Source organism: Balaenoptera ricei, chromosome 7, assembly GCF_028023285.1.
Source record: "Balaenoptera ricei isolate mBalRic1 chromosome 7, mBalRic1.hap2, whole genome shotgun sequence".
Lineage (NCBI taxonomy): Eukaryota > Metazoa > Chordata > Mammalia > Artiodactyla > Balaenopteridae > Balaenoptera > Balaenoptera ricei.
In genome coordinates, this window is record NC_082645.1 from 121132033 (window position 1) to 121269995 (window position 137963).

A 137963-nucleotide genomic window follows, 5' to 3' on the forward strand; every position below is an offset into this window, starting at 1 on the left:
AATCAGGGGGCAGGCTCCTCCGGCACGATGCAGAAAGCCGGGGAGCCGCCCAGAGTGTTCCAGGGGGTGCCCCAGAGTTTCAGCAGGTGGCAGCCCAGGCCCCCTGGAGGTGGGGCTCACCTGGCACCAAGCTGGGAGGAAGAACTGCAGGTCTGCGGGAGAAGTGCTGGGTCCCAGGACCCTGGACGCCCGCCTGGGCCCTCATCACGGTCGAGAGAGGCCGTGGGGACCAAAAGCGGGCGCGTGCCCACGGGTGCTCGCCCCCAGCCTCCTCCCCAGGTGGCTCCCGAGGGGATCCTGACGGCTTCGACGTCGCCATGGCAGCTCTGGAGTTAGAGGCGGGACGGACCTGAATGGTGGTGTTCCCCCGGATTCAGGCCATTCCCAGAACCTCGCAGTGTGACTTTATTTGAAATAGGATCTCGGCAGGTGTAAGTAGTTAAATGAAGATGAGGTCACGCTGGAGTAGAGTGGACCCCGAGCCAGTGTGACTGGTGTCCTTCTAGGAGGAGGAGAGGCGGAGACACAGTGAGGACGGGCAGAGACGGGAGCGATGCGGCCACAAGCCCAGGGGCGCCCGGGAGCACGGGGAGCACAGAGCCAGGGAGTCAGGGAGGGACGTCCTCGGCCTCAGACACAGCACGGCCCCCACCCCGATTTCTGCTGCTCAGCTGGGGAGCTGGGTGAGCATGCGACCAGCGGTCTCGAGCCTCTCACTGTGGGTGCTTTGCTGTGGTGCCCGGGGCTGAGGCAACGCCAGGAGAGTTCCATCCCCGCCCAACCGGCAATCATGGGGGCTCGGAGCCAAGACGTCTTATTTCAAATTTCCCTGCCAGGACCCCGTCTCAGGACTCTGGGGGAGACGTGCCCCACCCCATCCAGCGGAGGGAGCAGAGGACGCGACCAGGGCATCCCCCGAGGAAGGATGGAGCTGTCGGGGGAACTCCCGGTTGTCCATACCTCTTGGGCGACATTGACAAAGGGGACACTGGTGTTGGAGTCAGGAAACATACGTAGAACACCGAGCGAGGCCTCCGGGCTCCTCTGGGCCAGTGTTGACAGGGTCAGAGCGGAGTGGAGCCTGGCCGCTGGTCTCACCCAGCGGATCTGCGCCCTCCCCAAGGTGAGGCCTAAACTGAGAAATCCCCGTGCGGCCCAGTAAACCCGAAACACTCAGCTGAAAGGGAAGACGCGGCCTGGAGGAGGGGATCCGGGCGGAGGAGGGGACATGGCCTTTTTTGTACATTTCCTAGGACTAGGTGCACCCAGAGCGGAAGTTACAAACAGTAACAACGGCCTAGGAGCCCCCCTCGCTTGTTTCCCTTCCCCCAGGAAGCCTGAGTGCTCACCCGGTGTAGACAGAAGTGGGAGGAAGCTCCCAGAGTTGCGCTGGACCCCGACTCCCATCTGATGAGGTTGTGGAGAGCTCAGTGGAGACAAGGGGCTGCGACCAGAGGCAGGGGAGGGTGTGACCTCCACCCGGGGCCTCAGACTCCCCGGGGCCGGATCCCTGAGATCTGGTGGCTGAGGACAGCACCGTTACCTAGCCCTGCGGCCACACTGCTAATGGGCCTTTGCTGCTCCTCTGCCCCGGCACAGGTACAGCGAAGGAAGGGCACCCACGGCAGGGTGAGTTGAGGGGGTGCCCCCAGCTTCTGGGAGTCACAGGGGGCCCTCACCCAGGAGCCGCAGGAGAAGGCTGGTCCCTGACCCCATGTCTCCAGGGACATCCAATACCCGTCCTGACCTCTCACCCCTGGATGGACTCTTCTTCCCCAGCCCTTTTCTCCATACCCCGCAGCTGCAGGAGGTCATCTCTGAGAGAAAGAGAGAGATAGAGAGACACAGAGATGGAGAGACAGAGACAGTGAGAAGGGGAGACAGAGACAGAGAGACCGTGGAGAGAGACTTGGCCTAACGAAGAAACAACAGGAGAGAGGGGTGGAGGGGACCGAGAGGGGTCACGTGGAGAAGCACCAGCGTCCCTCAGCCCCAGGCCAGCTGACCACGGCCGGTGATCAGGGTCCTCCCCTGGGCAGGGCCAGAGCAGGGCCTGGGCCTTGGGGAGAGCCTTGGGCGGCTTCCACAGGGGCTGAGAGGCCCCATGAGAGCTTGGTCAGGAGGCTCGTCCTGGGTCGGGGGACGGACCCAGACAAGGGAGGGGGATGGGAGGTGTAGGAGGGGGAGGGGGGATGGGAGGGGGGATGGGAGGGGTGGGGGGCTGCCTCTCCGGTGACACATGGGGCCCAGAGGGAGGGGGGAGGGGACTGAGGAAGAAACGGCAGCCCTGAGTGCTCTAGGAGGGGTGAGCGAGGGTGCAGGGGCTTCCAGACCAGAGCCTGGGCCCTGAAGAAGCTGCACCGGCCGCCCTACCTGCCTCAGGTGTAGGCCTTCAGGGATGAACAGGGACAGCTGGGGGGTGTAGACAGACCCAGCTAGGAAGGACAGCCCTGATAGGGGCCGGGGTCCCAGCCCAACACACTGTGTCCAGCCCATCTGGCCGCCATCCCCACCAGGTGCCCAGGAAATGGCCACCCCCAGACTCTGCAGCCCCTCGACCAGCAGCCCCTCTCCTGCGTGTCCACAGGCACGAGTGTGCGGGGTGGCCACACGGGCCCCGGGGGACGGGCAGACAGGTCTCACCCGTGTAGGCCATGATGGTGACCAGCAGGGCCCCGGCCAGCACCCTGTAGACGGGAAGACTGTTGCGGCGGCGGAGGAGGGTCAGGCGGAAGAGGAAGGCGCAGGAGCCCTCCACCAGCGCGCGCAGGGCCGAGCCGCAGTGCACGTCCGTGAGGGTCTGCAGGACGCGCAGGTCGCTGAGCTCCCAGGCCCAGTAGAGCCGCATCAGGGCACAGGCCGCTTGCACGCCCAGCGCCTGGGCTGCCAGGTCCAGCAGCGTGCCGGGCAGAGGGGCCTTGGCCAGGAGGCACTCCTGCAGGGACACGGCGGGATCGGCCGAGGCCCCGTCCAGGGCGGCCCCGTGCACCAGGAGGAGCAGGAAGAGCGGGGTCAGCAGCAGGTCGGGGCCGAAGCCCCCTCCCCAGGGGCCGACATCCGCCAGCGTCCGCATCTCCAGGCAGCAGGCCCCCAGCTGGGCGGCGCCCACCACCTCCCGGGCAAAGCGGGCATAGGTGCCCCCGGGGAGCAGGGCCTTGGCCGCCCTCCTGGCCACCTGGCAGAGGGCGAAGGTGGAAAAGAAGAAGGAGAGGGACGTGTTCAGACTGGCCATCGGCCTGGAGGCTCCAGGAGGGCCCGGGCTCAGCAGGGGACTTGAGCTGACTGATGTGTCAGGGGCTGGCGGCCCGGGCCCAAGGGCGGGGGGTGGGGGCTGTGGGAGCGCCACACCTGTGCCCGCACACCTGTGCCCTCACCACACCTGTGCCCTCACATCTGTGCCCTCGCCGCACCTGTGCCCTCACACCTGTGCCCTCGCCGCACCTGTGCCCTCACACCTGTGCCCTCGCCGCACCTGTGCCCTCACACCTGTGCCCTCGCCACACCTGTGCCCTCACACCACCTGTGCCCTCACTGCACCTGTGCCCTCACACCTGTGCCCTCGCTGCGCCTGTGCCCTCACACCACCTGTGCCCTCACCGCCAGCCCCGCCTCTGCGGCCCTGCGGGAGGTGGGCCAGGAACTCCCCCAGCAGCGGCCCGCCCCTCGGCCACCCTGCGCTGCTCCTCAAAGCCTCCGTCGGAGGCGGCAGGGCTCTGTGACCCCCACCCCACCGGCTCCTGGCTCCACGGGCACAGCCGGGCAGCTCCCTGCACCTGCGCCGTGTCCCCTCCTGCGCGAAGGTCCCCGGCTCCGCCTGCCCTGTGGGTCTGCTGCCACCAGTTCGCCCGGGGACGGCAGCGGCATGCTGGGCCAGGAGTCCCCGCGTGGGGAACTGTGGGCGCCCGGCAGGGCTGCTCTGGACGCCTTGGAAGCTGAACCTGCAGAAATGGGCCCACTCCACCTTATACTTAATTTGTCTGCCTGGAGGGTGGGCACGTAACATGCATTTCTAAGAGAGCAGTGAGTCAGTCCCGAGCAAAGCAGGTGGCTGGGAAGTTCAGGGGCTGCCTCCAGCTCCCAGCATGTGGTGAACTTGTTCCAGGGCAAGTGGGGATCCCCTGTGACCCCCTCCCCGCACCCCAGTCACGCCCACAATGCACCCCCTTCCTGGAGACACGTCGCTGGGCCTCAAGTCGGAGGGACCGGGAGTCCAGGACTCTGCTGGTGACTCGGTGCTGGACGCTGGCCGGGCTGCAAGAACACAAGGCCCGAGGTCGTGGTCATGGACGCGCCTCAGGGACCCCAGGACGTGCAGGAGGAGGGGCAGACACTCGGGGGTGGGCTGCACTGGATCCGCTGGGCAGCCCTGAGGCAGCAGTCATTCCAGCAGAGGGGACAGGCTGAGTGAGGCTGGAGGCCACTGGGGGTGGAGGGAGCCTGGCAGGGGCCGGGGCCGGGGCCGTGGGCTGGGCTGAACCCCCTCTCCCAGGCCTGTCCTGGAGCGGGAGGAGGGGGCCGGGCCGGGGCAGTAGGGAGTCCTGGGCAGGACGCTCCCAGGGCAGGAGGAATGAGCTGGGGGTCGGAGGCACCTTCTGTTGAAGACCCAGGTCCAGGTCTCTGGGACGCGGCTCTGTCACCCGCCAGCCCTTGCAGGGGCCGAGGCACAGTGGGGCGGAGGCATCAGCAGGGCGGGGTCGCCCGGGGGAGACGGGTTTCCTCTCCCTGAGCCCCCACCCTCACCCCTGCAGAAGGGTGGACAGAGCAGGGGAGGTGGCTTTGAGCCCAGGAGCCGTGGTCTCTGCAGGGCAAAGGCCTGGCGTCCAAACACCGCCAGGGGACCCCCAGGGAAAGGGGCACAGGTGACACCTCTACAGCCCCCACCTCGTGCCCAACTGGAGGACCCCCAGGCCCCGCAGCAGCTGCTGTTCTCTCCCCCACGTCCCATCCCTGTCCTGCTGTCCTCCACCTGCCCCTCGGTGGACGGCAAGACCACCCCGCACCGCCACCTCCCCCCTCCCTCCTTCCCAGGCAGCGATTCCAAAGATTAGAGAAAAAAAGGCCGTCAAAACCAGTATGAATTTCCTTCCAAGGAGTTCAGCTGGGCCCAGCGCTGCGGAGGGTGCTGAGCGTGGAGGGTGAGAGCAGGGCCTGGCCACCTTCGTCGGCTGGCTACGCCCCAGATGGAACCTGTCGCCTGCAGCATCCCTGGCTTCCCCACCAGACGCCCTGCTCCTGGCGATGCCCCGGCTTGGGGATCCGCATCCCCGAGCAGGTCACGGCACTTTCAACGCTGGGGCCCAAAACCAGCCAAGGCTTCCAGCCTTGCCACCAGAACCAGTCTTGCTGCTCGGAGGGCCATGTCTCCACCCCTTACAGGCCCTCTTGTTTTCTTTTTCCCACCCAACATCTGTCCCTCCTGGAGCTCAGACTCAGGGAATGGGGACCCGCAGCCTGAAGGATTAGGAGCTGATTTTTTCGGTTGCCCCGGTACACAGTTTGGAGGTTTAGGACTTTCCCAGAGGTGGGGAAGGCGACTGGCCCCCCAGCCCTCCAGGGAGAGGGGTGAGGTTTGCCCCCGCAGGAAGGTCCCCCAGGGCCAGCCTTGCCAGAAGTCCACCCACTGTCCCCTGGCCCCCAACTTCGCCCTGGAAGGCGGACAAGCCCCCAGACTCCAGCCTGGGGCGTGCGGTGTGTGTGTGTGTGTCTGTCCTTCCCTTGTACGAGGCCCCCGCCCTCTCAGAGGAGCTGGGAACAATCTGGAAGCCACTGAGACCTGACGGCTGGGTGCACAGAAGCCGGTGATAAAAGAAATGTTCACCTATTGAGGTCTGGGGAAGTCATTCTGGCTTACACATGCATTAGCTTGAATTTGATGCTGACTCGAGCAGCCTGTTTGTGGCTTATCAGACGCACATTGTACGGATACCTCTGCTTTAATGATTAAAGAAAAGGGCACATTGACCAGAAGTAAAGAATGTCCATGTTAAAAATAAAGATGCAATGCCTCCCTTCCTGGGACGCCGATGCTGGTGCTGTTTTGAGGACAAGACTCCTTCCCAGGCACCAAGTCACGCTGACTCGCTGTGTACCCGCTGGTCTGTTTTTTTTTAAACCTTGAAGGAATGTAACCCTGACTTGGTTGATGTTCTTTGTTCTGACAGGTTATAAAACTGCTGAAAACTCTGCTTCTGCAGAGCAGTTTCCCAGTCATCTGGAAAGCTGTTTTCCGGACTATAGTCTTCAGTCTGGCTTAAGTAATACTCTTCTGTTCCTATTACAGATTATCGGTTATTTTGTTCGACAGCGGGTTCCCCTCAGGGCCCACGCGGTGAATGAGTGCATGGGGAGACCTCCTGTCCGCCTCGGGAGCTGCTGGCCTTCGTCCTTCCCTAACTGTCACCCCACTCCCACCAGTTGGGGCCTGGTCTCCAGGTGTCCAACACCTGCTCAGGTCAGAGCACACAGAACCGCATGACCGCACAGACCTCCTGACTGGAGTTCCATGGTCATTCACACTGAATAATCAATGTTAATTAAGTTTTTAAAAAAAATTTATTTATTTATTTTTATTTTTGGCTGTGTTGGGTCTTCGTTGCTGTGCACCGGCTTTCTCTAGTTGCAGTGAGCGGCGGCTACTCTTCATTGTGGTGTGCCGGCTTCTCATTGCGGTGGCTTCTATTGTTGTGGAGCACGGGCCCTAGGCGTGTGGGCTTCAGTAGTTGTGGCTCGCGGGCTCTGGAGCGCAGGCTCAGTAGTTGTGGCGCACGGGCTTAGTTGCTCCGCGGCATGTGGGATCTTCCCGGACCAGGGCTGGAACCCGTGTCCCCTGCACTGGCAGGTGGATTCTCAACCCCTGCGCCCCCAGGGAAGCCCAGTCTTTGTTTTCTGATAAAACTTAAGTGGTGCGGAGCCCACCAGTCTTAATAGTGGACTTCCACCTGTGTGACAAGTGCACAAACACAGGTAACCCACACATTTACCCAGATAGGAACGTTTTCCCAGAAAGTCTCGCGTCCCTTCCCAGTTGACCCTGCCCCTAATCAGAGGCGTCTGGCTTCCTGCTTTACTTCATCACAGGCTTGGGGACAATCAAATGTAACCAGACTCCCGCGTCTCCACCTGGGGGCCAGCAGAGAGGTGGACTGATTTTGTTTCCAGTGTCAGAGTTTTGCTCCTTTTTATTGCCGAATGGAATTCTGTTTCATGGATGAACCACGACTTGTTAATCCATTTTTCCTGATGATGAACAAACATTTAGGTTTTCTTCCATTTTTTTTCACTAATACAAATAAAGCTGCTATCAGCATGTTCGTATAAGTCCTTGTAGACAAAAATTTTTTTTTTTGAGTAAATACCTAAAGAATTTTTCTAGACCACAGGGCAAGTGAATGCTTAATTCTGTAAGGTACCATCACTACTTTCTGCAGGATGGTTATAGTTTTTACACTCCCAGCAGCAATGTATGAGATGCATGGTGTCTGTAAAAGTCGGTGCTGTGAAGACTTTCACACATTTCCTGTTCTCCCTGGTGTTTAGTTCTCTCGGTGGTGGGAAGTTGCATTTCCCTGATGACAGGTGATGTTACACACATTGTCAGGAGCCTACTTATTGGTCATTCAAATACCTTTGGTTCTTTTTTTACTGAACTGTATATCTTTTTTATCATTGAGTTATAATAATTCTTCATATATTCTGGATACAAGTCCTTTGTCCTATAATTGTTTTACAAGTATTTCCTCCCAGGTCCTGGTCCATTTTCTCGATACGGTCTTCGGATACGTAATTCTAGAAGTTCTACAGTTTCGCATTTTACATTTAGGTCTAAGATCCATTTTGGCTCAACTTCTTAACTTTGTGAAAAGTGTAAGATCTGTGACCAGATTCTTTAAAATACTTTTTTTGCCTGTGGGCATCCCATTGCCCCAGCACCGTTTGTCGTGAAGACTGTCCTCGTGCCCTTGAGCTGCTTTCTCTCCCTTGTCAAAATCAGTTGACTCTGCTTGGGTGGGTCTATCCCTGGGCTCTCTGTCCTGCTCCGTTGATCTATTTATCTGCTCTTTCACCAGCACCACACCATCCTGATTTTTGAAAGCTGATAGTAAGTCTTGAAGTCGGGTAGTGTGAGTCTTACAACTTTGTTCTTCTTCAGTACTGTGTTGGCTCTTCTGGGGCTTTGGCCTTAACGTACAAACTTTGGAATCAGTTTGTCAATATCTGGTGTCCTGGCACTGTGATTGGGGTGCATGGAATCTGTAGGTCCAACCAGAAAAACTCACATCTTTACAGTAGTCAGTCCTGCAATCGGTGAACACAGAATGTCTCTCTATTTACTTACATCTTTGATTCCTTTCATCAGAATTTTGTTGTTTTCTGCATACAGATTCTGAACATATTTTGTTTGATTTTTACCTACCTTGTGTTTTTGTTTTTGTTTTACTTATTTCTCTCCTTTTTTGGGTGCTACTGTAAATGGTGTTTTTAAAATTTGAAATTCTAGCTGTTTGTTTCTGGTATATAGGGAAGTCACTGACTTTTTCTTTTCATTTTTATTTTATATCGCCCCATGTGGGGCAATGATGAGTAGAGTTCCTTTAAACATATGAATATCAGTTTTCTAGGGCATAGTTTTTCATTTCTCTAGGGTAGATACTCAGCAGTAGGACTGCTGAGTCATATGAAAGTGTATGTTTAGCTTTCTAAGAAATTCCCAAACTCATGTCCAGAGTGGCTGTGCCTTTTGCATTTTCACAAACAATAGAGAATTCCAGTTGCTTTGTTTCCTCACCAACCCTTGATATTGTCAGGTTTTGTTTTTTGTTTTTAATTTTAGCCTTTTTAATTTGTGTGTAGTGGTATCATTTAGCATTTTAAAATTGGGTTGTTTTATTTCTTATCATTGAGGTTTGGGAATTCTTACTGTGTTCTGGAGACAAGTCCCGTGCCAGATGTATGATTTGTGAGTGTCTTCTCCTTATCTGTAGCTTGTCTTTTCATTTTCTTTCACAGAGCAAAAGTTTTTTCATTGTAATGAAGTTCAATCTTGCATTTCTTTTCTTTCATGGATAGAGCTTTTGGTGTCATGTCCAACAACACTTTGCCTAGCTTTGTCTCCTGGAGATTTCCTTGTATGTTTTCTTCCAAAAATTTTATAGATTTAGATTTTACATAACATTTTGAGTTACTTTTTGTATAAGGTGTGAGGTTTAGGTTGATGTTCATTTTAAAAAACATATCAATGTCCAATTGTTCCAACATTATTTGTGGAAAAGTCTATCCTTCCTCCATTGATTGCTTTTGCACCTTTGTAAAAAAAAGAAAAATCAGTTCGTTATATTTGTGTGTGAGTCTACTTCTGGATTCTCTTTTGTTGCCTGTATTTATGCGTCTGTCCCTTTACCAACACCCCACTGTCCTGATTACTGTAGCTTTATGGTAAGTCAAAATTGGGTAGTGTGACTCTTTTTACTTTATTCTTCTGTGTCAAAGTTGTTTTAGCTCTTCTGGTTCCTTTACTTTTCACATAACTTTTAGAATCAGGTGGTTGATATCTACAGGAATTTTGATTGAGATCATGTTGAATTTATAGATCTATTTGGGGAGAGATAACCACTTAACAAATATTGAATCTTCTAATTATGAATACAGTGTAACTCTTCATTTCACTTAGGTCTTTGATTTCTCTCATCAATGTTTTGTAGTTTTCAGCATACTGATTTTTCATATGTTTCGTCAGATTTATACATACATAGTTCACATTTTTGCTATTTTATTTTTTTTAACATCTTTATTGGAGTACAATTGCTTTACAATGGTGTGTTAGTTTCTGCTTTATAACAAAGTGAATCAGTTATACATATACATATGTTCCCATATCTCTTCCCTCTTGCATGTGGTACATTTTTTAACTCAAATTTTCAACTGTTTATCGCTAGTATATAGAAATAAAATTACTGTTCGTAATTCAACACCTTGTAATAATGTATAATGGAAAAGAATCTGAAAAAGAATATATATATACGTGTGTGTGTGTACATATATATATATATAACTGAATTACTTTGGTGTACACCTGAAACACTGTAAATCAATTGTACTTCAACAAAAAAATAAATAAAATAAAATTAGTGTTTGTATATTGACCTTGTATTCTGCAACCTTGCTTAACTCATGTATTAATTCTAGCAGATTTCTGGTATATTCTTTAAAAAAAAATTTTTTTTTTTTTGGCTGCGTGGCATGTGGGATCTCAGTTCTCCAACCAGGGATCGAACCGTGCCCCCTGCAATGGAAGCACAGAGTCTTAACCACTGGACCGCCAGGGAGTCTTTTTAAATTTTCTACCTATTATGCCATTCTTCCATTCTGATCTGTGTGCCTTTTCTTTCTTCATTTTGCCTTACTGCACTGGTTAGGATCTCTATTACCATGTTGAATTGGGGTGATGATAGAGGGCATCCGTGTCTCATTCCCAATCTTAAGGGTTAAGTATTAATTTTTTTGCTATTAAGTATGGTGTTAGCTACAGATTTATTGTAGACACACTTTATCAGGTTAAGGAAGTTATCTTCTATTTAAAGTTTTGATTAGCAATGGATTTTGGATTTTCGTCAAATGCTTTTTCTGCATCTATAGAGAGGATAACATGATTTTTCTTTCATTAGTTTAATATAGTGAATTACATTGATTAGTTCTTGAACCAAGCTTGCATTCCCAGGATAAACCCAACTTGGTCATGAGGTATTAACCTTTTTACGTACTACTAGATTCAATTTGGTAAAATGTTATTGAGGATATTTGTTTCTATGTTGATGAAGGATATTGGTCTGTAGTTTTATTTTCATGGAATGTCTTTGTCTGGTTTTGGTATGAGGTAATGCTGACCACATAAAAGGACTTGGGGTTGCCTGGGCATGAGGCTGGCAGTACAGGGGTGGCATACCCAAGGGCACCTGGAGCTGTTCAGACAGGTGCAGCCGGGTACTGAGGGAAGCAGGTGGATGCGACCACGATAAACACCGTCTTGTACCTCCCACCCCTCAAGGCTCTCTCCCCTCCCCACCTCGCCACTGGGAGATGCGTGCTGTCCCCAGACAGCGCTGGACACATGGCCCTGTGGCTATTTAAGGCCCCAGCAAACAGACCTAACACACAAATAAAGCCAAGCGGAGACCCGCGGGTCTGGTGTTGCATAAAGAGCCATGTTTATTTCTTAATTGGACAGAGCCTTAAGTGCACACACACGGTACAGGAGCCTAGAGCCTAACACTTGGGTTTTGGACATCAGGGAACTAGAGTCATTACATCAGGATGGCATTTACAGTGCAGGGGCTGGGGTGTGCCACAACCACGTATGTACAAGCCACGGGGGAACTCAGGGGACAGCTGGCCGTGGGACGCAGGGACCTGGGAAGGAGCCACAGCCTGTCGTCTCTCCCAGGGGAACGCGTGGCCCAGCCCCAGGGATACAGGAGGGCGCCTGCGGGCTCCCCGCGCTGAGGAGAGCTGACGGAGGACCAGTGTGGCCACCCTGCTCGTGCCTGCAGCATCGGCGACGTTTGGGGACCCTCCCCGAGTGCCTTGCGACACCCGCCCCAGAGGCGTCGAGGGGGGACTAGGATTGCCAGGAGACGTCACTGCAGCCGCCCTGGTGTGTGTGTGGGTGTGCGCGCGTGTGCGCGCATTGTCGGTGAGCGAGACAATGATTACTCAGAACAGAGGCCTTGAAACTTACGAGCGTCTCAACAGCCGGCCCTGGGCACCAGCCGGATCGCTTTGGAGCCGGGCCGATCAGCCGGGAGCCCAGCATCTCCCTCCCTGGGGCTCCTCCCTAGGGCCACAGCGGAAGGAGCCCACCCCTCCCTGGGGGACAGAGAGCCCCCTCCAGGCAAGCATGGCCTCAAGCACAATGAGGCTGCAGCCTGAGCGGCAGCAAGCACTGGAACAAAAACCGTCCAAGAGAGATGGCTTTCTGGATCTTTCTCTCCTTCCCCACTCGCAGGACACAGCAGCCACAGCCAGACCTGACTTTCCTGTCTGCACCCCACAACCTGAGGACCCTCACGGGCCTCCAGACCAGCCTCCCATGTCACAGATGTGGCAACTGAGTCCCAAACCACTTGTCTCTGGCTTACATGGCACCGGGCATGGGAGAGCAGCTTTCCCGACTCACAGATGGAATTCTCGGACCCAGGCCCTCGCGTGGGAGCCGGCCTGAGAGGAGGAAGTGGTGACGGGTAGGGGACACCAGATGGTCCACACCTGGTTCCGAGTTACTGCCAAGATGCCAAGGCAGCGCAAGGCCCAGACGAAGCAGCCCTGGAGGCCTCCATGGCCGTGGAGGCCCCTGAATTTGGGGCGATTCCCAGAAACCCTCCCGGGGGCCCCCTGCCCCACTCAGCGGGTGCTCTGCAGGTTGGCTGGCCCCAGACACCTGTGCCCGGGGTGAGAGGGCCTCAGACTCTCCGGAGGCCACGGCCTCAGGCTGGCTGACCTGAGTGGCCGTGGCCTGAGCCCTGCACCTCCAGTCTCCCTGTAGGAAGGAGGGGCTCTCGGAACTGACCCATCTTAGGACAACTCACCCCACCCGTCTCTCCTCCCTGCCCTCAAGGCCATCACGAAGGCCAGCGTCAGTGCTTGCTCCAGAGCGTGCTGTCCCCTCTGCTCTCTGCGTCTTGACCTCTGCCTCCAGGGAAGCCCTGTGGGGGGAGCAGAGGCCTGCTGGTTTCCGGACAATGTTTGACTTTAGTCCAGAATGTGAACCCTCCGTCACCCCCTCTGGGGGGACGTGGTAGGGACGGGTCTTGTGCTGCGGTTGCTGTTTTCCCTCGAGCTAAAAAGAGGCTGAATGTGCCTCTGAGTGTAGGAACAGGTCACTGAAGACCCCAGGCCCTGGTTTCTCTGAAGGGTTTATGGCCTGGGCATGACACACGGCCAGACTCTCAGCCCGGGGCTGGCTCCTGCCTGGTCCCGGGCAGCCCTCAGGCATGGGGTCTGCAAAGGGGACGAAATGGATGTTGTCACGAGAGGGCAGAACAAGACAAGGGTGACACCCTCGGATACAGGAGGAAGCCCCCTTGATGACAGATGACCCCAGCACTGGCTGCCCTCACCTGACCCCGTGGAGTTTTCTCACTGGGACTCACAGAAACTCCTCTCTTGGGACAAAGAGGGGAAGTCACGATTTCTTCCCTGGAGCGACCTGGAGCTCACCCCGGTCTCACAGTGGCTGGAGATGCCGCACCAGAAGCCCCTCGCTGCCTAGACCACCTCTAAACACAGCTCCCCGCGCCCAGCCGGCCTGGACACATGACACACCCGGTGGGACCCTGACCCCTCTCCCGCTCGGTTCCCACCAGGACGGCCCCCAGCCAGGCGCCTGCTGCCTCACCTCCCACGTGCTGCCAGGGACAGGCTGCCGGCGTCACCTGGACAGTCGCACCTCAGGTGGCTGCTGTCCAGGTGAGACGTGGGTCCTCCCTCCTGCGAGGAGGAGTGCACCCACCTTCTGCGCTGCTCGGACTTCAGGCATCAGAGCCCCCCAGACACACACACGCACACACACGCCCTGGGACCAGGGCCTGCCCCACAGGCCGCTGGGCAGAGGCCTCAGCTCCAGCCGGGCAGGTGTCCCCGTGGTGCCAACCAGGAGGTGCCTGGCCTGTCCAGACGCCACCTGTGGTCTTCCCAGGCGGCTGCCCCGCCTTGTGTGTCCTTAAGAAGCTTGGGAGGTGCGTTTGGGAGCAAGCGGGGTGGGTGCACCTGAGCCCTGCGGGTCTATGTGAGGGCATAAGAGATGCACACTTATAAATAAAATACAGTCTTACAGTTAATTTCTCAGTGGACTGTTTCAGTGTCACTAACTGATGTATGTTAATTATAGTCTGTCTATGCTTAAAAAAATATTAGAAGGGCAGCAATGCCCCCGTGGCTCCCGTCCTCTGGCCTTCCTGGCGTCTCCCAGCTCTTCCCACCCAGGGCGCGTTCCGAATGAAGAAAGGACAACAAACGCGGCCTCTGCTGGGAGCACGACAGGTCGTGTGGCAGGTCCCCGGCCAGAGGTGGGCTTTCGGGGCCCAGCGTGGGCATCCCCAGGAGGAGGGGGCGCGTTGGCTGTCTGCTGGGAGCAGGGCTGGGCGGCGGATGACATGACAGATGGTGACGAGGGTGGGAGAGCGGGGCCGGGCCTGCTGGCTGTCCAGGAGGGCTCGGCTCAGACCCTCATCTGGGCAGACCTCCTCCTGGAGAGCTTGGACCTGCCGAGGGCGGGAGAGAAGTGGCAGTCAGGGCGCCAGAATGCCGGCATTAGTGTCTCTGGTTCCCCGATCGCCCGAGAGACGTAACCCCTGTCTCCTGGCCCTGTGACTCGGGGGGAGCAGCCCTCCTCCCAGTCCCATCCCCCCACCCCAGCCTCCTTTGTAAGTCACTGACTAGGGGCGAGGCTCCACCCACCGAGGGCCTGCCTGTCCCCAAGCCTGGCTGCAGTATGTCCCCAACATCGAGGCCCGCCCTGGTTGAGTGTCAGTTCTGAAAATCTTGGGGATTTACACACTCGGTGAGGAGCAACGACCCGAAAACAAGAATTCACGTCCTCAAGACCGTCCCCCCCGCCCTCTGCAGGCAGGACGTACCGTATGGTCCCTGCCAGGAGGGGGTTGAACGCGTACAGCCAGTCGTGCATGTCCTTGTCGCTGTTGGCCTGCAGCAGGATGCCCCGGTGCTCCGTGCACACGGCGAACGTGTTGGGGGTCTGTGGAGGGAGGCTGCCGTGAGGGGCGCCAGGCCTCCCGCGGTCAGCTAGGGGCGGTCGCCACTCCACCGGGGCCCAGGTGGGCGGGGAAAGGCCCCTCCCCCCCCAGGGGGAGCGTCAAGGACGAGGAAGCAGAAAAGAAGACCCCTAGGAGGGGGCGGCGCTGCTGTGTGCACAGCCCATCCTGACCCTGCAGGCGGTGGTTCCCATCCGGAAGCCTCTGTAGTCAGGACACCGGTATCTTCTCATGTCCCCGTGGCCATGCCCAAGGCTACCTTGTCACTGCTCTGTGTCCCCGTGGGATGAGTCAACCCCTCACAGGCCAAGGTCCCTCCCCCGCGGACCCTGGCTCAGCTGCTGGCCCAGATGTATCCTCTGGGGCCCGTTAATCCTGGCATCTTCTCTCAGGCCCAAGCCCTCGACGTGGGGGCGTGGGTGGCAGGCTGAGCTCACACCTCCCCTTCCCCCACCAGAGGGAATCAGTGCCCAGTGGGCCCTGTGGCCACCAGCCAGGAGTCAGGGCTCCTCACATCCAGGGCCACCGCTTGCTCAGAGACGAGCAGGGGCAAAGCCAGGCGCAGGGGGCTGGACTCCTGGGCCCACTGCCCCGCTGGCCCTGCAGGGCTCCATGACACCCACTGTGGGCGTCCCCAGGAGGAGGGGACTGTGTCGTTAGCCATCGAATGGGAGAGGAGTAACGCTTGCGCCACCCATCACCGCTGCTGTCACCAGGACTACCAGCCCCATGGGTGGGCAGAGCGACCCCGGGACACGAGAGGCAGAGGGACAGGGAGGCTGACCCCCATGTCCCGGCCCGTGACAGACGGGCCTGGCTTCAGCCGGGCAGCGAGCGGACGCAGGGCCCGCGGAGGAGGACCAGGCCCGGCGCCCGCCCACCCCCGCCCGCGGCCGTGTCGCACCTTGAGCATCGCCTGCTGGTCCTCGCTGTACTCAACCTGGGCCGTGGACAAGTTGAGCACGAACCTCTCCACGGCATCCCTGTCGCTGTTGTACATGTAGGCGTAGGGCCGCCGCACCACCACGAAGCGCTTGGCCCAGCCGGCCGTGTGCGGCTCCAGGAAGTGCAGGTACCCCTTCTTGGAGACGATGGGGCTGGGGGCGGGGACGCACCGAAACCATCTTTCTGCAGCTGCCCACCAGCTGCCCAGCCCCCACCTGGCACTGGCCCTGGCTCTGGCTCTGGTCCCCGCTCCTGCCCTTTATGTCTGCTCATTCTCCACCCCTGTCCTAGGTCAGGGGGCCCTGCCCGACCCCCCGGCACAGAGCTGTCTCCATTCCAGGCCAGGGGCAGCCCACCTGTCCTTGCAGGGGCAGAACTGGCGGGGCGGTGCTTTAGAAGGGCCCCCGTTTGGGGCAGGGCCCCCACGCACCTGACCCGGATCTCCTGGATGTCGGGAACCAGCTGGCGCTGGGGCTCCTTGTTGGTCTCCGTTGCCCGGGCAGGGGAAGGGGGCTTCTTGGAATCCACCTCCGGCAGGGGCTCAGGCTCTGGGCTGGCCGGCCGGGAGCAGGGCTGTGGGGTCCTGGGAAAGCAGAGTGAAGCCGCTGCACTCCTGCCAGGAGGTGCCTCTCTGGCCCGGCTTCCCCGACAGCCAGTGTTATCCCCTCAGAACCGCCGGGGGCGCCTGCCTGGGCCTGCCCCCCACGCCGGCTCAGACCTCCGGCCGGCCCGCCGCTGCGCCGCGCCGTGTGGCGGGCAGGGTCCACGCCGACGCGGCACCTTCTCTCGTGGCACGTTCTGGCTCCCCACCTCCACCCCCCGTGAAAGCGGCTTCCGCATCTCTTGTCTCCAAAGTTAAACTGAAGCTGACCCGACTTTCTCAGGGACCGTGTGCATGGAGGGAGCTGCTAGTCGACTGTGGACACCAGGCCCAAGCGACGGACCCGGTGGCCAAGGAGGCCTGACTCCGGATGGTGCCCAGAGGGCTTGATGCCTTTTTCTTTCAAGAAGACAATCTGGAAAGCCTGAGGTGTTATGAGACCTGATGGATCAGACACGAGCACTGCCGGCAACGCGTCCCCTGCCCCCAACACCGCTCAGCAGGTGTCAGGTGGGCTTAAGTGGCCTCTAGGCTCTGCTTTGTCACCACTTTGTCCACTGAGTATTTTATGAGTGCTGCCACTGAATAGGGCTTTTTGTTTAGTGTTTTGACCCGTTCCTGGTTTTATTCACGACTGTATTCTAAATCTACTCTTTAGCAGAAAATGACCTTGGACAGGGCCCGTCAGCCGGCAGAGCAGACCCCCTCCCCCGGCCCTGCCCTAGTGTGTGGCTGTCCCCGGACACCCAGCCCCTCGAGCCCTGCCTTCTTGCTCTGTGCCCGAGTCCCAGCGGTTGTCGTCGGTCAGCTTGTGGAGGCGGAAGCTTTGCCGGGAGCCTGGCGCTCACTTACCTCAGGTCAGCAGCTCCGTACCGGCCCTCGACCAGGGAGGGGCAGGTGGAGGAGGGGGTGAGCGTGGCCGCTCCCAGAGGGGACATGGACGGGTCCCGCAGCAGGGTGACAGACATCTCAGAGAGCTGCGGAGGAGAGACGGTTCTTCGGGGACAGCCTCAGGGCCCTCTGTGGGTGGGGGCATCCCTGCCGCAGCACCTTTGCCTGCATTTTACCTTCTGTTTAGGGCAACCCCACTCCAGCTGCGGGCTGGGCTCTCTTCCCAGCCTCCCCACCCTCTCCCAGCGCTTCAGGCTCTGCCTTGCCGAAGGAGGTCCTCGAGGCTGTAGAGCTCCAAAGACAGAGCGAGGACCACTGGGTGGGGGACCGGTGATGGGCCAGAGCGCCGGAAGGGAAGCCTGGAGCCTGACGCGGGGCAGGGCCAGCCTCCAGCGGCTCCACGGAGGGCAGCACAAGAGCCGCCCCAGCCTTGGGCATGGGTACAAGGCAGCAAGACCAGGGTGGGCCCCCAGGTAGGACGCCAAGGAGGGAAGGACGCCGAGGAGAGGGGGCTTGACCAGCCCGGGACAGAGGCAGCTGGGTGAGGGCCAGGCTGGATAGGGCTGGGGACTGGGAAGACTGGAGCCAGGGAGGACACCGAGCGGACAGCCCTGGACCCGGCGGGCCCCTCGCTCCCTGCCCTCCAGGACCCCAGCCTCAGGCCCCGGGAGGCCAGCCCTCAGCTCTGAGGCATCCCTTTAGGCTGGGAGAGGAATGCTCCTAAGAAAACCCTTATCCCCTTCTCTCGGCCACAACAGCCCCCGCGGGCAGCCCTCCACGCCCACCTTGCTCTCGCTGGCGCTGACGCAGACGTGGCCGTGGGTGTGCTCTCTGGTGAAGGAGTGGGTGAGGAGCCGTAAGCACTGCCGGAGAGCAGACGCCTGGTCAGGGGCTTCCCGGGACCCGGCTCCGCCACGGACACAGGCCCGGGACACGGGAGACTGGCTGAGGGGCCAGGCACCCCAGGGCAAGGTGGGAAGCACCCTCACCTCTCCCAGGTGATGCGGCCATCTGAGGAAGCCCCCGGGGCAGGCCTGGGGCCTGGGCGGGGCTGGGGGTGGGGCCAGCATCCCCTGAAGTGCGGGAGGCCTTCCCCGTGGCCCACCCAGCAGCAGAAAGGGCCAGCTCTGGTGTAGGGGGCGAGCTCCCCATCAGCATAGGTATGCAAGAGAGAGCAGGGCACTGCCTTGGGGAGGCGGCTATAAGAGGTCCCCGGGTTCCAATGTGGGTAGGGTGGGGTGGGGGCGGGGTCAAGGTGACCCTACGTACTCATTCTCCCAGGTCCTGGTGGCCATGACAAGACACTGGCACCAGGAAAGGGCCAGGAGCACGGCCGCCGCCCGCCTGCCGCCCACCTTGACTGCCAGCTCCCGCTGCCTCTCGTTGGGAGCCTCCAGGGACGACGGCCGGCCCGCAGCCGCGAGCGGGGAGGTGGACAAGCTATGGGCCTCAGAGTCCTCGCTGGAGATGGGGGACAGGGCCTCGGGAGCAGGCCGCTGGGCCGTCTCCAGCTTCTCCCGCAGCAGCAGGTAGTGCCTGGTCTTCTCCACCTGCACAGAGGAGCACGAGCGTGGTTTTGCCTCTGCTCCCGCCAGGGCAGGGAGGGTGGGCGGCTGCTCTGAGCCTCAGGACCGGTTAGGCCCGGGAGAGCCGGCCGCCCAGCCGGGCTGTGGCGTGGGACGTGGCGCCAACAGACCCGCCCGTGCGCCCGCCGTGAGCCGACGGGACGGACACTGCGTTCCCGCAGCCGCTTTCCAGGGGGCCGTGCGCACTGCAGCCGTGGCCCGGCGAAGGGCCCAGAGGGTGGACGCGGCCCCGGATGGCCGCTTCCCACCCGCGCCCTGGCCCGCAGTCAGCGCCGCGGCTGGACACTGGCCGTCCTGGCCCGAGCGACAGAAGGGCCTCGCCCTGCCCACTAGCTTCCTGCCCGGTCTCTTTCTTGTCTCATCTACTGCCCGACAGTCTGCGGTTGGGTCGAGGATGAACCTTCCCCCCTAAGCCGGTGGCCGTCATGCAGCCGGGCGGCTTGAGTGCCACGTGCCCCATCTTGGGTGGGGTGAGAGCCCGGCAGGCGCGGCCCTCTCACCTCCTGCAGGAGGCTCAGCTTCTCCAGCTCCCACTGGTGGTCCAGGATGAGGCTGTCGCTCCGCGGCCTCCAGCCCGCCAGGTTCTCCTCACCCCGGACGTAGGCCACGGACGTGTCCAGCACCCGCCGGCGCCGCCGCTGCATCCCTGGAGCGACGCCGTCAGACGCAGCCCTAGCTGCAGGCTTATCCACCGAGGGAGGCGGGACCCCCGCCCCAGGCCCCCAGAGCCAGGTGTCCCGCGGGGTCTCGGCTGCCCCTCTTCTCCCTTCCTCCCTCCCCTCCAGCCCCCCAGCAACGCCGGGGGGCACGAGGTGGGCACTTGAGTCTCCAGGTGAGGGGCCCCCAATGGCAGCGTGGCTGAAGTCACCCAGGTGATCCCAGGGAACCGGGCTCCCTGACCTCCAACGGTGCCCCACCCCACCCCCGACCAGAGAGCCCAGGGTAGACGCTTACCTGGGCTGCCCGTGTCGGCCACGTGGCACAGGCTGAGCTCGTACACGCCCGTCACGCGATTGCTGCCAGGAGTGGTGGGGGGTGGGAGGAGGAACGTCGTCACCTGGCCCCGTGTCGGCCAGGCACCGACTCTCGCCACCATCAAACGCACACTGGGCGCGAGTCCTGCAGCCGCCCACGCCAAGCGGCCTGGCACAGGGTGGCTGAGGTGCTAGGTTCCCCGCGGTGCAGTCCCTGTACATGGTTCCCATCCCAGACTCCCGCTGGGCCCCCCTTTCTCTTGGGACCACTGATTCTGCCAAGGGCACCCCACTAACCCGCTCATGGAGAGGGGCTCACGTGCACGCGGTGACCTCCTGGACGACAGGATCATGGCCAGCCCAGGACCTCCACACCCCATTCCTCCCGGCTGTGCCAGAGCAGCCTGGACACGGGGGCCCACGAGACAGTGCACGGGGAGCCTCACTGAAGGCGGCCAGCGGTGACCTGGCACCCTTGGTGGTCCCTGTTGCTGGCGCAGGGCCCCCTCTTACTGTCTTGACATTCTCGGCCATTCCTGCCCTACCCCCAAGAATGCAGGGAGTGGTCGGAGCACAAGAAGGGACGCTGGTCCTGGTGTCCGACTCCCCCACATGCCGCCAGCCTCCAAGAGGCACTGGCTCAGCACAAGTCCTCAGGAAGTGCTGTCCAGAGTCCCCCTTCCTGCCCAGACCCGTGTTTACCCAGCTTCTCCCACGGAGTGGGGGGAGCAGTCCCAATAGCACAGATCCGCATGGCCCCTAGGGACGAAGGTCACCGGCACCTCCCAGGGAGGCCCCAGAGTGCACACCTCAGGCCTTCCCACTGTGCCGTGGGGAGAGCCTGGCTCTCTCACACCCCCCAACATGACATCGGTGTCCCCACAAGTGCCCGGCGGCGTCCACTGACGGTCCGAGTGCGATGGACCCCAGAGCCGGAGGCCCGACGGGACCGGGGCGCGTCCTCCGTCTCACGGGCCAGCCGGCCCGGAGCGCACCACGTGACATACCGCTCCGCGCACAGCCCAGTCTGGTGCTCGCTGCGCCCAGGGCGCCACTGCAGGCTCACCTCTCCGAGGCCCGCAGGCTCCCGCTGCCGAACAGGTTACGGATGGAGCGCGACGCCGGCAGCTTGGCATCGCGGGAGTAGAAGACCATGCCGAAGTCCTTGGTGATGACGGCCGGCTGTGTGCAGTTCTCCAGCTGCGGAGGGCAGGGAGGGGCTCGGACCCAAGGACAGCCCGGGGCGCTCGGCTCCAGCTGCACCTAGCCATCTCCCCCTCGGGGCACGAGAGCCTCCGCCCGACCCACAGCCAGGCGGGAGAGAGAGCCGGGCACCCACTGCCGGGGGCCGGTGTCTGTGCAGGGGCCCCAAGTGCCCCGGACACGGGCCTCAGCTGCCTCACCATTAAATCGGGGCGACGCTGTCCCCAAAACGTTTGTGAGGATCTGACCGGACCCTGTCTGTGCACCCACAGTTTAACTCTCAGACGCCACAGGAAATTACTGCACAGCGAGCGAGGTGCTGTCTTAAACAGCCAGTTCTTTGGTTTTCCCGAAGCTCCAAGATAACTGCTGACAAAGCTGGGGTCTTGTCTGGGCAAAGCCCTGCAAGTGTTTTCTCAGCCTGAGCAAACCTCATCCCATAGGGCAGTCACACAGGTAGGTCCCCATATTACAGCTGGAGTAGTTAGGCTCTAGGGGGGTGGATGCCTTTGTCTCTACCATCCCGCTGGCTGCAGACCCCAAATCCCCGCCCCCATTCCTCATTACTGTGCACAGCAAGAAATGCCCATGCCCCCAGCCTCCTCCTGTGCTTCGAAGGGAGGTCATGGCCTCAGACCCTGGGGATGGAGAAGGGGAGGCTTCTGCTTTTGTGCTGCCTGGAAAATAGATGCAATGTCTGGTGGTGCTGCAGCCATCTTGCAACCCCAAGGACAAACCCATACACTAAATATAGCAGCGTTAGTTAATTGTGAGCATAGCCATTAAAAGTACATAGATTTAATTCAAGGACTTAAGAAGCCTTCTGAGAAGAGAATAGGGTTGACTGGGTTTGTCCAGGGCTAACAAGCACCCTCACTGCCCCTTGGCAAGCAGCTGAGGCTTGGGGCACGGATGATTTTGGTGGAGTGCCCTGGGGGCAGGCTTCTTGCCTCAACGTAAGCAGAAAGGGTCATGTAGATCTTCTCTCGGTAAGGGGTGACCCGGTTCAGCAGGAGGGAGTTGTGCATGGAGCTGTCCCACGCGGCCTCAAACTGGTAAAAGGTCCTGGATGGAAGCAGAGACAAGGTAGAAGGTCGGATGCGGCTTGCTCTTGGTGGGGGTGGGGACATGCAGACAGACAGACACAGACAGACAGACGTGTGGGCCACCCGCAGGGAGAGCCGCTGGGGCCACAGGTCAGAGGCCCAGGTGCTGGTGTCCAGGGAGGATGGAGCCCTCCTTACTCAGGACCATGCCAGGTGGGGGGCTCCAGGCGCCCCCCAGGATGAGGGCAGAGCTCTCTCAGCTCCACCCTGGGGGAGGGGGAGGGGGAGGTCCCCTGGAGCTGAGGCAGGAGAGGATGGAGAGGGGAGGAGAGGAAAGGGGAGGGGGCTGTGACAAAGGGGAGGGAGGGTGAGAGGAGGGGGTGAAGGGGGCAGAGGCGACGGTGGTGGTGGGGAGACCGTGGGAAGGGGTGACCGGCTCCACTCAGTCTCGGCCTGAGTAAGGAGGCACCCTGGCCTCTCCCTGGACTCAAAGGGAGCCCGCCCGGCTTTGCCAAAACTCTCCATGGCCATCTCCTCCACCAACCGACTTGCCCTTGGGGGAGGATGCTGGGGGTGAAAACCGTAGTGGCCCCTCTCCCAGACGGCATGGCCTCCGCCCACCTCAGCCAGGCCCCGTGGAAAGGCAGGGCCCCACGTAGCACAGAGCAGGCAGTGGTGGCTTCTTTCTGTCCCCAGTCTGTAACCCGGAAAATAATGACCAGAGCATGAGCCAGTGGCCAGGAAACCCCTCTGAGGGCAACTCAGGACAGCCCCAGGGCCCAGACAATTTGGTGGCCTCCACTCCAGGGCAGGGTTTCCTGGTATAGGACAGTTTCTGTTTTCAACCATCTGATGGCAGAGCTCCTAAACTCTTGCCTCAGGCCGGGTACATGTTTTGAGGACCCTCGTATTCGAGCTGGGGCTTTGCCTCAAGGCACAATGTGGCCGCTCTGTGGGCCCTGGCAGCCCCCAGCCTCACCCGGTTTCCATCCAAGCATCCTCACAAAGACACAGTTGAGAAACGCATCAACACAAGCAGCCGGCCACAGCACACGCCCTGACATGGCCCGGCCCCTTCGGAGGAGCCGGGCCCACCCGGCAATGCAGAGGGAAGAGGAGAGAAGCCGCGTAGGGGCAGGGACAGCGCCACGGCCACCCCCTCTCTCCATGGCGCAGTCCAGGGGCACGGGAGAAGCAGCAGGACAGGGCAGGGCCACTGCCGGACACATCACTGAGGAGAAAGATCCAGAGGCAGGACGTGAGAACAGCGGGGTAACCAGAGAATGGGCAGAGAGCGCGGGGAGACATCGGGGGAGAAAGGAAATTGAAAGTCAGAAAGGACAGACCGAGCGAGCGCCGAAGAGAAAAGTGAGCTGTACCTAGTGTCATTTCCAAACGAAACGCTAAAGGCGGTGGCAGCCAGAACACACACGTACACACACAGAAGAAATTCACATGTCAGAACGAGCACTGTCACCCGGCCAGGTACCAGCTAACTGACATGGAGCAGGCGGGGCCGTGCCACACCAGCCGCAGGGCTGCTGACCGCTCTCATGGGGCCCAGATGCGGCCCACAGGGGTGGGGGGCTCCCTGTGGGTGGGGCCCACTCTAAGCCCCCAGCCCAGGCACTGCAGACACCCCCTTTCCCTGTGTCCGCAGGGAGAGCCTTGGGTCCATCTCCAGCAGGACCAGCTGGGCGCACCTGGTGCCACCACCCAGACCCAGAAGGATGCCCTCTGTCCCAGGGGTCCCCAAATGCCCCAGCTCTGAGGCGCCAGGCCTGCGGACAGAGCCAGAAGCCTGCTGCAGTGCAGCTCAGAACAAATGCCCCCCCTGACAGCCCAGCTCCAAATGCCACTTCACAGCATGTGACCTCAGGCTGACAGCAGACATCTCTGTGCCCTGCTTCCTGGACCAATGATGGGCAGTCACCGCCCCACCTCACTGAGATGTCCTGTGGGTTAAGTAAGCCAGTGCGGAGCTGAGGACAGGGCCTGGGAGGCACTATTGTTATTACTAGTCCTCACCCCAGGAGGCCCAACCGCACCCTGGGCAAGGCCCAGCCTGAGGCCCCGGCCCTGGTAGGCCGGCCAGCCCCAAACCCTCCCGCTGGCCCAGGGCCTGGCTCAGCGCTGCCACCTCTGTCCACCTGCCTAAAATGTCGCTACAGGACGCTGCCGGCTTCCTTCCCGCCGCAAGTGCTCGGGGCGTGAGGACCCAGCCCACCCCAGCAGGGCGGGAGAGTGGCAGCCCACCCACATGGGACCCAAGCAGCCACCCAGGAGGCCCTGAGCTTGCTGGGCAGGGTGTCACATGGCAGGAAACTAAGACCCAGCGGGCTGAGAGGGAGCCACGGTGCACCCAGGAGGTGACTGGCAGGCGGGGAGACCACACCAGGACCCCGACTCATGAGCAGGCCCAGGAGACCCCTCTGGGCATCAGGTCACCCGGAAGGGCGCCCCCTCCCCTGCGGCGCTGCCCACTCTACCCGAGCGAAGTTCAGTCAACCCCCCAGGTACACTTTTAAGGGAAATGTGTGGCCCAGACTTGGGGTCCCGGGACCCACAGCATCTGCACCACCGGGAACCGGTCAGAAACGCAGATTCCGGGGACCCCGCACCCAGGGAGGCAGAACCGCTGGGGTGGGGCCACCTTAAGGCAGAGCATCAGAGCTTCCCCACCGGCTCAGCACCCGTCGTACTGTGGACCCTCTGCACCCAGCCCATCCTGGGGAAAGTGGCCAGTCCCTGCCTCCAGCGAGGCCGTGCCACGCTCCACCACGGATCCTGGTCATTTGCCCTTCCATCTGCGTGCCGTGCCCTGGGACCCCGTTTTAAAGAAAGGGGCCACCGGCAGGCCAGCCTGCACCCACAGCAGAGCCCCGGGGGTTCCTGCAGGGCCCCCAGCCGGACGGAGAACGCCCATCAGCACAGTCCTTCTGCAGCAGAGTGGGGACCCAGCATCGAGGAGTCCCCCCACCCCATACACCTCCGGTCCACTTCCAGGAGCCTCCAGCCGACATCTTGACTCCAAGCGAGCCTTCCAAGCCTGGCAGGGGGTGGTTCCTGGATGGGGAGGCCTGTCTGGCGGCTCTCCTCCAGCCAAAGGGGTCAGGCAGCAGGGGCCCGGAAACAGAACCGCCCCAAATTCAGCTCTGGGACATGAGCGTGATGCTCAAACAAGCGAGGACCCACATGGGGAAAACTTGAAAACTCAGTTAAAAAGTTTTGTTGACAAAATGTCACATGTTGTAAACATCTTTTCTGTCCTGCCACAAATAGGCTGCAGCTGTTTCGTTTTCCCTGGGGTTGGTGGAACGGGAACCCGTATTGGCGCTGCCTGTGAGCACGTGTGGGTCCGCGGGAGGCCCTGGGCTGCCCAGAGGCCCAGGTGGGGCTGGTCCTCATCTCGGCTGGGCTGCCTGGGTGGGAGGTGATGGAATCTCAGGGCTCTCAACACGAGCGCCTGGTCATTCTGTATGGGACTCTACCACGCCTGCTGCCGACGGCCCATCAGAGCTCGTTCAGACAACTTCTGACATGCGTCACAGCCATCGTGTGCCAACGGGCCGGCATGGCGGGCATCCTAAGGCGAATGGGTCTGTCAAGAATCTGAAAATTAAACCCCACGCTCGAGGTTTCAACCAGAAACTCGTTATGCTCTGGGAACTATGTTTCTCGAAAAAGTGTCACTTTCAGGAGTGGTCCAGGTTCTTGGGGAAGGTGGTCTGATGGGCAGGCTTCCAGGACTGAGCCCCCGGACTGCAACTAGGGCAGCCCTCGTGTCCGGTGGGAACCGTGATCTCAAGACGTGCTCACGCGGCTAAGAGCAGGGAACGACCTCGAACTCAGGAATTCTGCTCAGTGTCTGGATGCCACACGTGCTCGGCCAAGCGGCATCACCAACCACGCAGAGCGAGCTTAGACCAGAGGGACAGAGGGGATGGAGGATCGAGGGGATGAGGGGACAAGCGAACTCCCTGGCCAGGCTTTGAGCTTCCTGGGGACTGCCTGTTCCTGTCTTAGTCTTTAAGCCCCCTTTCTAACACCCCGAAGAACGTGGCTCACATGTGATAGATGAATGAATGGGTGAGTGAGGGTCACGGCCCCATAAATGGCGCAGCATGGCAGGGCAGAAGGGGAAACTCAACAAGATCCCACATCTGGGCCCTTCCCGGGAAGGCTGGAGTAGCCTTTGGGGCACCTGGGCCACCTGTTTGGAGAAATCAGATCCCGCGCCTGGTGGGATGGGTGAGGGTCACCGTGGACTGCCCTGCTTCCCAGCCTTCTCCTCGACACCTCTGTGCTTTAAAGGGTCTTGAGGACCCTTTCTGCTCCGGGCAGGTGGAAACCCGAGCCCTCGGCAGGAGCATGAGCTGGGGTAAGATGCGCGGACAGGGTGGAAGGTCTGACCCAACTCTTCATGGATCACAGGCTGTGTCACAACCCCTCTTGCGCGTCTCAGGGGCTCCACAAGGTGGGCGTGAGTCCCTGGTATTTAAGTGGGGCTCCTTTGGCAAAATTGGAGTGGTTAGAAAAAAAAAACCCAGGCTTTTGCTCAGGAGGTATGTGTTTTAAATTGATTACAAGTATTTTAAATTAAATACTAACAAGGTAGTAGTGAAAAAACCACACAACTTACATTAATAAAGTTCCACATGCAAGACCCCTGCTAAGAGCTTTTCATGTTCATCTCATTTAACATCACAACCTTAGGCAGGCCCTAATAAAATCCCCTTCCTGAGGCGGAAAGAAACCAAGGTTCCAGAAGATTCTGTCACTTGTCCACATTCACAGCCAGGCTGCCCCAGCCCAGTCGGTACAGCCCCCAGCCCCCACCCCACTCCAGACGTTGGGGACGGGACCCTCTACTTGTCCCCAGTACCACCCACCACAGTGGTTTCCTGCCCCGCAAAACATAGCCCCGTAAAAGAGGCACCAGCCCGAGTCTTGGGGCTCTGACCCCTCACCCCTCTGAGCGCCCTAAGCCTCCTCTTGCAGGCCAAGTCCACTGGGGGCTGATGAGCCCACCTCTGAAACTGGGGGCTGGGGCCCCCTGCTCAGGTGCAGGGGTGAGGTCCTCCTGAAGTCTAGGGGCTGGCGAAGGAGGCCCTGCTGGGAAGGAGGGGCTCTCCCTTCCTTTCCTGGTGCCATGTCTCCTCCTGGCCGGAGGGTATGTTTCCATTTTACCCAAACCTTCCTGGAGGCATGAGGTACTTGTAGGGGGGTGTCCAGGAACAGCCTGAGCACCCCTCTATCATGCTGGGCTGCTTGTGGAAACGCAAACTTGAACAGAATGCCCACACACCCCCATGCGATCGTACTGATGGGCCTGGAAGTTTCCACTCATCAGGGAAACAGCCCCTAAATCGGGTCCCCTCCAGGGATGAACCCGAGCCGATGGGATCCCGCCCCAGAGCCTTCTGAGAACCGGGAGACTGTCTGGGCAGGCTGCAGCCGCCTCGGCCAGCCCAGTCCGCCTCCAGGACCAGCTGGCAAGCTGCCACCTCCAGCAAGCCCTCCGGACTGCCCGAGAGGCAGGTCCCTGCTCTGGGCCCTGCAGGGCTGTGACCCTCCTCTGGTACAGCCTCCACTGCCGTTTTCCTTGACCAGGTCTCTGCCCCACCCAGCTGCGTGTCCCCAGGGAGGGCAAGGATCTGTCCCTGGAGTGCGGGCACACGTCCTCAGGCACACACCCAAAGGAACCAGTCTGCTCGCTGCCCCAGGGGGCCTCAGCTACAGCTGCCCGGGGCACATTCACAGTGACCATCTGTCCTGACACAACACCCCCATGACCTGACAAGGACACGGCCTCAGAAGGTCCTGTTGTGCCCCCAACCTGGTCCTCGGGCTCCCCCCTCATAAAGGGGCAGGCACCACCCCATTCCCCTCCCTGCAGCTTAAAGCCTCAAACATCCGCCCTGGAAGCCTTCCTGCTGCTCCTTTCATCCTTCAAAACAGTGACCCCCAGGGCCACCAAGCTCTGGCCACCATCCACAGGGACCCCCGAGCTGCCCACCCCAGCTTGGCCCGCAGAAGCCTCCCCCTCACATCCCGCCCAGCCTGGCAAGACGGTTACGGCCTTGACCCTCCACTCAGAACAGACTAGACTCTCATGGACAAAGTCTGAATTAGGGACCGTGAGGCTGTCCACCCCCAGGGTCTCAAGGACCCTGCACCCGGTCACTGCATGCCAGGGCCTCACTCGAGTCGGGAGGGATCTGCTGTCCCCGGCCCAGGAGCCCGTGCCTCGGGGGGTTGGACCTGGGGCCACCCGAGCGAGTCCAGAGCCTGGGCCCTTCACAGCTTGACCACCCACCTACTTCCAAAAAGGGTGTGCGGTGGCCACGGCAGGAGCATGGCTGGAGCCACCCACCTGGCCAGGCAAGGGGCTCGCACCCAGGCCTGGGAGGTGCAGAGAGAGGAGATCTCAGCCGGGCTGCTCCTGTCTGCCCCTCGGCCTATGCCCACTACAGCCCCTCCCTCCCTCCCTCCCTCTTTTCTCTTTCACTTTGCGGGGAGTGGGCCTGGCCGGCCAGCCTGCATGCGGGTGCCTGCTCCCGCTGGGGTGCAGGGGATGGGCAAGGCTCAGGAGTGGGGCGGGGGGGGAGGGGGGAGCAGGAGGTCAGCCATTGTCTACCGAGGGCAGGAAACTACCAAAGCAGGCAAAATCAAGAGTGGGGGCAGAAGGGACTCAGCCAAGGGAGGGTGATGGGGAAGGAAGCAATAGGAAGAGAAAAATACAAAAGGAAATAAAATGAAAGGAGAAGATGGGAGAGACAGGAGGGAGAGGTGAGCAAGTGTGAAAGGAATCCAAAAAGCTGAAATGAAATCTCAGGGCTGCGGGAGTGGGAGGAGAGGCTGAAAGGAAACCAAGGGGCACAAATGGTACCTAGGCATGTCCGAATCAAGAAACTGCCTGCAAAACACAAACAATCACAGGTTAGTGAGGGGCGGGGGCCGGGGGGGGCCGGGCAGTGGGGCAGAGGGGCGGCCGCAGCGAGGGCAGGGGCAGCGCGGAGAGAAGCCGTCCGCGGCGACAGGCCCACTCTGAGCCGGGGAGGCTGCAAAGCGCGGGGCCTTTGAGCGGGGAGGAGGCTGAGGCCGCGGCAAAGCAGGTGGGCAGCTGAGGCTCCGAGGCCCAAGCCAGACCTGGGTCTCTGAGCCTCAGCGTCTCTGGGGGCAGAAGGGCCTGCCGGGTCACCCACAGGGCAGCCGGGCCCATCGCGGCTCCGAGGACGTCAGCCACGGTCCAGGGAAGAAGAGGGCCCTCAGGAGGAGCTGCCGGCCTGGCCAGCTAAGCCTCAGAATGTCTCCTGCCTGGGGCCACCCCCTGAGGAGCGTCCCCGAGATTTTCCAGGCCGGGCTGGGGTCGCGGCAGTCCTGGGGCCATACAGCAAGGGCAGGAGCCAAGCAGGGGCCAAAGCAGCTACGGGCAAGGACAACAGCCCCAGCCCAAGGACGTCCTTGAGCCTTGAGGGCCCTGACCGGCCCACAGCTGGCCGGCCTCACTTCCCACAGCCCCCAGGGAACAGCACAGAGCCCATCAGCGATGGGTCTTCTGGCCTCCAGGAACAGGGCGAACCTCTTTAGCCAAAGCCCCACTGACCTGGGGTCCAGCCAGGAGCAGCTGCCCCCTCCGCTGCCTGGGGACTGAGCCCAGGACGAGGTCCCCTGTGCCCTGCAGCAGCCGCGCTGGCCGGAGGACGGGAACCCAGAAACGCAGTCCTCAGAGCAGGGAGACCGTGCAGGGCGGGAGGCCCAGAGGCACCCCCGCCCCCTTCTCTCCCCCCCCACCCCTTCTCGCCCCAAGAATCTAGGAGTTGCCGGGGCAAAGGAAGGGTCAGAGGTCAGGGGAATGCTGAGGTCATTCTCCAGGTCCAAAGCGGCACTCAGCATGGCAGACAGAGCCCTCCCAGGCCCCACCTCCCCCGGGGTCCCCATCCCTGACGGCCCGGGCACAGCGGCCCGTGTCCCTGCAGGCAGCCCGTGCAGGTGGGCACCAGGCCCTCTCTGCCATGTCCCCAGGGTGTGTTCTCAGGGTGACAGGCCCCCCACACCGTGCCTCACTGCCCCCCGCCCCGAGGTAAGCCCAGCCAGCCTGTCACGGTGCCCCCCCGCCCCCGTGAGAACACCCCCCAGCAATCTTCACCCAACCCCTCCCCCCTCTGGACATGAGTGCAGGGTGAGTTTCTTCTGGAAGGTTCTGGGGCAGGGCTGGAACCAGAGCCACACCTGCCCCTGTCAGGGTCTCTGCCCCCACCCCCCAAGCTGCCCGCACCAAGGGATGGTTCCCTACAGCCCACTCTCCAGGGAGTCTATAAGGAAACCGAGCTCCGTCTGGACCCAGGACCCTTTATCCTTATGGATCCAGTTCTCCCTGCACGTGTGGGGTCCCCGCACTCCGCTCTGAGCACACCCAGCCCTCAAGACATCTTTCCTGCAAACAGCCGCAGAAGGCCGTGGAGACGCCCATGGCTCAAGCTCAGGGTCGGCTCTCGGCTTCTTCCTCCTGGGCCAGGTTGAGCCCTCGGGACTCGGGAGCACCCTCCCTGTGTCCCCGAAGCCCCAGAAAGCAGCATCTCAGACAGAGCCAAGCCCTCCGACATTCCCCGGAGGGCGGCTCTCAGCAGTCATGAGCTGCCTGCCCCGGCTTGGCCCCCAGACGCCTCCCCCTCACATCCCCGCCCAGCCTGGCAAACCCCGACAGGCCTGCTTTGTCAGGGGCTGCCGGGGGGCCACATCCACCCGCCCTGATGCGGTCAAGCTCAGACTGCCCAGGTTGCAGAGATCTCGGTCATCACCTGGGAGCTTGGAAAGGAACAGCCCAGTGACAAGGAGTGTGGGCTAAGCTGTGCCGCTGGGCAGACCTCCACCCTGGGACACCAGACTGCCGACCCAGCTGGACCCTGAACTCCTCCAGGACTCTTGGCCCCAGCACCCCTGCCAGAGGGTACAGACTTGCCCGCAGCAGCGTGGTTGGGAAATCCAACCTGTTTGTCCGCCCCATGCTGCCTACTGCCCCATCCCGCCCACCCACCCACGAAACTCCCGAGGACGGGACCCAGCTCATCCACCGGCAACTCCCACGCGGCCCCTCCGTCGGGTGACCAAGTGAGCTAGCGACAGGATGGTGCGCAGACAATCCTGCCGGGGGAAGTCGCGGCCACAGGCACCCCTCCCTGCACCCCTTCCTGGAGGGCTCAGAAAGGAGGGCTTGGAAAGCTTTGGGCCCTTTGCTGGGCCAAGTGGGCGAGCTGAGAACGCACCCTGGGTCCTGACTCGGATCCTCCTCCAGGGAGTTGGGGAGCAGCCCTGCCGCCGCCCGCAGGGGACTCACCGGTCGTCCTGGGCCGGGTAGATGTATCCAGACGAGAGGATGTTGAGGGACAAGATGTTGGGGTCAATCAAGGACTCGTCGGTTTCCGGGGTGTTTCGGATGCGACCTACAGGAAAGCGGACAGGCCATGTGTCACTTCCCAGGAGGGCAGGCGGGGGGCTGGGTCCCTGCTCTCCGCCTCTGCCTGGGCCGGAGCTTCCACCTGTGAGGCCACGTCATGTGGCTCCCCACGTGGCCACAAGAGCACCTGACAAAAGGCAACACCGGGGGGTGGGGGACAGGGAGGCCTACACAGGATCTGCACCTGCACATGGTGCCACCTGTCAGTGGGCGTCCTGCCATCTTTCTCCTGCAGCCTAAGTTCTGAGTTCCTTAGTTTCTCAGCCGTCGATAACTCTCGCAGTATCTCCCCCACCCCAACTGATAAGATTCCAATCCCTCAGCCTAGAACTCACAGGCTCTCCTACCTGCTGGAAAAGGAAATCTTAGCAAGATGAAAAAGAGAAAATGTTCCCTTTTCTCTTTACACTTAAAAAAAGGAAAAAAGAAAGAAAAGAAACACTATCTGCGTCAAAAATCTCTCTCTGTAAGAAGCATCTCTATCAGAGCCCTCTAAGGCGCCCGCACTTGGGTGGGGGGCAGGAGTGACTCTGTAAACGGCACCAGAACGGCTATGAGTCAGAACTCCCTCCTGGTGGTTTCATTAATAATTTCGTGCTCTTGTAGAGATCCTTAAATTCACTGCTCTGCTTCCTCGAGGAATAAACAAATACTGACTTTTTTGTGTTAAGCCAGAAAGGAATCCCTGGCCTCTCCCCTCCTCCCCGCCCCCCATGCACGGAGATGAAATAAGACCCAACACCAGGCCAGAATTCTGAGCCCACACGCTGGGGCTCCACTTCCTGGAAGTCTCTTGCAACATTTGAGCTCTGGGAGGAGGCAGGTGTGAGCCTCCAGCCACGTGTCCCCGCAGGGTGTGTCCCCCATGGCTGGAGGCTAAGGCGGGGGGAGGGCCACACGGCCCCTGCTGGGGAGGCTCAGCTGCAGGAAGAGACCTGGCCCGTGTGCCAGCCTCACCCCTCCTCACCCCCGGGCGTGGGCTTCAGCGGAGGCTCTTCCGAGGGACTCTGTCCTCTCCGAGTCCGCCCAGGCGCTCCACCTGCAAAACTGATGCCCTCGGAGTCCCGGTCAGGCCGAGACATCCACTCACAGGTCTGCGAGTTGATGCAGCCCAGAGGGGCAAGCCCAAACCCCTTAACCCAAAAGTGGGGGCCTTGGTGTTCCTGCCAGCATCTCCCCGAATCCCCTTCAATAGCACCCTTATCCCCTCACCACACACATAAGCGAACACCCCTGTTTGCATTTTCAAATGGGATGTGGCCGGGAGAGCAGAAGAGAAAGGTGGGATCCCGGGACCAGGGCCTGGCTCCCCAAGACCAGCGAGGGTGCAGCCTCTGTGCAGACACAGGGGTGCTGGTCACTATCCTAGGGATGAGGGTGATGGCGTGGGGCGTCAGGGAGAGGTTCCACCAGGACCAGAGCTGGGTCAGTGGGCGGTGTAGACCCTTCCCTCTGGGCAGAACAGGCTCGGGGTGAAGGCGGCATCATTTCCCACCCACGTGCAGTACGTCCGTGAGCGAGTTGGGTGTCTGCTTCATCTTTCTCTTTAAACTGATGCAGAGTTTTTAGAGTCACCCTAAACAACATCTGAAATGGGGGTGTATGTGCTTGTTCTACCGTTTTTCTGACTTGTGTGAAAATAGATACGAAACGTCTAAAATAAAAGCATTTGTCCTGGGGCCCCCAGAACCTCCCTGCCCACAATCCTGCACTTCGGGTGCAGGACGATGGGTCCCTTGTCACAGTCCTGTTACTACAGCCTCAGAACCCCCCCTACAAGCCCCCAGGGACACTGCCCTGGAGCTGTTGCCCACCAGCCACAGCAATGCCCCAGGGTGGGCCCTCCACGGGACCCTCAGCTCCAGGCCAGGGTGGCGTGGGCGCCTTCATGCTGATGACACGCTGGAATGGACAGTGGTCCCTATCCTTGAATGGAAACTGGGAAGACAAATTCTTTACAAAGAATCAGCAAAGGAAACGTTTCCGGTAGGTGAAAGAGTTCATGACATGAAGTTACAGAAGAAAAGCGTCTAAGCTCCTGGGTGATCTCTGTAAGTTGAACTGTGTCCCCCCAAAAAGACGTGTTGCAGCCCTGACCCCCAGAACCTTATTTGGAAATAGGACCTTGGCAGACGTGATCAGTCGAGATGCTATCACACTGGAGTCAGGTGGGCCGTCATCTAAGTATCTAGGCCCTGTGAAGACGGAGGACCGGGGTGATGTGTCTACAAGCCAAGGATTCCCTACAAACCACCAGAAGCTGGAAGAGGCAAGAAAGGATTCTCCCCTGAGGTTCCAGAGGGAGCGTGGCTCCTGCTGACACCTTTATCACAGGACTTGTGCCTCCAGAACTGTGACAGGATACATTTCTGTGGTTTTAAGCCACCAGCTTGTGGTACTTTGTTACAGCAGCCCTAGCAAGCTAGTACAGTGATTAAATAGAAATCTGGAATCATCACCTGAGGCCAAGCCCTTGTTTTCAGGTGAGGGGCTGGGGCACAGAGAGCCAAAGGCACACAGCAACAGGGGCAGAGCCGTGGTTAGAACGCAGGCGTCTGGCCAGGGGCCGGGGGTGAGCGGGGCGTCTGTGCTCTTCCCCCGAGGCCGCCCCCCCGCCACTCACCCACGACCAGCTCTCGCACTTCCTTCCAGTGGACGTGGCTGCCTGTCTCATGCAGCAGTGTCACGGTTATCCGTCTCTGGATGCCCTGCGAGGCACCAGGAGAGAAGACACGGTCAGATGTCCTGGGGTCCCTGGGGGGGGGGGTGTGCTCGAGGCTGGTGGGAGCAGCAAGCGCTTCGCACCTGGTGAAGCAGGAAGGTCCCCATGCACGGCATCCCGCCACGGTGGTCCACCACTGCAGGGATGTAACTGGGAGAGAGATGTGAGAGCTGAGGGCCGTGCCCCTCCTCCCAGCCCCCCACCCACAGCACACACACCCGGCCCCCAGGAGCAGAAGGGGTGAAAACAGGAAAACAGATCAGCTGCTCCCTCCAGCAAAGGTGGGGTGGCCCGGTCCGGGGAGACCAGAGTGCCACCACGTGCCACCTGGCCCCGCCCCTGGACCCCACCCTGCTCCACAACCCCAGAGGACCCCAGCCCATCCCCAGCGTGGGCAGCACCAGCCTTGGGACTTACTCGCCATTGGCCTCCAGCTCGCAGATCTCGAAGTAGACCAGCAGGTCGTACTTGCAGTGGCAGGGCCCGGGGCAGGGCCGCGTCAGCGTGCTGAGCTTGGTGGCGGGCACTGGGGGCGACAGGGGAGAAGCACACACTGGGAGGAAACTGAGAAGCCACGTGCCGAGGGCGCGCTCAGAGGGGAGGCCAGGGAGGGGACGCCTCAGAAGCAGTGAGGTCGTTGCCCTCCAAGATAAACCACCAGCGGACCCCTCCCCCGGCCCCAGGGTACGCCCCGCTCTGGGTACCGATGGACCTGGGAACAGACGTGACCGTGGGCTTCCCTGTGCCCAGCGGGAGGAGCACTCAGCCACACACACCTGGGCACAGGCCTCTGAAGAGGGCAGTACTTGAGCCCCACAGAAGCAGCAGGACAGAGGAGCCCTGCCTGCTCGGAGGCCACACGACCCGCCCAGGATCCTCTGCTACACCACCCTCACCCTCAGCCACTGCACCAGCCCAAGCACCTGCCTCCAGCTCAAGGGGCCCCGGCCCTCGGCTCCCACTGCCCTCCACAGCCCCTCCTCTGGGCCAGCCCAGAGGCCGCTCCTCCATCAAGTCCCACCTGAGCCCCACTGCCCCACTACAAATGTGCATCTGGGTGTCCCCCTGGAGGCTGCAGGGAAGGCCCAACAGCCCAGGAAACACAAGGGGCCAACCTAAGACCCACGGAGAGGCCACGAATAACGTCCGCAAGTGGTCAGCAGGCCCGGGGGGCTGGCGTGCATCCCCCTGAGGCAGCCTCAGGCCGCAGACCACCATCTTACGGGGACTCGGGGGCGGTAACGCAAGGGTCACCGCGGACGCGGCCCAGGAAGCAGCAGACGCACCTCCTGCATGGCCCCCCTTGGGCACCCATGCCGGGGACAATGCCCCCCAACCTCAAGGCGGGCTCCTGGGCTGCGAGGGCCTCAGCTGCACCGCCCGCCCCAGTGCTGACGCTCCAACCTTCTAGTGACTGTGTCCCTGGGCTTCAGCTTTTGTCGTGAGGGCAGGAAAACACCCCATAGCCCCTTTTAACTAAAATCCACCCGATCTCAAGAGCTCTTCCTCCTCCCACCTGCTCCTGGGGCTCTGGGTGCCAGGCAAGGGTGCTGACCGTCCGGTGCTCTTCGTCCAGGGGCCCCACTGGCTTGCCCACCACCAGCCTCAGCCTCCCGTGGACCAGCTTCCTGGTCTGCCTTCCACCCCAAACCTTGTCCATCCTGCGAGAGTCAGCTCAGATGTCCCGGCACCACTGAAGCCCCTGCCCCCCACCGTCGGCGCCGGGCAGCCTCACGGGACTCTGGGCAGGCACCACCTGACCGTTGCCCTGCTGCCCTGTGTGTGCCGAGGAGTAGAGGACGTCCCTGTACCTTCGCCCTGTGCCCCCCGCTCCAGTGTGAGCCCCTTCCTCCGTGGGGACCCCATGAGGCCCAGCAGGGGCAGGGTGGCCCCAGGAGGCCGGGAGAGCACCGACCCATCACCAGGACTGCGCTCGGCCTTGGAGGGGCCGCCTACACGGGCACCCACTTGCCCAGGCGTGCACCCACGAGGGCCCCGCCTACCTGGCTTGGACAGTGGCATGACCCGCGGGAAATGGCGGCGCGAGGGCCTCAGGGGGCTGCGGGGACAGAAGCACCAGTGTGAGGTGACCAGAGACTGGCGCCTGCAGGACCCCAAGCAGGAGCGGGCAGCCGAGGGCAGGGGCTGGCTGGGGAGGCTAGCAGGCTGCCGACACCAAGCCCGGGTCTCCCTCCTTCCCTCCCCCCCTCCCACAGGGCCTGGGCAAGGCCCGGTCTCAGGCCCTCCACCAGCTCGGAGTGAGAGGGGGGCCCCGCAGGACCCTAGAGCCCACCTGGGAGGCCCCACGAGGCCCCAAGAAGCGGTGCAAGGGCCAGGGGCTCCCAGGACAGGGCCCCCTTGGCACTCCCAAGGACAGACAAGGTTCCTGGGGCCAAATGCCCCGATACCAGCTCCTCGCTGGGCCCTCTCTTTCCCCGACACCCCAGATGCTTTGCTCTGGGTCCCTCATGTCAGCTGAGAGGAGAGATGGAGGTGGCAACAGGGGGTCCCATTGTCCCTGACGCCCGTCGGCTGTTCCCCCCAAGCTCCGGGTGGGGTGGCCTCAGAGGGGGACTCGCCCGACCCATCAAGTGAGCCCCCGGCAGGCTGCAGCAACGAGGGAGCAGACGAAGGGCCCTCATTCAGTCTGGGGAGCTGAGGACTCCGGGACACTTCGGCGGAGTTCTCGGGGGGCCACAGAAGCCATCTCCCCGTGGGCCACCCCGGCCTCCTCCAGCCCAGCACCCGGCTCCCCTCGTCCCCAGGATGCAGTCTGTGCGCAGCCTAGGCTGAGGTTCTGACAGCGACGGTCTTTAAGAAACCCCTCCTCAGTCCTCAGGGGTCATCTCTGACCCGCTCTGGGTCCTGCCGACCCGGGAAACCGGCCGCCCGTAGGCAGGGAGACAGGTGTTGGGAGGCGCACGGCTCTGCAGCCGCCACACCAGGCCCGTCCAGGGCACGGGCCGACCCTGCTGGCCAGGAGGTGGAGAGGCCCTGACCCCCATGACACCCTGACCCCCCTGACCCGGGGCCGCTGACCTGAGCACGTCCTTGCAGAGGGGCGGGAATGGGTGCTGCTGGTAGTGACCGAAGACCTCGAACACGATGGGCTGGCTCTTGATGTACTCGATGAAGGACTTGGTCACCTCCACTGCGATCTGGAGGGAGGTGTGGTCAAGCGGGGGAAGGAGAGGCACAGAGATAAGTGCCCAGCCTCCACAAAGGACCCAGCACTCCAGGCCCAAATTGGAGACCCCCAGCCGGGCTGACCTCTGCCCACGAGGGGGGGCAGTGCTCCTTGCCTAGGTCTGTCCAGCCCACCTGTCCTACCGTCACACTCCCAGTGGACAGGCCACCGGGCAGCGGCCCTAGGGCTCGCTCCCCAGGACAGATGGGGCTGGGGGCCACTAGGCTCAGCTGCTCTTTCAGAACATGGAGCTGGAGGGGCGTCTGTGATCCGCTCTGACCCTTCTCGGGCCCTCGCCCACTCACCAAGAGTTATGGGTTGAATTGTGTCCCCCCTGATTCACATGCTGAAGTCCTAACTGCCCCCCGCACGCATGTTTAGAGACAGGGTCTTCACAAAGGTGATCAAGTTAGAATGGGGCCCAATCCAACATGACTGGTGTCCTTGTAAGAAGGGGACGTTTGGGCACAGGCACGGATGAAGAGATGACGTGAGGACACAGGAAGAAGATGGCCGTCTACGAGCCAAGGAGAGAGGCGGGGACAGATTCTCCATTACAGCCTCAGAGGGAACAGCCCTGCCCACCTGGATCTTGGGCTTCCAGCCTCCAGGGCTGAGAGGTGCTAAGTCTTTGCTGTTGAAGCCCCCAGGGTGTGGGGCTCTGCTGGAGCAGCCAGGAAAGGAATCCACCAAGCACACCTTCAGACCTGGCGTCACTTCACTGCCTTAGAAACCATGGGAGCCCCTCTTCCCTGAGGGTCAGGACAGGCTATAGTCCGCAAGGCCCTTCTGAGCAAGGTCCCTGTGCCTGCTTAGGCCACACCCCCACAGCCGGGCAGCCCAGGGTCAAACTCACACTCCCTGGCCTGGCCCCTGAGGCCTTGCCACCTGACAGTTTCCGTCATGGCCCCATTTTCCTGCCTCACACCAGGAAGTCCCTGCTCTCCTGACAGCCTGACTTGGAGACACTCCCCGGCCTGGAGCTTTCCTGGCCTCTCGGGCGTCTGGCCGGGCATCCTGCAGCTCTCCGCGTGCCCTGCCCCGGCCTCAGCCCCAGCACCAGGCCAGGGTGGCCTCGCCGGGCACCCCAAAAACTGCTCATCCACATCTGCCCAAGGCTCACTGCAGGGAGCCCTCGGGGGCTCTGATCTGCCCCCACCCCCAGTCTTAAACCCACCAAGGCCCCCAGTGCCCAGGACAGGGCTGGTGCTCAAAAGAGAGAGAAGCAGTGACAAAGAGAATGAATGAAGCTCAGGGAGCCCGCACAAAGCCCCGGCCCCCAGGAGGGGCCGATCATGGCAGGGGAGAGGGGGGCTCTAAGGACGTACGTTTTGGACGTGGTAGAAGCCGAGTGGGGGCCCCCTCCCCGTGTTCTTCAGGGGCTCCGTAGAGAAGGCCTCGTCATGGCGATGGATGAAGCTGTGAACGAGGAGGAGATGTTTGGCGGGTGTGGGGCCTGAGCACGGGGACCCACAGCCTCCAGGGGGTCAGCAGGTGCCCCCCGCACCTTGCCGAGACCCACCCGCACAGCCCGGCCCCGGTACAAGACTCACTTGAACTGGCAGAAGATGTCGGCGTATTCGGCGGAGATGCTGGACGCCTGCAGGACGGTCACGCGGAAGGTGAAGGTGCTGCCCAGGCCGAGGTGGTCCAGGGCGGCATCCAGGGGTCCATCCAGGGCGGCTTTCTCGGGGCTGTCCAGGAGGCCCTCCGGGGTCACCGCTGCTGGGAGCCAAGGGCAGAGGGGCATGGCGGGACCCGAAGGGGCTAGAGCCCGGGCTCAAGGGCTGGGCTTCACCACCCGTGCCGGCTAAGAGGCGGGGAGGGGGTGGGGGGGACGAGGAGGAACTCCAGGCCCTCGCGGGGCTGGGCCGTGTCCCAGAGCCTGTCCCAGCAGCCGCGGGGACCCACCTGAGCAGGTGTTGTTGTTGACCTCATCGGCCGAGGGCCCCGCGTCAGCGCCCTGGCCCTGGCCCTCCACGATCCGCAGCTCCTCCTGGGAGGTCCCTGAGCGGGACATCCCCACCACGGGGCAGGACTCGGACTGGAACTGTGTGGGCAGGGGACAGAGTCAGACAGAGCCGGCCTGGGTGCGGCCACTAGAGCCGCGTCGAGGACCGGGAGCCTCGTTCCAGGCCTGCCCTGCCGTGGGCGGCAGCCACCTCCCCAGACCTGTCTCCCATGCTGTCATGGCCTATGTTAGTCTACCAAGTGGAAAAGGAAGGTGGGAAACGGTCTCTGGCCTTAAGTTCTGTCCCCTCTCCCCAGCCAGTACCCCTCCCTCAGCTCCTCCCCGCCGTGGGCAGGACGCAGTGAGACTCTCCCACTGGCTATCAGGGCCCTGGCCAGGTACCCCGCCACCAGGTGCCCCCATAGCCTCTGCTGCCCCGTCCATGCCCCCCGTGCCCCCGCATTCTCTCCCCGATGCCCTCTGCCCCTCCTGTGCGCCCCCAGCATTGACGACCCCTCCAAGAGGGACTGCTGGGGGGCTCTGGGCCCAAGACCTCAGAAGCACTGAGGTTCAGGGTGGGGCGGTGGGTGGCCGGGTGGTGTCAGGTTAGGAAAGGGCCTAGAGGAGAGAGAAGGAGCTGCCCGCTCCGGGGAGCACCGAGCGGGACCCCCCTCTCTGCCCTCTCGCCTGAGAGCAGAAAGGGGAGCCCTGGAAGAAAGATACTGTCTACTGTTCCCCCGAGTGAGGCCCGGAGTGCTAAGGTCGGGCTGGAGGCCTGTCTAGTGGCGTCCACGGCTGCACCACCCTTGAACGCTACCTTCTCAAAATGCTGGTCGTCAAAGGAGATTTTGGCGGTTCCCGACTGGCGGACGCCGGAGCCGTAATCAGGGGCCTCTTCGTCGGCTGAAACGGGAATGGAGCAGGTGGTCAGGGCCCAGCTTGCCCCCCGGTGGGAGTGGCAGAGCTGCCCGGTGCGGGGAGGGCACGGGAACCAGGACAGGTTCTGACCCACTTTGGGGGGAACCCCAACACTGTCAACTGGCTCTGGAAGAACGAGGGCACCACCCTGGGCACACTGACCCCCAGCCTGTGATAGCCCAGGGGCCAGAGGCAGCCACGTCCTCGGCACAGCCTGCTCTGATGGGCCCGCGAACTCCACATTTTCAAAACAAAACCTTCAACCCCTGCCCCTCTCCCCCCCCCCCCAGCCCCGCCCACCCTCCCCCACCTGTCCTGGCCCAGACTCAGATACTCCAGCAGAACCCAGGGGCCCTCCGGGCCCTACCTCCCCCTCAGCAGGGCCTGCCCCACCAGGTCCTACTGGCTTCCTCTGGGAATCGCACCTGTCCCTCTGCCGCCACCGTCACCCATCTGGACACTCAGTGTCCCACACGCTCTCACACCCCCTCCTTCACAGAGTTTGGGATTCCCCGCTGTGCTTGGGACAAAACCCTAACCCAACCCTATTCCTGCTGCCTAAAGGACCCCAGATCTGACTTCCCCCAGACTCCCTGGCCCCCAAGTCCAGCCACTCTGGCTAAATGCCACCCCAGCAGACTTCACAGACCCCAGGGGGCTCCAACTCTCTGTTCCGCGGCCTTGTCAGGGTGCTAACACCACCATGCTCTCCACCCTGGCTGCCCGAGGGGCCGTGGCTCTGTCCCACCATCACCCAGGGCTGGCCCAGGGCCTGTGCACAGCAGGGCTCCGTGTTGGGAGACTGGATCAGCCGACCCCTGCCATGGTCGAGGGCAGGGGCAGGTGTGACTTCTGAGACCGCTGAAACAACACCCTGTGGCTTTGTAAAGTTCCCTCTCCTCCACCACAGCCACTAGACAGGGGACGTCAGGTGTGGCCCAAGCACAGACATTGTCGACCTATAAAGCAGCCAGCTCAGTGGGATCCACTCAACAGGGCTGAGCGGGTCAGGAAGGGCCAAGGAAGAACCCAGGGAGGACAGAGCCCCCGGAGACTGCAGGGGCAGTGTCCCCGGAGGGATGAGGGTGGCACTAGATGTTCCCAGCATCCCTGTCACCTGGCTCTTCCCTAGAGCCACCCTCACCCCCCACCCCAAGCTCCCCCTTCTCAGCTGGGTCCCCAGGGGCCTCGGCACCATGGTGACATGACTGGGAGGTGCTGGAAAGAGCACCTGGAATGATGGGGTAGTGAGAATTTGGCGAGGGGGGGACCAGACATCCAGAGTGGGGTCGCGTGAGCTGTCCGGTGGGAGTACAGGCCACCCAGGTTGCTCACACTCCGAGCCTCCCTGTCTCGGCCTGGAGCCACTCCGCTGCCACACACTCTGTCTGTCCTGCCCGGTTCTGGCCCCAGGGTGCCTGGGCTGCTGAGACGTGTAGAGGAAAGAGAGTCCTGTGGAGGCGCCAGGGGCCCGAGGGCAGAGAAGGGAGGAACGGACGTTACAGTGCGAGCACCTGGCCCTCTGGCCGAGCGCTCCCACATCTGTGTTCTCCAATGATCTCTCCACATTCCTGCCGCTAAGAAACTTCAAAGTGGATGCCATTTTCCAGGGAGCAAACCCAGGCTCAAAGGCGTTGTGTGGCTGCCCACGGCCAGGAGGGGGTGCTGGGAAGGTGACTAGGCAGTGAGAGGGGGGTCTGCCTCTGCAGTGAGGGGGGCTGTATCGCCAGGCCCACGGTGGAGGGGGGTGTTCATGGCCTCTGGGGACACAGGCCAGCACATAAGAGATCAAGGGGTCTAAAGGGGGCAATGCTGGGGAGTCAGGAAGGCTGGGGGGCTGCAGTGGGCAGGGCCGGAGCTAAGGGCTACAAGTCTGTGCGCCTGCCCTGGGGCTGAAATGGCGGTGGAGGGGGAGTGGCGGGGGGCACCTCTGCGCCAGGCTGGCTCCGTGGGTCCACCTGGGGCTGCCTGGTGGGAGGCCCAAGCCAGAGTGTGCTCAGACAGCCCTGGGCTCGGCCTGCACAGCCCCGGAGGCCCCAGCCGACCAGGAAGAGTCCAGGAGGCCAGAGCCAGGAGCCGGGCAGCAGGGGCGTCTCCCACAGGGAGAAACAGAGGAGGCCAGGGGCCTGGGTGGGGCTGGATGCACGCGGACCACCATGTGAGGCCCGCAGAGGTCTCCCCACCCAGGGGCCCCATCGGTGAAGGGACAGAGCCAGCCCGGGCTGCCCCGCACGCACCTGAGATGGCCTGGACGGCCACGCGGAGAAAGCCCTTCACCTCGCCCTTCTCGCTGACGATGGCCACACGGTGCACCAGGGGCACGGGGTACAGCAGGTTGCTCAGGTACACGAAGGCCCTGGGGGGAGGCAGAGGCCGCGGTCAGGGCCACCCCGCTGTGCGCTGTGACAGGCGGCAGCGGCTGCACGGCCCGGGCTCACGACACAACACTGCAAAGCAGAGCGAAGCGGGCAGCCAGGGTGGCAAGCAGCAGGGCGGGTGGGCAGGCAGGGCACTGCGCTGGGCGGGGTGGGGAGAGAGGGGTCCTCGGCCGCAGAGGAGACAGGAAAAGGCGCAGGGACGGGGGGCACGGGCGCCGGCGGGAGCAGAGGCTGTGGTGAGGGGGTGGGCCAGGGCGAAGCCCACGGCCTGAGCAGAGAACAGCCGAGGAGGGAGGTTTCAGCCTGCTTCAAGGAGGAGGACCTGGGACCCGCCTCGCTGACCTACGACCCTCACGCTGGTGCTGATGTCCCCCCCGCCCCCATCTCCCCACCCGTTTCCCAGTGGCCCCTGACGCTTGCTCACGGACCCCACGACGGAATACGCCTCATGATTCCCTCTGAGCCCCTCCAGGAACACAGTGGGTGGGAGCTCCATGATGTCAGCAAAGCCAGGGCACCCCCCCCTCACCGGGGCCTGGGGTCCGGCTGAACGGAGCCCTGAGGACACCCCAGAAACCGTGGCACTGCCTGGCACGGCCCCACCAGCTTCCAGGGTGCCCAGAGCGCCCCCTCTCCTGTGCAGCTCAGCTGTGCACCCAGCTAGTGCCAGCACAGACGGGACAGAGGCCACGTCACCCCGGCGGTGCCCCTCTCCCTGAGCCGGCCAACGAGTGGGAGTCACATGGGCAGCCAGGAGAACAGGGGGGTCCCTGGAAGAGCCTGTGCTGCCCCGCCGGGTGGGCGGTCTGCTGTGAGCATAGCTCCTCACCATTCGGGGCACCCTCCTTTCGGGGGGCACCCTTGCCTCCCACCCTGCTCTGCCCTCCCCTCCAGCCCAGAGGAGCAGACCTCGGCAGCCCTGAGCTCTCTGGGCTGGGGGTCCAGGGGGTGGTCCTGGGGGAGGGGCACGGCTTGGGCAGGATTTGGACAGAAAAGGGTGGGAGGCGCTGGGGAGGAAGTGCAGAGAGTGGGGTGAGGGAGGCCCAGGGCCTCGGCCAGGGATGGGGGGAGGTGAGAACACAGGTGAGAGCAGCAGGGAGGACAGTGGAGGGGAGGTGGGAGTCTGCTGGCCAGGTGGGCGCTGGCACCAGGTGCATGGCCGGTGGGGGAGGTGGAGCTGGGAGGACGGGAGGAGAAGCGTGTCATCCCAGTCACCCTGCCCCTCTCCCAGGCTGAAGCCGCTGGTGTCACCCCACGCTGAGAGCTCCAGGGTCCCCACTCTGGACCCCCTGTGGTGAGAGGCACGGGGAGGGGCCCTTCCCCGGGGGCCCTGATTACAGGCCCTGGTGTCCCCTCTCAGCTGGGCTCCTGATCTTGCCGTGTCTTCCCGCCACCCTCCCCCCGCAGGAGGTCGGAAATCTGAGCACCGTCCTGGCTTTTATCTCAGATCTATGAGTTCTACCTCAAAACTCTCTCTGAGATCCGCCACCCAGCCCATCACCCCTGGCCTCCCTCCCGCTTCCTTCACGGCCTCCACAGCCGCCAGAGGGGACTCGAGGCGCGACCAGACCCGCACCCGCCGTGGCCCCCAAGCTCTTTGCATCCAAGAGGCACCTGAGCCCCTGCGGCAGCCCCGCCCGCCCCGCTCAGCCCCGCTCTGGCCCCCGGCGCCCATCTCCCTGCTCCTGCCACTGCCCCCAGCCGCTCCCATCTCCGCATCCAGTCCGCCTTCTGCACGGCTCTCCCTGTTTGTCTGAATTCACTAGTAGGCCCATCTCTGTTGACTGCTTTTCGCTTTCTGGGCACCCACAGGCCAAGGCAGGCCCCAGTCAGGGGAGGGTGTGCTGCCTCCCGGGCCTGAGTGTTATCCGGGCCGCCCTCCTGGGGCTAGAAGAAGCCCCTCTTCCCCAGCACAGTGCCCCTTCCTTCCACGAACTCTTTGGGGGCAGCGTGTAGGTGGATCGCGCGGCGGTTGGCGGGGGCCTGGGGCTCCACTGCCCCAACCACCCACTAAGGCGAGCCCCAGCCCTGGTCCCAAGAGGACACTGAGGCCCAGAGAGCGGAAGCCCTCGCCACAGCAGCAGAGGGCGCCAGCAGGCAGGGGCCGACCGGGGTGGGCTGCTGGCCTCGCCCAGCACCTGCCTCGGGACGGGACGGCGGTGGCCTTCCCTTGCCGGGCACCTGGGCTCCTGGCCAAGGGCCTTTGATTGACATTGGGAGTGGGAAGGGGGCTACCATGAAACGAGCAAAGTCATGAGGTCCAGAAGGGGAAACGGAGGGGGCCCAGGACTCAGGCCGTGGGAAGAGGTGCAGACCCTGCTCGGCCCCTGCACCCGGAGGCCTGTCCCCTGGGTTGGGGCACCGCCCAGCCACCCCACCCTGCCTGAGAGCGCTTAGGGAACTAGGTAGGACAGCCCCAAGCTGCACGGCCAAGTCAGCACCCACCCTCCAGCAGGTGCAGGACCTCTTCCCCAGGGCAGGACCCCTTCCCCGGGGCACTGCCCGCTGCAGAAAGCCGGGTGTCGGGAGGTTCCCAGGAGCCCCAGGCACGGCCGAAGGGAGGGGCCGCGGCCTGCCCACTCCACCCGCAGCCTACAGGGAACCCACAGGAGGACCCTCAGGAAAGGCGGGGACACCTCTGGTTGTGGGCTAGGTGAGGGCATGGTGCCAGGCATGGGGGTGCTTAATCAGCACAGCTTGCCCAAGGGAGAGTTTAAGGGCTGTCCAGGGCCACCTGGCCAGAAGGGAAAGCCAGGCTCAGGGCCGCTTCAAAGCCCCCGGCCCACCCAGGGCTGCCTTCCTGAAGGGTCAGGGGGCAATTCCACAGGGGTTTCAAGCTCCCAGAAGGCCACTCACAGCACCCTGGAGGCGACCCGGGACCGCCCCTGAGGGGCAGTAACGGAGGGGCAGGAGGTTATCCCTCCCCTTTTGAGTCCGCAAAGGCCAGGCCAGAGGGAATCTGAGGCACTGCACAGAGAAGTAAACTGAGGCAGGCGCCAGACCCAGCCCAGGTCATAGGCGAGTCCAAGGCAGGCGGGCCCCCTCCTGGCTCCCCCCCAGGGCCTCACTGCTCCACCAACCTACTGTGGTCTCCTGGGGGGCGCTTTCTGCCACATGACCCACCCGTGGGCACAGACGCCAGGGTCCCACACATCAGAGGGGGCTGCGCCCCTCGCGTCCCAAGGCTCAAACAATCCCATTGGCAGCCCGCGAGACTGAAAACTCCGGTGAAAAAACCGTCTGCGCCTGCCCCTCCAAGCTCACGGGGGAGGCACTGGAGCCCCCAGCACCCTGGGCGGCAGGTGCGCCCGCGTCTCCTCCGCTCACATCCCAACACAGAGACCAGGGCCCCCTCCAATGACACATCTTATTTGGATTGGCTACGTCTTTCTCTCTTAGGGGCACAACTACGGTGCCGGAGAGCTAAGACGTCATGCTAGAGCTGGTGAAATACGCCATTCCTGCCCCATTTCACAGGTGAGGAGATGGAGGCTCAAGGACATTAAGGAAGTTGCTGGCAGCAGAGCCCCAGCTGGGATGAGACCCCACAGGCTGGCTCCTGTGCGGCTCCCAACCGTGTGGACACCACGCTCCGTTCCCCACCGGCTTAATTAATGCAGCTCATTAATTAAGTAAATCAAGCCTTTCTTGATCTTTCAGGATTTCCCCAAGTGAGAGGGGCAAGAAAGCCCAGATACTTCTGGCACTGAAAACCGCCAGGGCCGGGGGCCCCGAGGGACCCCTTGGTTGGAGGTTGGGTTTTACAATGAAAAAGACGCCTGGAACCCACGGCCACGCCCACCCTCTCTGAACTTCGTTACTCGCCTGTGGACGGCCTGCTCTCACGCTCGCTGGGGCGCCCAGGTGGGTTCGCGTGCAAATCCAGCTGCGGCTCTGGGGCCGGTGCTCCCAGAGGCGGAGGAAGCCACACTGCATACTCTCTCCTTCCTGCTGCCCCTGGTCCCCGTCTGACCGGTGACAGTGACCGGTGCACTCATCCAGGAGGGACCCCTGGGGCCCAGCAGCCACAGCCCCTGCTGGCAGCACCAGCCTCGAGGGCAGGGGGCGGGGGCCGGAAGACCCCAGGCCCACCCCGCCCGGCAGCCCCAGAACTTGAGGGGATGGGGCCCACGCTGCAGAAGCTGGGCCTCCCCCTCACTGCCCACCAGGTGCCGGAAACAACCTGACGTCAGCACCCGCCCCCCTGGGCCAGAACAGCCCAGCCCTGTCCAGAGGACCCTGCCGGCCACGGCGCACCTACCCGCACACGGGGTGGCTCGGAGCCTCGCGGGTGACGATTCGGGCTGAGCGGCTCGGCACGCAGAGCGCACCCAGCTGGGAGCTGAGGGCTCGGCCTCGCCAGCCCAGATGGCACAGAGCGGACACGGCGGGTCAGTGCTTTTCCACCCAGAGTCTTGAACACATCCCTTGGGCGGTCGCCAGTCCCCCTTCCCCGGGCCCCTCCATCCCAGACAGTCACCCCCTCGCCTTCCTCTCTCTGCAGCCCACCCGCCTTCTGAAAGCCACGGCCCGAGCAGGGAGGATCATCGGGGAAAACTGAGCCCCCAGGCCCACTTCCTCCACCTGGATTGGCCCATCTCACCTCCCAGTTCACTGGCACCCAGACCGCCAGAGGGAGAGGCCCCCTGGGGGGCTGACCCTGGACTTGGGTGAGGAGCCCCGGGTCAGGACGGGGGAGGCCCCTGCCAGGGGCCCTGTTCACAGAGGTGAGGGCACCTTGAAGCAGGCTGAGACCCGCCGGAGAGAGAGGAGGTGGCAGAGCCGGGGCTGAGTGTGGGGCAGCGCTAACCACGAGATTGGTGAGGTGCAGACGCATGCTGGGGCCCGGAAAGCCTGTCCGAAGGGAGACAAGAGTGGGCGCCCCAATTTTGCTTAAGCTTTGGAGAGAGAGCCAGCAGCTACCAGAGGGAGAAAAGGAAACCAAAGACGGGGTCCTTCTCAGGGCCTGGGCCTGCACAGCTGCTGCGCGGGAAAAGCCAATTCTTGCCAAACCAAAAAGATCAGGACGTTTCCAGATGAAGCCCCTCGCAGACGGCCGCCGTGGGGAGCTGGCCTCTCACTCGTGGCTTTGGTTTGGCTTGGTGGTTTTGTCACATCCCAGATCCACAGAGGGGGGAATGTCGGAAGGACCCAGCTCTTTCCGGCTGAGACTGCAAGAGCCCACCCCCATTTCTCCCGGTGTCCTCGCCCCCGTGTGCCCTGACCCCACGCCTGCCTGGCACCCGGCAACCCTGGCCCTAGTGGCCGGGCTTTCCGAGAGGCCTGCGTGGAGCTGGCCCTGGGGCCGCACCTCCCGCTCGGGCTCAGCAGAGCAGGAAGCCCGGCCGGGGCGTCTCGGAGAGAGCCACGCGGTTCTGTCCAGTGGGCCAGCATCTCACACTCAGGGAAGACTAATCAGAATAAATCCATGACGCGCCAGCTGAGAACCTGCTTCCTTCCAAGAGGAACCAGTGGGGCCTTCACTCCATCACCCGCACCCAAGGGCTCCCAGTGCAAACCCCGCTATCTGGGGACCAGCCTCTGTCTTCAGCTTTCAGTACTGGTGCTCCAAGGTCAAGACTTCCAAAAACTTCCATCAGTCTAGCCCAAGGAAGCAATCTCAAACTCCTAAAGAGGTTGCTGTTAAAATTATCTTACACCTTTGCGTATATGCAAATTCAGTTTTTGTGAGCTGAATTTCCTACTACTACAGCTAGGTTTCTAGGCCTTTCCTTCACCTTCTCGCTTACATTCCATTCCATAGTAATAGACATAAGGATGGACTGTATACGCCCAACCTGCCTGCAGGGCGGGGGACCCCGCTCCCCCCCTGAACTTGACCTCTCTCCTCTGTCCAGGAAACTGAATCATGGGCTCCTCTGCAAAGGGCACTTTCCCATGAGGGCACGCAGCCACCGGCACCGTCTCCGGCACTGACGGCCTGGGGTTCAGGAGGGACAGGACGCCCTCACCTTTAGACAGAGACTGGCTCAAGAGAGGCCGGGCTGCCCGGGACCCAGGGCTTCAGAAGGAGGCCCTTCCACTGCCCGGGCGCCTGCCCTTCCTTCCGTGCCCCCCGGGCCGGCCGGCTCCAGCTTCTGCTGCTCCTCCCACAGAGAGGGCAAGGGCCCTGGGAGCAGACCAGGACCCGCCATCTCTTTTGGAAAACAGCGGAGGGAGAGAAAGCCACCCTGGCTAGATGCATGGCTCCACCTTTCCAAATGCCCCCGCGGGCCCTGAACGGGCGGGGGCCTTGCTCTTCCCGGGTCCCGGAGGCCACTCTGCGGAAACAGGCCCACCTGTGCGGAGCCCGTGCCCCAGGGCACCCTGCCCTCCTCCACCACTGGGGCCCACCTCTCCCCGCCGGGCCCCTCCAGGAAGGCCAGGAGCCCTCGCGCTCCCTCACGCCCGCTCCTCGGGGAGGCCCTGCTCGCCGGGGGTCACGCCCTGACGGCGGTCAAATTGTGCCCGCAGCAGTGCTCCTGTGCAAAAGAGCTGGTTCCTTCCCAGCATGCTGTCCTCGACCTCACCAACCTTCCTACTAAACTGAACAGGGGGGGCCGGTCGTAAAACGGGTCCCGGCCGTCGCACAGCACGTGCTCCGGAAAGACGTCGTCCTCCAGGTCCTCCTCCTCCTCCTCCTCCTCCTCCTCCTCCTCCCCCACGCTCTGCTCCTCAGCAGGCTCGGTGGCGTCGGAGTCGGGGCTCGAGAAGGTGGGGGAGGGGGTGAGAGCAGCCATGCGCTCGCTCATGCATGTGTTGAGAAGAGGGTAGCTGTTGCAGCCAGAGATGACTGAACTGGGGTTAGTACGACAAGACAGAGAGAGGTTAACGCCAGCTCCTGGGGGGCGGGCGGGGCGGGGGGGGGGCTGCCGAGGAGATCCCAAACCAAACACACAGACCGTCAAGAATGCTGCCTCGACGGGCAAGAGAGCCAAAATGCCCGGTCCCCAGGCGTGGGAAGACACCACATGGGGGGGGGGTCAGTGTAAAGCTCCGGAAGGTTCCGGAGGGCACCGGCAGGTATGATCCTGGCCAGGTGTGGCTGAGGTCGGTGAGGGCCTCGGGAGCCTGGCCGCGTCGAGGCCTCAGAAACCATGCCCCGTGGGGGGCAGGGGCCGGGTGCAGCCCCCGGACCAGGAGACTGGGGACAGCAGGCATGGACTCAGCTCTGGGAGGACACGGCTCTGCCTCCTGCTCGCACCCCACCTGAAAGCCTGACCGAGCCTCACATTCACACACACGGACAGCTGTCACCTGACGGCCGTGGTCCCGAAGTGGGGGTGGGTGGCGATGCTGAGACCCCCTCCCTGGTCAGGGCCCACTGGTGTGTGGAGAGGACTGGCCAGGGGGCTCAGACCAGGAAGGACCAGGGCCGGGGAGTCGGGATGGAGAAAGGCATCTGGCCGGCCCCCTCCTCGTGTCAGGGCCGGGGCCCAACCCCTCGCTGCCCCCCACCTTCTCTCCATCTCTCAGCCCAGGGAGAGGGAGGCGCCTACCTGCCCACAAGGCGGAACCAGGGGAAGCGGTCGTAGAAGGGGTCTCCACCAGTCACCACGTTGTCACAGTCCTCGATGACGCTGGAGGGCACCTCGGCCGCCCGGTCGTACATCTCCCGCATCAGGTCCAGCCGCTGCCTGCAGGGCAGAGGTCAGCGTGGGCCCGGGCGGAGCATCCTGGGGTCTCAGGCCCAGCCCGGCTCAGGCCACAGCATCCTGCTCAGGGTCACCCACGGCTCAAGCTGGTTTGCCAGGCGGACCCTCTGGGGTCCTTGGAGTCGGCCGACTGTGGCCAAGGGGCTTGCAGTTCGCCACACGTTCCTCTCAGCCCCCGTGATGGCCATGGGACGTCAGCCGGGGGGGTCAGTGACCAGCCACGCTCAGGATGGGGCGTCAGGGCACGGAGCCCCGGAAGCTCGGGGAGCAAAGGATGAGTGGTGAGAAGACACAGGAAACAAAGCATTTTAGAAGCTATCCCCCGGAAAACCGGCAGGTGGTGGGAGAGACGCAGACGTCTCCCTCGGGGGCTCAGGTACAACAGGAGGGACGTGGGGGGGGACATCCGCCCTCCAAGAACAGACGGTAGCCCAAGAGGACGGGGCAGGGGCAGGCGCGTGTTCGTGAATGCGCGTGGGTCAGTGCATGTGCCGGGGGTGGGGACCTCATAAGAAGGGAAGGCGTCTGCGTGTGAGGGTGTGTGAGTGGGACGGAGTGCGTATAAACGTGTCTCCGTGCGTGAGCGCGTCTTGACCACGTTTTTCGTTCTCTGTTTCTCATGACGTTTCGACATCTCTGGGGCCTGCCCCAACAGTGAACAGCCTGTGGGTGAGCCCACCTCCACACAAGCCACCCCACCCGCCCCTTAGCCGACTCGCACACAAGCCGGTTCCCCAGCCCTAAATCGCCCGGGGACAGCCGGGCCTGAAGCCCGCAGGCGTTACGCTGACCAGCCACTCCTCGCTGTTCACCCTGCCCCGCTTTGCCCATGAAAACCTCGTAGAGGCCGTGGCGAGGCCCTCCCCTCCCTCCTTTGCCCCCGGACAGCCCTGTGCCCACGCGCCTCTCGTTTCTAGGGGCACTTGAGCAACATTAAAATTGTCTTCAGTGGCAAAAAGCCGTCCTGTCACCTTCACCCAGGAAAAGCCAAGCGCACGTCAGGGTGAGCGTGTGGGACCTGAGGTAGAGCCGTAGGGCAGACACCTCCCAGGACACCTGGCCGTCCTCCCTGGGCCCCCACCCAGCCCTCCTCCACCCCCCCAGGTGGAGGAGCCCCCAGCTTCCTGCAGCGCCTCACCCGCCCCTTACTCCAAACTTTGCCACTGCTCTGGTCGAGGAGAATATGGATTCTATAACGAGGCTGGAGTAAGTAGGAACTTATTTTTTTTCGTCTGATTTTAAAAGATATCAAAACAGGAGAAAAAGCTGCCTGGACACGTGAGCCCCGTGCATCCCACGTCCACCTCCGTTTCAGTGGCCTCAGCCCAGGCCCGGGGAGCAGCCCCGCCCCACTGCCCACCGCACGGCCCACCCGCTGCACCTGAGTTTCTCCAGCGTCCAGTAGTGGGTGGCCCCGTTCTTCTGGTCCTGGACTTCCACAGCCACGATGGTTCGGGGGAAAGGGCGAGTCTCTCGGTCTTTGGCGGCCTCTGGGGGCAGCAGGTCAGGCGGCAGTGGGGAGTACAGTGTGTCCGTAAGGAGGACAAACTGGAACTGGACCTGTGACCGGTGAGGAGGACGCCCGTCAGCCCCAGAGAGGGCGGAGCCTGGCCCTGGAAGGGCCTCTTTCCCGCTCCGAGAGATCCCACTGCCTGTCCCTCAACTGTTCCCGGAACCTTCCCACCGGCCGCCGAAGAGGAGGCTCCACCTGCCCACCGGCCTGCCTGCGTGTCCCCCTCTGTCAGTCTCGGGCCCCCCCTCCAACTGCCCACCCTCCTCCTGGGGGCTGCAGGTCAGGGGGTCCGCCCCGCCCTCCCGGGAAGCAGAGCAGCCTGGCACCGAGGCCCGGCAGGAAGCAGGATGGGTGACGCCCGCCCTCCGAGGCGCAGACAGCGGGGGCAGGGGCAGCGGCAGGGGCCCACCTTCTTCTTGAGCTCGACGCTGATGGCGTTGGCCTCCTTGAGGAAGATGGCGTTGCCCCACAGCAGGTCCCGCAGGGACGTGAACTGGTACCATTTCCACTTCCGGAAGGCCCACAGCGCCAGCTCACACTCCCTCTCCGTCCACTGGACTGTGGGGAGAGGCGCACGTGGTCATCACGGGGCTGGGGGCTCGGGGCTCGGGTCCCCACTTTCACACTAACTGGCAGCAAGCTCTGCTGCAGGGAACGACCCTTGCGCCCGAAAGAGGCCGCCAGCTCCACCAGTGTGAGCGCCAGGGTCCTGAGAGTCGGGCTGGAGCTCAGCAAGGACCTGGGGGGCAGCAGTGGGGCGGGGGCAGGAGGGCAGACTGGGGCTTGTCCCACACACCCTCTCGGGTGGACGAGTCCAGACGGGGGAGGCCTGGTCACGTTAGCACAAAGGTCCCGACCAGCTGACCGGAGGCCGAGCTGGACGTGAACACCCTGCCCCTAAGCCATCCTCGGGCCCCGGGCAGCAAGAGGTCAGCCAGTGGGCCGCCCAAGCAAACGTTCCCACAGCGGGTCCCAAGGTGTGGAGCAGAGACATTGTCCGGGGAGGAGCACCAGCCTCCATCGGGCAGGACAGGGGTGAGTGGACACAGGGCACCCCGCCTGGGAGCGCCCACCCCGCCCCGTCCTTCTCGTGCTCCAGGCCGCCCCCGCCACAACCAGCAGGCGTGTGCACACACGTGTGCGTATGCACAGGTGCTTTCCTGCTGCAGCACAGCCTCTTAAATCCTGCCTTCAGGCCAGGGACCCCAGGGCAAAGCTGCCAACCAGCTGACCTGCAGGGAGCGGCCCGGGGCCGCCTCTTCCCTGAGACCCCTCCCCAGCCCACCTCCACGCCGGACGAGCTCCCTCACCTTCATCCCCCGGCTCCTCCTCCTCCTCGTTCACCTCCGGGTAGAACCGGGCGCCCATCTGCTTCTGCAGGGCCTCCAGCTTGCTCTCGTAGTCCTGGGCACAGACGCAAGGCCTGTGGTGCCACGTGGACACCAGACCGTCCCCAGCCCTCCCACCCGGGCCTGGGCCCAGGGCGCCCGGACGCAGCCCCACCGCAGCGAGCGCTCGGGCAGCCAAGCACAGGGCCGGGCGAGCAGGGACCCTGGGTGCCCTGAGCCCCGCGAGGGGCCTGGCATGCGGGCCGCCCTCACCAGCCTCTGCTGCTCCAGTAGGTAGGTGGCCTCCTCGCGCTCCCGGCGGTACTGGTCCTCCAGCTCCTGGAGCCTGTAAGAGCGTGCGGGGGTGAGAACGGGCCGGGCGACGGCGGGTTCGGGGGGCGCCCTGGCGGCAGCCCCTGGGGCCTCACCTCTGCTCCATCTCCTGCTTCATGTCGATGCCCTGCTTCTCCAGCAGCTCACGCTGGGCGAAGGCCCAGTCCACGGGCTCAGCGGGCGTCTCCGCGCAGGGCGTGCGCTCACGCTCCTGCCTTGCCTGCTCAGGGTGGTTGAACCGGAACACATGGCTCTTTCCCATGATGATGCGGTTTCCTGGGGGACGGAGGCGAGGCCAGAGTTGGTGGACCTTTGGCCTCGGGTGGTCTCGGGGGTGAGAGAGGGGAGGAGAAGGGAAAGAGGAGGAATGCAACTGGGGTCCTAGTGTTGCCCACCCCTGGGAGGGCCTCCAGCTGCCAGGAGCCGGCCCCCTGGGTCCTGTGCCCACTGTCACCCTCGCCCCCGCCGGGGGGCCACCTCCTCCACCAGGACCTGAGCGGGCCTCCTCACTCTCCCTGGTTCCACCCCTCGGCCCCTCCTTTCAGTAGCAGCGATGTTGGCAAAACACAGTCCTGGGGCTTCTCCACGGTCCCGTCCTCTCCACAGCCCCACAGGTACCACCCCTGGGCCAGCCTGGCCTCCTGCTCCTGTGCCCTGGGCCTTGGCACTCCCCTACCCGAGGGCTGGGGTTGGCCCCCTCTTGCAGGGCCCCCTCCTGCCGGGAGCTTCCCTTCCCATCTGTCCCACCGACGGAAGCAGGGCAGGGGTCTGCGTGTTTCCAGAGCCAGGGTCCACCCTGTCTGCAGGACCCTCCAGGGCACACCTGTCCCATGAGGGCAGTGCCTGCTGTCTCTGGATAGTCCTGCCGGTGGGGGTCTCTTTGGACGGCCTAGTTTCTTTCCAACTTTCTCCAGGAACCTGAGCTCTGCCTTGAGGCCTGCAGAGCTGGTTCAGCCCCTCTACCCACAAGAGAACCCAGGCCTGCAGGCTGGTCCTCCCCAGGCCTCCCTCAGCTCCACCTCCAGCTCCCGAGTTCGGCCTCCCCTCCCAGCCTGGGCCCTGCCCCGAGCCCGCAAACACCAGGCCCCATCGTGAAACAACAGGGGGGAGAAGGAAACTCTGGACCTGCCCTTGCCCAGCTCAACCGCCCCATCTCCCCACACTGGCTGCCAGGCGAGGACGCCAGCCACTGGCAGCCACACGAGGCCCATGAATCCAGGACGCGCGGTGTGTCCCTCCCTCAAAACATCCCTCGGGACCCCAAAGGCAGGACCCTGAGTCCTGGAAGCTAAAAACAAGGCCCTTCAGGGTGGCCGGAGAGGTCTGGACGTCAGGCTGCCAGGCGTTACCTCCTAGGCCTCCCATCCCCTCTGCACCTCCAGTTGGGGAAGGGGAGGGTCCCCCTCAATCTCAGCAAAAAGTCACCCCAGCCAAAGTTGACACGATGGTCAGTGCTGTGTGTCAGTTTGGCCGGGCTGGGGAGCCCAACGGTGCACCTACAATCACGTGACCTCAGGACAGGAGACCACCCACCGTTACACAGGTGGGCCTCCCCCCGTCGGGTGAAAGGCCTCAGGAGCTAAACTGAGGCTTCCCTGAGGAGAAAGTCCCGCCTGTGGATTTCACACGCGCCTGTCCAGCCCTCACCACCTCCTGAACCAATTCCATTAAATAAATCTCTGGATAGATGGACAGACAGACATATCTCCAGGTGTGTTTTAGAACGTGAGGATACGAAGCCGGGGGCCGGCGTCCGGAGGCCGGTGCAGCGCGCACCCCGCTGGCTGCTCCTCCGTTCCACACCGCGCCAGTCCCACCGGGGCTCTGGGACAGGCGCCCCACCGCCCGGAATCCCGCCTCGGCTGGCCTGCCGCGTCGACTCAGCGCCGCTGGAGCAGCCTTCTCCCCCTCAGCGCCCCGGGCCTGTGTGCTGCCCGGCTGGTGGGGGGCGGATTGGGGTGCCGCACGAGCAGGAGGGGCGCGCGTGCAGAGCGGGCGGGGCAGGGGCCACCCCTGCCCCCACTGTACCTGACCGCAGGACACTGGGCTCCGTGACTTTCTTGCCGTTGACGTAGGTGTCTGCCCCCTCACAGGGCTCCAGGGTCACCACGGCTACAGGACAGATGGGGGCACGGAGAGGAGGACCGTGAGGGGCTGTCCTCCTGGCCGCGTCCCTGTCTGAGCCCAGCAAGCCCCACTCAGGGTCGGGGGCAGGGGGCACGACCCACCTGGCCACCTGCCACCCAGGCGCGGCCCCCGCCAGGCCCCTCTCCTCCCTGTGGCACCTGGCTTGGGCCTCGAGAAGCCGGAGGGGCCTCTCAGCCCCTCACAGATGAGGAAAGCGATGCCCATTTGGGAGGCTCACGGGCCCAAGTCAGAGGTGGGGAGGCCGTGCTGGGTGACCGCCCCGTCCTGCAGGGTCTCCAGGTGGGATGGAAAACAGTGGCTCACATGTCCCCAGGAGTCCCAGAGCCCCTCCTGGCTTTGTGCCCACCCACCGAGGGGAGAGAGAGCTTCGGGGACAGAATTCTGGGAGAACCAACGTCCGCAACACTGTTTAAGGCCACCACCCTGAAGGGGCCTGGTCACAGCGGGGACTTTGGTCACTGGTCTGCATCCCAGAGGCTGTCCAGACGCCTGCCCTGATCTCGGGGGCCGTGGGCACTGGGACAGCCCAGCAGGTGCCTTCTCGAGAAGGAAGGGTCATGCCCAGAACCGGCAGTGGGGACGGAGGCCCGAGGGCAGGCCGGCCAGGGAGATGGACAGATGGCCGCTCCCAGCCCACGGGAAGGCGTGGCCTAAGAATCACCGTCCCTTCGATCCAGGCTCAGTGCCCTCCCGCCCGTGAGCACCCGAACCAGCCCCCTGTGCAGGGACGGAGCTGCATGTCCCCAGCCCAGCCTTCAGAGCACCTTTCGGGGGGGGCGGGGGGGCTCCCGGGACTGAGTGGGGAGCCAGGAGGGCGACACCAGCAGCGCCGGGTAGGGGCGGGGCCGGGGGAGGCCATACCTTCACTGCCCCCTCGGGAGTCGCTCCGGAAGACGCAGTGCTTCTCCTTGATGAAGTGCCCGCTCAGGACTATGTCCTGCCGCTTCTCTGCGCCTTCCCGGCCCACTCTGTGTGTGTGGTGCGGTCATCAGCGCCGGCTGGACCCACGGCACCACGACGCCACCCACTGGCCTGCCTGGTCCCCCTGCAGCCCCCAGGATGCCCAGCTCTTACGGGAAATGCCTGGAGAGCACAAGCGGGGGTCCGGGGGACAGCCCCCCAAGCGGCCTGGCCTGGGGGAGCCACACTGCCCAGAGGGGCCCACAGCACCCCTGCCAGCAGATGCCCGGGGGCTCAGCGACCCCTCAGTGGGGGAGCCCACCCCTCCCCTCACCCCGCCGACCCCCACCTGGTGATCCCATCCTTGATGTAGTAGAGAAGGCACTCAGACATGAGCGGGTCCTCATTCAGGTTGACGAGATGCGGCGTCTGGGGAGATAGAAGGGTCACCTGTTTTTGCGGGGAGCGGGAGCCCGGCCCGGGCTGCCTGCTGCCCTCTCTCTCCCCAGGACCTTACCGCCACCTGCCCTTGGCCTGGCCTCTCGGGGGACACAATATCCTCCCAACCTGGCAGAGAGGAGAGGAGATGTGAAGGAAAAGGCTCCTGAGGAGGAGATTTTGATGGGGACCCCAGAGTCTTGGTAGGACAGTTGCCAGGCGGCACTTGAGGGGCTGGGCTTCGGGAGGGGCTGGGACCCCAGCTCTGAGCACCTGAGGGCCCAGGGAGTGCTTGGAGGCTGTGGTAGGCCCTGGGATGTGCAGGGCAAGGCTGGGTCCCATGGGGCCTGGGCCTGGTCCTCCATCCTAGAACAGGGCTGCAGGTCCCCATTCCAACCGGGGCAGCCAGGAGCTGAGGGCCCCGGGATTAGGACGCTGGGCAGGGAGGGGTCGGGCCCTGGATGCCAGGGAGCAGAGAGGCTGTGAAAAAAGTCCCCCTGAGCCCCCCAGGTCAGACGCCCACACCTGTCCTAACCACGGGTCTACCAAAGCATGACCCAAAGCCAAGGTGACCACCTCTCGCCAGCTGCCCCGTCTAAGCACTGCCCTCGGCTCCCCACCCCATCCCGTGCCCAGGGCAGCCACTGCAGGCTCTGTCCACTGGGCCTTGGGCCAGCATCCCCTATCTTCACTTTCTCCGCTGCTCTCACCCGGGGTCTCTGGGCCCCGACACTTCCTGACCTCACACCCGGTCCCGGGCAAGGATTCTGCAACATGCCAGAGGCTGGAACAGCTTCCTGTTTCCCACCTGGCACCTTGGGGCAAGCTGCCCCCACCCTGAGCTACAAACCCCTCTAACACCCCTGCACAGGGTTGTGGACACCTGGTCATCAGACACAGGACAGACCATCCACAGCGGCCCCTTCCCCTGAGCACAGAAGGCGTCCAGCCAGGAAGGGCCTGTGCTCCCTCCACGGGGCCAAGCGGGGGACCCAGCTGGCCCATGTGCTTCTCCAGAGTCCTGGGGACCCCACTGTCCTCCCACTCCTGGACAATGTCCAGACCCGGGGCCACCAGCAAATCCCTCTGCCACCAATGAAGCCAAAAGACTGCACAGCCAGTCTCCCGAGGACACCTGTACCCCAGCTTCGCCTGCCCACCCCGGGGCACTGTGCCCAGAGGCAATGCAACGGCTCAAGAACAATGCATTCTAAACGAAAACCAAAGGCCTGTCCAAAAGGGAGTGAAGTAGGACCCCACCAGGGTGCCACCTGCTCCCCGCCCTGCCGAGGTCCTCCCAGGCACCCCTCCTTCCTGCTTCTAGGCCTCAGGTGCCCCCTGGGCCGGAGTGCATGGGTGCAGAAGGAGCCTGAGGAGCCTGTCCCTGTCCCCAGGGAGCAGCCACCCTAGCGGATGTGCCCATCGTACCAGCGCCCCGTGCTCCTTTTCCCTTGGGGCCCCAATGGCTCAGCGGGGGCTCTACATGCCGCCAGCTTCGGAGACTGGCAAACAAAGAAACGCTTTGCTGGGGTGAAAAGTCAGCCAGGCACTTCCTCACCAACAAGGCAGCAGGGGCAAGGCCTGCAGAGTCCCATGCTGGGGTCAGAACAGACCGCCACTGCCTTCCAGGAAGGCTTCTGGGCTTGAAGCTAAGCTCCTAAGGGCTCTAAGGGTCTGGCAATCTTTGGGGTGGGTGCATGGGTGTGTGGGTCTGGGCCCTAGAATCATGCAGAGACTTTTTCCCTGATATTCATGCTTCGCCCCATCTGAGCTACTGAACAGGGGGTGGTGCTCTGCTCCATTGGAGGGCCGGGGCCATGGGCAAGCTGGGCCTGGGTGGGAGAAGAGGGGTCCCTGCTGGGACAGCCAAACCTTACTTTAGCCAATCTCCAAGAGGGCAGCTGGCTCCCAGCTCGTGTCCAGCCAAGCCCTGCCCATGAGGGGTGCAGGCTCCTGGGGGGTCCAGGCCCCACCTGTTCCAGGACCCCGGTCTCACCCCAACCTGAGGGGCCCAGTCCACCCCTCAGGCAGCTAAGTGACCTCCCTGACGCCCTGAGGCCATAGAGACAAACCACCACGAGGAGGCAGGCTCTAGGCTCCACACAGGGAAGGGATGGCTGCGGGGAAGCCTGGCCGGGTGCCTGGAGTCGCTCTCCCTGCTCCCAGGAGGACCCTGCTGGCCTTCCAGGAGCTGACACCCTGCCAGGGGCCGCAGGTCCCCCAGCCCTGTCCACATCGGGGCAGCCCAGAGAATGGCCGGCTCCTACCTTTTTGGGAGAGAACACCCCCAGGGTGCCGCCGTCCTCCCTCATGGCCACGCCCATCTCGGCCAGCAGCGCTTCCCTGGGGGACAGAGCGGGGGTCAGCACCCACACGATGTTTCATCTGGTCAATGAGTTCAGGTGCCCACTTGAGGGACTGGTCCCCTGACTGGGAATCAGGTCAATGGGGCCATTGGTGACCGGGGGGGGGGGGGGGGTCACTGGATGAGAGGGGACGGGTATGTCCTGCACTGGACGCGGCCACCCCTGGGTACAAGAGCCGAGAGCTGAGCACAGGGCTGCTGCCGGCCCCCCGCCCGCACCGCCCACCTCTCCATCCGGATGGCTTCCGTCCGCCGCAGCTTCTCCTCCCAGGTCTCGTTGAGCTCAGCGATGATCTTCTCCGTCTCCTGGGGAGCAGACAGAGCAGAGCGAGGTCAGGGCAGGGGGCAGGCAGTGGGCAGAGGCCTGGGTGCCAGGCAAAGAGGAGGCGAGTAGCCGGGCCTGCAAGGCCCGACACCCCAATTTCCAGGTCCATCCAGGCTGCTCGAAGTCTGAAAGATCAAGGTGAAGGGCTGAGAGCTAATACGTGCAAAGGACGCGTGTCTTTCCTGTGGACACACCCAGAGAACAGAGAGAAAGGCAGAATAAACCCAGAGGGAGAAACAAACACGTGGGGAGACGCTGACACCGGTTCTGAGGCTCGGATGCCCCTGGACCACGGGTGAGACAGACGACACTTCCCACACCAGCACCGCCTCCCCATTTCCTTCCCAGTCCCCACATTCCAGTGGGCCTCTGCACCCCAGGTCCATCCCGGGTGGATGCCTCCCACACCCCAAGTGGGACCCTATCCCCCCAGTGGAGCCCCCCACCTCAGGTGGCCCCAGGCGGGCCGCACAGCCCACCCCTCATCAGCCCGGGTCTGGCGCCTGTGCCGTTGTCCCCTCTGTCTGGGCTCGCCGTCCACCGCTCACACCCACAACTTGTTCCCACTCGCTGAAGGAAGCCAGTAACCCAAACCCTAAATGCAGCCGCCCGTGGCCAAGCCAGGAGAGTGAAGACCACGCAGGAGCAGGTATAAGCACGGAAACCCGGGAAGGAGAACACAGATGCCCTAGGACCCCCGCCCTAATCAGCAGATGGGCCCCATGGTCCTGGACAGGGCGCACCGACCCCCTGGATGGGGTGCTTGGGGTCGGGGGCCGAGACGCACCCCGCGTCCCCCTGCATGGCTCACTTCACCTCTGACCAAGCCCCTCCGCCTGCGACCATCCAAGAGGAGGGATCTTGGCCTAGCGCCCACCAGGTCCGAGCCCGGCCCTGCCTCACCTTCAGCCTTTCTATGGCCTCTTCACTGCCCGGGGCAAACAAGATGCGCTCGTGCAGGCTGGACACAGAGGCGGCACGGCTGGACAGGGCCGAGAGCGAGGACGAGGGGCTCACGCCCACCAGGGCGTTGGTCACTGTGGAGAGATTGTCAGGGGCTGGACTCAGCTCCGCCCCGCCACGGTTACGGTTATTGTTCTCAAGGTCGGACACGTCTACGGGAGGAAGGGGGGCAGACAGACGGGAGGAGAGAAAAGAAAGACCAAGTTGGGAAAAACCAAGAGGCAGGAAAAGAGAAGGTAGCAAGCAGGGACCACGAGCTGGGCGCCCGGACGAGCACATGCAATGCTGCCCCCGCCACGGTGCGGCTGCGCCGCCAGGTCCCTCGGCATCCCCGCCCAGGGCCTGCGCTCCCCCCGCACACATGCCAAGCCTGCGGGCCACCGGCCTCCCTGCCCTCCTGCCCACCGCCCTTTGCTGTCACTGCCCGGCGGCCCCCCTGCACCCAGGCCCTGACGCTCCTCCTCATCCTCTCTGCCCCACGTCGCGCCCGCCACCCACCAGCCCACCACGCACCCTGAGCTGTGGGCGCGGGCGGTGCTGTCCACCCCGCTGAGCGCCCTGGCCGAGCCGTGGACTGTGGGACCTCCGAGGGAGCCCCCACTCCTCCACCCCAAGAAGCTGCTCTGGGCCCCCCGCCGCCCTAGCCTCCCTGCCCCCCAAGGCCCGGGAGTTGGGACTGCCACACCCCCTGGGGTGGGAGGTGCCCAGGCCCCTCCTGGCAGAAGCAGACACACAGCAGAGCAGCGGCAGACGTAGGACAGCACGGGCACTAGGGAAACTGAGGGCGCCCTGTGGCCCCTGGGGTGGGGAGGCCCCAGCACGTGCCCCTGCCCAGGGAGCCGGGCCCACAGCCAGCGGGAGACGCAGGCTGGGAGGACGTGGCAGCATTCACACTCCTGGCGTTTCCAGGGGAAGGGGCCTTGGGGTGGGTGGGGTCAGAGGGGGGCCGGAGCCAGGAGCCGGGGATGGACCCGGCCCTGTGAGCTGTCCCAGCCCCTGTGCTGACATTCAGGCCTCTAGGAGCACGGCAGGCAGAGAGCCTGACCTCAGCCACGCTCGGCCAGAGGAGGCCTTGACTGCCCCGCGCCTCCCTGTTGCCTCAATTTCCCAGCAGACGCGGGGGTGAACCAGGATCACGGCTCGCAGGGTGCCGTGAGAGAGAGGGCTCAGGTCCCCCAGCCCCCAGAGGGGGAAGGCCAAGGAGGGGTGCGTGCGCCCCGCCCCCCCACCGTGCTGCCCTACGCCCCGCGGGGCCGGGCCGAAGCAGGGATGCGCAGAGAGCAGCGGAGGGGATACACACATTTGGGTCCTCCGGGCACAGTGTTGGCTAAGGGGGGGGGAGGCGAGGGGGAGAGACAGAAACAGAAGAACAGGTTTGTCTCCAGAGGGCGCCGTCGCAGGCCAGGCATCAGGTAGGGTGGCGGTGGTCTTCAGCTGGACGGGGGGACAACCCCGGCACCGCGGCTGGCCGCTGTGGCTTCCGGGAAACCGTCACCAGCCTGCTTGGGCCAGCGGCAAAACCAAACCGTGCAGCTCCCCAGGCCCAGCCCAGAACCCCGGCCCCCCACCCAGAGGTGGCTCCGCCTGGAGCCCGGAGCAGAGCCTGGGCCTCGGGCCAGAGGGGCCGCGAGGGCAGTGGGACCTGCCCCAGCCCCAGAGTCCCGCTGCCCTGCCCGGGACGGGCGGGCGGGCGCAGACACTCACTGTCGGCGATGTCACCGAGACCCTGGGCATACAGCAGGTCCCGCAGCCGCGTCACCTCATCCTTCAGCTCGCGGATCAGCTTGTTGTTGGGGTCCTCGTTGATGACGGCGTTACAGCGGATCTGCTTGGCCCGGTCCGCATACCTGGGCGGCAGAGGGGGGTTGGGGGCTGTGCCGCCCGGCGGCCAAGGGCACCCGGAGCCCCGCCTGCGCGCACCTGCAGGGGCATCTCCGACAGGGAGTCACCAGGGCCACTGACCTACAGGGGGGCTTGCCACTTGGGGAAACCGAGGCCCCGGGAGGGGAAAGGACAGGGTGGAAACTTCTCTGCACGACGAGGCCTCCGCACCTGGACTTGTGGTCCCAGGTGGACGGTGCGAATCTAACCTGCACTCCAGCCCTTTGCGGTGGCAGCCAAGAGGCCAGAGCGCCGAGCCAGACCGCTAAGCTGCTTCCCGCAGCCCGGGACGGCCCCTGGCCAGAGGGACCTTCAGACACGCCTGCCCCCCCGTGGCTTGTTAAAGACCCTGGTGGCTCCATGGACCATGGGTGGGGGCGAAACGCTCAGCCCGCGAGCCCAGCTCTCCTGGTCAGATGGCAGGGCCCTGGGCCACTCGAGGCCACAAGCGGTGGGAAACGGAACGGGGCCCGAGAAGCGCCAGGTGCCCTGCCAGCCATTTGGAGCCTCAAGAAGTCCAGGTGAGCCAGCCCTGCAAGGAGGTACCTAGAGGATCCACTACTGCCCAAGCCGGCTGGTGGGGGACAGGGAGGGTCCACCCCCCTCGGGACACACCTCAGCGTGCTCAGTGTCTCATCGTAGTTGATGTCTGCGGGGCTCAGCGCCGCCACCATCGCTGTCCGCGAGTTCCCGCCTGTGGGAGGAGAGCAGGTGGTCCCAGCGGAGGGTCAGCCCCACTGCTGCACCCCCCCCCCCCCGCCCTCCCCCCGCACAGGTGTAGCTGGGAGGTGAGCAGACAGCAGGCGGCCGGCCTCCCTCACCGAGCCGGGCACCTTGCTCACTTTTCGTCTACATAAAACCATGCTTCTCTGACATTTGGGGTCACATTACAACCAGCAGGCCTCCCACTCCCCATAATAAAGAGAAAAGTTGTGGAGAGTTTTATGGCCTTCACTACAAGGAGACTGTTTTTGTCCCATAAAAATTTCACTTTTATCTTTCCTATTTGGAACACATTTCCTAATGTTTCATATCAGATTCCCAGCTCGGGTCACATGGATCCCGGCGTCAGGAAACGCACGGACCCACAGACCTCAGGGACCTGTGTCCCGGGGACCACATCCCCAGGGTGTGGCCTCCACACAGACTGCGAGGTGACACTGCGAAGGGCTCAAGGTGCCATGCTGTGAAGGGCCTCCCAACCCACCCTGGGGCGGGACCTGGGTGTGGCCCTGGGGGAGAGGCCTCCCTCCCGGCCGCGTCTCAGGTGAAGGGACCCTCATTCCTGTGACTCTCGTGTCCTCTCTCGGGGGGCCCACCTGCCCCCGGGGTCTCCCATCTGCCCTCTCCTCCACCGCGTGGCCTGACACTGCACCCGACGCTGGCCCGAGCCGGGGACCAGCTAGGCTGGTTCTGGGGTGCAGGGTCCAGCCATGCAGCCGAGGAAGGCTGGAGACCCCCAGCTGTCCACGTCCATTGGGTCAGCCCGGGGCTCAGTTTACGTTCCTGGGTGTCAGGCCCCCACTGTAAGTGTAGGTGGGGAGGACCCCAAGGCCATTTTGGGTGGGAAGACATCGGAGTTGGGGCGTTTCCGGCTCCGTCTCCCCATCCGTCCCACTGGCTCAGAGCTCAGGTGGAGGGGAGGAGGGGGAACCAAGGCAGCCCCCCAAGAGCCAGCCAGAGGGCTCCCCAGAATCACCGAGGCCCAGAGGGTGGCCTCGGTCTGGGCGTCACAACCCTGAGCCAGCAGCGCCGACACAGCGGCTGCTCATCTGCAGCCCCGAGGGCCACCCGGGTCCCCGGCTTGCGTCGGGCCCCCGGGAGGAGCCCCCGGGCTCGCTGCTCCGCCCGGAAAGGATGGGCACCCTCCCCGGCCGGGGAGGACAGGGCGGCGGCCGGGCCGGGTGTCGGATCCGGGTCGGGCGAGTCCTCACCCAGGTTTTCCCGGAGAAGCCAGGTCAGCACCGAATCTCTGTACGGAATGAAGTCTGTCTTCTTCTTTTTCTTGTTCTGCAGGAGAGGAGCGTCCAAGGTCAGCCCCGAGCCCACCGGAGGAGCAAGGAAGAGGGGCTCAAGCACAGGTGGGTCCCCGAGGTCCAGGCTGCCTGGGGATCAGGGCGGGGCCCGCTCCCAAGGCCTCTCCAGCCCACCCCAAGCCTCAGTGCCTCCGCTCGGGCTGCTTCAGGGACTTGCCAGCACGTTCCCTGGCCTCCCCCTCCTCCGTCACCACGGTGTGTCTGGGCCACACGGCCGGCCGAGCCCGGGCAGGCTGATGCCAGCGGCCAGGACCAGTGCCTCCACACTCCGCGCCGTCAGAAGGACCAGCGCGAGCCCATCGGCCCACAGACGCCGCCAGCAGCTCTGCCGACTGAGGGGAAGAGACCCCTCGCCTGCGGGAAGCCCTGCGGGGCCCCCTCCCCGTGCACGTGCAGCCGCCTCCGCCTCCGCCAGGCCCGGGCCCGTCCCGCCTAAGCGGCTCCAAAGCCCCCAACAACCTGGCCCCCCTCCCCACCCCCTCCCCCCGTCAGGACGAGGCCCCCTCAAGCGCCACTAATCGTGGCAGAGGAACTTCCCCACGTCCCTCGTTCGTGCACATTTTTGCTTCCGGAGCGTCCGCTCCGCAGCGGCCCCCAGGGCCCCGCAGGGTGTCCTCAGGGTGCAGACACGGCATCCCCGAGGGGAGCCTGCAGGGCCCGCGAGTCACGGCCGCTCCCGGGACCCGCCACTGGGGGGCGGGAGGAAATGCCGCGCGGCTCCCCCGCGAGAGGGCAGGTGTGGGAGCGTCGGGCCACCAGGGCGCAGCTTCTTTCCCACTGCAGACTTGGTGGGTGAAGAGACTCTACTTGTATCGCGTGTTTTGATCACTTAACTCCTGAGAGTGAATTCCCTGCCACGTCTGTCACATTCTCGTTCCCACACTAAACGCCCCACGGTCACCCGGTCACCCCACGAGGAGCCCAAGCGGCGCCTCTGGCTCGGTGGCTCCCTCACACGTTCCGCCCTCCACTCCGCCTGCCCGGCCTCGAGTGCCTCAGCTCCAGGACCTTCGCCACCCTGACCCTCCGCCGTCCCGCCGGCCGCCCCCCCTGCCAGCGGCTCCTCACACCGCGGGCGCATCCAGCTGCAGTCAAGCCTTCCTGAGCCCGCGGCCAACCCATGGCCGCTTCCGCTAGTTCACGGTCAGCTGCTTCCTGATGGCGCTGGGGAGCGGGTCAGGCCCGGCCCTCTGGCCTCATCACCCACGGGCCCCCCCGCTCCCGGCTCCCGGCGCTACCCCCAAACTGGTCTCGCCCTGTTCCTACGAAGCCCCCATCACAGCTCCTCACGGTCCCTTCCTTGTTCCCTCACACGGTTCCCCACACCGTTGCCCAGAGTTCCGCGCAGCTCCTCCCACTCCCTTGCCGAGCTCCCCTCGCGGCTCATCACGCGGTCCCTCAGTACTTCCTGCACCTCCTCACGCAGAGTGCCTGCCCAGAGCACCAGGCTCGCAGCACAGCCGTGCGCACAACTCCTCCCAGGGCCCCGGCTCCCACACACAGTCCCCGCGCCTTTCACGCACAGCCCCTCAGTCTTCACACGGCTCCTCACGGTCCCCGGAGTCCCTCCGTCTCCTCACAGTTACCCGTTCACTTCCCCCAACACGGTCCACACTTGCCCATAATTCGCCACACAGCCCATCTCACAGGTCCTTGTGCATCTGCCCCCGAAGCGTCTCACGGCTCCTCACACAGTGCCACCCGGCGTCGCGGTTTCCGCACTCTCTCACCTCCTCACAGAGCTCCTCACAGCCCCTCCCGGGACCCCCGCCTCCGCACGTGCGTCCCCCCACGTCTCCTCACACACATCCGCACGGTTAGCTCCTCTCGGGCCCCCACGCGGCTCCCCTCGCGCCTCCTCGCGGCCCCTGACGCCCGACTCCTCCCCCCGCTCCTCACGCACGTCCTCACGCACGTCCTCACGCGGCTCCCCTCGCGCCTCCTCGCGGCCCCTGACGCCCGACTCCTCCCGCCGCTCCTCACGCAAACCAAGCTCCTCCCACCTGGGCACCTCACACCTCTCGGCGGGCTTTCCAACGGCAGGGTGAGTGCCCACCGGGTGCTCGTCAGCCCCCAGGCCCCCGCCCTGGAGCCACCGCTCCCATGACGCCCCCGGCCCCCAGCCATGCTGACGAGAGGCCGCCGTCCTGCTCAGGGTCACCCTCACAGCCCAGTTCTGTCCTCTGCGAGGCTCACCCCCGTTCATTCATCATGACCTCATTTCCCGCCATCTCTCATCCACCCCCGTGGCGCTGCTCTCCCCGCACCGGCACCGGCCCAGCTCTGATCGGGGCTGGTGTGTCCCGCGGCTGCGCTGCTTCTCAGGCTCCCCCCACACCCGCCTGAGAGGGCTGAGACCCCCCCCACTCCCCGAGAAGCGAGGAAAGAAGGTGCTTACCTTGTTGGGCCCAGAGTCCTGCAAAAGCAAAGGCAGAGTCTGAGGACGGAGCGTGCTGGGCCCAGGGGCGAAGGGGTGGGAGGAGCCCAAGCACAGCCCGAGCCCCCCTCGCCACACTGCCTCCCCTCCACCGCCCACCAGGCCCAGCCCCTCACCCCGAGGGTCCCGGTTCCCCCTGACAGACAGCCCGGGGGGCCACCCAAGGTCACTGCCCTGCCCGCAGCCCAAGGCCACCCCCACGGCCCTGTGGGGAGGTGGCACATCCCCATTTCACAGGTGGGACAACTGAGGCTCGGGAGAGTGACAGGGTCATGGCTCCATCTCCACCCCGGGGACCCCCCTCACCTCCAAGCCTCTGGGCTTTTCCGTGAACCTGGCCCCACAGCAGGGACCGGTGGCCGCTCCCGGATCCCCCCAGCAGGGCAGGACGGAGGCGCCCGCTGTCCCCCCACCCCGAGCCCAGCTGTCGCGGCACTTGGAGCCCGCTCACCATCTCGGCCAGCGCGGAGATGACCTTGCCCAGGGTGGTCAGGGACTTGTTGATGTTGGCTCCTTCCTGCGTAGGGAAGATGAGGCCGGGCGTCAGGAGGCCTCAGGCCCCTCACTCCGGCAGGACCGGGCCTGAGCCACTCGGCCCTGATGGCGGCCCAGCGACCAGCCCTCCGCCGTTGACCCTCCCCGCTTCCCCGTCCCACGAGAGCAGGAGCAAAGGGGGCGCCCACCCAAGGCCGGCCCGCCTCCCCCGCCCCCAGGGTCTCGGTCCTTGCTCCCCGCCGCCCCCTGGCCCTGCAGCCGCTGGGCGTCAGGCCCCGCCGGCAAGCCGGAGGGGACCCTGGTGGGGGGCGGCCCTACCTTGAGGCGCGTGCCCTTGGCCCCGGTGGAGTCGGCCCGCTCGCTCCCGGCCAGATCCACCAGGCTGACTTTGCTCACCTGCGGGGACACGTGTGTCACGTGCAGGAGCTGTGACGCTGCGTGGGCCCCCCCTCCCCGGGGCCGGAGCGCCCAGCCCTGCGGAGCACAGCGACCTCTGCTCTCAGCTCTCCCCGCTCTCCTCTGAGGAGGAGGCCACCTTCCCTGGGAGGCTGCACGGCCTGCCCCCAGCAGCTGGCGCCTGCTGTGCCCTGCCTGCTGGCCGCTCTTCACCCGCATGTCACTGTCGCTATCACCCGTGCCACAGACCAGGCTCATCGTGTGGTGGGATCTGAACCTGGCTCCGGGAGCCCCTTCCCCCACTGCCCGCTGCCCCCGGAGCCGCCCGGGCCCTGGGCAGGGGCCCCCTCCCCCGCACTCGCACAGCCCGGGCTGGGCAGCCGCATGCACCCGGCGAAGCCCAGGGCTGCGGGCAGGAGCCGCCTGGTGGGACCGCCAGCTGCCCTGAGCCCGAGGGGTGGGAGCAGCAGGCAGCCGCAGCCAGGCCGCCGGCTCAGGTCCAGCTCCATCACCCCCGCCCTCCCAGGCCCCCGGGAGGACGGCGCCAGGCCGGGGTGGCCCGGCATCATCAGGGACTGAGCACCCAGAACTCCCCCCGGCCACTCTGCGGGCCCCAGGGTGCTGCCCCCGGGAGCAGGGCCTGGCTGGCAGGGCGGCGATGGGGGTTGCCCAGTCAGAAATCGAGATGCCTAGGGTCACAGCCACGGAGGGCGCCCGCCCTACTGCCCCTGCAGCGCCCACAGGAGGCGTGTCTGGATAAAGGCCCCAGGAGACGAGGCCCCTGCCTGGGTCCACTGACAAGGCCAAGGCTCGTGGGAAAGGCATCTGGGGCGGGGGCAGTGGGCGGGGCCGCTCAGCACAACCTCTCCTTTGTGCTCACAGATGCCGGCGCCCACGGGGTGACGGGCACCCCCAGCCTGCACCAGGGCCCACGGTCAGCCTGTGACGGGCACTCACAACCTGCGGCCTTCGACACCGCCCTCCAAGGGCCCCCGAGGCGTCTCCGGCCAGTGGGGCTGCCCTGGAGACGTCCCTCCTCGGCCCTACAGTCTCCACCATAACTGCCTGGCAGGAGGCTGTTCCAGGGTCCACGGCCCCTCCACTCAGTCCCTTCCACACCCACGTGGCACCAAACACCGAGAGGAGGTGGCCTCGCAGGCCTGGCCAGCCCCTCACCGAGGCCCAAGCTGGGCAGGGAATGGTCTGCGCCCATGCCTCACGGGCCGGCATCCGGCTTGGCCTCCTCGCCCGCCTGACCAGCCCGACCCAGTCCCCGGCCGGGGGCCCCGCCCGCCGAGGCTGAACTCACTTTCTCTGTGGTGATGTTGGTCTCTGCATCGTGGCGCTTCTGCGTGAAGATGATGTTGAAGACGGCGTGGGAGCGGCTGCTGGTCTCGTTCATGTTCGTGGCTGCCACGGTCCTGGGGAACAGAAGCCACACGCGGTCACCCAGTGTCCCGTGGTCGGGCGTGGGGGCCGCTGGTGCTGCTGGCCCGCTCGACCAGGTCACTAGACGTCACCTCCCTGGGCTCCCGGGGCCGCCCTGCCCGGCCTGGTGGCGACCGTGCCTCCTGTAGAGCTCGGGCGGGGCCCACACTGCCTGCCCACTGCGTCCGTTGTGGCTCCTTCGGCCCCCAACTCGAGCCTGGCACTCGGGGCCCCGTGACTGGGGGTGCCCTGCTTCCAGGGGCTGAGCAGAGCCCCCTGGGCGGAGGCCTGCAGGCTGTGACGTGGAAAGACCCCCAGAAGGGAAAGGGGGCTCCACTGTCCATCCACACTGCCGATCCGGGGAGGGCCAGCACGGCCTTGGGGGAGAAGGCCCGAGGCTGCCGAGCGGAGGCCAGTGGTTGGTCCCGATGTCGCTGCCGTGCAGAGCCCCCAGGGAAGCCCCCAGGCTGGGCTCCTGCCTGACAGCTGCCTCCACAGAGGTGGAAGAGCCCCCAGGGACCCCTGCTGAGTGCAGGGCAGGCCACTGGCCAGGGATCCTCACCCTCCCGGGAGTCCCTGCGTGGCAGAAGGCGGGGGACTGTTGCCATGACAACCAGGGCAGACCCTCCTAGGCTGGGAGGCCCGGGGCAGCGTGGTCACGGAGACCAATAGCTCATGGCCGGCAGCACCTTGTGGCCGACCCTCCCCACGTGCCCCCGTCCAGAGGGCCATCTGCCCTCCAAGCAGGCAGGGCTGGTCCTCACAGCCTGGCCCCACCCAGGGCAGCCACCGCCCCCCAGGGCGCACAGCCTGACCCCCCAGGAGGAGCAGACCCTGTGTAGGTGACAGCGTCCCCTTCCCGGGGGAGCTGGAGGCCCCCATGGGCTGGCATGTGCCCTGGATGTCCTTAGGCCCACAAGGCCCACACCTCCATGGGGGCCGCTGGACAGACCCCATGGGGATACCAACAGGCGCCCCAAGGACAGGTGTCCCTCGGAGAGACTCGGAGTTGCGTGGGTGGTAGGGGGAGGGCAGGGAGGGTGGGGGCGTCGCCCCGCACACACCGGGCCTTGTTCCCTGAGTCCATGAGGTCCTGGATGTCATTGTAGGAGGTGACAGCCAGCTTGGACAGGTCCTCCACGTAGGGCCCCAGCAGCGGGTGCTCCCTCACGCGCAGGTTGCCCTTGTTCTTGGGGTTCAGAAGGTCACGGACACGCTCGCAGTAAATCTCCATGTAGCTGACCTGCGGGACAGAGATGACATCGGGGACCTCTGAGGTGGGGGGAGCACACAGTGCGCTCCAAGCCAGCCGGTGCGGCCAGGCCCCCCGCACGGACGTGCCAGTGGGGGTGTCAGTCCACCCCCTGCCTGGCCCTCCCCACACATAGCCATGCCTGGGGCTCACCCAGCACGGTCACACTGGGGCCACCCGGGCCACGGCTCAGCCTGGGCCACGCAGCTCGGAACAGCTGCTCAGTAGACACCGCAGAGCAGACACTGCCCCTCGCTCCTGTGCCCAGCGCGGGCTGGCATGTTTGCAACGTGCACGCGTGAATGACAAGCTAAGGGCACAGACCAGTGGCGGGAACTGGCTTTAAATCAGTAAAGCCACGTTCCAAGGGACAGATGACGGAGAGCCCTACCTCCACGGAGTAGGACATGTTGTCATTGGTGGTGTCGTTGATGCGGGAGAAGAGGTCCTCACAGAGCTGCAGGGACAGAGCACACCACCAGACGTGAGGCTGGGCTGTCCCCCGAGCTTCACCCCTCGAGGCGCTGTGGCTCCTGCAACCCAGGCTGGACTCTGCTCTCCCAGGCCTCTCCCGCACCCTCCCACTCCACCTTAAAGGCACTGAGACGGTCTGTAGCCAAGGAGCCACTGTCTTCTGCTAACTCGGGGGTCCCCCCAGCCGATGTCTGATCCCCTCCTGCTCCTCACACCATCCTTGCCTGCATGAGGTGAAGGGTCTACCATGCTACAGACCACCCAGCATTCTCCCCTGCCCTGACCAGGTCAAGTACTGACCAGCTCAGGTTCAGAGACCCACCCAGTGGGCGTCCCCTTGTCCCGGGCCTCTCCCTGCCGGGACCACCAGCCCTCACAGCCCTCCCAGGGAAGGTCTGCCCCTACCAGCGGCTGTCCCAGCCTCCCTGTCTTATGGGTGTGACCATGGTGGGCATTGCCCAGGCCTGGGGCCCTCCGCAGCTCCCCATCCGCGGATCTGGGTCTCCAGCCTCTTCACAGCCCGTCTGCCCCACGCTGCCCCTCCTGCCCTGCCCTTCCACCCCCCTTCATGCTTTGCCTTCCCTCCTGGCCCTCTGCTCTCCCGGGTCTCAGCTTGTGCTCCCCCGCCTGTCCTGCCCTCACCAGGTCCCCCACCCCTGCCCCCGCCCCACATGCCTGCGGGATGATGCCCTGCTGGTCCTTCTCCTGCTTGCCCATCATGGTGTAGGACTTGCCGGCCCCGGTCTGCCCGTAGGCGAAGATGCAGACGTTGTAGCCCTCGAAGGCATGCTGTAGCATCTCCTCGCCAATGTCGCGGTACACCTGCTTCTGTGAGGCGTAGTTCATGTCTTCCGGCTGCAGGACAAGGAGGGGGAGCAGCTGCAGGAGGCTGGGCGTGCTGTGCCGGGGTCTCGGCCCATGACGTTCACTGAGCGCCTGCATCGCACCCAGGGCCTCCGGGCGCCAGGGCCAGCACAGTGGGGAGGGACGCCTGCCCGGCCCATCCACTCACAGGAGACCCGGAGAGGGGAAATAATCCTGCCTGGGCCGCAGCTTCCGGAAGGAAGGGTGGGAGGAGCCAGCCAGTCTAGGGCCAGACAGAGTGGAAGGGCATTTTAGTAGTGGGAGCAGCATGTGCAAAGGCTCAGAGGTGGGAGTACATGACGTGGTGCTCAGTGTAGCAGCCGTGGGAGTGATGAGGTGGGGCTGGAGAGGCAGCAGGGCAGGGGCCCAAGGAGTCCATGGTCCGGGCTATCACCCCTGGACGCTGTCCTGAAGACAGTGGTCACTTTAGGCAGGCCCAGGGTTACCCTGACGACGTGAGAGGAGGGGCTGGATGGGGAAGGTGAAATGGGGAGCCCTGGGGCCGTCCCGGGACCAGGCACTCAGAGGTGTGACCCAAGGTGGGCCCTGGCCTTGGGGCAGGGGGCCTGGACACCTTCTAGGATTCAGGAGGCTGGGGGATGGGAGAACTGGTGTAGACCAGATGGGGGATGTGGAGGCACAAAGTCCGGGGGTCTCCCAGGCTCCTGGGGGAGGTGGAGGGCGTGCAGGGGCTGGCGCCAGGTGGGCAGCTTCAGCTTCGGACACCGAGCTTGGGGTGTCTGGGGAACAGGAGATGCTGGCAGGCAAATGGTTGTACGGCTAGGACCCTGGGAAACTGCCCACAGTGGGCGGATGGCCCCTTGGTCCCTGCCGCAGCTGGGCACAGTGTGTGTCACGGCTCAAGGTGACCTTCCACACACAAGGCGACTTAGGAAAGCAGGCCCCTCCCCACAGGCCTCACACCTGTGCCCCCACCTCCCAATCAGCCCTGCAGAGGAGCAGGGTGGTCCCTCGCCCCATTGGCTCAGAGAGGTCAAGGGATTGGCTGAGGGCCGCACAGCGAGCAGGGTTGAGCTGGCATCCACACGGCAGCAGCCCACCCATCTGGACCCCCAGCCCTGGGCTTACCGAGGTGTGTGACCAGTAGGAATAGTCGAAGCTGAAGCTCTTGGGCATCTCCTTGGGCTGTTTGGGGTTAACGATGGCTGCGGGGAGGGGACAGGCAAGGTGTTCAGCGCTGTGCTGCAGGGACAGGCTGACCCTGGATGTGCCCGCCCAAGAGGGACCCCAGGGCAGGGAGGTGGGGTCCTCAGAGGCCTTGGCCCCGACAAAGCCAGCCCCCCTGCCAATGGGCAGGGACAAGGGCCCTGTTTCCCGGCAGACGAGCCATCTCTGCTCCCTCCTCTGTCTGACCTCCCCCCGCCCCCCACCAAGGCAGCCCAGAGCAGTCCCGTGGTGCAGGCACTGGGTCAGACCTCGAGCCCCTGGCCCATCCCACCTCTCGGGTCCACACCCTGCTCGCCCCACCAGCCCAGGTCTGCCTTGTCTGCTCTGCATGCAAGTGCTAGGAGGCGCAGCACAGTCACAGCCGTGTCCCTGCTGCTTTGGGGCCCCATCACGCCCACGTGCTCATCCGTGTCCGGGGCGTGCTGGCTGTCCCCCCGCAGGGACACCACACATATTCCTCCTCCTGCCGAGGCACCTGCAGGTCCCATCCAGGTTGCTCTCAGGGGCTGTGGGACTGTCCTCTGCTCAGGTCCTCCCCCACCCCATCCCCCTCCTCCAGCAGCTGCACCTGGCCTGGCGGGAGGCGGTGCTCACGAAACGTCGGTTCATCGAAGGAGGAGCAATGCCGCCGGCACAGCCTGCCGGGCCTGCCGAGTGCCCCGGGAGCCCCCCAGGCAGGGCTGAAGCACCCCATGTTTCCCAGGCCCTGGACAGGCCTCGGCTCCCCGAGGCCCGGGCTCAGCAGGCGGCGGGTCTTCGGTGGCTGGGCAGAAGGGGCTGCGGCCCCCGCGCCCACCAGGCTGCCCTCTGGGACACTGTCTGAACCCCCGATGTCTGTGTTGATAGAGGACCCCGAGGACCCCCGAGGGCCCACCTGGCCGGGGGTTTTCACCTCCACCAGGAACGTGGGCCGTCCTGGTGGGAGAGGGCTCCAGGCCACCGCCCCACCTCATCCCATCTGAGGACCACATTCCCCCCACCTACTTGGAGATGAAGGACATGTCTGCCCACCCCTTGGATTGGCTTTCCTCAGCTGCAGTGGGCTGGGGGCCTCGCCTCTCTGGACTCCAGGACACCCCCACCCTTCCCCACCAGCGCGTGTCCAGGGTGACCTGTAACTCACACCAAGAGAACAAGCCCTGGCCCTGTTGCAGGTTGAATTATATCCCCTCAGAATTCACATGTTGAGTCCTAACCCCCAGGACCTCAGAATGTGACCTTATTTACATACTTGCAGACGTAGCTGGTAAGGATGAGGTTACCCTGGAGTCAGGTGGGCCCTAATCCAACATGACTGGTGTCTCATAAAAGGGGAAATTTGACGCAGACACACACATAGGGTGAAGGCCATGTGAGGGGGAGGGGAGACTGGGATGGTGCTTCTACAAGCCAGGGGACGCCAGGCATTGCCAGAAAACCACTAGAGGCTGGAGAGAGGCAGGGAATGGATTCTCCCTCTGGACCTCAGAAGGCACCAACCCGGTGACACCCGGATCGGGGACTTAACAGCCTCGGGAACTGCCGTCTAAGCCGTCCCGTCCACGGTGCTCTGCTCCGGAGCCCTGGGACGCTGGGACCCCCACTGGCCTCGCCCCACTCGGCAGCTGCCCCGGGCCACGGCTTGGCGGGCAGGAGCTGACTGGCTCTGGGTCCCAGACCCCAGGCTTGAGGGGTTCTGGGAGATGACCCGGCACCCTCGGGAGGCCGGCAGGAGGGAGCAGGTGACTGACCATCACAGCCCTTTCTTTGGAGCCGAGAGGGGGTCACGTCCATGCTGGCTCCGGGAGTGAGGCTGAGAGGAGACTTAGCCATCCCGGTTTCAACTCCTGCTGGGCCTGGGGATGCGGCCGCCAGAACCCAAGCGCGGTAATGCCGGCGCCATGGAAACAACAATCACGGTGTCTCCTGAGCGCACGCAGCCTGGGCAGGGCCCCCAGCGCCCACCAGTGCCCCACCTCCGTCCACCTCCTCCCCCCACCCCACCCAGCGGCTCTCGCTTGCCGGCTGCGACACCTGCCCCCGGCGCTGACCTTGCTCTGACTGTGTCCTGGTGCCGGGGCGTCTGCTGTATACCCTGTGTGGACCGGGAGCTCCCTGAGGACCCCCCCGACCAGGGACGGGGCACAGATATGCTCAAGGAACGCTGGGTGGGCAGGGGACAGCCGGCTGCGAGGGTCAGTGAATGCGGAGTGGGCCACGAGGAGAGCCCGACGTGGGGACCACTGGGCAGAGCTGCTCTGGCCCGCGGGAACTGCTGTCACCTGCCCCCTCCCCCTCGGGTGGGGTCCCCTGGTGCGGCTCTGACTCCCGCCCTGGTCCTGACCCCCAGGTGTCCTGCGGGGGTCCTGTGGTGTCTCCGTCATCACAGATGGGGTTCTGCGCTCCAGAGGGGACGGCCCTCCCCAGGGTCCACCCCAGGCCTGCTCTCCACCGACGCCTCTGAGCCCTCACCAGGGCGGCCTGCCTGGACTAGGGCTGGACGGGCAGCCCCCCGTCAGCACTGAGGCGATTGGGTGGGGAGGGGCTTCCCGCGCAGCTCTCGGGTCGCTTCCTCCCATGGGTTTGAGGAGGGGGGCGGGACCGCGGGCTTGTTGAGTGGGGGGTTCCGTGCCCTCCGCCCCTGCTGCAGGAGCACACAGGGACAAAGGCGACAGCTGTGAGGGGCCAGCTTGCATGGGGGGCGGGCACAGCAGGGACGGCGCTAAGCAAGGGAAGCCGTGTTCTCAGGGTCTGAAGCCCCACAGCCGTGTGCCGTGCCCGCTCCTTCCGGGCGCCGTGGCCCAGCTCTGAGGAATTCCACGGCTCTGTGGTTAAACCCTGCGTAGCTTGCAACTGTCCATGGGGAGAGCACTGACACCACGGAAACCGGCGAACAGGGGTGCGTGTGTGTGTGTGTGTGTGTGTGTGTGTGTGTGTAAGAGAGCAAGTGAGGGGCCTCGCTAAAATGGAGACCAAGACATCAGTGTCAGGAGTTTCGGGGACGTTCTCCCAACACGGGGCACGTGCCAGTCCTCATGAACCGTCAGTGGGGGCTCTCGGAGAATGGCACGGCTCCTCCCACTGACCTGGCTTGGCTCCCACGCTCCACGCCCCTGGCAGGGCCCCCGTGCCCCCAGCAAGGCCCCCCACGCCCGTCACTGCCTGCCTGACTGCGATCGGTGGCCCTTGTCACCAGCCCGTCTAGTTCCATCTCCGTGTCCCCACTGGAACGTCACCCCCAGGGCAGTGAGAGCCTCTGTCCTGCTCCCCGGGGCCCGATGCCAGCAGTGGAGCCTGGCGCGGGCTGGAGCTCAGTGATGTGTGAGACGTGGACGTGGAGGGACCCCCACCTTCTCCTCCCGTGTGGTGACATGTGCTGACCTGACCCCACCAAGCCTCGTTTCCCCACCTGGGCCGTGGGAGCGTCCTCAGCCCTGAGGGGCTCAGGCAGCCCTAACCCTAACCCTAACCCTAACCCTGCAAGTGGAGAGCCCGCTGCGACTCTCACGGGTGACCCCCGGGGAGAGGCAGCTCAAGGCAGGGAGCGCCAGGGGCATCCTGGCCTGGGGCCAGCCAGTGACGGCAGGCCCCCAGCACCCTCGGCCGAGGCTGCCGACCAGGACTCCGCTGGCCCCCAGGGTCCCTCCTTTGACACGTGTGCAGAGCCATTCCTCTATTAGAAAGGCCTGCACCGCGTCACCACCTCCTGGCAAAACCAAGCTCCCTTCTGTGGACTCCCAGGCCCAATCTCACTGTATTTGGAGCCCAGATCATTCTAGAAGAGTGATGGCAAATGGGGCCGACTTCTCGGATGGGTTAAGTGTTGAGACCGCACGGGGGCTGCTGGTCAGGCGGATCCCGGTGGACCTTCCAGGATGGTGGTCCATTCCCTGAAAGCACACACCGGGCCCAGCTTGCCAGGGTCCAGGAGGAAGGCTGGCGGCCCGGCCCTGAAGGCGTCACCCTGTGGCTTTGGGCGGGTCCCTCCCCTCCAGGCACTGTCCTGGGTTGAACAGTGTCCCCTGGAACCTCACACTGTGACCTTATTTGGAAATAGGGTCCCCGCTGTAGGGACAGAAGCACACGTCACGTACAATTTGGTTGGCTCACAGAATTGCTAGATTTGCTGTGTTTCAGATGAAGAGTGCTGTTATCCAGGCCATGATTACAGGATAAGAATTTAAATTGACTTTTAAGTGTTTCTAATTTCTGTGTCCCAGTGGAGAGTCCAGGTGGCATGTTCAGAGAACTGGGGTCTCCTGCTGTGCCCCTCGTTTTGAGATTCAAGGAGTATGTCACCACCCCCGCTGGCCGGGCTGGCCAGATCATCTCCCACCCGGACAAAACGGCCACGAGCTGCTGCCCAAACCCAGCTCCTATGAGCATCTGCCTCAGGTCGGCTCTGGAGCCGCCTGCCCTGCCCTAGCCCCTGTCCCAGGACCTCCAGGAATAAAGCTCACCCTGCCCTCCGACGCCACTCCTCAGGCAGGCTTCCCTGTGCTGAGGGCTGCCTCTCTCTCTGTGTCTGTCTGTCTCTGTCTGTCTCTCTTTGTCTCTGTCTCTCTCTGTCTTTCAGTCTCTGTCTTTCTGTCTCTGTCTCTCTCTGTCTCTGTCTCTCTGTTTTTCTGTCTCTCTCTCTATCTCTTTCTGTCCCTATCTCTATCTCTGTTTCTCTCTCTGTCTCTCTGTCTCTGTCTCTCTCTATATATCTCTCTCTGTCTCTCTCTGTCTGTCTCTATCTCTCTCTGTATCTCTGCCTGTCTCTGTCTCTATCTCTGTCTCTCTCTCTGTCTCTGTCTCTGTCTCTATATCTCTCTGTATCTCTGTCTCTGTTTCTGTCTCTGTCTGTCTGTCTGTCTCTCTGTCTCTCTGTCTCTATATCTCTCTCTGTATCTCTGTCTCTGTCTCTGTCTCTCTCTGTCTCTGTCTCTATCTCTGTCTCTCTCTGTCTCTGTCTCTCTCTGTCTCTGTCTCTATATCTCTCTCTGTATCTCTGTCTCTCTGTCTCTCTCTGTCTCTGTCTCTCTCTGTCTCTCTCTGTCCCTCAGGCCCCAGGCGGGGCACAAGCCCCCCTGAGTGCAGCCCACCGTCACCTCCAGCTGTTTTGCTTCCGTGACATGAGCCCCACCCTGTTCTGGGCCGCCCCCAAGTCCCAGGGGAGACACGGGGTCTGCCTCTGATCCTTTGTTCTTTCTGTCCATTCTACAGGCTCCCGTAGGGTTTGGTCACCTGTGAGCCCCTCAAGCCGAGACCCCCAGCTACTGTCTAAGGTGGCGACTGTGCCGCTGGGGCCTGGCCCAGCATGGACGGCGATTCTCACAGCCATTCCTGATGTCCTGGGTCACCCAACAGTGACGTGGCCAACCCTATCAGCTCCTCGTGCGGATGCCCCCTGCCCACCCAGGGTCACGTTCCCACTCAGGGTCACGTTCCCGCCCGGGGTCACAGCCCCTGGCTTCCCACCTTAAGGCTTGAGTCACACCTCCTGAGCACTTTCTCCAGCCTCGAGGGGGCCAGGCTGGAGATACAAGAAAGCCAGGACCTGGACGGACCCTCCGCCCGCGTTGGGCAGCAGCTGAACAAGACCCCCAGCCTCCTGGGGCGGACACCCCAGAGGTGCACTCTGTATTCAGAGGGTCCCAGCGAGCTGAGCCCCTGCTGCCCGTGGCGGCCACCTGCTCGCCGACGGCCCCTCGCGGCTTCTGCACCCCCGCAGTGCATCCAGGGACCACCTCCCACATAAGCCCTCGGCACCCAAATCCTCATCTCAGTTCTGCTTCCGGGACCAAGCCGAGGCAGCACCATTCACAAGAGTCACTGTGAGCCCCCAGATATGCCCAACAGACCCCCACAGGCTCTGAGTGGGGCCTCCACAACCTGCCCCAGGGGCTCCTGCAGAGACCCCCAGCCACGCCCGAAGCCTCAGCCCCTCAACAGGCCTAGGGAGGCAGCCGCCATCAGCGCTGAGCGCCCTTCCCCTGGGGCAGCCCCTCCCTCCAACCTGGCAGATAACAGAAGGGGTGGCGTTACTCAGGTGCGGGCGAGGCCTATCCTCCTCCTACACCCCGAGGTCCGCTCGGTGCGGCTCACACCACCGGAGCCTGCGGTGACGGCAGCAGCTCTAAGTGCAAACCTCCCGGCTGAGCCCCGCCAACCCCACAGCTGGGAGAGAGGACGGCGAATTCTTGCTCTAAGTCACCAAGCGTGGAGACGGGCTCTTGACCAGCAGGAGATGACCCAAACACTGGTTTGACTTCCAGGGGACCCCAAACAAGCCCTCTAACCTACAGTGTTAGAAGCAAGGATGCCGGCTCCCTTTGCGGGTAAGGGTGGGTGGGTGGGGCCGGGGAGGGGGGCTTCCGGGTGCCGCATCGCTCTGTTCTCAGCAGCGGGGTGCTGCTGAGAACTCCCTGAGCTGCACACTGGGCTCTGTCCACTCTTCTGCAAACGTGTCCCAACTCAGGACAAAGTCTGCGGCACCAGAGAGAGCAAGGGGAGGCTCGGGGCCAAGTCCCCTCTGCTGCCCCGGCAGCCAGGTCCTGTGTGCTAGAGCGGCCCTGGAGGCCATGCCTGTCCTTCGGACCTTCTCGAAATTGCCATTCTGTCTCTTACTACTCCTTGTTCATCCTGTTGACCCCAGGCCTCCTACTTCTCAGCAAGGCTTGAGATGACTTACAATTAGAAACAAAACAAAAGAGCAGACAAAGTAAAAAGCAGCTGAAACAAGACAAGAAATCAGGAACCTTGTGCCCTGGGTTGAAAAGTGGCCCCCGCCAAAATTCCTGTCTACCCCGAACCTCAGAATGTAAGAAACAGGGTCTTTGAAGATGTAATCAGTTGTTGAAATGAGGTCATACTGGATTAGGGTATGCCCAATGGTCAGTGTCCTTATCAGGCCACACAAAGACACAGACATTCAGGGAAGAAGCCACGTGACGACAGAGCAGAGATTGGGGTGATGCAGCTGCAGGCCAAGCTGGCGGCCGCAACTGGAAGCCACAAGAGGCAGGAAGGATCTTCCTCCAGAGGAGTGTGGCCCTGTCAACACCTTGGTTTTGAACTCTGGCCTCTACAACTGTGAGAGGATAAATTTCTGTTGTTTTAAGCCACCCAGTTTGTGGTCATTTGTTACCGCAGTCCCAGGAAACCAGCACCCGGGGTGGACAAGGAGGGAGCCAGGGCCGGGAGGCCCAGGAGCCATGGCCCCGAGGGACCAGCAGCAACGGCAATCCCATCGCAATACTCACTGGTGGTGCTTCCGGACATCTGGATGATGCACTTGGAGTCGCGGCTCATTTCTCGGGAATTGAAGGGGCGGACACGCACCGCCACCTTCACCGAGGCCCCAGCCATCTCTGCGGCCTTTGTGGGTCACTCCTAGTAGCGGCAGGAGCCCCAGCAGGCACAGGAGACACCTTGGGAAAAAGGGAGACGTGAGTTAGAAACAATATCCAAAAAGGCAGAACAGATGTTTCTGGCTGGCAATGACAGGGGCTAAATGACACCTGCTCGGATAACCAGTCCGCAAGGAAGGGGAACAGAGCAGGGCAGCTGCAGGTGAGAAATGCCACGAGTTTTGGGAAAGAAAGCCAACCGGATGAGAGGAGCCTAGGAAAGCTGGAACCTAACAGGAAATAGCCAATTCGCTCTCTGGGACCCGGAAAGACTCCAGGTGCCTCTGAAGGTCAGAGGCTGTGTGGGACTGAAAACGTGTGTTTGTGGAAAGTTAGCAGAGGGAGTGTCAGGCCATGTCATGGGTTAAATTGTATCCCTTGAAATTCACATGCCGAGTCCTAAACCCCGGGACCTCAGAACGTGACCTTATTTGGAGACAGGGTCCTGGCACTGTAGCTGGTTAAGATGAGGTCCCACTGGAGTGAGGTGGGCCCTGCCCAGGGTGGCCAGTGTCCTTATAAAAGGAGATGCGCACAGGGAGAGTACCACGTGAAGACAAAGACAGAGGTCTACAAGCCAAGGACTGGGGGTAAACTGCCGAAAGGCAGGAGAGAGGCAGGCAGTGGTTCTCCCCCATGGCCTCGGAGGGAACCACCCTGCAGACCTGGGACTTCCAGCCTCCACACTGTGAGACAATACATTTCTGTTGTCTAAGCCCTCAGTCTGCGGTACTTTGTTACGGCAGCCCCAGCAGAGTAATGAAGACCCCGAGACCACCTACCCCACCTAGTGAACATCCAGGACCTGCCCCCTGCCCCATGCCACCATCAGGCAGGAGGCCAGAGGCTACCCTCTGGGAGAGTGAGGCTCCGTCCAGCCTGGAGTTCTGAGGACCAGCTGAAGGTGGGTGTGAAAAGCCCAGTGAAGATGCCCAGTAGTGGGACCCCAGCCTCCTCCTCCTGCTGCAGGGCCCCCACCTGCTGGCTGCCAGGGAAGAGGGCAGGGTTCTCTGCTGGGGAAACTGAACAGGACCACACCCTCTAGCAAGCAATACAGAGACTAAAACAAATAGAAAAGGAACACAACAGAAAGAGACAAAGCAGGAAGAGAAGAAAAAAAATGTTTAAATACCTTGTAATTAATATCCTCAGAAAGAAAATTTATTACTCACCCATGAGCAAGTGAAGGATGCTTTTTTTAAAAGGACCATTTAATGAATAAGAAAGAGTCCTTGGAAATTAAGACTATGAAAACAGAACCTTCAAAAGTAAATTAAAAGGTTGGAAATACAATTAAGTAATTTTCTGTGTGAGGAGAGAAATAAAACTTGGGGATCAATGAAAAGAAACTATTAAAGAAATAATTCAAGAAAACTTCCCAGCACAGCCAGTCATGAGTTTCCAAATTCAAAGGGTCTACCTACCCCACCTGCTATAAAAAGTCAGAAACCACAGCAAACTGTGAAATTTCAGAACCTCAGGGCTAAAGGGACGATTCCAGAAGCTTCCAGAGAGAAAGGATGGAGACTCAGAATGGCCATCAGCATCTCATGGATACCAGATGAAGAAACACTTTCAAATTGCGGAGGAACGGCGACTTTCAGCCTAGAACTCTGAGCTCAGCCACACCACAACCGGGAGGGAGGGTGAGAGGAAGACCCAGGAAGACTGTGCAGGAGGCTAGAACCTGAGCTCCAGCAGGTAGCTGGTGGGGCAGACATGGGTGCGGGCCCAGCCCGGAGGATGGTGAAGGGGTCCCAGCAGGACCCTGGGGCTGCCTCGAGGGGGGGACGCCCCTCACTGGGGGGCAATGGAGGGGAACCAGCCGGGGAGAAGACCGGGCTGCGAGGCGGGAGGTGGTCTCCCCACGTGGAGAAGCATCCGTCAGAGGGTTTGAGGAGAGATCAGTGATGACCCCAGGCATTATGTCATCACTTATTCCTGATACAATGTTCTTCAAAGAAAGAAAATATAAGCAGAGTGCACTCCTGAGAGCAGCAGGAAAGAATGCTCACTAGTTCTGCTGGTGTAAACACAAAACACTCATCAACACACAGGAAACACAGCAGGAAGACCGGGAGAGGTGTTGCATGTGGCGGGGTCGTTAGCAGTGCGATGGGGCAGAAAAGCTGACTCTGTCCCAGTGGGATCTAAACGGATCAGAGAAAACCAAAAATGGACTGGGGAGGGTGAGGCCCGGGCGGGGCTGCTGCTCCCGGGGAGACTCGCAGCCCTGACGGACCTCGATGCCACGTCCCCATATGTTACTTTGGCAAAACTTTAAGAACAAACAAAAGGGAAAAGCCAAGGGGGAACCCACGGTGCGGCCAGGCTCGGGGCAAATGCCTGAGGAAGGAGGGCGAGGGCGCGGCCGCTGTCGGCCACCACGGAGTGAGCCTCTGCACGCGGCTGCCACTCCCTGGGCCTGCTTGGCCACCACCCGGGGGTGAATGTGAAGCTGACCCTCACGTCCACTTGAAGGTCACACTCACACGGAGGAGGCACCCCCCCCACACACCCCCCGAGGACGCAGGCCCCGGGCAGGCTCCAGGCCAGGTCTGTGCCGGCTCGAGAGGACTGTCCCTCCCTGGGCTGGAAGCCCACGGGCCCGAGATGAATGGACAGGGCAGTGCCCACGAGACTCGGATGAGCCGGGAGGGCGGGCAGGGCAGGAGGGGGTTGGTTTCCCTGGGGTGGAGCAGGGGGGTATCCAGGCCAAGGAAGTGGGGACTCAGGCAGCAAGGCCTGCATCGGGCAAGGGGGTGCCCACATGACACCCCATCCTCCCCTTTAGAGGGGTGGCCCCTGGGCATCCACCTGCCTACCCTACGCGTGGGGCAGCTCCTGGACTCCCAGGAGAGGGAACCCTGGGGAGAGGGGCAGGCCTAGGTGGCAGCCCTCCTCCCGCCTTGGGGCAGGGCCTGGAGCACAGGGCACCCGCCTCTCCCAGCCGGCTCCAGGCGGGCCCCGGAGTCCAGCAAGGACAGTAAGCTCCACCCAGTACAGCGGGCAGTGGTCCACCCCCCCACGTGTCAAGATCAGGGCAGGGGTATGTCCAGGGGCAGCGGCCTGAGGGGCCCAGGAGGGCCAGGGGGAGGGGAGGCGTGGCGAGGTGCCACCCGTGGCTCCAAGGCAAGGACACACGGGGGCTGAGTGTCCCCGTGGGCAGCAGCCCAGCCCAGTCACAGGCACAGGGGACAGTCCATAACGCGGGGGCACACAGAGCCTCAACCCTCACCTGGCAGAAAGGTAAAATCCATGGGAATCGAAAAGGCTTGGAAAATCTTGTTTCCGGATGACCAAGAAGGACCTACTGTAGAGCACAGGGAACTCTGCTCAATGTTATGTGGCAGCCTGGATGGAGGGGAGTCTGGGGGAGAATGGATACATGTATATGTATGGCTGGGTCCATGTGCACATGAAACTATCACAACACTGTTAATCGGCTATACTCCAATATAAAATAAAAATTAAAAAAAAAAAAGTAAAAGAAAATCTTGTTTCCACCAAAGCTGCCGCTGCTGAAGACCAGGTGATATGTTGCCTGAGCGGCCACGGCCGACCTACAACCCGTGACCCAGCAGGCTGAGCCCGCCCTGCCCTGCAGGCGGCCCGCAGCCCGGAACCACACAGCTGGGTGGGGTCTGCTGAGAGGCCCCTTCCTGCGTTCAGGCTCCTGTCCCCGCGGGGCCACTGCGGGGCCTTGCCTATCAAGGGAAGGTTTTAGCGTCCTAGGATCAGAGCGCTCCTCAAGCCCTCGTGTCCACAGAAAAACACCGTCATGTGCGTCCCGAGGCTCGGCCTCTGCAGAGCTGTTTCCACTCCTCCCCGAGCACCTCGAGCCCCGACGGTGCCCCCGCCCCAGGCAGGGCCGCAGCGACTCCCAAGCAAGGCCGGTACCCAACGGCCGTGGCCCAGGCAGCCTCCGTGGCACAGAAGGAAGAGGGTCAGGCAGCCCCGGGCTGAGGGCTGTCAGGGACCACATGGGGCCAGTCCCACAGGGGCTCAGCCGGGCCCGGAACCGCCCTGTGACTCCCTCTCCTGAGCCCCAGCCCAGCCGTCCAGCCCCGCCTGAGACCCAGAGCGCGTGCCCTCCCCTGCGACAAGGGGCAGTGACCAGACGGGCTCTCTGTGAAGGGAAACATGACCTTGGCACAGCCAGGCCTTTAAATCACCAACGCGTCAAGAACGTTTACAGTAGAATGTCCACGTGCACTGTCTCCCTGGGGTCTAGCTGGCGGCCACAACTTGATATGGTCTCCAAGCCATCAGGAAAAGGGATGATTTATTCAGCAAACCAAAAGGATAGGGCAGACAGCCCTAACCAATGGGACAAAAGTCTACACAACATCCCCCTGTCCTAACTCACGCCAGATCCCGGGGTCCGAGTCCTGAGACCACACCCAGGTCACCTTGAGGGGAGCAAACCGTGTCACAGAGACTCGGGTGCAAGCCTGGGGTCAGGGGACCAGTCCTGGTCCTGCCTTTATCTCAGCTGTGTGACTCAGCCCTTGGGCCTCGGTTTACCCATCTGCAAAATGACAGGGTTGAGGAGGTTGGTCCCAAAGTGATTTCGCCTCTGGGGTCCTGGGCCTCTGGGGAATGTCTGCAGCCTCTGCAAACTGTGACGCTGCCTTCCCCGGGGCTGCAGGGCACCGGCCAATGCCACAGCTGCTCACCCACGGGGACTCGGGGCTCAGGAGGGGCTCCTGGGAACAGGGAGGGGGACAGGCTCAGGGCAGAGAGCTGTTGGTCACAGGAAACAGAATTCAGCCAGGAGCTCTCGGGGCTTCCCCCTACTGCTGTCTAAAATGAACTTGGATGCCGGTTAAGTGGTGAGCCCCCTGTCACCAGAGGCACCCAAGTAGAGCAGAGGCTGGGGGGAGACTCTCCCACACTGAGGTTCCATGACATCTCCCCTTCTGAACAGGGAATCTTCTGCCTCAGTCTCCCTGCCTGTAATTGACACCCTCAGGAGAATCTGGCCAAAAGACCCCCTTCTAGAATGGGGCAGGGACCTCTGTGCATGGACCCCAGGACCAAGAGCAGGAGGGGCCTGCAGAGACCCTGGGGCCCCTCTCTCTACAGATGGGGGAGGGCATGGCCAGGGCTGAGGTCAATGCTGTAAAGTCCCAGGGCCAGCTCCTAGGCTCCCGAGAACTCCCCAGAGCAGGCTGGGCGCGGAGCAGGACAGTCCCCTCAAGCAACACAGCTCTTCCAGAGGCCACAGGGAGAGAGGGAAGTGCCAGACCAGCCAACGACTGAGGGCCAACGGGTTCAGGACACGAGCAAAAGCCCAGGTGGGTGGGGGCAGAATTCAGGGGCTGGAATCATGCCCAGCTCCACCCCACAGCCCCTCACAGTCACGAGTGCGCCCTCATCTACACACCATGAATGTTTTCTCCAACACTGTTTCACCTTCTTACATCCATGAATGACCGTCCAGGGTGGGGTGGAGGATGTACCTCTCTGAGCATCCATGTTTCCTTATGCGGGAAAATCTCTGCCCTTTCGAAACTGTGAAAAGCCTTAGGCCATTCTGGCTGGAGTGGGAAGAGCAGGAACAAGGTCAGGAATTCTTGGTGAGAACGCAAACTGGGGTGAGGTTTCCAGCAAGCCTTTAGCAACAGGCCGTATGTCTTAAAAATAAAGGCCGCATCCTTTGAATACGTGATTCCCAAGTGCCGAAATAGGTAATAATTAGAAACGAAGAAAATATTTATGAAAGATGTTCAATTTGACATTGCAAAATTTTCAGTTCTCCTCAGATTTAGCTATATTAATTCAGCGCAATTCCAATAAGCAAAATATTCCAACAGGATTTTCAGTGGAATTTGGCAAGTATTTGGAAGAGAGTTTTGAAAAATAAGAACAAAGAGGGGCGCATCCCCTACCAGCTATCATATTTACTCTAAAGCTACAATAATTTACAAAGTCTAGTAGTGACACCAGAACAGAGAGATCAATGGAAAAGATGAAGTTTGGCCACAGACAGACAGACAAACACACACACAGACAAATCCAACAGATGATAAAGCAGCATTGCAGGGATTGGGTAAGATTGGTATCGGACAATTGGCTATCCCATGTTGAAAAATCGAGCTAGAACTTTATCTTGGAATGTGTTACAAGAACATATAGGAGACTCTGCTTATGGCTCTGGATAGAAACTCTGCATTGACACCAAGCATGAAAAACAAAGGAGGACTTGTGCGTCCAGATGGCAGAAAGGCTGGCGGCAGAGGGTTGCTCCCTCCCCTCTGTGCACAACTAGAGGAGCTGCATACAATTTTTAAATCTGTTTGAAGGTCTAAGAGCTACAGAAGCCACGCAGACAGGCAGGCCAAGATTCCAGAGATGGGGCTACCGGGGCAGGGGAGGACTTTCCCCAGCACTTTCTCCCTGAGTGTTTTGCATTCTGGTCACGGGCTCGAGGCTGGGAATCTAGAGTTTTCCCAGGCAGAAAGCCGTTGCTGAGGGATGGAGAACCTGCAGAGCTTTTTGGTCGAGAAAAACAAAACTTGAGAGGTCAAGATCCCAGGAGAAAGAAGCAGAGACTTAAGCTGAACAAATGGTCAGTTCTCCCCTTAAGACATCTGCCAAACTCCGAGGGCATGAGGGGCGGAAGTTTAAAACTCAAGTAGAAGCCTCTGGAAATCAAAGAGAAGTCTTCCACGGTCTCAGGTGCCAAGGAGTCAGAGGTTAGAGTTCAGGGTCCACTGGGAGGAGGGGCCACAGCAATCACGCCAGGGCCTTATTTGAAAGCCCTGAAAGGCACAGAATCTAAAAGCAGGGCAGAACCACACGTAGGCTACACCTTATCAAACTGCAGCCAGCCCTGACTCAGCTTGGTCTCTGACTGAATGAGGGATGACCTTCACTCCATCTGCCTGGAAGAGAAAATCTGAGCCATCTGGAGCCTCGAATATGCATTCAGAGGCAACATCTGAGACTAATCAAAACTCACAAGGCATGAAAAGAGACAGGGCTATATGACTCAAAACAAATTGGGAAAGAAAGGTAAAAAGAAAAAAAGAAACAAACCTACATATGATCCAGATCTAGGACTTATCAAACAAGGACTTTAAAATAATCATGACTGGGGCTTCCCTGGTGGCGCAGTGGTTGAGAATCTGCCTGCCAATGCAGGGGACACGGGTTCGAGCCCTGGTCTGGGAAGATCCCACATGCCGCAGAGCAACTAGGCCCATGAGCCACAATTACTGAGCCTGCGCGTCTGGAGCCTGTGCTCCGCAACAAGAGAGGCCGCGATAGTGAGAGGCCCACGCACCGCGATGAAGAGTGGCCCCCACTTGCCGCAACTAGAGAAAGCTCTCACACAGAAACGAAGACCCAACACAGCCATAAATAAATAAACAAAAATTTTTTAAAAATGCTAGATACGTATATATTTATAAAAAAAAATAATCACGACTTATATGTTCAAAATAAGAGAGAAAAGGATGGAGAAAATAAATGGAAAATGGAGAATTTTGCAAGAGGATTTGAAACTGTAAAAAAGAATCAAATGGAAATGTTAGAACTGAAAACACAATAACTGAAATTAAGAACTGAAGAGATTAGACACATCTGAAGACAGTGTTCATGAACTGGAGAACAGGTCAACAGAATGTTAAAGAACAGAGAAAACAAAGAATGGAAAATATAAAAATGAGAGTCAGAGAAATACAGGACACAGTGAAATGGTCGAACATGCATGTAACTGAAATCTAAAAGGAGAATAATGGAATAGGAGAGAAGCAATACTTTAAAAGATAATGACCATTAATTGTCTAAAACTACTGAAGTATATATATCCATCCAGATTCAAGAAGCTCTGCAAACACAAAGAAAACTACACCAATGCACATCATAATAACACTGTCGAGTACCAAAGATGAAAAGAAAAATCTTAAAAGCTGGCAGGAAAAAGAAAACCTTTAAAGGAACAAGAATAAGATTGACAATTGAGGACTTCCCTGGTGGCACAGTGGTTAAGAATCCACCTGCCAATGCAGGGGACAAGGGTTCGAGCCCTGGTCCGGGAAGATCCCACATGCCACAGAGCAATTAAGCCCATGCACCACAACTACTGAGCCTGTGCTCTAGAGCCCGCAAGCCACAACTACTGAGCCCATGCACCACAACTACTGAAGCCCGCGTGCCTAGAGCCTGTGCTCCGCAACAAGAGAAGCCACCGCAATGAGAAGCCTGCACACCACAAGGAAGAGCAGCCCCCGCTCACTGCAACCAGAGAAAGCCCGTGTGCAGCAACTGAAGACCCAACGCAGCCAAAAATAAAATAAATAAATGTATATAAAAAAAAAAGATTGACAATTGACTTCTCAACAGAAATGATGGAAGCCAAAAGATACGTTCTAAGGTTTCAACGTTAAGTAGAAAAGTAATCATTTATATTAGACTGTCAAGGATACTTGTTTCAATTGCTAGGGTAACCATCAAAACAGCAGAGAAAGAATGTATAACTAACAGATTAATAGCAAGATAAACAGAAAAAATTTTAAATATTTTTATTAATCCAATAGAAGGCAATAAAGGAGGAAAAACAGAACAAAAAAAAAGTGTCAAATGGAAAATGAAGATTTAAGACCCTAGATAAAAGCTCAAGTCAATTAGTACGGACCATTACTCCAAGTCAAATGTTACAGTTGTCAGAACAGATTTTTTTTTAAAGTTATAGTCTGTTGACAAGAGACATCTTTAAATAAAAAGACACAGAGAGGCTGAAAATAAAAAGATAAAATTTTTTGGTTTTCCTATTCTTTTTTTTTTGAAATGGACCATTTTCAAAGTCTTTATTGAATTTGTTACAATATTGCTTCTGTTTTATGTTTTTTGTTTTATTGTCTTTATTGGCCACGAGGCATGTGGGATCTTAGCTCCCCGACCAGGGATCGAACCTACACCCCTTGCATTGGAAGGCGAAGTCTTAACTACTGGACTGCTAGGGAAGTCCCTGGTTTGCCTATTCTATCAGCTACTGAAAAGGAAAAATGTCTATCATGCACATTCTTTTAAAGCGCCCATGGAACATTTACTAAAATTAGCCATATGCTGGTCATAAAGTAAACGCTAACGAATTTCAATTTAAAATTAAATTCATTACATTCATAAAATTAAATTCATATGTTCTCTGACCACAGTAGAATTAGGCTATACATCAATACCAAACAAAAAAGCAATAAAAAAACCTACAACCAGGACTTCCCTGGTGGCGCAGTGGTTAAGAATCCGCCTGCCAATGCAGGGGACATGGGTTCGAGCCCTGGTCTGGGAAGATGCCACATGCCGTGGAGCAACTAAGCCTGTGCGCCACAACTACTGAGCCTGCGCTCTAGAGCCCGCGATCCACAACTACTGAGCCCGCGTGCCACAACTACTGAAGCCTGCGTACCCTAGAGCCCGTGCTCCGCAACAAGAGAAGCCACCACAATGAGAAGCCCACGCACCGCAACGAAGAGTAGTCCCCGCTCGCCACAACTAGAGAAAGCCCTCGCGCAGCAACGAAGACCCAACGCAGCCAAAAATAAATTAATTAATTTAAAAAAAACCCAAAAAACCTACAACCTCTCGACTGTTTGGACATAAAGCAATACAATTCTAAATAACCTATGGGTCAAAGGAAAAAAAACTCATTGACTATTAGAAAATGTTTTGAACTGAATGATGATGATACAACATATCAAAGCTGTGGAGTGCAGTTCGCGCAGAACTCACGAGGAAATGTATAGCTTTAAGTCATGGGGGTCGAGGTGGGGAGTCCTTCACAGCAGTCCCAGGTCGATCCAGAACCCACCGTCCCCCAGGGAGCCATGGGTTTGCCAGGCGGACCTTCGGGACTTGAAGGTTTGCCTTGAGAAGGACCCGGTGCACGTGAACCAGCAGCTGAGGCTCTGCCAGAGCAGGATTGTCCTCTTGTTCACCCCTTAACCCTGGCGCCGGCAGGAGATGCCTGGAGATGTCAGGGAGGAGGCTGGATGTGAGCATTTGAGGAGGCGTCAGGGCAGGAAACATGCATCAGTCGCTTGTGAGCACTGACTCTTTAAGTCATGGAGATGGACGAGATCAAGGAGGGAGAAGGGTTAGAAAGGAAGAAAGAAATGCGGAAGGAGCAGGTGGGGAGAATTCTCAGGAATCTAGCTGCTTCTCTAGCAGACTTTGGACCCGTCTGCCCAGGGCAGCTGGGGGCCCAGTTCCTGAGCCTTGTGAGGACGTCCGCCTGCTGCTTCCCAATTTCCCTCCGTGCCTTTGGCTTTCCTGGACCTGCTGTCAGTTACCACATGGGTTCTGCTTTTCACTTTCCAAAATGTGGGTGCTGAGCCTTGTCTTCTGTTTTTTTATCCTTATGGAAGCATTTAGGTCTTTCCTTAGTTTACCTCTACTGTTATTTCAGTGGCATTTAAGGAGGGAGAGAAGATAAATTAGAAATGATGAACCAAACACTAAATTCTATATAATTCTATTTATGTAACTTCTGAAACAGGCCAAAAATGAGCAGCATAGCACATTATTTACCAATCTAGAGCTAAATAACAACAGTAACAACAACAAAAAAGTAACAACAAACAGCTAAAGGGAGTTGAAAGAGGTTGCGGATAGAGAGCAAAACCTGCTGATTTTCTAAATGAGTTCTGTAGATACATTCGACTCTTCTAAATAATGTTCATATTTTACCTAAAAAAAATTATTTTTAAAATAATTACCAAACGGTTCAGGGAAAGAGGGAGAGAGAAAGCTAGCTCACTTTCGGTTGACAAGCGCTGGTGTGCATGAACACAAAAATCAGTTTTGCTCATTAAAATTAGTATTTCAAAACGGATGGGGGGAGAAAGGTGATTGAGAGACTCCCATTTCTGGCAATATGATGGATGAGATATCCTCCCATTAGAAATCACCTAGAAATTTGGGATAGATAACAAGCATCAGAATAAAAGAGGAGGGCTTCCCTGGTGACGCAGTGGTTGAGAATCTGCCTGCCAATGCAGGGGACGCGGGTTCGAGCCCTGGTCTGGGAAGATCCCACATGCCGCGGAGCGACTAGGCCCGTGAGCCACAACTACTGAGCCTGCGCGTCTGGAGCCTGTGCTCTGCAACAAGAGAGGCCGCGATAGTGAGAGGCGCGCGCACCGCGATGAAGAGTGGGCCCCGCTTGCCGCAACTAGAGAAAGCCCTCGCACAGAAACGAAGACCCAACACAGCCATAAATAAATAAATAAATAAAGGAGTTCCTTTAAAAAAAAGAATAAAAGAGGAGAATTCTGGAAAAGGGGGGAAAAGAGGAAGGAGGAGCTGAAATGAAAGTGGGGAGCCCATCCCACAAGCCCACCCAGAAGGAAGCTGCAGGCGTTTGCTGATGCCAGAAACGCAGAGAATTGGGTTTCACCTGCTGAGTGGGGGGATGGGAGACACAGCCTCAAACACAGGCAGTCGGGACTGGAACCAAATATCACAGAAAGTTGGATCCTGCAAAGTCACAGCCCCCGTGCAGTGAAAGGCTGGGGAAAGCCATCTGCCGTCAGAGGGATGCGGGCATTGGTCTGAATGATTCTCAGCTCCATGTGGTGAACAAGCCAGTGCTTCTGAGAATCTGAGGCCACAGACCTGACCTCATGCAGGTTTGGGTCTAAAATTCACCTGCACGATCAGGGAAGCCCAAGGTTGAGAAATTAGCTCAGAGTAGGTCTCGGGTGTTTGCACCCAAAGCACCTCACAAAGGCAGATACAAATCCTCCTTGGAAATAGCTTCCTACCCTTGGGGTCCCAGTATTCCCAGAGATGAAGATCAGTCACATAGGAGCTGATGGTGAAATATTACCCAACACAAGAGATGAAATTCACCACGAGAATCAGGAAAAAAAAAAAGGAAAAGAAAACCAGAATTAGATCCTCAAGGACCTCAGATGTTACAATTGTCACATACAGATTATAAAATAAGTGCACTGAAAATGTTTACGGGGCTTCCCTGGTAGCGCAGTGGTTAAGAATCTGCCTGGCAATGCAGGGGACACGGGTTTGAGCCCTGGTCTGGGAAGATCCCACATGCCGCGGAGCAACTAAGCCTATGCGCCACAACTACTGAGCCTGCGCGTCTGGAGCCTGTGCTCCGAAACGGGAGAGGCCGTGACAATGAGAGGCCCGCGCACCGCGATGAAGAGTGGCCCCTGCTCGCCGCAACTGGAGAAAACCCTCACACAGAAACGAAGACCCAACACAGCCAAAAAATACATATAAATAAATAAATAAATAAATTTATTTTAAAAAAATGTTTACAGAAATAAGCAGGAATGGGAAATAATGCAGTAAAATATGAGGGAAAAACCATGCAGAACTTTTAGATTTAAAAATGTAATCCTTTAAATTTTAAAACTTAGCAGACACGTTAATCAGCAAATTAAGTGGAGCTGAACAGAGAATTAATGAACTGGAAGATATGTCAGAAAAAATTACCCAGAATGGCCCCAGAGAGACAAAATGATGAAACCATAAAACAAAGGTTAGGAGTCATGCAACAAGGAATAATTCATTAATTTACCATGGCAGTTTTAACACACCTCTCACTAACTGACAGATCAAGCAGACATATAATTAATAAGGATGTAGAAGATTTGAACAACATAATTATCATGAACTAATGAACATATGTGCTCCCTTGCCCTCAAAATTTAGAGAAACACACACTTTTCTAACACATAGGGAACATTTTCAATATTTTACCTTGTAGTAGGCCATAAAGAAACTCCTAATAAATTTCAAAGACTCTGTAATGATCATGTAATGTGAACACAATTAATTGTGTTCATGTAATTAAATGATCATGTAATTTGAACACAATTAAATTAAAAATCAATAAAAGATCACTAAAACCCATATGTTTAGAAATTTTAAAAAATAAACCGCTAAATAACCAACACACAAAAAACAAAAAATCACTATAGAGTTATAAATAAACTTAGTAGTAAATGATCATGCAAATACTACCAGCAAAATTTACAGCACTTCCACATCCAGCCATGAAGGAGTTACAAGGACCATACTTAACCTCCCACTGTAAACAACAACTAGCAAACTGGACAAAATAGATGAAAATGACTGTTTTCAGACATGGCACAAAAGGCACTGAGAGAAGGGAAACATATGAGTCTCCCTTCCCTCCAATCACTCCACATCTTCCCAGAGGCAATTTACAGACCTCAGGCACTGGGAGGTGGGACCCAAACAGCTCAGCAACTCTGATGAGTTGGGGAGATGGAAGTCAGAGTTTGGGTAGGTTGCAGCTGCTGGAATCTGTGGGTCAGAGTTCTGGAAAGGAAACAGTTGCTCAGTAACAGAGCTCCAGAAATCTGCATAGGGATACCCTGGCATCTTTGTAGACTCCTAGCCCATGCCCACGGACTGGACAAAGAAGACTGAAGACTGAAGAATTCCCAAAGCTACACAAAGTCAGAAGGCATCTGTGCTTCCACCAGCCAGAATACAGTTCTCTTGATCCCTCCACCCCAGGCCCCCAGACATTCAGTAGAGACACCAAAGAAATCATACTTTAGTGTGGGCTTAACTATTCCCAAAGTGTAATCTACCCTAGAGCAACTCTAAAAAAGCTTAAAATCAGGCCTTGAAGGATCAAATAAGTCCTCAAGTAATTTAACTGCCTGCCAAAACAAAGCCCAACATTCTTTACAGGAAGAAAGCACAATTCAGACGCTCCACAATGTAGAAATGTCTAGAATTCAATTTAAAAAATTACTACACATGCCGAGAAGCCAGAAAAGATGACCTATAACCAGGAGAAAAATTTGTCAGTAGGAACTTGAATTTTCCTACAATCATTAAATAAATTGATTCAATAGTTTAAAATATTAACCACGGAAAAAGTAGAAGACTTAGATACTTTTTATGAGTTCTACCATATATACAAAAAAACAGATATTTCCAATCTTATACAAACTTTTTAAGAGAACAGGAAAAAGAGAGGGAAACAGAGGGAGAAAGATTATATCCCCAACTCATTCACTGAGGCTAATATGACCTTGGCATCAAATTAGACAAAGAACATTTGAGAAATCACCAATTTCACTGACGAACATAGATAGAAAAGTTCAAAATATTAGCAAGACAGTCCAGCAGAAAATAAAAAAGATAATGTAGTAGGTTTATTTCAGGAATACCAGTATGGTAATATAATGCATGGTTTAACATTAGGGTATCTATTAATACAATTCACCACATATCAGATTAAAGGAGAAAAAGGCCAAATGAGGTCCTCCATAGATACTGAAGAAGCATTCAGTCATTTTCAAAATCCATTTGTGATAAAACTCTTGGCAATAGGAGGATAAAACTTCTTTAATCTCATAATAGGTATCTAGTAAAAATCTACCCAAATACCACACTTAATGGTGAAATAGTAGGAACATTTCCTTTAAATTCAGGAACAAGTTCCAGATGCCTGCTGTCACCACTTGTATTTAACACTGTAGCAGAGGTTCTTGCCAGAGTGATAAGGCAAGAAAAAGGAATAACATCGGCAAAATATGGGTTGGAAAAGAATAAAACAAATTGTCATTATTTGCAGACTATTTGCTTATCTACACAGGAATCAAGAGGATCCAGAGACATATTATTTGAATTAGTGGGAAGGGTCAGCAAAGTTGCTAGGAACCAACCACGTGAGTATGCACTAGAGACAAGAGTTTAAAAATATTTTTTAAGGTGGCATTTAAAAAATAACCAAAAATATAAAGTACCTTCATAGAAATAAATGTCACAAAGGATACATACAACTTTTATAAAGAAAACTTTTAAACTTTACAAAAACATTATAGAAAATCTAAATAAATGAAGAACTACAACCTGTTCATGAAAATGAAATTTAAATGTCTTAAAAATGTTTATTTTCACCCAAATGAATCAAAACATTCAATGTAATTTCAAATGAAATCACAAACAAGTCTTTTTGTGAAACTGGACAGATTGCTTCTAAAAATTTATATGGTATAAGATACTACAAATATCAATAACAAGCTTGAAGAAACACAAGAGGTAGAAGGCAACAGGCCCCACCAATAACAAGACTTAATATAAAGCTGTAGTAATTAAGACAAGGTGGTTGGGACAAGTAAGTCATCACCATTGTAACAGAAGGGACCCCAGAAACAGATCTGCACACACAGCCCTTCTGACATCTGACAAGGAGGCTTTACAGGCTGATGAGAAGAGAAAGGGGTGCTGAACCAGTGATGCTGAGAAAACAGGTGTCATGGACTGAATGTCCGTGTCCCCCCCAAATTCCTATGTTGAAACCCTACCCTCCAGTGTCATGGTGTTAGGAGGCGGGGCATTTGGGAGGTTATAGGTCATGAGGATGGAGCCTCATGAATGGGATTAGTGCCCTTATAAAGGTCCCAAGAGAACTTGCTCCTTCTCTCTGCTCTCAGCCATGTGAAAACACAATTGAGTCAGCCATCTGCAACCTAGAAGAAGGCTCTCACCAGAACCTGGCCATACTGGTACCGTGACCATGCTGCGCCCGGACCAAGCTCGTGCCCTGATCTTGCACTTCCAGCCTCAGAGCTGTGAGAATTAGTTTCTGTTGTTTTTAAGCCCCCCAGTCTGTGGTATTCTGTTATAGCAGACTAAGACAGACTAACACAACTGGCCAGTCATACAAAATTAGATCCCTTTTTATTCCAAAACAAATTCCATGCAGACTGAAGGCCTAAATGTGAACAACAAAGTTTTGGAAGAAACTGAACACTTATCTCCATGCTCACCTTTAAGAAGGATTTCTAAGCCCATGGAAGACATCAAAAGGAAAAGTCCAGGCATCAAGATACCATTGAAAGGGTGAAGAGAAGCCCACCCACCTAGAGATGTCTGTAGCACATATGATCAACAAGGATTCATGTGCAGAACATATAAAGAACAGACAAAATCAAAGAAAAGAGACACAAAAGAAAAAATGGGCAAAAAGATATGAACAGGCAAATTACAGGACAAGATACTGAACCACAATAGTAATTAACAAAGTGTTGTCTAAACCATACCCGACAGATCACAACATTAAAACTTCTGACAACCCCAACTGTTATAAGGATACAGCAACAGGAACTTACAGATCACCTGGGAAAAGTTCATTGGTTCAACCGCTTTGAAAACAACACGGCAATTTTCTAGTAAGGCTGCAGACCACGTGGCCAGCAGCTGGCAACTAGAGATGTTGTGCATGAGCCCAGGAGTTGGGAGGGAGGGAATGGAGACGCCTAAATGCCCCCCAGCTGGAGACCAGTCAGTCATACAGGAGCTCCATCCAGACATAAAAGTGAATGAAGCATCCTAGGGAATCTCACAAACATGGTTCAGGCAGCAACGTGCAGACAAGTGGACACGGTGAGATCAGCCAGTAAAGCCTCACACTCCTGGCAACACTACTGAGAGCCCAGGGGTAAGCAATGGAGTTCTGAGAATGCTGACGCCAAATTCAGGGTGGCGGGGAGACCCCTGGTCAGGGGTCCAACCGACTGGGGCCAAGGCCTCGACGTGGACCTCCAGGATGTCAGCAGCGCGGACGGAACTCTGCATGCTTCTGTGGCCCCATGTGCAAAGTGGGTAAGACAGGCCCTCCCCCGACTCCATGAGGATTAGGGGAGCGGTCCTCTGTAGTACAATAGCGGGGGCCTCCGGGGGCTCTAGGCTGAGGGCTCATGGACCCAGCGGTGGGCAGGAGTGGGGAGTGAGACTGAAGAGGGGGCCCTGGATGCAAGTCTGCCTGTGGAACCACCACTTTGATGGTGAAACCCTCACGCCTTTCCCTGGCCCCTCTTCACAGAGGGCCGTGGCTTCCAAATCCTCAGGCAAAAGATAGGAGGCTCTTCCCTACAGAAATGGAAGAAAACACCAAGCAAGAGTGAGGTCCTCGATGTGGACGCTGGCCCCTGCACTCTGGCACTGGGGGCACAGCTTGGCATCCGGCTCCCACACCTTCACCTAAAGCAAACCTGCTACTGGGCACCCCCCCACCCCACACTCGGCTCCAGTTGGAATCCCACCCAGATCGCAGGAACCCTTCCACTACCCAGCAGACCTCCCAACGGCTTCAAAGTGAAAGACCAGTAAACCAGCAGAAAACAAGCCTTGTGAGAAAGAGTTAAACCACAATCAAAAAAAAGCAAACCAACAAAAAGCCTTTATAAACTTACTCAGAATGTTTCAAGAAGATGCTACATTCTCAAAACAAGAACAGGATGCTAAGAAACGGCAACACTTAGAGACAAGGAAGATGGTTCTTTTAGAGATAAACAGTGTAAATGCTGAAACACAAATCTTCCCCAAAGAACTCGAAAATGAAGTCCAAAACTTGTCCAGAAAATAGGACATAAACGAGGAGACAGAATGAGAGACACAGAAGACCAATGCCTGAACTCAAGGAGGAAAACAGAAAAAATGAAAGGGAAAAAACATGAACAGATGAAAGAAAGAGCTTGTCTTCAGTTGAAAGGTCCCACTGAGCACCAATAAAAACATAAACCTACACGTAACCCAACTGCATGGATGGTCAGGAGTCCACGGATGAAGAAAGGATCCTAAAAGATTTCAGGGAGGAAAGTCGAGCTGCTGACAAAGACTTCTCATAGGTGACTGGATGCAGAAAGTGATGATGACAAAGGCTTCAGAGTGATTTACCAACAAAAAGTGCCCCCAGACGAAGCATCGACCCAGCGTGAGGACAGAGCTGAGACACTCTCAAGAAGCCAAGGACTCGTCACCCTTTTTAGGATGTCACACAAGGATGTGCTTGAGCCAAACAAGACAGGAAACTAAGAGAGAAGCTGCTCCGGGGCCCAGAGAACAGAGAATCCAGCCCAGGGGATGCGGCGAGCAGCAGGAGGGAGGTGGCTTCCGGGGGTGCGAGTGCCAGGAAAGAGGGGACGCAGCAGAAGAGAGAATGTGATTGAGAAGCTGGGGGAAGGTGAGGATGAAAGAAATGCATTCAGTACAAGAAAGGGACAGCTGAGATCGCCCCTGATCTGGGCCTGGCCCACCGCATCACTGCTCGTCCTGGAGCTGCCACCCTCCTGGGCGCGGCCTCGGCCGTGGTATAGCCCTGGCCCCAGAAGCAGGTGGAGAGTGAAGACCAGATGACACTAGCAGCTGAGTGACCCTCTGCCCCAGCCCCATGACGGCCCCCCAGAAGCATGGTCCCCACTGACCCACAGGCCTTGGGCCTTGATGACCAAGCCCTGCCCCTCACCATCCTGGCTTGAGCTGATGACAGATGGGGAAGGAAACTGAGGGCCACCTGAGTGTTACTTGCAGGGCTGAGACTGGGGTGGGGGGCCAGGGCTCCTGACACCCCTGAGGACAGGCCAGAGGCTGGGCTAGGGGAGGGGGCCTGCAGGGAGCTGGGCCTACAGGAGCAGTTGGGGCGTCCCCACCCTGATCCCAGAGCTGCATTTCGGAAGCCCTGATGGAAGCACAGAGACGCACAGACACTCCCGCCCCTGACAGAGAGGCGGCTGCCCGCCCTGGGGCCACAGGAAACCAACTCCCTGGGCTAAAGCCACCGGCCCAACAAGGAACCGGCATTGACTGAGTGGCCACTGCCTGTAAGGCACTGTGCTGGCACGGGATGGGGTGGCAATGGGGTGGGGTGGGGGGAGCAGAAAGTGCTAGAAGAGCAACGTTTTTGGAGTCAGAGGCAGCTGGGGTGGAATCCCAGGTCCTCTGTGACAAGTCACATGCTTTCTCAGGAGCCTCAGCCTCCAAATCTGAAAAATGGGGGCAATGCCACCTGCGTGTTGAGGGGTTGGGAGCGCGGACAAGGGGGCACACGGAGGTGTGCAATGCATTCTGCCCCTAATCGGGGTTCACCTCCGCCTCACTGACCCCCAAACTACCTACGTGGGGTGGGGTGGCCCTCAGGGGTGCTTACGGCAGGCTTCAAGGTGCTGGCGGCACTGGAGCGGGGCTGGAACCTCACAGTGGGGGGTCATGTGGAGTGCTCCAGGGGAGAGAGGATCAGGCGAGAACAAGCCGGGCGAGGGCTGCAGAATCTGTGTGTGTGAGTGTGTGTGGGAGCGTGTGTGTGAATGTGTGAGTGTGTGAATGTGTGAGTGTGATTGTGAATGTGTGTGTGTATGTGAATGTGTGAGTGCGTGTGAGAGCGTGTGTGTGAATGTGAGTGGGTGTGATTGTGGGTGTGAATGTGTGTGTGATTGTGAATGTGTGTGTGTGTGAATGTGTGAGTGTGTGTGTCTGCGTGTGTCTGTGTGAGTGTGTAGCCGAGTAGCGGCTCCAGTCAGCCCAAGGGCCAAGTGGGGAAGGGTGAGGAGTGAGAACAGGAGGCCAGGGCTGGGGGGTCCTGGCTTGTCCTCCCCAGACCCCAGGGAGCCCTGAAACCCAGGTAGAGGGAGGGACAGGGGGGGCATTTCCCCACCCTGGGGCTCCTGAGCGGGGGATGAGGCGGGGGCGGGGGAACCAGGGCTCAGCCGGCCCAGACACAAGGACAGGATTAGGAGATTAAATCCAGCAGAGGCATTAGAGAGGCAGCAGGCAGAAGCGAGGCCCAGCCACCCAGGCGGTGTGTCCTTCCCGATCCCAGGGGTGACACCTAGGAGGCTGCAAGGGGAGCGGCTTCCGGCAAGCAGGGGGACAGCTGGGAGGGAGCAGTCTCAGGGTGGTGTGTGTCCGGGGAGGGCAAAGCCCGCAGGAGGGGCTGGGAAAAAACCCAGAGGGGTCAGGAGGCTCAGCCTCAGCTGACCTTGACCGTACCCTCCACCCTTCCAACGTCTCCATTACTCTGGGCTGGGGCGCTGGGGGAGCCTGGGGTCAGCCAGCGCCCCTCGGCCCGAAGCCAGGACCCCGGTGGTGCTCAGCAAACCTGCTAGAACAGGTGGGACGGTGAAGCACACCTGCCATCAACCCCATCCCCGCCCCCTGCCCTGGGCCTGCCTGTGCAGGGTGAGGCCAGGTGGGGAGAGTTCCATCAGCTAACTGGACAGAACAGAGTACCGAGCAGGCCCAGCAGCCTGGCGGTGCCCCTGGGCACCCTGGCAGAGCCGAGAGGTTTGGGGGAGGGCATGGCCCAGCCCCTCCAGCACTCTCAGAGGAGCTCCGGGGTATGGGCAGGGGAGACAGCGGGAGTGGCACACCTGGGTAGGGGTGGTGAGCCCGGTCCTTTGGGCCTAAGAACACTGAACGGGGAGTGCTCTAGGGAGCACGTGGGACTGGGCAGGAGGGCAGCCATGCACTCGTCCTGGGGGTCGCTCGCTGCAGAGTGACCCCTGGCCAGCCACTCTCCATCCCAGGGGAGGCAGCCCAGGCCGCTCCAGACTCAGGAGGGTCTCAGGTCTGAAGGGCTTGGCAGGCCTGAGCACAGGCCCTGGTCAGTCAATCCTAAAGTCCAGGGTGGGGTTCCCGGTGCCGGTAACCCTTCCACGGGCCCCAATCCTGTGATAGCAGGACCCCATGAGAATGTCCCCCCACCCTGCCACGCCCAGCTCACCCAACCTGGCTGGACTATTTGAGCTGAATGGGCCTATGAAGACTGCCCCACCCCTTCCTGGCCTTCTCCTGAGGCTACGCCCCCCCATCTCCACCTCCCACCCATGTCTGTCCCCCCACTCCCGGTCCCTCCCCCAACCCCATCCCACCCTCCACAGAGCCCATGGGAGGACTTCGCTGCTCTGCGTCCAAAGGACGTGGTCAGCCCTGGGTCAGCAGTGGTGACACCAGGGGGACTGAAGGGGGACAAGGCCGGGTGGCTGCGCCCCCTGCGCCCAGTGAGTCTGGGTGTGAATCCCGGCTACGCACCACCTCCGGGCTTTAGGCACAGCCTCAGCTTCCACCCGGCCGTGGGGGCCCCAGGACGGGCAGTCTATGGGCCACTCCAGCGGGGGCAGGCGGAAGGGAGGACACTCGGTAGGGGTAGCACCCAGTGGGTGAACATACAGCAGGCCTCTGGCAGGCCCTCCTCAAAGGGGCCCCCCCGGGAGCCTTGGGGTTGAGGGGCCCTGACTGCACACCTGACCCTCCCTCTGTCCTGTGGACCGCACCCCACAGGCAACTCCCTGCTCAGCTTCAGATCCGGGCAGAGCATGGGATGGAGTTTCTAGTCCCTTCCCTGGCTTTGACCCAGTACCCTCACCAGACTTCACACCCAGGTGGAGACTGACTGTCCCCTCCACCCCGTCTGGGTCTCTCAGCCAGTGGCCTCCTTGCAAGCATCAGCCCCTGCAGGTTCCTGGATCTCGACCCCAACCAAGTGCAGCCCTGAGACCTGGCCCTGGCCCGGCAGCACCCTTCACCCTACGCTGCAGACACTGCAGCCCACGGCGAGTGCCACACCTGCTTCATTCCTGACTCCCCCCATCCCTCAGGCTCAGCCAAGGCGGCCGGCCGACCACACCTGCAAAATGGCCGCCGCAGGTACAGCCCGAAGCCCCCACTCCAGACCCCAGAGCTTCCCTGCAAACCTGCAGCAGCTTTCTCAGACCGAGAGGGGGATGGGCACGGTTGCCCCGGTAAAGGGCCCTCAGCCAGCTCGGGAGCAGGGGGAGGGTGGGTTAGGTGTGACTGTCCTGCAGAAGCGCGCGCTGGGTGTCGCGCTGACTCCCCAGGGTTAGGACAGGGACAGCCCTGCGCCGCAGGGGCCCCTCCGCACCACCTCCTCTCCGCAGCCGCAAGAGCCAATCCTTTGCTCTAACAGGCCTTTATCCCAGCAAGGCAGGCATCCCCTGGAGGGGGCGGCCGCTTGGGGAGGGGTCCGCGGGTCTCTGTGGGAAAGTCCCTCTTCCCGGGAACGTGGGCGCGCATCGGGTCCGCGCCGGGGCGATGTCGCGCCCGCGCCAGGCAGGCCCCATGACTTGGCATTCCCTCCTTCCCCTCCCCCCTCCGCCCCTGCGGCCCGCGATCCCCCAGCCCACCCAGCGCCAGGCAGACTGCGGACCCTCCCTGCCCGCCGCGAGGGCTGCGCGGTGGGTTTGGAGGGCAAGTAAGGGCGAGAGGCAGCTTAAAGGACTAGCGAAAGGGTCTAAGCTGCAGTGTCCCTGTCATCCGAGCCCAGGCGCCTGGGGAGCGCCGCCAGCCGAGACGTCGCGGCCCCGCAGCCCCCTCCCCTCCTGCAGGCCACACCTGTTACTGGGGCGCTGGCTGCGTGGACGCAGGCCGCGTCCGAAGGCGGCCCCTCCCAAACCGTGGGTCTTTCTGGAAGGGAGAAGGGGTCTCTTGGGAGGAGGACGCGACTTGGGGTGGGGCGATGGGCAGTCTCGGAGGTGCGCACCAAGCTGGCGGCCCAGCCCTCCCGCCGCAGCCCCCGCCGCCCGCCCGCCCGCCTGTTTGGCTCTTGGCTCCAGCATCCGCCCTCCCCCACCCCGGGGACCAGGGCCTCTGCTCGTGCCCGGCCGCCCTGAGTGCCCTCCCCTCCGGCCCGGCCGCTGCAGTCGCGCCCCCTCTCGGATGCCCCATCCGCATCCTCTCGCCTTTTCTCCATCCTTCCCCTCCCCCCGCCGGTCCGGTCGCAATCCCGGCCGCATCCCTAGGAATGGCTCCACTCCAGGCGCGGGGAAGATCGGGGAAGGGGGGAGGGCGGCTCGAGATGCAGCCAGCTGCCTGCGCCCTCCCCGTAACGACCCCCGCCCATCCCAGACGAGAGTCCCCCTGCAGCCGGGGCTGCAACGGAGGGGCCTTTCCAGAGGGCCCTGCTCAGCCGCTAAAGAAGGGCGGACACCCCTGAATCTGCACCATTGTTCTCCGCGGGGACGGGGGAGGGTCGGGGGAAGGGAAGGGGCCGCGCGGCGCCAGCGCCTCTGGCCGAGAAGAGGACGCCAGCGCAGGGCGCGAGCTCCCCGCCCCGGGGCGCAGTCGATGCAGGTGCAGGATGCGGGGTGCAGGTTCGGGACGCGGGGCTCGGGAGGCCGGGAGAGCCGCTGCCCTACCTCTCCGGCGTCACTGGCGGCGGCCCGGCATGAGCACGGGCATGGGCGCGGGTCCCCGAGCGCGGAGCTGCTGCCGCTCCCGGGCTGCTCTCGGCGCTCTGACGGCGGCACCGCGTGACGGCTGCGGGCCCCCGGCCCGGCCCGGCCCGCCCCGCGCCCCTCCCGCCTCGCTGGTTGGCTGCGCGCGGCGCCCAAGCCCCAGCCGCCAGCTGGTTTGTCGCGCGGGGAGAGGGACGGGCGTCGCGGCTGCGGCGGGGATGGGGCTGGGGCCGGGCTGTGACATCACCGCTGACACCGCGGTGCGATAGGTGGGGGAGTGGGGGACCGACACCCGGGCCCGGACGCGCCGCCCCCTCCCCTGGCGCAGCCCCGGGCCCCCCCCCACCGCCCCCGAATTTACCCACGGATCCCGCGCGCCGGGCCCTCCCCGACTCGGACCTCTTTTAAGTGAAACCACTAAAGCTTCACCTGCCCCACCCGCGATGCCAGCAGTACAAACGCATCGACGCGGAGGGACAAAACTCGGGTGGCCTCCTTCCTTGCACCATGGAGGGGCTGTCGGGGGTGGTAGGGATACTGACTTCTAGGTGTAACAGGTGAGTTTTTCAATCGCGCCTGACGTCTGGGCCAGAGCCCTGGAGGGAGACCAGAGCATCGCAGACAGCCCTCCTGGCAGGGATGATGCACCCGGCCGGCCAGTGGACCTGCCGCTTCTCCTCCCGTCATGCCTCGGGTGGAGACCCCCGCCATCCTCTCGCCCCACTCCTGCAGGTCGTCAGCGCCCCCGTCCTCACACCCTGTTTCTCCAGCTTAACTTCCTTGGACCAAGCCACACGCGGCTCTCGGTCCACACTGGCAAACCCCAGCCTTTGTCAATCGCCCAGCCGGAAAGCAGGCCACCAGGGACGGACTGGCATCTTTGCGTGCCACCGACGTCCATCCGCATACCCCATTGCTGGGCGACTTTGACAAAGCCTCTGGCCAGCTCACCCACCGGAACTGCGGTGGGTGCGGTGACGTCCTGCCGCCCGGAAGCCGGGGCGCCGGGACCCCCTTCCCACGCAGCGCCTGCGTCAGCCTCCTCCGCATCCCCAGGGCCTCGGTGGCGTCGGGCGGGTGCCAGGCGCTGCCCCCAAGGTTTACCCGGTTAACCATTTACTCCTCACACTGTGCAGTTAGGGAGGTGCTTCACCTCAGTTTGCAGCATCCGTGGGGCTTGTGCCTTGAAAGTAGCAAGGGCACAGACACATACACTTCTGCAAAGGAGACCACCCTACCCTCCAAAGCCCCCTAGGTAGCTTCTGTTTTTCTATTCCCTGGCACCACCTGCATAAAAGAGAAGTTATTGTTCTTCCAAACTTTTGGTAGAAACAATAAAACTATGTGGACCCCCCAGGGAGGGTGGGTCTTTTATCCTTTCTATTTCCATCATAGTTATCCCTCTGGTCAAATTCTCTATTTCTTGAGCCAAGTTTGACATTTTACATGTTTCTAGGAATTAATCCATTTCACTGAGGTTTTAGAATAAATACTAGCATATTTATTCTTATACCTACTGTTTCTGTACTTATTTCTCCTTTTTATTCTGTATTTTGCTTATTTGCATTTTTCTCTTTTTTAATATTTTCAAAGGACAAACTTGTACTTTGTTAATCTTCTCACCTTTCCCTTTATTTCATTTATTTCTGTCCTTATCTATTATTTCCTTCCTTCTTGGTTCTTTGGATTTGATCCGTTGCTCCATCTCGAGGTAAATTCTTAGCTCATTTACTTGTAACTCTTCTAAATTTCTGATCTATTTAAAGCCACAAAATTCCTTCTACAGCACTGCCTTAGCTGGGTCTCCCAAAATTTGAACATGCAATGTTTTCATTATCGTTCAGATCTAAATATTTCTTAATATTCCTGGTGATCTCCTTTTAAACCCAAACCCATGGGTTACTTAATAATGTTATTTGTTTTCCAATAGTGTTTCTTTTATGATAAACTTTTGTTACCAATTTCTAATCTAATTGCATTATTGTCTGAGAACATAGTCTGTGTTCTATAAGGATCCTGGCAGGAGGCAGATGGCACACTCAAACTGAGCAGGGCTTGGTAAAGGGAGCACTTACAAAGGTGTGGGTAGGAAGTAGGGAAGCCACAGAGCTGAGTGACACTGTCTCCTGATTGCCCCGGGGGTGGGCGGTGGAGGTGCCCTGGCTGGGAGCAGAGGCCTTAGTTGAGGAATGCAGCCAGCCTGAGCACCCGTCAGAAGGGACTTGGGAAAAAGACCCTGAACCTCACTCTCCGCTATCTGTCGGTGCTCCCTTTGGCTGAACCCACCCACTGACATGGTCTATGTAGGACAATCTCTTAGAGCATCGGGCAAAGGGGATTTAGAAGCACAAATGGAGGACAGCAGCCCAGGCTGCGTGCATTTCTCCTCTGGAACTTATTGAGGCTTCTTTATGTCCTAACACATCGTGTATTTCTGTAAATATTCTACGTGTGCTCAAAAGGTTGTGTTCTCTGTATGATGGGTGTAAAGTTCTGTATGTGTTTAAAAGTTCAGAATTATTAATTGTATTGATCAGAATTTGGAGATTTCTGCTCATTTTTGTCTGCTTGAGCTGTTAAATTATTATTTTTAAGTTAAAGTCTCCAGTTACAATTGTTGAAATACCTACTTTTCCGTGCAAATCTGGCAGGTGTTGCTTGATGGACACTGAGGCATACTCTTAGGTATTTAAATGATTCTGATGGATGTGCATTATCATTCTGCAGCCCCTTTCATCAGCATGCATGTAATGTCCTTCATCTGTTGTTGTTTTTTTTTTCTGTTTGTTTGCTTGTTTTTGCTTTAAATTTGAATGTCATATATGAAGAGGTCAACCCAGTTTCCTTTGGTCCATATTGGCTAGTATGTCTTCTGCCAACTTTTTTATTCTAAACTTTTTGTATCTTTAAGTGTATCTCTTTTAGGCAACCCATTGTGAGGATTTCAAAATCTAGACTGCTTCCACCTTTTACTTGGAATTTAACCCACTCACATTTATAAAACTGTTATATTGAGACTTAGTTTTGCCATCTTATTAAAAATTTCCATTTATTATATATATTGTTTCCTGTTTCTCTTTGAGTATATATTCTTTGAGTATATATTCTTCTGGTGGTTCATCCTTTTTCTTATTTTTATTTTTATGGCAATTGCCCTTAATTTAAAACCCTGTTTCTTTCTTTCTTTTTTTTTCTTTTTCTTTTTCTTTTTTCTTTTTTCCCTACTCCCATCTGTTTGGTCACTTATTCCTCACTCCCTGGCAATAATGAGATTGTGTGGAATTACACAGTTCTGAGTTATTGTGGATATACTCTATTTCTTTTCTTTTGTCCTCACTTTTAAGACAATTAATACACATTCTAAGAAACTTGGTCATCCTTATTGTCCATACCTCTTGAAGAGTCTTCTTCATTTGTGTTACTTATGAAATACAAAGTATTTTTAATGTGGGTCATGGGTGGAAACATTCTGAAACCTTGTATTTCTGAGAATATTTTTTATAATACTTTCAATTTCACTGGATGTAAAAGTCAAGGTGCAAAGTTTGTTTCCTTCAATACTTTAAAAATATGACTTTGTGGTCCCCTTGTATGCTTTTGAGAAGTCCAACACTTGTTGGGTTCTAGTTCCATGTTCTTTCTCTCAGGATGCTTCTAGAATTTTCTTATGGTGTGGATTTTTTGTGTCTCCTGTTTGACAGTCTGTGAGTCCTTCAATCTGAAGTTGTTTATTTTTCTTTAATTCTGGAAAATTCATTTCCTTTGTTTTTCAGATATTTACTCTTCTCTGTTTTAACATCTTTCCTTCTTTTGCGATGCCTAGCATCAGTGCCCCTCCCCACCATTAAAATGGCTAGCTTGACAATCAAACCCTTCATGTTTTAGCCCTGCCACAGCACACTTCCCTGTGCTTTTCCAAATCACGCTCTGACCCCCTTCTGAGGTGCATGTCGACATCTGCTTTCAGTTGTGGGCTCCACGCCGTCACCACTCATCTTGATGCTTTCTGGTTTGAAAATGTCCACTTAGGTTGCATTTCAAATGTATCAACTCAAGGGCGTCACTCTGCTATGGACTCGAAACTGCTTCTGGAAAGATGGGGGCAGCAGGTGAAATTGTGGATTTTTTTTTTCATGGATAAAGGAAAACCAGTAAATTTGACAGGTTCAGAACTGAGGTCAAGGAGTCTCCCTGCTTCTGGCTGGGGGCTGCTGCCCTTCTTTCTTCCTTCAGACAGGTCCTGAAAAGATGATCAGACCTATGCTGCAGAAATGTCCACAGCATAACAAACCTTCTTGCTTTCACCTCATTGCAGTGTGGAAAGGAGGCCACACTCAGAGACTGGGAGCCACACATGGCTTGTAATCTAAATGACATTAAAATGATCCTACACCTTGACTAAATTCTCTGGAATGCAAGTGTGATTCAATATTAAGGACTCCATCAGTATAATCTACCATTCTAGTAAGTCACAGGACAAAAAGTAATAGATGGTTTTAGTAGGTGTTGAAAAGGCATTTGACCAAAGGGCCATCCATTTCTGGTTAAAAAGCAAATAACTACTCCCTTCGGGGAAAGATGGCTTCTTCTTTCACTTTAGGAGAGAGCATCCCTTCAGGGTCTTGGGGGATAAGAGTCCAGCCAAGGGGCAGCATGGATTAGTGTCTGACTTCACTCTCCATCAGCTGTGTGACTCTGGGCAAGTTCAGCAGCAGCTATGTCTGTCACCTCTCCTGCTAGTGGGATAAGAACAGTACCAACATCAAATGGCAGTGGTGAGGATTCATGTATGAAATGCTGGGTCCAGGGCTGGGCACACGGTACGCCCTATACAAACAATACTTGTAATGGTGAAACAGCAAAAGAATTCCCATTTAATTAGGGATGTGCATTATCATCTCTGTTTTATTTAGAAGTATCAGCCAATGCAATTACAAATGAGAAAAAAAGGTAAAAATATTGAAACAAAAAAAAGAAACAAAATTATCAATATTTGCAGATGACGTAATCATCTACCAAGAAAATTTAAGGGATGAGTGAAAAGCTATGGGAAACAGTACTTCAGGGAGAGGTAAGAAAAATTATCACTGAGAAGCCAACGGTTTCCATATAAACAAATAATAACCAGTTAGAGCCTATAATGGAGGAGTCTAATCACAATAGTACTAAGAAAGGTAAATAACAGGAAATGTGCAGGTTTCTCGTTTACAAAGAAATTAGGTAGGAAAACTTTGAAAATCCATGAAAAGAAGTAAATTAATGGAAAAGTATAGTATACTCTTGGAAACGAACAGGTGATACTGTAAAAGGTCTAGTTTTCCCTAAATTAAAGCTACACATTTGTTGCAATCTCAATTTAAAAAGCAGCAGAAGTTCATGTAGAAAAACAAACATGAAAGACTAGTGAGGCAATTTGTTAAAAAGAAAGAAGAATGAGGAGGATTTGCCCTATTAGATATTAAAACATATCGTGATATTCTAATCATTAAAAATATGCCAGTATTAAAAGAAAATAGATCAAAAGTTTATGATAAAGGTATCATTTCAAAAAATTTGGAGAAAATAGATGATTTGATAACTGGTGTAGGACACTATAGGAAATACATAAAATTGGATCCCAACTGACACGACATCAAGATAAATTTCCAACGAAGTAAACGCTTATTTGTAAAAAATGACATTTTAGGAAACTAGAATGAAGTGTGAATGGATGCATTCAACATCTTGGTGTGGAGAAATCAGGGTACTCAAGCTGATTGCTCTAAAGAAGACAGATGGACTACCTAAAAACTAAACATCTACATGGCCGAAACAACATAAACAAAATTGAGAGGCCAACCCTACCCTGGAAAAAATATTTCAAAACATATGAAGATGAAGGGAACTTCCTCGAGGTACAAAAAGCTTATGCGAACTAATAGCAAAAACTATAAGTAACCACCAGAGAAATGGCCACGGACTATGAAAGGGACACTTTACAGAAAGAAAATGGGTCAATAAGCAAAGATAGTCATAGTTAAAGAAATGCAGACCAGAACAGTGAGATCTTTTTTCTGACCTGTCAGATTGTCCAAAATTTAAATGTTTGGTGGCGTCCAGCACTCTGTGGGTGTGGGGAAAGGAGCCCCTCCACACCACGGCTGTGGTTGGGGAAGGGGTGAGATTTTTCTGGGCGTGTCTGCACTTCAGGTGCCCCCTCCTTGATTCAGTAATCCCACGGCTAGAAATCTGCCTGCAGTTATCTGCGCACAAAAATTTCCCAAGAGACAAGATAACCAAGGTGTTCACCCACGAGCCCTGCTTAAATCAATCGGGGTGCACAGGAGAGATTTCTCTGATACTACTGAAAAGAATGATTCTCAAAAGTTATGTGCCAGTGTGGAAAGACCACCGAGATATTTGTTCAGTTATTTAAAGGGGGCACAGAAGAGTGTGCATAATATACCCAATCACAAGAAACGGTTGGCAGTGCTTGCCAGAGCTGGGACTGCTGTTGGGGGAGGGAAGCAAGGTTGCATTCACTTAAAAAAAAAAAGTATCCATCTATCTATCGATCGATCGATCTATCTACTTTCTGTTTATATAGTTTGAATTTTCTACTCATATTCAGGGATATCTTTTGTAGGCCAGTGGCACTATCTAAGAGTAGAAATTAAGACCCATTTTCATTTTTTACTTTTTTTGGCACCATTTACAATACTAATAAATACTACATTCAGTTTTTTAAGTTTTAAAAATCTATCAAGGGCTTCCCTGGTGGCGCAGTGGTTGAGAATCTGCCTGCCAATGCAGGGGACACGGGTTCGAGCCCTGGTCTGGGAAGATCCCACATGCCACGGAGCAACTGGGCCCGTGAGCCACAATTACTGAGCCTGCGCGTCTGGAGCCTGTGCTCCGCAACAAGAGAGGCCGCGATGGTGAGAGGCCCGCGCACCGCGATGAAGAGTGGTCCCCACTTGCCGCAACTAGAGAAAGCCCTCACACAGAAACGAAGACTCGACACAGTCATAAATAAATAAATAAAAGAAGGTGAATTTCTTTAAAAAAAAAAAAAAAAAAAAAATCTATCAAAGCTCTAGACTTCCCTAAGGCTGTTGAAAGACCCCAGCCCCTCCAAATATTAGGTTAAGTTATATAAAATTGCTTATGTTCAACTAATTTGGATCATGAAAAATGGTAATTTCAAATGGTTTAACCTCATAAGAATAAGTTGTAGAAAAATATATTACAAAATTCAAAATACACAAACCAAACTTGCAAACAGAGAAGAAAAACTACCCAGGTGTCACAAACCAAGAGGAAACTAAAAATGTAGTGGTGGCTACAGTCAAGGTGAGCTGGGGGCAGGATGGTAATGTCTGGACAGCAGCTGGGCAGGTGCAGAGGGGACCAGCTGAACCAGGTGGGAAAGGAGCCAGCTGAAGGAGCTCTGCGGGCAGGATGGCAGGTCCAGGTCAGGAAAACGACTGTCCAACACGGGTCATCCCTGGGGCCTGAACGTGCTTGAACTGGGGGGAAGCTGGGAGGAAAAGGCTGGGCCGGGGCTCCTGCCTGGTGCGCACCCAAAGTCTAGGCTAGGCCAGGGCTCAGCAGAAAAGCCAAGGGCAGGTGGTGGGGTCCGGGGAAGCTGGGAACCAGGTGGAACCCGTGACCTGTGCTTGAGAAGCGTTCCTGAAATTCCAGAAGGAGGCATAGAGTCATTGAAACCATATTTGCAGAAATATCGGCTTAGACTTTTCCAGAATTGTAGATAGACGGAAATACTTAATGAGGAATCAGCATGATCCCGAACAGGAAAAAGAAAACCAAATCTGCAGAAACCAGAGACAATGAATGAATGAATGAATGAATGATGGAATGAAAAGACAGGTCGCCTGAAAAGAAGCCACAGCTGGGGGAGTGGTGGGATGTGAGGCTGCTATGGAACTAGGTGGGAGCCCTGGAGGAGCTGAGGGGACACGTGGAATTTGAACAATGCTGCACTGCCTCAACCTGGGCCTCCTCTGCCCAAGCCCGCCTCCCCTCAGGGGCCGCAGAGCATCTGGTGTTCTTGCGGTCCTGGCCCTGGAGACCCCGCCCCACTGGAGGCCCCGCCCCTTGGAGGTGCCGCCTGGTTGCCACGGCAACCCACTGCAGCCGAGTTCCGGGCTCTGCGGGGCCGCAGGGGAACGCCGTTGCCACAGCAACGGCGGGGCGTGTCTGGCCTGGTCCTGAGAGCGGGGCGCGCATCCCCGCGGACGGAGGTGCCGTTGCCCCTGCGGCGAGAGGGCCCCGCGGGGCACGGATCCGGACCCTGAGGTGAGGCCAGGCCGCGGGGGGAGCTCTGTGGGCTCGAGCTGCGTCGCGGTGGGGTTCCAGATCCAACGCTGGAAGGCCTTTATCTGTATCTTACAGATGGGGAAACTGAGGCCAGGAAGGGAAGGACTTGCTCCAAGTCAACGCGTTGATGTCCAGGCAGAGCTGGACAGAGCTCCCGTATCTGGCTGAAGCTCCCTTGCACACCTGGTCCCCGTTGATCCCCTATAGCAGGGATCCCCAACCCCCGGGCCCCTGTGAGGGACCGGGTCGCAGAGCAGGAGGTGAGCAGTGGGGGAGCGAAGCTTCATCTGCTGCTCCCCATCCCCCCATCGCTCACATTACTGCCTGAACCATCCCCCCCACACCCGCCCCCATCCGTGGAAAAATTGCCTTCCACGAGACCAGTCCCTCGTGCCAAAAAGGTTGGGAACCGCTGCCCTGTAGGCATCTGCCGAGCTACACTGAAGTCACACTCTCTCTTCAGTTTCTGCAGCCTTTCCCTAAAACTGAGACTCCCATCCTCCAAAGCGCTATTAGAAAGCCTCCTCCACGCAGCCTTCCTGCCTTCACCACTGGATGGAACGTTTCCACCCTCTGAGTTCTCATTTGTTTCATCCTCTGAGAGTCTCATGTTGTTGTGTTTAAAGTGGGCCCAATACCCTCCTTGGGGTTTGGGGAAGAGTAAAGCAAGTGAGCCAACAGGCAGTGTGTAAATTGTCTGAGAACCAGGCTGTCTGGGTCAGTGTTGGGCAGGAGAGCACGACACAGACCCCTCAGGCTGGTGGGCCAACACGTGTGCAAGCATCCAGGAACCTCAGCAACAGTGCGGGCAGGATTCCTGTATGACCCCCCGGAGGCTGCCGAGATGGGGTGGGGACCAGACACCAGCCACGGAGCTGGGTGCAGGGGAAGAGGCCCAGCAGAGCTCCTGCCGCTGGCCCGGCATGTGCAGTGGGGCTGGGGTCCAGAACTGGCCAGAGACTCGAGTCCTAGGGCTGGGACTCTCAAGCAGGCTGAGCTGAGGGCAGCCTGAGGCTGAGCACACGTTAACACGCAGGGGCAGCCAGGAAGAGAACCTCAAGCCCGCATACGGACACTGCTCTGGGCTCGCACCAGTAACCTGGGCCCTGCCAGCGTTTGCATCATGCTGCAGAATTTGCAAAGCGCTTACTTTTGAATAACTGAGCTCCTTACACGCAGGGCCCCCTTGCACAGGGAGGCACAATTATCAACCCCATTTTGTGGATGAAGAAACCAAGGCTGAGAGACTTGAAAAGGCCCTGAGGGCCCCGGGTACTTGCGGTCAGCCTGAGTCAGACCCCTGGTTGAACACACTTTCTACAACTCCAGTAGCTTCTCAGGGGCCAGAGCCACAGGGGGTGAAGCAGCCCTTGGCGGATGGTAGGAAGCAGGTTCCCAGGTGACTGGCCCACCCCAGGCTTTAATTACTGGAGGCTCTGATTAGCCGGACCCCTGAGCTCCTCCCCTGGAAAGTGGGCAGGGCTGGGATGAGGCCCAGGAGTCTGAATTTGTAGGAAAACACCCTGCCCCTTAACCACTCCCAATCTCACTTCACTGCAGAATCACCCAGGAGGTAGGATTAATGTTATCAAACTTTATGAAGAAGGGAAATAACCTGCAGGAGAGAGGCATTGCTGGGCCCCAGATTTGGAACCCAGAGCAGAGCTGGGAGATCCGCCCCGAGTCGAGCGTGGAGATTGGCGAGGCCCCAAGTGAACAGGTCCCTGGGCTTCGGGCTTGGGAGGCCTGGAGGGGGTCTGCACTGCATTTGGAGAGCTCTGCTGGGTTCTGCTCCTGGTGCGCCTGACGGCCAATTGCTGACTCAGTGTCTGGCCAGCAGCAGCTGGCAGCCGGGCGGCTGGGCTGGGGCCAGAGCCCATTGTGGGGGACCGTGTCCGAACAGCAGCTGCTTCCAGAAGCTCCCTTCGTGACCCAGCCCAGAAGGAAATGCTGACTCTTTAAAGGTCAAAGTCCCCAACACACCCCCCTCCCGGCCCCTCCACTGTTTTCCCTCCTCTGCGCATCTGCAAAGACCCCACAAGCTCTGAGCTGTGTCTGGGCTTGTAGGGTGAGGGAACAGGAAGGGTGTCCTTCTCTGTATCATGAATATGTTGTTAGGTAGGGCTAGGAATCAGGACTCTCCCGCCACCCACCCTGAGCCACGTCCAGGGCGGGAAGGTTGAGGCTCCCCAGTGATGCGGCACGGATTCTCTTGTCAGCCGGCATGTAAAGCCCGGGGGAGGCTCTGGGGGCTAGAGCAGGTGCTCTGGGGTTCACAGTGGAGGGCGTCCGGCACACTGCTTGATGCCGGCAAGGGGTCAGGGGCTGGGTAGACACCGTCCTGCTCAGGGCAACTTTGCAGCCTTACAGAAGACAGAGCCTCCCCCAGGAAATCTCTGCGAGGTGGGAAGTGTTGAGGTGGCGATGCCCGGGGCAGTGCACAGGGCAGGACCCCCTCCCTGACCCCCCGCTTCCCCAGTCAGCCTCCGCCCGCTCTGTCCCTGACTCCTCTGGGCTCTGCTTTGGCTTCAGCCAGTGGGAGGGTCCAGCAGGAGGTTAGAGGGCAGGGGGAGAGGGTGGGGGGAGGTGGGGGCAGGTTTCCCCAGCGCCTCCTTTTCAGATCTCGCCGGGGGGGCTGCCACCCTTGTTGAGGGCTCTGTTTCCCGCACAACCTTCTCCAGGTTCTGGTGCGGCCCCTCCCTGTGCCCTCCGGGACCGACACAGACTCCCAGGCTGCGGACTCCTGGGGCTCCCCCTCCCTCAGGGGCCCCCAGCCCTGCCTCCGCTGAATAAACAGCCCTTCACGAACTCTCTGCAGCCACCCCAGCGAGTTTCCTCCTCTAACCCTCACCAGTACCTGCTGCCCCTTCGCAAAAGCCCAAGAACGTTGACATAATTTTAATTAGGCCTAGAGCCCTCCAAAATATTAGTAAATTATTCAAAGAAGAAACTGTACAGGTCATCTTTCTCTGAGCCCCAGGGTAATAAAACAGGAAGTAAACAAGAAAAGTGTAGCTCCGGGAGACAAAATCAAACATCTTAGAACTTAAAAAACTTATTTGGTTAAATGAGGAAATACAACTGAAATTATACTCTAGTTAGAAATGAATGAGAATGTGCTTTGTCAAAACCAATGGGATGTAGCCATTGTGTTAAAAGAAACAAATTCAGGCCTTAAATGCTTGGTAAGAATTCAAGAAAGATCGAAAATGATTGACCTATACATTCAACTTCAGAATTTATCTTTTTATCTTATTTTATTTTATTTTTTGGCTGCGTTGGGTCTTCTTCATCGCTGCGTGCGGGCTTTTCTGTAGTTGTGGTGAGTGAGGGCTTCTCTTTGTTGCGGAGCACGGGCTTCTCATTGCGGTGGCTTCTCTTGGTGTGGAACACAGGCCCTAGACCGTGAGGGCTTCAGTAGTTGCAGCATGCGGGCTCAGTAGCTGTGGTTCACGGGCCCTAGAGCACGTGGGCTTCAGTAGTTGTGGCGCACAGGCTTAGTTGCTCCGCAGCATGTGGGATCTTCCTGGACCAGGGCTTGAACCCATGTCCCCTGCATTGGCAGGCAGATTCTTAACCACTGCGCCACCAGAGAAGTCCAACTTCAGAATTTAGATTATGAGTAACAACAACAAAATTCAACAGAGAGTACAAGAAAGAAGCTAAGGAAAACCTGAAATTATGAAATAGAAAATAAACAATTAGACTTAAGAAAAAAAAAAAGGATTGGTTCTTTGAAAATGAGGAGAGGATATAACTACAGACAAGATATTTAAAATGCAATGTTTATATAAAAAGTGAAAATCTAAATAAAATTGATAACTTTCTAAGAAAATATTAATTACCAAGATTTTCTCACAAGGTGCTATAGACTGAACGTTTATGTCCCCCCAGATTCATATGTTGAAATCCTAACCCCTGATGTAATGGTGTTAGGAGGTGGGGGCTTGGGCAAGTGATTAGGTCATGAGGGTGGAGCCCTCAAAAATGGGGTTAGTGCCTTTAGAAGAGAGACCCCAGGGAGCTCCTTCCTACCTTCCACCATGTGAAGGCACAGGGAGAAGTCGGATGTCTGTGAACCAGGAAGCAGACCTTACCAGACACCGAATCTGCTAGCTCTTTGGTTTTGGACTTCCAGCCTCCAGGACCATGAGAAATAAGTTTCTGTTGTTTCTAAGCCCCCCAGTCTATAGTGTTCTGTTGTAGCAGCCCGAGCAGACTAAGACACAGGGAGAGAGAAAAGCTGAATGGTCCAGTAACACAGGGGAAAAAATGGGAGAGGCAGTAAATGATTTGACTTCCCTCACACATGCTCACGGGTTAGGCCCGGATTGTTGCATGGGCAAGTTCTCCCAACTCCTCCAGGAACATAATATCTGTTATTTAAAGTGATCCAAGGCAGAAAAAATACGGCACGATCCCTGATTTGTCCTCTGAAGGTAACGTAGTCCTGAGATCAACATCAACAATAGCACAAAAGAGAAACTAAAGACTAATATCACTTTCTAATATACATGCAAACATCCTAAGCAGGGTTGAATAGTACAGTACAAGAATGACACGTCTTGACCATGTAGAATTTGTTCCAAGAATGAAAGGATGGTTCAACATTAGGAATCTTATAATTAAATTCATTGCCTTAATAGGGTAGAACAGGAAAAACCATGTTTTGCATTGATCAATGCAAAAAATACATTTGATAAAATTCAACAATGATTCCTGGTACAAATTCTTAAACTAGTAATAGCATGAATCTTCCTAACTTCAAAAAGAGATAGATCAAAACCTAACATCAGACACAGTCTCCATCACTCTCAGACATGGTACCCTACTCTACTTTCATTGTAATATTTACATGTCCCTGAAATTGTTTTATTGTTTTTCTTGTTTACTTCCTCTCTTCTTCCAGGGAGGAAGGATCTTGTTTGCCTTGTTCATAGTTGTGCACCCAGAATCAAGAACAGTGCCTGGCACAAAAAATACAGGCCAAGAAATATTTGATGAATGACTGAATAAACAAAGAAACAAATAAATATTGGGATGAATAACTCAGCGTAGTTCCATCAAGGTTAAAAACAACCAAGGATGGATGCTATTGCTGTTCAAGTTCAGCGTTTTATGATGCTTCTACTCCATGTGAAGGCAAGAGAAAACAAATGCTAGATCTAAGTGTGGAAAGGAAGAAAGAGTTACACTTTTCAGATGAAATATTTTCACTACTTGGGAAATTTAAGAGAACAAACAAGGACTTTAGTAAGCTGGCCAAATGACAAAATAACCAGAAAAAATTCCAGCAGTAAACGTGAAAGAACACAATGGCAAGAAGGACTCATAGGGGGGAAACCCAAATAACCAGCAGACACAGCAAACACTTGAAAAGGTGCTCAACCAAAAATCACGATTACAACGGTAATGACATAGCAGCCACGGCCTTCAGATCTATGAGCACTCAGCCTGCACAGCCCCAGGCGGCCAAGCTGCCGGCCATGCAGTAAACCCCACCCCGACCCTGCTCAGGGACTAGGGTTCGGAAGGTGAGCGATTACACTCAGGATGTTACCCCAGCACAAGTCCAGAGGAGACACACACAAGGACAATCATCACAGTATTGTTCAACACCCCAAAATTAGAAAGCCCCTGAAAGTCCACCAGTGGAAGAGTGGATAAACAAAGTGTGATGTGCTCGTGTAAAAAGTGCTACAGCAGTTAGGATGAATGGACCAGATCTACGTATAGTTGCATGGATTAAACCCCCAAAGCATAACCCTGGATAAAAGCGGCAAACAGCCCGTGTTTACCATGTGCATTTGACCACATAAGACATTTTTACTTATTGTTTATGAATCCATACAAATATAGTAAAATTTTGGAAGCACGATTTTAATTTTAAAGACCTTGGAGCTGAGTTTCTCTGGGGAGGGAGGAAGGAGAATAGGATTAGGGAAGGGTACATAAGAAGCTTCAATTGCGTCTGTGAGATATTCTTGGCTTTAGTCTTTATCGAGGTGTAATTTACGCACAGTGAAATGCTCAGATGTGTGCCACTTAATCGGTTTTGACAAATACCCAGCAAGCCAGGCACCTTTCCATCACTCCAGAAAGTTCTCACGTGTCCCTTCCCGGTCCATTCCCCACCCCAGAAGCAATCTCAGACCTGATTTCTAGTATCAGGCGTTCCTCTGCCAACTCTAGAATCTCAGTAAATGGAATTTATAAATGGAATTTGTACTCTTCTGTGTCTGGATTCCTCCAGCACAACATTTCTGAGCTTCACCCATGCTGTTAATACAGCAGCAGTCTCTCTTCACTGCTGAGTAGTGACCCGGCTTGTAGCTGTGCCACAGTTCGCTTGCCATTCTCCTGTCGGTGAGCATCTGGGTTGTTTCTAGTCTCTGCCTATTATCAATTAAGCTTGAACATTCTTGTACAAGGCTTTTGGGGGATATGTATTTTTAGTTTCTCTTGAAACTGAAGAGGAGCTGCCGAGTCATAGAAAAAATGTATATATATTTAACTTTCCAAGAAACTGCAGTAAAAATTTCCACTCCCATCAGTAGTGTGAGAGGTTCCACTTGCCTCACAGTCTTGCCAACATTTGGTATTGTCAGCCTTTTTTAATTTTAGCCACCTTATTTTCCTTGATACTTCCTTGATGGCTAATGATGTTAAGAACTTTTTTATGTGTTTATTGACCACTTGTATATCTGTGTGTGTGTGTGTGTGTGAAGTGTCTGTTCAAGTCTTTGCCCATTAAAAAAAAGCTGGATATTTGTCTCTTTATTATTAAATTGCAGGATTCTTTACATATTCTGGATACAACTCATTTGTCAACCATATGTGCTGTGAATATTTTCTACCAGTTTGTGATTTGCCTGTTTATTTTCTTGATGATATTTTTGATGAGCAGGGGTGTTTCATTTTTATGAAGTTCCATTCATCCTTTTTTGTGTGTTTGGTTAGTGCTTTTTTGAGTCCTGAGAAATCTTTGCTTACAAGGCTGCAAAGATTTCCTCCTGTTTTCCTGTGGTTTATTCTAGCACTTTTGTTGTTTTCACTTCTACCTTTAGGTCTCCGATGCAGCCCCGATTTTTGGAGCACCACTCACTGGAGAGCCTTCCTTTTGCTGGTCAGCCGCACCGGGACCTTTGACAGGAACCGTTGACCGTATGTTTTGGGTCCGTTTTTAGTCGCTGTTCTGTTGCATTGATCAACTGGTCTTTTCTTTTTCCAATACCACACTGTCTTGATTACTGTAGGTATCTGTACACTTTATTGTTTTAAAAAACAGGATCTGAAGCAAAAGGAGGAAAATGTTAACATTTGTTAAATCTAGTGGTGGGTCCATGGATTTTGAAACCTTTCAAAATATTTAAAAATGTAAATATGTAATGGAAGACAGATTCCAACCACAACAGCAACAAAAACATATAAGTGCCTAGGAATAAATTAAACAATAAACGGACAAGTTCTTTATTAAAAAAAACTATAGAAGGTTATTGAAGACATAGAATTTATATGAATAATTGAGAGATAGTATACTTTCCTGGAAGGAAAGACTGAGTATTATAAATTTAATGTAATTTCTATAAAAATCGTAAGAGAGTATTTTAGGAAGGTAAGTTGGTTCTCAAGTTAATCTAGGCAAAACCAATAAGAGTGGATAGCAAGAAAAAATTGACACAAGTAAAAGAAAAAATACTCAGGGAAATTTATCTATCTTGTGGGAAATCAACCTTAAAGCTATAATAATGATAATAGTTCAATACTGGCAAAGGAACTGACAAAAAGATAAATGAAACAAAACAGACATACATGAATTTAGCTTGTGATAAAGATGGCATCTCAAACCAATAGGGAAAATCAGTCTATTTTCTGAACTGTGTTTGTTGATTAAAGACCTATTTGGGGGAGGAAAAACTAAGGTGTCTTCCTCATTTTACATACACACAAAATTCCATATGCAAAATCTAAAATAAAAATTAAGACTTCTGGTTATTTTTGTCCCACAAAAAATACAAATCCTATTTTTCACTTCCTTGGGCTGTGGAAGACCTTTCCAGAACATAAGAAATCCAGAAACCTGACAGATGGGGCCACACCAAAATCTAGAACTTGAATGTGACAAAATCAACCAGAGACAGAGTTACATGAAAAAAAAAAAAAAGATCCAACCTAGGAGAAAATGTTTATAACACACATAAAAGATTGTGTATCTGGGGCTTCCCTGGTGGCGCAGTGGTTGAGAGTCTGCCCGCCAATGCAGGGGACACGGGTTCGAGCCCTGGTCTGGGAAGATCCCACATGCCGCGGAGCAACTGGGCCCGTGAGCCACAACTAGTGAGCCTGCGCGTCTGGAGCCTGTGCTCCGCAACAAGAGAGGCCGCGAGAGTGAGAGGCCCGCGCACCGCGATGAAGAGTGGCCCCCGCTTACCGCAACTGGAGAAGGCCCTTGCACAGAAACGAAGACCCAACACAGCCAAAAATAAATAAATAAAATAAAGAATTATTAAAAAACAAAAAAAGAGCAATGGCCAAGAGAAATTGTTCTCCCAGACATAAAAAAAAAAAAAAAAGATTGTGTATCTGTATTCATAACATTGAAATACCTCTAAATATTAAATCAATGCTTCAGGTACATTTGAGTGTTTATAAAAGAAGGTTCTAACTTTGAAGTGTTTTGAGAAATAAATAACCAATTTTTTAAAAACTACAAGAAAGTATGAGGTTATAAAAAAGTGCCCTGAGGACTCAGAAAATTGTGGGTGGCCTCTACTTGGGTGACTCCCTCCCCCACCCACCCAGGAGTCAGGAAGCAGGGGGTTCCAGGGGAGGGTCCTGGCTGATTGGGGCATGGAGGAGCGTGGGGTCCAGGCCCTTTCAGCTCCCACCTTGTTGTGACTGTGTGTTTGTGTGTGTGTGTTTGTAGCTGTCATTTGGGCCACGCGTATGAGTTTCCTGTGGCCGCTGTAACAACGCACCACAAACGTGGCTCAGGACGACCCAAATTCATTCTCTCCTGGTTCTGGAGGCCACAAGTCCAAATCAGTTTCACTTCACCGAAATCAGGGTGTTGGCGTCAGCAGGGTCCCTCTGGAGGCTCCAGGGGAGAATCTGTCCTGGCCTCTCCCACCTTCTGGACCCACATTCCTTGGCTCATGGCCCCTCCCTCCATCTTCAAAGTCAGTATCTCAGCATCTTTAAATCCCCGCTTCCATTGTCACATTGTCCTCTGCCTTCTCTGTGTGTCTAATCTCCTTCTGTCCCTCTCTTACAAGGGCTCTTGTGATGGCATCTAGGGACATCTGGATAATCCAGAAAAATGTCCCCATCTCAGGATCCTTCATTTAAACATACCTGCAAACACTTTACTTGATAAGATGACATTCACAGGTGCCAGGGCTGAGACCCTGATATCCTTGGGGGCTTCGTTTGGCCTGGTGCCACGTGTCGCTCTTTTAGGCCGAGATACCAAAGCAGATGAACACGCGGGCGCTGCACTTTGGCTCGTTTCACCATGTGTGCTTTCCTGCCCTGCGGAGGCTGCGTAGCCCTTGCTGTGATATAGGCTCTGCCAACCCCGTGAGCTCACAGGGGTTTAGAAGGCAGAGGGCTGCGGTGGGTGGTGGCCCTTCCTGGTGGCCCAGGTCAGTCACATGGCTTTGGGTCGTTCCTGGAAACCTGAGAAGGTCCCGATGGTCAGGAATGGTGACCAGCACCCCTCAATACACCCCTTTCTCCTCAAACCAGCCATAGTGAGTTCTCACTGACCCCTCTAAAGCTGTGGATCCCATCCACTGCTGCACCTGGAATCCCCGGGAAGCATGCCTGAGCCTCACGGAACCGACTGAATCAGGATGTCTGTGGCGGCGTCTGGCCCAGGCCGTTTTTTAAGGCTCATGGGTTTGACCCACGTGTGCAGCTGGGCTGAGAACCACTGTTCTGGCGGCCCATCTGCAGAGGCATCGGCTGCTGTCCCACTAAAATGTGACTTATATCATCTCACGCCATTTCTCTCTATCGGGCTCCACGAGCGCAGCAGTCAGTGCTGGGACATCCCATGGCCCATCCAGACGGCCTTCTGTTACTGGTCGGGTCCATCACCGGCTTCACACAGGCTGCCTGGAGCCCCTTCCCCTAATTAGGCACTTCTGCCCACCCCTTAGGTTAAGTTTCCAAACACAGAATTTTTGTACTCAGAGGTCATTCACCTCCACACTTTTTGGTGTTGGTATCTTCCTGTCTGTGTTTTTTTCCCCTGAATTTGTGTTTCCCTCCGTATGATGATGGGCTTGGTATTTTTCTAAAGAATCCATCAATCATCTGGGACCTCTTTTGTGCAGACAGCCCCGCGAGTAGGATTCCTCTGAAGGACTGACCGGACGTGGGTCTCTCGGGAGCAGACGGAGCACCGGCAGAGCGGCTTCAGCCCAAGAAAACGCAGCTCACGGAGGGTTTAATCCAGAAGATGACATTGCAGGAACGAAATGGGCAGCAAAAGTGGCTGAAGTGAAACCTTGTCTTAGATCTTGTCAGAAGAGAGGCTGACCTGGGAGGAAGCAGTTTGTGGATCAATTCCTTTCTCGTCTGCTATTCAGGAGCAGAGGAGAGGGAAGCCGGAGGCCACCCCACGCCCCGATGACGCTGCTATCGGCTAAGCTTTCACCAGGAATGAGCGTGGGGCTGGGGTCCCTCCGGCCGGCCACCCCGAGCCTCGATTTCTCCCGTGCATTCAGGCCTCCTCACTAAGCGGGCACGGGCTTTGAGTTGGGAGCCTGAACGCCTCCCGCCCGAGGTGCAATCTCTGGGGAAAAATGGGTGAAACGGAGGCGGCAGTGCACCAGGGGATCCCAAGACTGAGGCGAGGCCTGTGCAGGCCCTGACGGAGGAGAGCGAGCTCCCTCGGACGGGTCAGCACGCAGCAAGATGCCGGTGGCCTCGTGGTCTGAGCCACGTGCTGGGAGCAGTGGGGAAAGCGGGAGAGTGCGGAATGCGTCTGGAAATGACAGGGAGGTTAGCGGAGAGCTGCTGGTGGGCGAGTCTTCACGTGAGCCGCCACACCAGGTCCTGCCTGCCTGGGACAGCTGCCCCGGCCTGGCCCAGCACCGCCGCCCGCAGGAGGACCACGGCCCTGGCTGAGCTAGGGGGCGCCTGCCACCTCCCAGGGAGATCGGGGCTGAGGCCCTGACGACAAGCACCCCTCGGAATGACCCAGCGTTTGCTCCTTCCACGCTCCCACCCGGGGCTGAAAGCCGGGAGCCCAGCTCACCCCTGACGCCCATCAGTGTGTGCTCACGGTGGCCGGGGTCTGGGTGGACACAGGTCCAGGCCTCTCCTCCTTCAGGCCGGCTTGGTCCCCTCCCCTCTCCCCGCGCTCCTCCCCACTGTAATGGAGCTGCCCTTGCGGAAGTCGGTCCCTGCTCCGTGCCTCAGTGTCCTAATTCATAAACAGGGAATTTAAACAGCCTACCTTCATTGAGGGATGCCAGGCTTGGCTGAGTCAAGTTCTGTGAAGTGAGGACGGGCAAACCAAGAGCCCACTCACCATGCCCTGGGCTTCTGGACCACACGGGAATCCCACCTCCTGCCTGGGCTTTTGGCTTCAGCCCTTCGCAGAAGGATCTGGCAGAGGAGGGGGCCCCAGTGCCCCTCAGGACCTCCCACGGCCTGTGCTTCTGGAGGAACAGTGAGCATGAGCGTCCTCTCGGGGTCCTGACGTCTCCCCGACGCCTCCCCCGGCCTTGTCTGTAGCCTCCTGGGCCACGTCTGGAGTCTCAGGAGCTTGGACGCCTTGCACCAGCTCCCTGGGGGGCAGGGGCGCCGGGGGGAGGCCAGCAGGAGGCCCGCGACCTCAGTCACCCGTCTTCCCGCAAGCACCGGCTCTGGGGCAGGGGCAGCACCGAAGGATGTGCCGACATTCTCAGAGCCCCTACCAGAGCAGGGCAGAGGCTAGGGGGCCATCCAGGCTGGGAGCTGGACCCCAGGGTTTCCAGCAGGACCGGCTGAAGGTCTGAGCTGGGGTCTCGGGAAAGGAGCCTGAGGGGGGGGTTCTGTCCTGAGGACGGGGACATCTCCTGACCTGGGATGACCCTTCTCAGGGTAGTCTCACCCTTCCCACCAGGAAATCAGGTGCGGCCTGGGGCCCCACGCCTCACAGGGTCAAGCCTCAGACCCTGCGGAAAGGCGACCCTCCTGCCCAGTCCCTTCATCCCTCCCCTCTCAGAGGCTCCTGGGACGGGATGTCTGTGTCCCGGGGGTGCTGGGGGGTGAGAGAGATGCAGGAAGAGGAGGCCGGCCGGGTGGCCAGGGGCTGTGGGCAGCCAGCAAAGTCCTTGAGACCCAGAGCTTTCCATGACATGGGGGCTTGTTATAAATGCAGAGTCTTGGGCCCCACCCTGACCTCCTGAGCCAGGATTTGACTTTAGACAAGCTTCCTGCTGAGGCCTATTTCCACCGACACAAGAGAGACGGTCACCCATTAACGGAGACTTGTACCCAGCAACACACGACTCAGGGACCCAGTCTGAGCCCCAACTCTAACAAACCACCTTTGAAAAGTCATTTTTTTGGACAATCGGGAAAATTTGTCTCCGGATGGGCCATTAGATGATATTAAGGAATCTGATTTAGTTTTGTTAAGTATGAGGCTCTGTAAGAAAATGTCCATTTTTTTCAGATGCACGCTGGAAGATTTAGGTAAAACACCATAAGGTCTGGGATTTGCTTTGAAACAGGGAAAATTAGACAAGTGAACGTTGGGGGGCTGCGGGACCAGATCAAAGAAATGAGGTCGACAAGATGTAGACGGCTAGTGGGCCTGGGCGGCTGGTGGGAACCAGGTTCGATGAGCTCTATATCTGTGTCTGCTTCGAGGGTTTCTGTCGTGACTCACACTGAAGATATTTTAAATTTGTGACTGTCCCGTGTGAGGTTCCACCACCACGTCCTTCCCGCGGTTCACCCATCTCTCCCTCTGCACGTCCCCGCAGACTCCGCAGGGGTCACTGTCGCGCTGCTCAGAGCACAGCCGCGCAGGCAGGCGAGGATCTAGCCACCTCCTGGGGCGACGTGCACAGCCCAGACCCTCTGCAGGGCTGGCACTCTCTCCAGCCAGCAGACTTGGCCTTGCCCTGGGTGGGATCTTGGGTGAGGGGCACCGTCCTCTTTAGACCTTCCTGCAGTCCCCCTGTGCCCGCCTGGAACAACCAGCCTGTGTCACTTTGCCATCAGGAAGAGCAAGAAAGCTGTGTTTTGAGGGGGGAGAATGTGAAGTTTCCTGTGGGGTCTCAGTCTGGCCGCTGGGTGTCGCTGCTCCCCACGGGGCCAGCACGTGGTCCCCTTACCTCCTCTGTCCCATCCCCAGGCTGGAGGCTCCCAGGGCCCAAGCACAGGCTTTTGGAGTCAGGTGACCTCTGACCCCAGACCCACCCCCTCTGAGCCTCCCTGTCCTGTGTGTCCCCTGGGAATCCTGGCCTCCTTGGGTTCCCTGCTGAGGATCTCTGGCCAGAAATGCAGATTCCCGGGCCCACCCAAGTCCTGCTGAGCAGAAATCTGGGGATTCTGATACTCACTCCCATTTGGGACCCTCTGCACTCCAGGCACACCGGAGGTCACCAGGGGAGACGCCCTCCTCTCCTGGCCAAGTCTCAAAGCACCTTCCTTGCTGGATCCATCATTGCTCAGGAAGTGTCCGTGGTTCCGCGGGGCTTTCAGGAGAGACGCCAAATGTGCCTTCCTCTGTTCCTCCTGGTGCCGGCTCCTTGGGGCTGACCCTTTGTGCCTCCCACCCTCATGGCCCCGGTCAACCTTTCTCCCCTGTCAGATTCAGAGCTTCCTGCCCGCCTGTCCTCACCTTGGACATGCTCCCTGCTGCCGCCTGGGCTTCTCGGAGGCCACAGCCTGCAGCTGCGTCTGTCCCTCCCCTGGGCCAGCATGTTGGAGCCGTGAGCCCGCGGGTTTTCTCATCATCTTATGCACAATCATTTATTCTCACACGGTTGACACAGAGAAGACCATCAGTCAATGATGGTGAACAAATGAAAACATGAATTAATGAAGCAAAACGTCAGAACCTCTCTCAGGATAGGAAAGAAATGAGGCTCGGGCTTCCCTGGTGGCACAGTGGTTGAGAATCTGCCTGCCAATGCAGGGGACGTGGGTTCGAGCCCTGGTCTGGGAAGATCCCACATACTGCAGAGCAACTAGGCCCGTGAGCCACAACTGCTGAGCCTGCGCGTCTGGAGCCTGTGCTCCGCAACAAGAGAGGCCGCGATAGTGAGAGGCCCGGGCACCGCGATGAAGAGTGGCCCCCGCTCGCCGCAACTGGAGAAAAGCCCTCGCACAGAAACGAAGACCCAACACAGCCAAAAATTAATTAATTAATTAATTAATTAATTAATTTTTTAAAAAATGTAAAAAGAAATGAGGCTGAAGTTTGCCGAACAGAGGACAGAAACATGGATCTAATTACAGTGTTGTCAGTGTTGAAACACTCAACTCCCTGAGCTTTAAAAGTCAGTTGTGCATATTTGTCTGCGTCCCCAAGACCACCCCCAGGTTCGCTAGGGGGCCCCCAGGACTCAGCAGCGGCCGCGCTCACAGCTGGATTCAGGACAGAGAAAGGATACAAAGCAATTATCGGTAAAAGGAAGGGGCGCAGGGACAAGTCGGGGACCAGGCGTGAGCTTCCAGAGCCCCCTCCCCTCACATGACGTGCTTAGCTCCCCACCACCAGCCGTGACGCCCGTGAGGTGCTGTCTCCCCGGGGAGCCCCTCAGAGACACAGCGCCTGGGGCTTTTCCTGGGGGTGGTCGCGGGCACCTGTGCCTGGTGAAGGTTCCAGACTCCCAGCACAAATGTTTAGGGGCGGCGAGGCCCTCTCCTCCACGAGGGGGCCGGGGACCCTCCTGGGAGCTCCCAGCCCAGGGCCTGCCTGTTAACCCTTTTCTCCACAGCAGGTGGAAAGCAGCTCCGGGGATGTCAGGGACAGACACTGAAGATATGTTGCTCTAGAAACGCCAAGGTAAATGATTTCAGCTGCAGCTGAATCAAACAGACCTGCTCACCCGACACACTAACAAATGAGAGTATCAACTCTCTGCCTCTTGAAGGTCTATGAACTGGCTTAAGAAATCGTTTCTTTTCCTGTTCATTAAGAAAATCTTGGAACGGGAAAGGCTGACAAACTCTGAGCATCCAGACTGTCTCAGGAGTGAAAGGCAGCACCGGCTCTGACCTGTTCTGTATTCTTCCCTCAGGGACCATGAAGGCACCGGTGTTAACACCACTGAAATATCAGCATATATTAAATGATTTCAGTGATGCAGACAAAAACCTGGCAAGATGAACATAGAGTGTAAAAGGGGCCTAGTGTCAATAGAGGGTTTCCAAGCGCTTGATTTGTTTTAAATTTCTTTTGTCTTTTAAAAAATTACTTATGGTGAACATATAATACTTTCATCTTTTAAAATTCAATTTAAAAAGTGAGTGTCAGGTAGGCATTGAACTCTTCTTCCTGGGAGAATTCCTGAGAATAGCAAAGTCCCCCAGGTTCTCCATAACATCAGGCCAAGGTGACTCAGGGCAAGAGTTTGCAAAGTGTCTTCTCACATACTATGTCTTTTGAGGCTCATAAACCCCTGGGATGCCAGCGAGGGTGGGCGCCTATACCTCCTGCCGCAGAGGCAATCCCAGTCGGGGAGGTTAAGTGACCGATGAGGGCCAGGCCCCAGGAAGAAGCGGGTCCACTCAGGTCTCCCAACCTCCTCCAACAGCGTTCACCCGGCCCCCAGAAATAACTGCGTTTAGGGCAATGGACGTTTCGGAAGCTCTCAGTGAGGGTCAGACATGGGAGGGCCGTGGGCACGAGAGTCCCAGGGGACGCGGGCCGTTTCTCAACTCTTTCCGTACGAGCTGGGGTGAGTTTCGGAGGTGGGGCAGGGCTGGCAGCCCACCGGGAGGGGCCGGCCTTGGCTCCATCTCTGCGCTCTCTCGGCCTCGCCAACCGGGCTGAGCGGCCGCAGAGACGGCTTCCCTGTCATCAGCCGAGCGCTTGCGTAGCCAGAGAACAACTTCCGCTTTTGTGTTTGGCTGAATCAGAGTTTCAGAAATCTTGGGGGTGTGAGATTGGAGAGGAGAGTGAGGGCTTGTGAAAGAGACGCCAATGAGCCCGCAGAGGAGCTGTGCCAGGCAGTGGGACCGGGGTGGGGGGATTGGAGTGCGGGGCTGGCACCGACGGGCAGCGGGAGGCTGGAGCGCCCGGCTGTGAGCACGGCGGCCAGCAGTGCCCTAGCTCTCGACACGTAACAGCTGTTGACAGCAAAACCCAAAGGTAAAGCCCCAGCGTCAGGGGTTCCCTGCTGTGTTAGCTTCCTAGGGCTGCCGTGACACATCCCCGCAAACTGAAATGTGTTCTCTGCTGGTTCTGGAGGCCAGACGTCCAAAGCCAAGGTGTGGGCAGGGCCGCACTCCTCTGAAGCCTCCAGAGGAGGCTCCTTCCTGCCTCTCCAGCTTCTGCTGGTGGCTGGCGATCCTTGGCGTCCGTCGGCTTGTGGCTGCGTCCCTCCCGTCTCATGGCCTCTGCTGTGTGTCTGTATCTCTGTCCAAATCTCCCTCTCTTTGTAAGGACACCCGTCATCGGATGGGGGCCTGCTGTGCCCAGGATGACCTTGTCTTACCTGGATCACATCTGCAGAGACCTATCATAAGGTCACATTCACGGGTACCAGGGGTCAGGACCAGAACATACAGTTTGGGGGGCACAATGCAACCCACAACACCTGAGAGCACTGAGATCTACCTGGAAGGGGCCTGTTTCCCTGGCACCGGTGTTGGGAACGCGGGCTTCAGCGAAGGCACGTGGAGGTGGGACTGACCCCGCAGAGCCGCGTGCAGTCCTGCCCTGAGCAGCAAGTCCTCGCAGACAACCCGCCTTCCGGCTTGGATTCCACGGTCGCCTCAGAGAAGAGAGTGGAGCAAAGGTGCCGGTCCAGCCCGTCCAGCTGCGGGCCCTGGGCCAGCTCCCTCCCTCCCGGGGCCCTGCATTCACGGCCTCCGGAGGACCAGCCGGACAGGCCGTGCAGTCCCTGACAACAGAACTGGAACGGGTCCCTGGGATCCCAAACACGAAGGGCGGGGCGATCTTTCACCTTTCACCTTTCACCTTTCACCTTACCTTGCAGCTAAACCGCAGCTTCCCGTTAACAGGAAAACAGTCAGGGGGGGGGGGGTCAGTGCCTGCGCCGTGGTGACCCGCGGGAGGAAACACCAGGCATGCACATCCAGTCCGGCCTGAGTCTCGCCAAACTTCTCCGCAAAATCTTGTGTCCTGGGTTTTGACGATCCTCATCTCATGTTGGATTTTACACTGACGTTAAAGTGGATGCTAAATGTATCCTCCGACTGACAGCAAAGCCTGGATTGACTTGTGTGACGTTTGTGAGGCCAGTGTGTGTCATCTCCTGAGCTCTGTAGGTGGGACTTACAAATAGCCACTTCCTGGGTTTTGGGGTGTGAGAGGGTGGGGCGCCCTGGGCGATCCTAGACCCGGGTTCTGCTGTGTTAAACGCAATGTTTTAAGTCCAAATGTCAGTGGGAAATACTCAAAAGTATCTCTTTACTTCTTGGTAAACTCAGCAGGCTGGTACCCGGCTGTCCCGCTGGGGCACTGGCCACAGGGGCCGGAGGGCACTTGGGACACAGCCTGGCCAAAGCTCCCACCTCATGGGGCAGGCGCGAGGCTCCGGGATCCTCTCTGGTTTGTCACGACTGTCACATTATGAATGACACAGCGCCCCAGGGACCCATATGGGAAAGGGGCCGAGCCCCCCATGAGGCCCTGAGAATCACAACACACAGAGCGGGCACCTCGAGAAACCCAGGAACGCCTGGTTTTTCTGCGAGGGTGCTTGCTGTGGTGATCGATGTGTCATTCGTCACCACGTGGCCAGGGGCTTGTCTGCCTGCTCAGCGCCTGGAGAACAGGGGTGACTGGCTGCCGCAAGTTGCCCGTCCACCCTCATCGTAGTGGAGCTGAAGCACGTGAGCCATACCCGTGGCAGTGCCCTGAGACTACTCAGTCCTGATTCTCCGAGGCAGAGCTGGGCGGTGCCCTCCGCTGGGCTCCTGGCCCCTCGCCGCAGGTGCAGGCTTCCACACCAAGACCTGGTGTCCTCACCCAGGGCGCCCTGACCACCGGGAAGCAGCATCATGCTGGACCGCGGTTGGGTGGAGGGGCGGCAGTTAATCGATGGTGTCCAGAGCCTGGCCCTGTAGCACCTGCCAGGGCACAACTAAACAAATACCCAGACACGTGGTGTCTCAGCAGGGGCTGCTCACTGGGACAGGCTCCCAGTGACCTTCTCCCAGCAGAGACCCACCCCTACCACTCAGGTGGTGGCCTGGCCGTGGCGCCTTGGGCCCGGACGCCCTGAGGCAAAGCTGCATTTCACACCAGGCAGCCCTGGGGGTCCTGCCGCTCTGGCTGAGGCTGCGGGTTTCAGGCCGTCTGGGACCTGGCTGGCTGTCTGTGAAAATGTGAGCGGCGGGCCTCTGACGGCCTCCTCTGGCCCAGGATGTCAGGACAGGCTGGCTTTAGCCGTAGGTTTGAAACAGAGCATCCGGGGAGACTCCCAGCTGGTAGATAGGATGAGAAGCCCATCGGTACCAGCACACAAGGTCACTGTCTGCCCAGAGGGCCAAGGGGACAGATGGCACCCGCCTGCCTTCACGACATGCCTCTGGGGCGCGGCAGGTTGCAGACCTTCAGGCAAAAGCAATCGTTTGTGCTTTTCACATCAACTGTGGGAAACCAGAAGTGAAATTTAAAAACCAGACTCAGTGTGTGGCAGGCATCAGCCCGTGGGTTCCACCACTGACTGGGGGACTAAGACACTCCTGGGTCTATGGGAAGCTGGGCCCGGGAGGCCCCCCCATAGGCAGGCACCAGGAACTGGTCTGGACGTCATTTCCCCAGGCCCCCACGGCTGCTGGTTCAAGGCCCCGCAGGGTGGCCTAGGGTGAGCCGGCTGGCCCTTCCAGAGCTACAAGACGCAGCTTCCGGGAGATGCTGTGCTGACCTTGGCCTCAAGACCAGGATCTGCCTAGCCCACCTGGCCAGGTGGCCCTTATCTCCAGGGATCCGGGAAACAGAGGTCGGGTGCCTGCCGCACTGCTCGCTGTCGTCAGTGGCTCGCGGCTCCCAATCTGCTCTCGGGCTGAGGAGACGCCTCTCCGGATTGCAACACCCCGTCCCGCTTACGTCGACGCAGGACGTCTTCCTGTTTTGGAGCAAAGGACACAAATCTCCCTGGTTGCCCTGGGCCGCCCCCACCCGTCCACCGGCCAGGCCGGGTCGGCCAACCCCGGGCCCAGGCTCCTCCCGTCCCGACGTGCCGCGCTGGGCACCCCGCAGGGCTGCATGACGTGGGGCCCTGCCCGAGGCCTGCACAGACAGGGTGGCCCGTGCAGCCTGCGGCGTGGCGGAAGGATGTCTGAGGAACCCCAGACAGGATGGCCCCCCGGACGGGAGGCTTGGCCACAGCTCTGAGAGAAGAGCCAGAGGGGCTGAGCGAAGAAAGGGACAAGCCTTCCAGGCAGAGGGAACAGCACGTGCAAAGGCACAGAGGCATTTGTTAGACTGGAGCGAAGGCGGCAGTGTACCTGGCGGGAGGCCCCGATGAACTGGTCCAGGTGGTGCAGCTCCCAGGTGGGTGGAGGGCGGGCCGAGCAGGATGGGCTCAGTGACTGAGGGAAGGATCCCAGGGACCGTGTGGCTGCAGACAAGGTGGCCAGGGCAGGCGCAGAGTCGAGGGGTCCTCCCGCTCCTAGCAGGCAGGGGGCCCCCAGGGTGGACACAGCAGTGGGGCTGGCATCCCCTCCAGCAGGAGAAGGTTCCTCACTGTGGCAGGTCAGCACCAGGGCTGGGCAGGGCTGACACACCTGTGACTCCAGAGGCCCAGTGCCGCACGGGCGTTACCAGGCCAGCACCGGGCCCCAGACGCCATGGCCGGGCCAGACCTGAGGCTGCCGGCCCCAGCAGGGGTCTGCACAGGCCCTCCTCACACAGGCCTCCACCTCTGAGCCCAGGTCCCTGCAGCTCCTTCTGCCTAGCAGGCCCTCACCACCCCTCCCACCCTGGGGTGGGCCCGCCTCTCCCTTCTCCAAGGCCCAGCTCCGAAGCCCCCACGAACTTTGCCCAGCAGCCCCCTGGGGTTGTCCCCTCCTCCAGGCTCTCAGGCCCTTCAGGCCTCTCCTCTCAGCTCCCAGGAGGCTGTCGCAGGCCCCAGGTCCTCTGCCCCACCCGCTGGCCGCTGGTACGGGCTTCTGCTTCTCTTCTTGCTGACCCTGCATCAGTTGGAGCTGCCAGACTGGGTCCTGGCCCAGAGGGTTCGCTTGGTAAGGAAGACGTCGGGGCAGTGAGGAAAGGAGGGAAGGAAGGAGCAAGGGGGGGGAGCGCCCGCGGGGCCTCCCTGTGCGGACAGGGCCAGGCTAGCAGTGGCGTGGCAGGCCTGCCCTGGGCCAACAGGGACACGTTCGGGCCCCCTTCCCTGAGTTGCTTTCTGCCCACCACTTGGGGCCTGTCCCCTTTGCCTGTTCCTCCCCGATGGACGGAGCGCCCCGACCCAGCAGGGCTGTGAGGGTCCCCAGGTGCTCAGGCCATGCCTGTCCATCCTGGCTAAAGCTCGTGGAGTCCCTGCCACCCCAAGACGCCAGATGAACCCAGCCCAAGCAGCGAGTGCTGAAAGCAGGGCTCTGCTGAGCCGAGCAGCAAGTCCCCGTGGGAGAAGGTCACGTGCAGGTGCCTGTCGACCATGGAGGCTCCGTGGAAGCCCGGACGGCTCCCTGCTTACCGAGGCCCAGGCGTCAGGTCCCTAAACACAAAACGGGAAGTCCTGGCAAGCTCCAACCCGGCCCCTCGAGAGCTGTCAGACGCAAGAGCTACTCAGAGAGCATCCGGTCCAGTGCCTCCCTGGCCTGGTCACCCACAACGCAGGGCTCCTTCGATGCCCCAGGACGCCAGCGGCTCTGCTGGGCTGCCACCCTGGGCTGGGCCTGGCTCCTCCTGCAGGGAGTCTTGGCTGCATTTATTCTACCCACGTGCTGACTCAGAAGCTGAGGAGGCTCCCCAGTGAGGACCCCTTGGTTACGTGTGTGGAGACCAAGCATCGGGGCCCTCAGGTGTAGACGGGCAGAGGAAATACTTATTCCAAAAGGATCAGGAATGGACATGTCCTCAGTGTGTGCGTATGTGTGTTTATACACGTGGAGCATATATATTTTCTAAAGTGGGTCTTTCCAGGAGCTAAGCCAGAGTCAGCAAACTGTGGCCCTGGGCCAAATCTGGCCCACCGCTTCTTTTGTAAATAAAGTTTTATTAGCACACAGCCACACCCTTGTAACCGCCTTCTCACCACCACAGCAGGGCTGAGTAGTTTTAACACAGCCTGTAGGTCTGCCAAGTCTGAAATGTTGGCGCTCTGGTCCCATAAGAAAAACGCTGGGGCCCCCTGAGCCCAGCCAGATGCACCAGGCTGGGCATCCTTCGGGGATGGAGCGGGAGGGGCAGCTGGAGAGCAGAGGACCGCTTGCCAAGATCTGTTTTTCACGGACTGGACTTTGTTGGCTCCTCCTCTCCCGCCGAGGGTTCAACACCCCAGCTGCCAAGCCTTCACGTGCAGGACGAGCATTGATAACGGTCTGGTAACAACGACAAACAGCCAAAGGCAGCAGGTAGAGCAGAAACCCATCGACCAGGCTCGCCTCCTGGGCGCCCCCGTGTCCTCCGCTGCCCATCGTCAGTGCAGGGCCTGCTGGGAAATGCTCCGGGCACTGACCGCGGCCAGTGCGGCCCTGGGGCACAAGGCGGCGGGCTGGGTGAGGACCATGGCCTCCCACCCACTGCTGGTGGCCCCCCCAGAAGCCCTGAGTAAGCCCCTGTCCCTCCCCAGCCGGCTTCTGCTGGGGCCCGGCCCCTCTAACCTGACCCCCCGCGTCATGGCGGCTGGGGGGCGGCAGACAATAGGACACATGCACGAGGAGATGTTCCAGGTAGGCCACTGAGACACAGCGGTCAGTGCCCTGAGTGGCCTCCTCCCTGGGGTGGGAGCAGGGGAGGCGGTGACCTGCATGTCCACTGCCCGCAGATCATGGACGAGATCAAGCAAGGCATCCAGTACGTGTTCCAGACCCGGAACCCCCTCACGCTGGCCATCAGCGGCTCGGGGCACTGCGCACTGGAGGCCGCCCTGTTCAACCTCCTGGAGCCGGGGGACTCCTTCCTGGTCGGGGTCAACGGCATCTGGGGGCAGCGGGCCCAGGACATCGGGGAGCGCATCGGTAAGAGACGGTGTGGGCGTGGGGTGCGGCCCTTCGCTCCATCCTTCCCCGGAGGCCTCCCTCCTCCGGCACGAAGCCCGGAAGCCCCCCTCTCCAGGTACCAACCTCGGGCCCTGAGCACTTACCCCCCTTGGAGGCCCTTCACGCATCCACCTGCCCGCCAGCCTGCTGTCTCCTCCAAGTGGGCGTCGGGATGCTCGAGGGGCCCCCATCCCCCTGGTCTCCCGGAGTTTGGGGAGCAGCTGTTTCCGGAGCCCGTGGTGGGGACGGCACTGCAGGGGCTCCTCTTGGTCTCAGCACGAACCCAGAGCGTCCCCGCAGCTGTCTGAGGTCCCCAGGGGCCACCTCCACTCTGTCACAGGACAAGGTTTCAGAAGCTGACATCCCCCCCTCAAAATCTCAGAAACAGCTCTGTTTCTAGAGCTGCAAAATACGGAGGTATGGACAGGGTTTCCACTTCCAGAGTAAAATTTACTAAAGGGAGAGACAGAAGTCGAAAGCCCGAGGGTGCATTGGGTTTAATGATTGACCGCGGGTTTGGAAACATCGCGGAACCCCTGCCTGGTCAGCTCCACACATGGCCACGCTCGGTCCAGGTTAATGGACAACCCCCGACAGCCCGAGGGCATCCTGACCCCTCACCGGGGCCCCTCCAGTGCACACGCTGGTTTTCAAGGGGAGCCCGGGTTGGGCAAGGTCCAGGGCGCTGAGCGGACCTCGGCCACCCTCCTGCCTGGCCTGGGCAAGCCCCTCCCCTGCCTCCACCGCCCACCTCAGGCCCCTGAGGCTGGGATGGCCCTAGGGCCTCCCCGCCTCCTGCCTATGACACTGGGGGCCTGCTGTGCACGGGGGTGCAGGGCTTCAAGAGGCAGAGCAGGACAAGGGCCTGCCTCCCTGGAGCCCCAGGGCCCCAGAGCGGGCAACGCCCGCTCCTGCTTCCCGCGTGCATTCAATCCGTCACCCAGTCATCCGTCAAGTGCGCGGCCCCTCCGACGCCGCCCTCTGCTGGGAAGCTCCCGTCTGCTCAGCCCTGCACAGATGCTTCTCTACTTCCCGTGTGGAGAGCACTGCCAAGCACCGGGGTGCCCCGGCCTGGCTGGGCTCAGGGAAGGTGGGCTGGGGAGGCGGCAGTGGAGCTGGGGGAGCCGCTCTCATCCACGGCACCGCGGAACCTGGATTCGCCCAGCACACTCCGCCTTCCCCCTCCAGCAGCGGCTGGGGGCAGGCGTGGGCGGCCCTCACAGGGCCCACCTGCTCAGCCCGGCCTCTGGCCCCAGCACCGGCTCCCGCCCAGCGTGCGGGGCTGCTCACCACTCACTCTGCCCCCAGGAGCCCGCGTACACCCGATGATCAAGGACCCTGGAGGCCACTTCACGCTGCAGGAGGTGGAGGAGGTATGGGGGGTGCGCCGGCCCGGGGAGGGGGCCGGTCAGCTGGGGCGCAGGAGGGGTTGAGGGGCGTCCAGCTCCCGCTGCCCAGATGTGTGCTGTCCCTGGGGAGGGAATGTGTGGGGGCCCCCGCCAGGCAGAGGCCCCTTCCCCGCACTGGCTCCACCCACGGCTGTAACCTCCGTCCCCTCAGGCCCTGGCCCAGCACAAGCCCGTGCTGCTGTTCCTGACTCAGGGGGAGTCATCCAGCGGCGTGCTGCAGCCCCTCGATGGCTACGGGGAGCTCTGCCACAGGTGAGCCTGTCCCCTCAGGTGGGCCTGTCCCTCAGGTGAGCCTGTCCCCACAGATAGGCCTGTCCCTTCAGGTGAGCCTGTCCCCACAGGTGGGCCTGTCCCTCATGTGGGCTTCTTCCAGGGTGGCAGTGCTGGGGGCAGAGCCAAGCACAGCTCAGACCCAGTCTGAGGACAGGGTAGGAGTGTGGTGGGCTGCTGGCCGGTCCCCCCAGCCTCTGCCGTGTGACGGGGGTGCAGGTCCTCGGGGGTCCTCCTGGCCCTGGGCCGAGGCTGGATGGACCCTCCCATCTGAGAGCAGGGTCAGGTGTCCCCCCAGCGCCACTGCCCTCCTGGCCCATGACTAGGGTGGGCTCACACTGACCCTGCAGCCTTGGTGCCAGGGCCGCCCCGGCCTGCCCCCCTCGCCCCGAAGTCCCAGAGCCCCAACGCAGCGCCGTGCTCCACTGCCTTCCGCCAGCCTCCCGCCACCCGTGCCCGGGCTGCCCAGGGCCCTGCGTGGGGTCAGCTGGGATTCCCTCCCGGGACCAGCAGTCGTGCTCTGGACAGCTGACCGCAGGATGGAAGGAGAGACGCGCCACCGACAGGCAGGGTCACCCCGGCAGGGCTGCCATCCTCCACGGGGGCCTCGGGCCCACTGGGCACAGCCCAGCCAGGACCGCCTGCCGCCTGGAGTCTTGTCCAGTGAATCAAGCTCACAGATGTCACCTGGGCTACGACTCCCATAGGTCCGCGTGGGATACTCTTTGTGCCTTTATTAAAGAAAATGTGGAGGTGGAGGGAAGTCAGCGGTTTCAGCGGTTTCAGCTCAGGCTGTCTCTGGACTCTGTCCGCCCCCTGCTCTGGACCGCTGCCCTGTGGGCTGTCGGCAGAAGGAGGCGCAGCCTCGTGCTAGGCTGGTCCCTGGGCCCCACACGGCCCTTGGGCCTGAGCACTCAGCACCCAGCCAGCCCCCAGGGCGCAGACTGCCTGGCTGGCCCCATGAGCACCGGGCTCCGGCCGCCTGGGGCCCCCAGGGTGACTCTCGCTGTGCCGGGGGCTCACCCCGGCTCAGACACAGAGCTGGTCCCGGGGGGCTGAGAGCCCCGGGGGAGGCATCCTGTGGGAGGCGGGAGGTTCCCCCTGCTTCCCCGGTGGCCCTTCTGAAGGCTCGTAAGGCCCCTCCAGAAACCCCACCCAGGGGCAGAGTCTGAAGCCCCTCCTGCTCTCTGCTGCCCCTGCCCCCAGGTACCAGTGCCTGCTCCTGGTGGACTCGGTGGCCTCCCTGGGCGGGGTCCCCATCTACATGGACCAGCAGGGTAAGGGAGTGCCCCCCACCCCAGCCACCGGTGGCCCGAAGCGTCAGAAGCCCCGGCTGGGAGGCGTCCTGTGCCAGGGCCTGGTGTCCGCCAGCCGCACACCGGATTAGGCGCTGGTGTCCACAAGGCGTGGGAGGAGCACCAACTCCGCACAGGGCAGGGCACGGTCCGTAAACTGGCCACACCCCGTGTTTCTGCTGGGCATCGGGCCGGGACCGGGGGGAAGGCGGGAGGAAGGGACCCTCCAGGGGAGACATTTGGAGAGGCACTCAGAGCCTTGGAGGAGGGGTGGGGGCAGTGTCAGGGCCCCTGCCAATCAGGGCGAAGACCCCCCCAACGCCTGTCACACGCCGGGAGCGCCGCTGACATTGTCACTGCAGGCCAGCCCGGGGAAGCCTTCCAGGCCCCGCATCTCCTCGGGGAGGAAAGCCTGGATCCACTCTGGGTGGTGCTGGGCCCGCGGCTGCCCGCCCCACGTGGCCTGGCCCGCTTCTCGCTCTGCGGAGTGCTCTGCTCCGTGGGGTCCAGTGCTGAAGGGCGAGCCTTCTGGGCTGACCCCAACCACTGCTCTGAAAGGACAGGCGCACAGGGGGCCCTGGGCATGGGAGCAGGGGGGCAGTGCTGTCCCCGGGGTGCCCACCCTGGGCTCCAGGCTGGCCGCCCCCGCCGTGGAGGGAGAAGCCGGGCAAGGAGGCTCCAGCCTGAGGCCCAGGCCGCGGAACAGCAAGGCCAGGCTCAGGGCCTCTGGCCTTCACTGCCCCATCCCGGCCGCCACGGGACCTTGTGGGTCAGCAGGCGTCAACCTAATGTCAACAAAGGTCCCTCGTGTTGCTGCTCCTGAGTATTCATCGCTTGTGTGAAAACACCCACTTCATCCCTTTCCTCTCGGGAGAACTTCGGGTCCGCCCAGTTTTAGGCGTTAGGAATG

The 137963-nt window shown here is 59.1% G+C and overlaps 3 protein-coding genes and 1 long non-coding RNA gene across 5 annotated transcripts in view; 1 reads left to right on the forward strand and 3 right to left on the reverse strand.

Annotated features, from left to right (window-relative positions):
• Nucleotides 1-1487: 1487 nt before the first annotated feature.
• On the reverse strand, nt 1488-3232 carry LOC132368845 (aquaporin-12-like). Its single transcript, XM_059927559.1, has 3 exons — nt 2644-3232; nt 2374-2573; nt 1488-1655 (listed from the first exon to the last, which is right to left on the reverse strand). The coding sequence occupies exons 1-3, from the start codon at nt 3230-3232 to the stop codon at nt 1488-1490; spliced, it is 957 nt and encodes a 318-aa protein (XP_059783542.1).
• A 7945-nt stretch (nt 3233-11177) lies between these two features.
• On the reverse strand, nt 11178-103456 carry KIF1A (kinesin family member 1A). 2 transcript variants are annotated; one of them, XM_059929121.1, is made up of 48 exons: nt 103369-103456; nt 80270-80437; nt 72945-73021; nt 71667-71846; nt 70909-70974; nt 70330-70508; nt 69147-69258; nt 67760-67837; nt 67398-67463; nt 66908-66925; nt 64408-64483; nt 63089-63167; nt 62297-62439; nt 60533-60666; nt 59531-59610; nt 59207-59282; nt 56851-56930; nt 56463-56569; nt 55482-55565; nt 53549-53729; nt 53394-53466; nt 53103-53196; nt 52202-52350; nt 51661-51839; nt 50124-50261; nt 49159-49422; nt 42484-42602; nt 40146-40231; nt 39289-39427; nt 38931-39099; nt 38706-38796; nt 37230-37348; nt 36194-36249; nt 34608-34716; nt 34274-34340; nt 34092-34176; nt 31349-31454; nt 21913-22027; nt 20826-20959; nt 19740-19801; nt 19286-19431; nt 18555-18749; nt 17985-18062; nt 17161-17285; nt 16138-16290; nt 15667-15859; nt 14628-14746; nt 11178-14252 (listed from the first exon to the last, which is right to left on the reverse strand). In XM_059929121.1, exons 2-48 carry the CDS (start codon nt 80373-80375, stop codon nt 14210-14212), a joined length of 5328 nt encoding a protein of 1775 aa, XP_059785104.1. In that variant the 5' UTR covers nt 80376-80437; nt 103369-103456; the 3' UTR covers nt 11178-14209. The 2 variants fall into 2 exon arrangements, with proteins under 2 accessions (XP_059785104.1, XP_059785102.1); XM_059929119.1 differs by lacking the exon at nt 49159-49422.
• Nucleotides 103457-133074: 29618 nt separating this feature from the next.
• LOC132369360 (uncharacterized) lies at nt 133075-134507 on the reverse strand. The gene is made up of 2 exons (XR_009504344.1): nt 134184-134507; nt 133075-134020 (listed from the first exon to the last, which is right to left on the reverse strand). It is a non-coding gene; the product is annotated as an uncharacterized LOC132369360 (long non-coding RNA).
• AGXT (alanine--glyoxylate aminotransferase) overlaps nt 133390-137963 on the forward strand; it is a 10685-nt gene continuing 6111 nt past the window's right edge. Inside the window, exons 1-5 of the mRNA XM_059929122.1 lie at nt 133390-133770; nt 133866-134058; nt 135388-135452; nt 135640-135740; nt 136965-137035. Of these exons, the coding sequence (XP_059785105.1) occupies nt 133540-133770; nt 133866-134058; nt 135388-135452; nt 135640-135740; nt 136965-137035 (661 nt within the window). The 5' untranslated portion in view covers nt 133390-133539. The remainder of the gene's footprint in view (nt 133771-133865; nt 134059-135387; nt 135453-135639; nt 135741-136964; nt 137036-137963) is intronic.

Excerpts from the sequence above, each read along its gene's own strand:
- LOC132368845 (XM_059927559.1), bottom strand. The coding sequence starts at position 3,232 with ATGGCCAGTCTGAACACGTCCCTCTCCTTCTTCTTTTCCACCTTCGCC. Across the intron at positions 2,574-2,643 it reads CACCATCATGGCCTACACGG|GAGAGGGGCTGCTGGTCGAG; the intron begins GTGAGACCTGTC and ends GTGGACACGCAG. Across the intron at positions 1,656-2,373 it reads AAGGCCTACACCTGAGGCAG|AAGCTGGGGGCACCCCCTCA; the intron begins GTAGGGCGGCCG and ends TGTGACTCCCAG.
- KIF1A (XM_059929121.1), bottom strand. The coding sequence starts at position 80,375 with ATGGCTGGGGCCTCGGTGAAGGTGGCGGTGCGTGTCCGCCCCTTCAAT. Across the intron at positions 53,197-53,393 it reads TACTGGAGCAGCAGAGGCTG|GACTACGAGAGCAAGCTGGA; the intron begins GTGAGGGCGGCC and ends GTCTGTGCCCAG. Across the intron at positions 15,860-16,137 it reads ATCCAGGAGATCCGGGTCAG|CCCCATCGTCTCCAAGAAGG; the intron begins GTGCGTGGGGGC and ends CCCCGCCCCCAG.